This window comes from Poecilia reticulata, chromosome 20 (assembly GCF_904066995.2).
Source record: "Poecilia reticulata chromosome 20, P_reticulata-male-v2, whole genome shotgun sequence".
Classification (NCBI taxonomy): Eukaryota; Metazoa; Chordata; class Actinopteri; order Cyprinodontiformes; family Poeciliidae; genus Poecilia; species Poecilia reticulata.
In genome coordinates this window covers 5,850,357-5,994,535 of record NC_088849.1, presented here as the reverse complement: position 1 = coordinate 5,994,535, position 144,179 = coordinate 5,850,357, and the positions used below count along the sequence as shown (strand labels likewise).

The following is a 144,179-nucleotide window of genomic DNA, read 5'->3' as shown; positions in this document are numbered from 1 at the left end:
TGCCATGGAGATTAAAGGATTTCTCAAACATGCATGACAGAATCAAGGCAACACTCCAAGTATGTTTCTGATAAGGGAATAACATAAGAGGAAGTGAAGCTAAAAAAATTCGATTTTACACAACACTACCCTTTTAAAAATGGTTGTCCCAACAACACATAATCTTTTATATCATTCCCTCTCTGATAGATACCTCAGCAGTAGTTTTTTTTTTTTTTTTGCATAATAAGCCAGAGCTGCTGTTCTCCGGCGCCTCGGTTGGTTTTAGGCCGTTTTCGCTGCATGAGGTCAAGCGAATCATTCTTCCTCTAATTGATTTTTTCCCCCTATGAGGTCACTGCAAGAAGCCAAGCTAAAGGCTTGAATGTGAGCGCAGGTGACACAATTGACATTTGGATGTTAAAAGTCAAGCACCGGTGGCGGCACGCACAAAGTTAAATCACCCGGCACAACTCCGTGACATTCTGACAGCGATGTGTTCTGAATGAGCAAAACGGTCTGGTCTGGTCAGGGCACCGAAAACATTGAAAAAACAGACTTAGGAAACAATAACCGGTCAGAGAAAGATTCTTTTTTTTTTTTCTTTCAAATACACCTGCGCTCACTGTCGCTTGTTTGTTTTCATTTTTATGGGCGGAGGGTTAGGGCATCCCTCAGGTGTTTCTGGGTGGGGTTTTGATCAAATCAAAAACAAAAGTGTCGAAAAGCAGAGGGCCCATCTGCAGGCCTTCCCCCTGAGCCTCTAGAGAGGGGCCACAAAGGCTCCTAATTATCCCTGACCTTCTGGCTCCCCCATGCAGACGTTTTCTCGCTCCGTTTCGTTCAGGATCACCCCTCCGCTCGGCTCCAGATGCTAATTGCCGCAGTTTCGGTGACGAAGGCCGCGTTCGGGCGCGAGGCAAGCCCCTTCCCTGAAGGTCGGTGAAGGACGCGCTAACACCCACGTGCCCGACTGGGCCGGGTTTGTGTTTCCAAGTCGCGTTGCTTTGACAGGCAAAATGCTTTTATTTCAAGGTGAGCCATTAGTGTGTGACGACAGAAAGGCGACACAGCCCGTCATTAAAGAGAAGACGGGTGGGGAAAATGGGGTGACAGTGGGCCCTAGAAATAACAGGTTTTATTGTTTTTCAGCTTAAACAATGTGGAAAAAAAAACACAGAAAAACAAGACTGAAGGTAACCTTGAGGGTTTGTCTGGATGAAGCTTTTGCATGGAGATTTTCACTTTTTTTTTTTTGCAGTGGCTGTGTGGAGATTTTCATGCAGCTCACATAAGTGAAAGTGTGAATAAATAATCCAATGTGGTCAGTAGTGATGCTTGTTAGCAGTTGCTTCAGGCTTTCTTTTCTCCTCGTTTGTTTCTTTAGCATTTTGTTTGATCTCAAGAATATTTGGAAATCGGAGAGCTTTTTTTACATTTTGAAACTCGCGTAGATTTCAAAGTTTTGTGCTTGTATGTGAAAAGTACACATGGTCAAATTAGTGGAGCACATTGCTATTGTATACTCCATAGTTTATACAAATAGACAAGTTTTCAAGAAATTGGCTCTCCAAAAATCACTCCAGCAACATATTCAATCAACCCAAATCAACAAAATCAAACAAAGTTTTCTGTTTTGGAAAAAGAAGAATACAGTTATGCACTTTTTAACCGTATATTCTTCCTTTTGTTAATTTGTCTGCAAGTAAATCTAACAGCATGCGTTTATGTTTTGTATTTTGTAGGGTTTTTTTGTCTTATGGAAACCTCCAGCCCATGGCTCCCTAGGGAAAGAGTCCAGTCAGAAAACGGCTCTGCAATGACTGATTACATTTTACGTTTAAAAGTGAAGGTATCAAACATAAGCTTAAAAGACTAAGTTGTGTGGGTTTGCCCGCAACCTGCTTCTGCATCCTTGTGGTTACCAAGGTTACACTCAGATTTTCTGTTTTCTCCCTGGTGGAACAAGAGAGACACAGAGTTGCTCAAACTGGAGAATGTAAAAGTTAAGTAAAAGTTTGTTCTGCTAGCAGAACTAAACAGTGGATGAAATAGTTTTTATTTACTCATACCAGAAAAACACTCAATCTTACCAAGTATTTTTGATCTCTATTGTGAAATATCTTAGTACGTTTGGAATACAAAGAAACTACAGTAACTTAAACGTAACTTTTCAGAAGCTACAGGAGCTTATTTTAAGTCAATAATTCTTTAATATTAATAAAAAGCATTAGTTCCACTGGCAGATTATTTCAATCTCGAGGAAAAATGTCTTGATATGAAGTGAATGACAATGGTACTATTACTTTCTCTTCAATATTAAGGAATTGTTTACTTAAAACAAACTCCCATATTTTGCTGAAAATTTGCTTGTATGTTAGTTTTGTCTTATTTTAAATGCAAATCCAAATGTGAGCATTGGGTCTCTACAGAAAAACAAACTCCATAGCAGACCTCGGGATAAGATTCCAAACAGACCATGTGGAAGAAAATTCTGCTTTCTCTGGTTTTAATGGTTTGTTGCAAAAACGTCTCCCGAGAGTGCCAGTTTGTCTTACAGATTCTAATTGTTAAACCAAGTTCAGGCAGTGTTTTCCCAAAGCCGCTGGTGGAACGATCAAACAGTTTTTGACAGCCGGTGATGTATGGCTTTGGAACAAGGTGAACTCCATTCGTTCCCCGTTTCATGCCGCAGCCGCTCCGAGCAGTCGTGTTGAGTTTGTGGTCATGGATGAGTGGGAAAAAGTGAACACGGGTGGTAATTAAGGAGCCGGCTTATTGAATTTCACACTTTTCAAATTTAGATTTATCACCCAGTGGAAGGTGGCCTTGGCGCCTGCAATGCCTCATTGTGGGGCAACTGAACCACAAAACAGCGATTATCAGGTAAAATAACTCTACTAATTAGTTTTGAAGTACATGTTTTGAAATTTTTTATTATTTTTTTTTAAATCAAGGCTTTACAAACTCTGGTTTCATTTTCAGAGGCGTACTGTTTTTGGATGCTGGCATTTGTTTTTCTTGCGTTTCCACAAACGGCGTAACAATAAATGAATTATCTCCTTGTTTTTCATTAAAGATAATTGCTCTTGTTCTAAAACGGTCAGCCTGTAACCAGATCAACAACATCGCCATGGAGACCGCAATTATGTACATTATGATTGGAGGGGTGGAAATAGGCATGGAAGGGAGGCGATGATGCTGTAAAAGCATGCCGATGAATATCAGAGCTTGAGCCCTGCAGTAAATAATGACTTCGCTGCTGCACTCTGTCTCCTGCTGGAACCTTGCTGGGCTCTCAGAAAGAGTTGCCAAGGAAACAGTGAATGAAATAAATCTACAGTTTGGTGTCAGGAGGGGTGAAGGAGACTCGACGAATCAAGACCGCAGACCAGGAATCTGAAATTGAATCTGAAATTTCTGTGGAGTCCCGCGAACACAAACACATAGCGCAGAGCGATGAGTGGCGATGGAACAAAAAGGCGGGAAGCCTTTTATGCTGTGTGTGGCAGAAGGAAGTATCAAATACTTTAACAGTAGAAAAAAAAACAACACATCTAGACTGGGACAAAGTTTCAAGTAACAATTTTATAGGAATTTCAGAATTGGTTGTAAATAAATACGGATTTCTTTTCACATGGAATAGTAATATTTCTTGTTTGCATTTATTTGTCTTAAGTCTGTGTATGCTTCAGTTGTTTTCTCTTCATTGTCACAAGAAAGTGAGGGGTACTAGAAAGGCTGTTTTCACACCTGACTGTCCAGTACACTTGATCTGATTGAGAACCAATATTGCAACGTTTGCTACATTTCCAGCTGGTGCGGTTTGCTTTCACACTGAACTGTGTCAAGTGATTCAAACTAACTGCGAAACCTGTTCACCCCCTTGCCTGTTGTGGTGCTACACCAAAAACTACTGAAGGAAACAAAAACCTACCAAGACGACCAGTGCAACGTTCTTCTTTACAAAATGTTTCTCAGACCTCTGTGACTCACCGATAAGATGTCGCTGTCATACGTTGACTGGGTGTCAGGTTCAGCAGTGTGCAACGTTAGGGGTCTTGCATTTGGCCTGCGTACAGCATACATACATGTTTGCTCCCCATGAAGGAGCGCTACAGCCTTCCTGCCCGGAAATTACATGCTCACATTTGCCAGCATATTCACAAGTTCATCTATTATGGATCAAGAGCAGGGGAAGTTGCTAGAAGAAGATCGCCTTGATTAGTAGGCCTCAAACAGCCCGGCATGTCCTGGATCTAGTCTCAGAGAGAGCGACGGGGACCCTTATGACATGGATGGGGAGCCCAGCTGCTCAAATATTGATCAGTGAAGCTGTCTGTGAGCCGGTTAGCATCAGCTTGTCAGCTGCCGGCAGGAGTCGACAGTGGATTGGAATGATGGAGCAACAAAGAGCAAGAAAGAAAAGACTTGCAGGTTTGTCTGCATTTTATCAGTAGACGCTCCTGCTGCTTCGATCACAGTAGGAGTCCTCTGAGAAATAAAGGGGGACATTATCTGTCCATTGATCTTCTGTTTAGCTCTGCTAGGTGACAATTCCCTGAGGATGAACCCGGGGTGGATGATTGATCAGTGACGGTCAAAAGATCATTCGTATAGTCTTTTGTCCAAGTTCATTGCTGTCTTAGTGTAGGAACTGACATACCCAAGAATTTCATTCACAAATATGCCACAAGTTGGGATTTGAAATGATCAAATTAAGCACTGAATCTGAGTAACTACATGAAGTAGTATTCAAAAGTGATTTTAGGGTGTGATAACTGAGTCTTTTACATCTCTATGGAATTATTGGCCATTCTTCATGCCAACTTGTTTTGATTTAGCAAGATTGGTTTGAGCCTGAACCAGCTGTTTAAGGTGTTTAAGGTTGAGTTGACATCTTAGATTTCAAAATCAATCAATACAGGTTTTTTGTATAGCTCATTGCAGCAACACAGTAGTTCAAAGTGCTCAAAATTTGAGTCTTGACTTTCACTTGACTATACAAACACCTTTATTTGTTCACTTTCTTTGAGACATTCAAGTGGATTTGTGGGTGAACTTGAATTACCATTTCACCCAAATATTCCTGAAGTTGAGGCCACAACAATGACTAGACATTTTTCTTTAGGCTATTCTGTTAGAAAGCAGAATTCACAGCCCCTTCAATGACCTTTGCTTCATTGGTCTAAGAATATCTTCTCTGAAAATTTGGGGATCGTTTGGGATATTGCGAGATAGGCTTTTGCCTTTTTTTGCCTTCATCTGTACATTAATTTCTCTGAATTTCCAAAATTATGTGTTGCTTTTTGAGATCTTTTAGCCTACGTTGTGTTGTCAGACAGATTCTATTCAAGTGTTTTCTTTTTTCTGACAGTATGGCAAGAATCAAGCCTGGTTTGCCTTTAGAACAATAAAACAAACTAAATATGTAATTTGTGATTTAGCAAGAGGCAATTCTTTTTCACAGATATTTTTCATACCCGTCTGTCCCACCATAAGACGCATCAAATTTTCTGCATAAAATGGCAAATAAAAGAGTAAAACTGTATTAGTTACTACTGTTTACCTTTCTAATGTTTTAACCATTGGGATGTCTCCATGTTTTATTGTGTTTGGGCCTCATTATTTACTTAGCTAGAATACTAACACCTACTTTTTTCCTCTCTGGCACTGCTACTCACTCTGCCAGGTCTTTAATTAATCTGAACTTTCTGATGAGCTCTAACTTTGATTTCACCCAGGTACTCTGCCCAGATGCCCAAGCCAATCTCACTCTGACTTCTCTTCATACTTTCAGATCATGTTTGGAAGACCGCCACCTTCTGCCTGCGCGCTGTCCGCCCAGCATCAGGTGTGCAACTGGTCTTCGACTGATCCTTTGCCCAACTTGAATTTTTCATCCCCTTCAGCCGTTGGTCTCCATGTGCCGATCGCCGGCCGAACGTCACCGCTCTGCCAAAATCCTGACAAGGGGCTGCAGATGCAGATAGTGACACAGTGTCCCTTCACCTCGCTGGCAAGGTTAGACACCACCTCCCTGCCCGGCCATCTGCTGGCTCCAGAGCAGGTGCCAGTCTCTCATCACGACCAGCCACATGCCTGCAAGACACGTCCCTCCTCTGAGACATTCTGCCTGTTTTTTGGAGCTCCTACTTACACCTCCTTGCCTTCTGTTTGCCAACTGTGTGTTTTTGTGCTAGTCAGCGGCCGGTGCCAAGGCCTTTAACAACATGAGGTAACATGTTGTAAAAGTATAAATACAAAGTCCCACGCTTTCGTACAACATGACATTTTCTATATTTCAGCACGTCGGAGAGGCACACGTCAAGGTTTCTAGATGAATTTTGGCAGATAAACTGACACAAAAAAGCACATATGAATGATGCACGGTTTAAAATGGCTTCTTTAGAATAAAAATCTTAACACTGTGTGACATGGATGTTTTTTAGGCGTTAATTAAACTCTAGTGTCTTTTAAAATTCAAAACCACTTTTGTTCCCACTGCTACAGCATAAAATTTGGCTAGAACCACAAAAAAGATAGTTTTTCTAAACATGTACTAAATGAAAAGTCTAATTTTAAAACCTAAAAAGATTTTACAACTAAGTAAGTAAGTCATCTAGTTTATGTTTTTATGAGGTCTGGTCAATTATATTTTTTTCATTTTCAACACTGATGAAAAATGATATTTTGCTCATTCATAAAGTACAAGGTAGATACTTTGTTTATCTTCAGAGATGTTTGAATGATATTGTCTGAGATGTTGCAAACATTTTTCTAGCGATGTGAAGATGGTGGATATGTTCTAAAACAGTCTATTTAAAAAGGCACAGCATTGACCAAATGAGGACTAATGCATAGAAGCCATACTTTAATCAGACATTTTTTGTAAAAAAAAAAAAAAGAAAAATTACAAAACCAATTCTTCCACTTCAAAATGATGCAATATTTTCTTGTTTTATCGCGTCAAATCCTAATGTAAGGCGTTACAGCTTGTAGTTGTAATGTGACAAAATGCGAAAGCACCCTAGAGATGTGAAGGTTTTCCCTTGGCTTTGCGTTTTAACGTCTGAGCAGCCAACAGCGATGCCGAGAATGACTGATGTTTGGTCGGACAAAGGGAATCCAGCAGAATGCACAAACAGTCAAACAGAGACTTTGTCTTCATCTGTTCAAAGCCGGACAGACAAGCGCAGGCAGAAGACCACATCAATCCCTCCCCCGTCAATCAATGCTGGCTTGAAAGAAATCTCCCGTTGGACGCCACTGGGAGCAGAAGATGAAGGCGCCGATTTGACTGATGACATTTCAGCAGACATTAGCATTTTAGCCGCTTTTCAGCCGCAGCCCTGTCAATACGTTTGCCTCCAACATGCGGACAGACGGCGCTTTTCTCTCAGCCTTAAATTGCTGCTTTTAAAAAAAATTTTATTCCCCAGTCTTTTATTTCATTAATTCAGATGTCAGTCGAAATGAGCGGCTGTGATTTGCTTGTTTGCTCGCAGACGACTGCTCTGACATGAACGGTACATCAGAGTGCCAATCGCCTCTGCCAGAAAGGTGGCACTGTAAAAAAAAAAAAAGAAGCTCTTGTGCTCCGTTACTCAAGCATCTTGTCACTAACTTGATACCTTTAGTTAAAAAAAGCAAGATGAAAGAAAGCCTAGAGTGACACACGAGAGCTTTAAACAAGATACATACACTTCTCTGATCTCTCTCAAAGTTAAACACATACTGTTCCACTTCTGTTTTTCATTGAAGTGCTTTGATGAAACCCATTTGCCTAGAAGTCTCCCCCACCACATCAGAACTTTTAAACAGAGTAATTTAAAGCCAGGCTGCCTCTCGTGCGCTCGGTGGCGTGCGTCGCACTTACTGGGGAGGACTTTTGACGGAGAGACAGATGTTCCCCGCTCTGTTCGAGTCCTGGAGCTGCTTAAGGGGCGAGCAGGAAGCCCCAGTGATAAATGGGGCATCAGAAATGCGCAGAAACCCACACAAAGGAGCAGACTTGCCGACTTTCAGTCCCCAGAAAAGGGGTTAACCGTGCCTGACAGCACGTTCTGCAAACCGCAGCAGCTCTTATCTGGAGATTCCTAAGCACTTCCACAAGTTTTGTCTGCAGGAATTTAATCACATGGTATTTAATGCCCTTAAGGTCAACTGTCGAAATGAGTCACAATCTCAACAATGGGGCTTTAGTCCAGCGCTGATGAGTTAGATTTGGATAATTTTGGGGCCAAAACAGAATTTAGCACATGGAAAACAAAAGTATTCCTACCTCTTAAATCTGTATTAAAAGGTCAGTGTTTTAAGTTTTCTAGGAACATAGTGTAATTTTATAGCATAAACAAGTAACTATCTTAACTTCAGTTGTTAAGAAAATGCTTTGTATATCAAATATGACTTGAGAGAAATTTGACTTTGTAATTTAACGCCTTGACATTGGGCCTTTGTCTCTTTAAAAACTCCTGCTCTTTCTGAAACTCTGCCTGTAAGAAGTCATCACAACATCGCTCCTCTATTAACCCTTTAACAATGTTTTTAATCAGGGTGGTACTGAGAAGTAACTTGTGTAATGAGCTCAGTAGATGTTCAGTTCCACTTGTTGTTTGCTAATTGCTGCTGGCTAGTCTGAAGGAGCTGAGTGGGGGAGTCATGACAGAGGACTGCTCTGTGAGGCATACGTTCGAAAGCTGTAGGAGGAGCTGTGTCATTGAAGGTGGTGCTAGGTCCAACCAGGCATTTTGCACAGTACAATGGTTGCCATGGGAGATTGAAGGATTTACCAAACATACATGAAAAAAATCAAAGCAACACTACAGGTATGTCTTTGATGAAGGAACATCATAACATGAAATAAGGCTCAAGAAAGTCACTACATAAATATAGCATAAATAGGCAACTATGCCTATTTAATTGTGACTTTTCTATGTCACCTTAAAACCCCCAAAGTTTATTATTATTCTTCATCAAAACCTTTTTACCTATTGCTGCTGTTACACCTTAATTTCTAATACATTGACTACCCTGGTCAAGCATGTAAAAATAAAGTATAACAAACATTCTTTCAAATGGTTCAGAAAGAGCAATTAAGAATTCTAAATATATAGTAAAATAAACAATAAAGCATGATGTCACGCAGAGCACAAACAATAGACCTGCTCTAATGGATCGAGCACATCGTCACCGATACCCAATCTAGAATTTTTTTCAATATCAGGACCGATACAGATATCAATATCGAATTGGTGCATCTCTAGTAGCAAAGGGGAAAATAGATTAAAAAGTGAATACTTTTACGAGGCACTGTAATGTTTTTCAGCAGCTGTAGAAGCACACAGTAAGATAGCAGCATTCCACCTCCTATAACTATCCTCATCTTTCTGCTGCTCTAACACAACGTGCATCTCACCCGCCCTCAAGAGATAAAGAGAAAAGGGCCGCATGTTACCCAGACATTCGCTCACTTACCAACATGGCGATAAATGTCACCCCGGTCCCCGTCCGCGCTCTCCCCTCAGATAACGGCGAGCACACAGATGAAAGCCCCGAAAGGAAATATAACAGGTGGATACATTTGTTGTGTTTGATAGCATCAGCACGGAGAGGACAATACAGATACAAAAAGAGGGCTCAAGAGGAGCATTCACCGCAAACGCATTAGTACAAAAGAAGCACAAACACGACAACTGATTGATCGCAGCCGCGCCATCTGCGCTCGCTAGCCCCTTTAATCTAGGGGAAAACTGTAATCTGTAATCTTACATCGGTTTGGATGCTGTTTGCATCATTTGGCAGTAAAATGCTCCAACAACTGGATAATGTGAAACGGTCAGAGAGAACCAGATTCTGCGGATCAGGAAGCTGTTTAAACTTTTAGCTGTCTGGAAGGAGAAGTTTGTGAGGGTGATATCAGTTTGCAAATCCCTCATAGGCAGAATGTGATTAAATGCTTGGATCGTGATATAAGGCCACTGTAGCCACTGTAGGGACAGTCTGGTGGGAGAGATTCCTGCTGTATGATAAAAAAAAAAATTTTAATTGTTGAAACTGCGTTTTAAACAGCAGACTTTAAAGACTTCACCTTGGACACAGTTTTTTTGCTTAACGAGGCAGGATTGTGTAAAAATCAACTTTTTTGAACATTTTGTCATGTTGTAATGTTATTCCCTTATCATAATCATACCTACCTGGAGTGTTGCCTTTATTCTTTTATACATATTTGAGAAATCCTTCAATGTCTCAAATATGTAACCATTCAGCAGTGCAAAACATCTGGTTGAACCTATCTCCGCCTTCGAGGACGGCACTCCTCCTCAGAGCTGCAGTTTCCAAGCTTCCCAGGTTCCGCCTCACACAGCAGCCCTCCCATTCAGCTCCTTCAGACTAGCCAGCAGCAATTAGCAAACACCTGATGGAACTGCGGCTCAGCTGAGCTGAGTATACGAGCTGCTTCTCAGTCCGAAGCATTGTTAAAGGGTTAATAGAGGAGCCATGTTGTGATGACTTCCTGATGGAGATTCAGAAAGAGCTAGAATTTTTAAAGAGACAGAGACCCAATTTCAAGGTGTTAAATTACAAAGTCAGATTTATTTTAAGTCATATTAAATATATATGTATATCTTCATATAATTTTTGTGAACTGAAGTTAACTTAGTTACTTGAAAAATATAATACTGCTACTTAAAGATAATTTCTTGGCTTTCATGAAGCATCCTGATACAAGCACTTCTGTGTCATTTTATACATCGTGAAACTGTCCCATCTCATCATCACCGGCAATGCTTTTACAACAAACATACCTCAACAAATATGATTTGAGTGAGATCGTTTGATACAACACGCACAAAGCTTGAAAAAGCAAAGCCCAGGTTCTCTGGTATTACCGGATAACAAAAAAGATTTATTTTTTAAGCTTCCGTTCACGTCTGACTCTTTCACTTTTTGAAAAATAGAATACACTTTGAAGCGGGTTAATCTGAGAAAATCCTTGAGAAAAAAAAAAGGTGTGAGCGCTCAACATTCTGCACTGTTAACTTCTTTTGTTGCCTCATGCATTGCAGTTTTGGTCCCATCTCCCAAGGCTTTACTGGGGAAGAGAATCCCCATCTACTCCCGTCTTTTTACTCACAAAAGCACCTTTTCGTTCACGCCTTAGGGTCACATAGAAATCTCTCCTACCTGCTTTGACAGATGACACTTTAAAGTAATTTACTACAGTCTCCTCATAGCCTACAGTATCAAAATGGGGGTAATGTGACACCAGCATAAAATATCTCCAAAAGGGAGACCACTCAGTTATTCTGCTTTGATCAACTGGGCCCAGCAGGTTTTAGAACCACAGCAGGGATGGGGTGCAATCAGTGATGGAATGTCTTTAAAAAAAATTGGTTGGTAACTAATAGATCTGGATTATTACCATTTTTATTAAATATCAATATTTGCTGAAGAATTAAGTTACTTTTGTAAAACATTTTCCAATTCCTGAGTCTATTCATTAACTGAGATATTCATTAACTGAGTCAATGAATAGACATCAAATTTGAATTATGATGATGCACAATTTAGTAGATTTTACTAGAGAATGTTATTATTCAATTTCTCTTGTGCCCATTAAACCAGCAGCTTTAAACTTGAAATATTCAAAATAGTTTATCTATGTAGGAAAAAAAGTTACATAATCTTGCATGCTAGAGAACAGGACTTCTGTCATGTAACTGTAAATTTAGCAGGGTTAAAGTTTGAAACTGGCCATTAAAAGCATCAACAGGGACCGGGATTATAATTTAAATAGCTTAAACTAATAATAATGTGCAATATAGTGTTATGGAAAATCGACTTACCTGAGCTTTGTATACAGTAAAAACACTAAAGGATTCACAGAGGAGCGATGTGTTATATTGTAAAGTATTTTATGTTTCTTTAAATCATATTTAATATATAGCTTTTTCATAACTGAAAGTAACCGTTACTTGATTGTGCTACAAAATGGCACTTTGGCTACAACATACATAATACTGTCCCTTTGAGGAAGGTCAAGTTTGCATTATTCTCCTGTTGTTAGTAAAAGTTAAAACAATACCATACCATAAAACCTAATTTTTGCGTTTTTAATTAAAAACATTTATAAATGTAGATTTTTGTGGCTGTTGAGCACTTTAAAGTTTACAATATTGTTTCATATGGCGACAGTTTTTGACACATCTCCTGCCCTCATACCACATATGAGCTGACATCCCGTTCAACCACCCATCTTTATTATTTGTTTTTAATAACTTTCTTTAAAGTGTCTTAGATTTAATTTGCTAAAGTATAATTTGACACCAGACATACAGGTTGTCTGGTTGAATGAAGAGAAAGAAAGAGAGAGAGAATTATTTCACATTTTTAAACAACAGAGACATTTAATGGTGCTATGTAGTGTCATAATAGAGCTAAAACACCAAGTGCATGTTTAGTGTGCAATTATGACTTATAAAAAACAGATTACACTCAGTAATAATCTCAGCTACAGGGCTCAGTTAAAGTCTCCTGCCTATTGTTCCTTAGACATTTTCACAGTTTATGACAGTTACCAGAGTTCATTATGGGAACTGGGAGTTCCAAAATGGGAAATATATAGTTATATGATTGGTGCACGTGGAAATAAAGAATACCAAGTTCAGAAGACAGAAAATGAGACAGTCGTCAATAATGTAGTACTGAGAGATTAAGGGGGCAAAGTAAACATCTCTACCCTCACTAAAATACAACAAAACGGTGTTTAAATCTGGATAACAGTCTGATGACAGTTCAGTTATCTCCATGACAACCAGGTAGACCTGATTCTCTGGTGACCTTGAGTTAAAATAGCTGTTGACATGCTTTAATTTTCTCCTACCTTTTAACCAGGCTTAAGCACAAACACCTAGCTTCCTCTCTCTATTTCTCTCTCTTAGCAGCGCCCGAGTCTTTTTGTTTGTTTCTTGGCAACAAAGTGTAAAAAAAAAAGGCTGGAGGCAAAAACATGATGAGAAATTGTTTGACATCCAAACCTTTAAAAACTGCAGGGAGTCACTTTGATTTTTGTTTGAGCTTTGCAAGTTATGTTGGACAGGTTGTTATTTCTTTCACACATTAAGATGAGATACTAACAATATTAAACTATCAAATGGTGTTTTGGACTTTTTGGCATTTGTGGCATCTTTAGACATTTAGAATATGAAAACAATTGAAAATTGTATAACCTCCATTACTTTCTACAAATTCTAGTTGTATTATTTCCATGGTTTACTTGTCATCTGAAATTCATCACATTTAGCTCGAGACCACTCATCATCATCTTCTTCTCTTTTGGAGTTTCCCTTCAGGGGACGCCACAGTGAATCATCTGTCTCCATTTGCTCCTATCCTCTGCATCCTCTAGCCTCACACCAGCTAACTTCATGTCCTCTTTCACCACATCCATAAATCTCCTTTTTGGTCTTCCTCTCCACCGCCTGCTGCCCTGTGGCTCCAGTCTCGGCGTCCTTCTTCCATTGTAATTGAATCACCACTGAACGTGTCCAAACCATCTCAGTCTGGCCTCTCTGACTTCATCTCCAAAACATCTAACATGAGCTGATGTACTCATTCTCGATCCTATCCGTCTTCGTCAATTCCAAACTGAACCTTGGCAATCTAAACTTTGAAACGTCCAGTTCAGCTTCCTGTCTTTTCCGGATTGGCATTGTCTCTAAACAATGCAACATCGCTGGTCTCACTACTATCTTGTGCTACCTTTCCTTTCATTCTAGCCAATACCCTGTTATTACACCTGACACTATTCTTCCAACATCCCGACCTCCCTTCACTCTCCGTTGCTCTGGACCATTGACCCTACTACTTGAAATCCTCTACCCTGTTTCCTTGTAACGTCTTAATTCCTTTTGTGCCCTTTTCATTTACACACACACACACTGTATATTTTGTCTTGTTATATATGTGTAAGAATCACATACGTTTTTAAATGTCAGTAGGTTTAGTTACATGTAAGAAAACATGAACCTATTGCAAACTCAAACATCAGAAGGTCCAGCTCATCACAGAAGAGAAATTGCACTTTGACATTGATGTGGTATTTCTGTCCATTTTTTTTTATGAAGTCTTGGATTATGCTGTTTTCTTTGAAGAGCATCATTTTGTTCCTACACAAACACAAACCTACAGCCTTTAAAATAAAATAGAAATGTTTGTGTGTGAGACTCTGCCAGTCCTGATTGTGGGTGTAACAGCAATCAGCTAAGAGTCCTCAGAGTGTTCCACTCCCAAAAATCAGCTAGTCCATCTCTTGACATCCCTTTGTATGACAAACATCTTCAGAAAAAAGAAAAAAACACTGCTGCAATCAGCTTTCTCTCTCTCTCTCTCTCTCTCATATATATATTATATATATATATATATATATATATATATATATATATATATATATATATAGTGATGATTTAAACAGCCAGTTTGCTCTTTGTTTCCCTCTTAAAGTGCGTCAGCTGATATATTTGCATACTGATCATCAGTGGCCGTCAAGAACACTTGATTGAGCATCTGGAATGATGATATTATTCTCACATATTCCATTGGGAAAGCTCTGTAATAAACACAAAGAGAGTCACCCCTCTCCTCACTGGTTTGATTTTATTCTTTTTTATTTTTTTCATGTCTCTCATATTTAAATGCACAATCTCCTTTACCCAATTCACAACCGCAGAGAACAATTGCCGTCTAAGAGCTGCGTATTGTATCAACAATATGATAGCAAGTAACAAAGGCGTAATTACTACCTGCTGGATATGATGAGGAATAATTAGCTTGATCGTGGAGAGCCACTGATGGCAAGTTTGTATAGCGCTAACTCGTACCCCATTAATGGAATGAAACACGTGTATTTTTCTGATGATTTCACACTCGGGTGCAATAGAAGCAAATGTTAATCGGTTTGTGTAGTTCACAGGTGCTGTGCCACTCCGATAACTTCTACCAGTGTAATATTCCTGCATGAGTTGTTGGTTTCTTTTAGAGGTAGACTAAAGAACAAGAAAGAACAAAATGTATAATGTGAGGTCTGTTGGGTGTCGGCTCTGTAAACTAATGGGAGTTCAGGTGTTTGACAGTAAAATTTGACTAGATAGTGTGACATTTATAAAATATGTTCAATACAACACAACCCTGGGCTCTAGTACGAGAGGAGACAAGACTGTAGCTGCATTTCCATTAACCGTAGATTATGCAAAGTGAATTTACGACAATAAATTATAGTCTCCTATAAAAAGTCGTTGCAGTACGATGAGGTGGTTTCTCGGCCGTATCGAAATAGAAGTATTTTGCAAAACTACAATGGAAGCACTTTTTTCGCATCACACAAGTCACATGATCAACAGCCGGATGTCGCTACGATGAAGAAGATGACAGGAAGTAGTAAAAGGAGCCAGACAATGTGTAGCTGGCTCCACCAGAACTCTAACTGCATCGCTTAGTTAATAAAAAGCTGTGCATCATTCAAACGTGTTAAATCCACATTTCTTATGTAAAATCACAGACAATTTCTCCAAAACGGCACATACGTAGCAGCTCCCAAGTATAACAGACTTGTTGCTCCAACTTGTCGCTGAGTAAGATGTCGACGTCTCCTCTGGTGGCTGATGGATGACGAGCGCTGGCGCCATGACTGAATTATGAATATTGCTCATGTAATAGGAAATCATTTGACGACGTCTTAATGGTAAAAATGGATTCCACTCAACATCTTTTGGGACAGCTTAGTCTTACCACTACGCATGGCCTGGTCACATTGAAATGGGGAAACATTTTGTGTCAGGCGTTTCACAATATGAGCTTTTGTCCAGAATTTGTCTTTGCACCATTTCTGCAACCGAATCTGTCGGAAGAAGGTTGTCTATAGACTCCCGGTGAACAAGGTGTTATCCTGGCCGGCTTATGGAAAGTCCTGCTGAGAGTTGACACTTGCTCCTCCAGGCTCTGTGATAGCCTTCTCACTGAATCAACAAACAGCCGCGCACGCCTTCTCAATCTTCACCAGAGATTCCGCCGCTTTTACAGCTCTGCCCTCCGGGTCAAAGTGTAATCCATTGGAACACTGTTGCAGTTAACTCTCCTTCTTGTTGATCTGTACATTCTTCTTTCCGGATGACCGGAAACTATTCCGGACCATTACCTCCGAACAAAGCGAGCGGACAAAAGGAGAGTGAAAGATTGAGGAGGTTTGGTAGAGGCAGGTGGATCTATATGACTGTGTGTGTGTGTGTGTGTGTGTGTGTGTGTGTGTGTGTGTGTGTGTGTGTGTGTGTGTGTGTGTGTGTGTGCGTGCGTGCGTGCGTGCGTGCGTGCGTGCGCGTGCGTGCGCGCGCGTGCGTGCGTGCGTGCGTGCGTGTGCGTGCGTGCGTGTGTGTGTGTGTGGGTTTGTTTCTGTGTACCCATGCGTGTGCAGTCCCAGAAATCCGACAGCGTTGCAGATGCACTGCCAGTTTTCCACCGTGGATTCCTTTCCCCAGCTTTTGTCATACGTTCGCAGGCGCATGTGACAAACGGCGTGTGGTTTGGTGCCAGTGTGTGGGTATACATTTGCTTTTCCCTCTGTGGATGTGTGTGGTCACCGTGTCTTTCTATTTTTTACCCTAAGCATTACAGACATCTCTACAATTCATCGGAGTCTCCAAATTTTTGCTCCTTTTCTTTCTTTCACGTTGTAATTATAAGCTTTCCTCTGTTCCTATGTGGAAACGGTGATTATTTCACTTGAATTACCCAAATAAGTTATTCTAACTTATAACCCGCGTGTCACCGCAAGAAAAATCCGAAGCCCGGATAAATTGTGAAGAAGGGGAAAAAAGAGCTTGCAGATGAAATATGTTAATAAGCTGCCAAGGCACGAGCACAACTTCTGGTTAATGGCACAACACTGTAATTTAGCCCTCCAGAGGAGAGAGAGAGATGAGCATCTTCATCACCACAAGTCCCCCTGTCTGAGAGAAAGATCCAGGCAGACAGGCAGCATTAAACCACCAACGAGAAACTGAGAGAAAGCCTGGCAGTCCCCACCTCCCATGCACATTATCCCTTCAACCAGTGGAGAGGCAATCAGCAAAAGAGAGGATAGTTTCTTTGAAATGCCTTAACATAGGCCAAAGGAAAGTAAGAGAAAAAAGGAAAGGGGAAGTTACTAAAATAAAAAAAAGGGAGAAAATGTGCTAATGTTAGGCATGAAGCAGTGAATGAGTAAGTGATGCAGAGCAATAACTGCAGCAGCAGGAGGTTGGAGTAAAAGTGGTGCATCAACTCAATGAGGGGGCGCCCAGCCGACAGATCGCATCCCTCTCTGGGCTGCGTGTTACAAACTATTCCAAAGCCATCAGCTAGTTGAAATCCATCAGTCGCCACCTTACAGACCTCGACTTCGCTTCTTCTAAAGTCTCCGCGAGGGTCCAAAGCAAGAGCCTTTTCATTTCCATGCCATCAGAACAACTACTTTGTTTCCAAAGACAGGGTAAGCGTCTGACATCAACGTCTCTTCACCGTTCGGCAATGACATCACGCAAACGAACGGAATGATTGGCGACGTCGGAAGGGTAATCCCAAAGACTGGGGCACGGCGAGGTCACGATGACAGCTCTGGGCTTAATGCAAATAGAGGAAGCAAAAGTTTCATGATGGGATTGCCTCCAGCTAGCCAGCGCTGTCAACACCAGACATTTTGTTTTGCATACAGCTTCCCAGCAAATGAAATGGCCTCATTAAAGTGAGGGCTGCGTGCGGCAATCAGGGGCGATGGGAGTGATTGGGGAGAGAAAAAAAAAAAAAGGAAAAAAAAATTAAGTGAGAGACAAATTGACAAGCATGCTCTACTCAAACATGTGCATGTGATTTGAGCTGTAGACTGCATGGAAATCAGAATACTCAATGAATGTTTTAAGTGAATATTTCGGATGGTTGAAAAACTGCCTTTCGGATACAGTGCAGCAGAATATTATAAATCACACAGACAAATCATCCATAACATTATGACCACCTGCCCAATGGTTTGACGCTCGCCCATTTACTGTTTTTAAAAGCCTTGAAGATATTCATAGGAATCTGCCATCAAGTTGTTACTATGAGACAAGGGTGTCCACAGTCAGTCATCAGGGGCAGGTATGTTTGTTTTAGTTCTCTCCCTGGTTCAACACATTGGTAGTAACAGCATGTCAATGTTCTGGAGAGGCATGCTAACGAGTCATTATTTTACTCCGGTTTGACAGATGAAGGAGAGATCAAAAACATGCAGGATATTGAAGTTTGGACGCCACTGCATCAAGTCTTGTAACCAAGGCCACCACAGATGTAATTCAATACTTGATTTGATTGACTTTTGGGAAGCTCAGAAGCTGAGACCTCGACTTCAATGTTGTGCTTCCTAAGCTATTAATGTATAATTTTTTTTGCTTAATGAACAGTGTTTCAATAAAAGGATGTGCACAGCATGCTTAAGCATGTGTTTTCAAGTAACATCCACATGGAAAGGTCCCAGGTTTTCATTGTAAAACTATTATTTAAAATCAACTATTTAGAATTTCATATCATGTTATAATGTTATTCCCTCATCAAAAATATACCTTGAGTGTTGCTTTGATTCTGTCATGCATGTTTGAGAAATCATTGAATCTTCTGTGGCAACCACTCGGGGTGCCTAAACACTTGCATATTTACCCAAAGTTCCGCCTTGTAGCTTTCGGTTCCCAGCTGAGCTTCTGCCCCCATGAACCTCTCCCCTGTGTCTTCCCCCAGCACAGCTCCTCCAGACTAGTGGCAGCAGCAATTAGCAAACACCTGGTGGAACTGTCCATCTGCTGAGCTTATACGAACCTCAGCAACTAAGAACAGTTGGAAATAGCATCATCATTATTGCGATCATGTGCTAAAGGGGGAGGCATCTGAAAGAGTAGAAGCTTCTTAAAGAGACAGAGGCCAAATTTAAAGCAATTTGTAAAGTCAGGTTTCAATGACGGTAGTAGGAGTTGGTCCTGTAATCAGGCCGTTGCCCGGTGGCGCCTGTGCAAGGCAGCCTCGCCTCTGTCAGACTGCTTCAGGGCATCTGTAATGTAGCTTAGCAACGTCACTATGTTTGAGTAGGTGCATGACTGGATGTAGAGTGAAATGCTTTGGAATCCTCTGGTCTTGATAAAGTGCTATACAAGTACAAATCATTTACCATCGGGGCTAAAACAAATGCTTTATACAAGTAAACAAACTTTCATAAAGCATTGTTATCTAAAATAAAAATTACAGCAGAGAATATGTTTTCTTTCATTTTTCTGTGAAGGTTATTTGTTAAAAGGTGAAAAACTTTTTCCATGACAAAGCATTCACAATTTGACAATCTGCAAAAACCAATAATGTGTTTTTCTTGATTTGTTTTTTGTTATTTTTGGGGGTATGTTTGTTGCAACTGTTTTCAAATCCTTTGATCCCAAAATGCCATCTTTGATTAAGATGCTCCACCCCAGCCGTGGAATTGCAGTTTTGGTCAAAGGATCTTGTGTGCTGTGTTTTCCTTACTAAAGCAAATCCTAAACAAAAAATAATTACCGACATCACTCACCGCTGGCCACACAACTTGAAAACAACCAAGTTGCACAGCTGCCTACAGAGCGGTGCCCTTTCATTTTCGCTTCCTCCTCCCTTCTTGTTTACACCCAGTTTACATGAATCCGCTTTGTTTACCTCACCCACTTTCAGCGATCCCCTCAGGTTGCACTTGAGTATGTAGGCTCGCATGTCTCTTGATGCCTATTAGCATACGTCGCAGGACAGCGCAAGACAAACGGAGTTTATTTGGAGGCAGGTGATCATCTTGTCTTCGTTCTACTCAAGATAAAAGAGGTGTACAAGGATGATGGCAATCGCCCTGTGGTCACCTCTTTGTTTGCAACGGGCTTGATTGATAAGGCATGCCACCTGACGTCTGTGTTTTGTGTGTGTGCGTGTGTGTGTGTGTGTGTGTGTGTGTGTGTGCGTGCGTGCGTGTGTGTAGGGGTGAATGTGAGGGAGCCAGAAGCTAAGACAGTTAGTTTTTACATTCCAAATGATTTGGCAATTTAGAAACTAGTTGCACATATTTATGTAGAGAATCTTTTTATCTGCTGTAATTTGCAATTAAAGAGGCAGTATTATGTTTTGCAGGCACATAGTGCCATTTTATACTATTTTCAAGTAACTATGTTAACTTCAGTTAATATAAAAATGCTATATACGTATATGAAATATAACTCAAAAGATATTTGACTTCCTAATTTAGCACCTTGACATTGGGCCTTTGTCTTTTTAAAAACTCCTGCTCTTTCTGAAACTCTGCCTGTAGGAAGTCATCATAACATGGCTCCTCTATTAATCATTTAACAACATTTTACCAGCATTTCACTGAGACATAGCTTGTGTAATTAGCTCAGTAGATAAGCAGTTCCACCAGGTGTCTGCTAATTACTGCTGGTTAGTCTGTAGGAGCTGAGTGGGGGAGTCACCATGTCATGCTCTGTGAGGAGGAAACTCAAGAGCTCTGAGGAAGCTACAAAGGGGGACTGCTCTGTAAGGAGGAAGATCGGAAGCTTGGAAACCACAGCTCCGAAGAGGAGCTTCGTCCTCGAAGGCGGAGCTATGTCCACCCAGGCATTTTGCACAACTGAATGGTTGCTATGGTGATGAAAGGATTTCTCAAACATGCATAAAAGAATCAAAGCAAAACTCCAGGTACGTTTTTGATGAAGGGATAACATTATATCATGATGTACAGCTCAAAAAAATACGTTTTTAGATAATGCTGCTCCTTTAAAGGCAGAATTCCATTTCTATGGCTATGATAGGACGATAAACACACTTGCACATGGAGGGCTGGAACCTTGACTTGTTGGCATTGATGTTTTCATCCAGCTTTTGACTTTCATCAAAGAAACTAAACTCGAATCACACACCATGTGTGTCTTTACATTTCAAATGCATATTCTGGTATAAAGCAATTAACTGGGGATGATGAAGGTAGAGCTCAACAACAAACTCCGGCTGGCTAATCAAAAGACTTAATAGAACCCCAGAGTCGTAACCATCACTAAAATGTTATACTAGGTGCAATGAGGGAGTCTAATTGCGTCCCCGGGGCTGAGAGAACTTTTTTTTTTCAGTTGGTTATCTCTCAGAGCGGAGTTAGATGAGTTCCATCTTGTTTACCATCTACGGATCGTCTGACAGCTCTGATCTGAACTCTTCACACATGAGCCCGTTTGACCAAAGGGGCCAGGTAAAAGATAAACCTGCTAGACACAGTGATGACTGTGACCTCTGTAAACACAGATAATCTGTGACTCGGATGGCCCTGTGGGTCCTGGGACCTGTATTGTTTGGGGAGGTTATCTGCAGCAGAAAGAGTCTGGACCCCGCAGGCATGGGAACAGGACAGTTAAGCTTATGTGACCTTGCTTGCCGCCGCGCATGCAGAAACTTCAAAGCAGTGGGAGGTTAAAGGTTAACACTTGACATGATAAAAGTCGTGTTTTAAACTGTGCAAACATGGAGCTCTACATTTGTAATTGTACAAGTCTGTAATGACTGTTTTTAGGGTTATATGTATGGTAGGTGAAGGTGAAATAAAAAGGCAACCGTGTCATTTTTTAGGGAATCTGGGGCAATGTGTTTTTAACGGCAAATTGTAATCGAGTAAAGATTTATGTACGGCACAGAGAATGGGAACAAAAAGCCATCCGTTCCCTGTATTTGCATTCAGTGGATCTCGCTTATCAAACATAGGTGCAGCAGAAAAACGGGTGTATGTCAAACTTAGTTACAGGATTTACCAGTTTAGACAAGGTCACCGGGTTTCAGATTAAAACAAGGTTATGCGAGTTTGGAACAGAAAATTAGCATGGGTTATATTTGAATCAATTATGTTGATTGTAAGAAAGTTCCATAAACTCAGCAGGGTCAGTACTGTAGCTTAAATATGTTAGGCGATTAAAAATTGAGGGGTGATAATTTTGAGAAGATACAAAATGTCGAAAAAATTCTCATCTTCTAAAATAGGAAACATCTTAAGTTCTGTTTAAACACAAAAAAATTGCAAAAAAATAAATAAAAATTAATTAAATACGGAAAATCATTGAGAGTTGACAGTTTTCAGCAGCTGATGTCTTGTGCATGATGCAAAGGTTTTCTGGATTGACCAGATTTCTTTATGCTGAAGGTTTAGTGGCTCTCATGCCAGTTTCAGTGCCGTCAAATGGTTAATCACAGTTTGATGGCAGCACTTATTGTCTCACTCCAATCATACATAAATAACATAGTTACTTGATTTTGCTATCAAATGGCACCAAGAGGCTAGAAAACACATAACACTGCTCCTTTAGTAAAATGCCATGGACCAAAAACTAAGACCAAGAAAGTTTAAGTTTAAATTCCAAGATGTAAGTAAGTAAATAAAAAAAATATATAATAACAAAAACACGAATGAAAATCAAAGCTCTCACACCGTGGGATCATAACCAGATGATTAATTTCCACTATGACGTTGTTGCATCTAGATGAAAGCACACTTACAGATTTATTCTAAAATACTTTTTGTCAAAAGGTAAAAGGACGAGTGAAACTTTTAAGCTGAGCTCTAATAGCATTGTGCCACGCTGCTTGACTCCCTCAGCTTTTCCCCTCAAAATGTGAATATTTATTAGGGCCCAGAAAAGCCTTCACAGCGCCTCCATTCAAAACAGAGAGAAATCGAGCACTTCAGATTCTATCTATTTGATTCCACACGGCTCTAATATCACCTCTCTCAAATGAGGCTTTTTATTACCGCTCAGGGTGACAAGCTTTATTTGCAAGCTGTTTGCTGTAGCAAATCGTTATTGCTCCATGGCATTTCAATTGAATAAGATACCGACTTATTGTATCATTCACTGGTCCCCAGACGTGACTCCACTAGAAAATAAGATATTGAAATTGTGGTTTTTAATAAAAGTGGCCCAAGATATGATTCTACCTGAAGTTGATAAGACGCTTCCAACAATGGCGTGTGAAGAATACTATTGCCAAACTGATAGCTGTTTATCTTGAGCACACAAAATGTCTGCACATACAGGGTGGGATTTTCTTAAAGGTCGCAAACAAGCACGTTGTCCCTCACAGTATTGTTTGATTTTTTTTTATATAGTTTCCTTTTGAATACCAGTCAGAACATTGCTGCAAATTCAGTAGTTGTGTTTCCATTAGAAATGTGTGAACAAAAACAATTTCACAATTACGGTGTTTCCACCAACTACGAAACGCAATCAAAATCACACGTGAATAAGTTTGTTCACATAATAAGTCATTAAAAACAAGTGGCACCTAAATCCTCCAACTACTTCCTGTCACCTTGTTCCTTGTGGTTTGCACCAGCGGCAACATCCGGTTGTTTATCATGTGACTCGTGTGATGCAAACAAAGTGTTCTCATTACAGGTTTGAGAAATAAATTAATTTTGATACGACCAAAAAAATACCACTTCATCCTATCAAAAAAACTGACAGAATCTTCAAAAATGGCATGTTTCCATTCAGCAAATTTATTTTCAAAATGAAAAATTTGGCAATTATATGGTCAATGGATTAGTATTCACAAAAACAAGGTCCTGTCTAGAACACCAAATCCTCCCTCAGTTTCTCTTCTACAGTTTTAACAACCATCTTGAAGGGCTTCAAAACTTTGATCAGTCAGTCTGTTAAGAGTTAAAAAAAAAAAAGCCTGCCTTGCAGCATAAGGTGCATTGCCCTTTAGAGGCATATCAACAAACTTCAAATCCCAAGTCTAAATTTCTCACTTACTACTTTTGGACAAAGAGATGGAGAGAAAAAGCCAGAGAGCTCAAGCAAGGTTTCATCACAGCACCCTGTGGGCCACACTAGCAACTGGCAGGGCACAGCTAAGGGGCAATTTAGGACTTTACTACTGTCAAGCCCTGGGGAAACGAGACAAAAAGTCTAATCCAAGTATATAAGAGATGTCGGCTGTCAGGTATGCAAGGGAAAGGGCACGAATACCTGAAAGTTACCAACTCCCAGAATGCCGGAGGATGGATTCTTGTTAAAGGGATGGATTGGATTTTTTTTCAGGTGAGATGTTTTGTGAAGTAATCAGCTGTAGTTCCCTTACCTCTACTCGATGTTATATCATTGTGAGCTTGCCAAAATGGAAATAAATCCTCAGAGTAAGCTTGTTGTTAGCAGCTCCCTTATCTATCATCTGCTAGTAAGGGAGCCATTCCTGATAATAACTTCACAGAACCTTTCTTCAGAAATATTCAAACAGTCCCTCTTGTTAATTCTTGGTTTAGTTCAAACAAAAGAAAATAAAAGAGGAAAGTTGTTTAGAAGGGCTCACTCTTTGATTTAGTTCATGGTTTCATGGACATGTTGGGGTTTTTTTTTTCTATTTTGTCAACACTCTAGAAATACCATACACAGGAAACAAAGATGATCCACAATTTAGGACTTTTAAAATATGAGTTATTGTGAAGAACTTGTCATGTCATGTAAAACCTAAAAGAAAGGCAGTTTGGTGTTACACTGTTCACTGTTTAAAACTGTTTACCTTACATTCCTGCTCCGAGCGTAAATAGCAATTCACTGTTCAATCTTAACTCAATGTTTCCTTGATGCTAAAGTACAGTGTTCCTGCCGTCTTTATCTTCCACTGATGTTCTGTGAACCGACGACGTGTCAGTTTAAAATCTGCAATGAGCAGGTTCTTTTTCTGTCCTTGTGGCCTCTAATCCTAGTACTTTCAATTGACACACTGACAATCAAGACATTCTACATCACCGTCCATAAAGCCATTGCTAATTAGCAACACTAGTCCATAGAAGGACCTTTAACAGTTAAGATCAACAAGAAATACAATGGAATAAAAGATATAGAACAATGTACTTAAAACTACTGAATCAAAACAATTACGATTCCTAAACCTTGACATGAATAATGTAATGTCAGTTATGGTCTTAAAATCTCAAAATTTATTGCATGTGCTGCCAGCAGCCTTAGCTTGCACACAGTCACAGTTTCATCAACTGTTCGGCATCATAATTAGCATTTTTGGTTAAGACTGTGTACACAAACAAGTAATTTGACTTTGGTTTACTTGCTCAAAGCCTCATTTAGCATACAGTAAATAAGTAAGCTTTCAAGAACACAAATTAAAGGGTAAAGGGAACATTATCTATGTGTATTTACAACCATTTCTTATATAAAGAAAAAGAAATAAAGGCTGCTTGTGGTAGTGTAGATATGCTTATACCACACCCTAACTCAGTGTTTCTCAACCCTGGTCCTCACCGCCCCCCTGCTCTGCATGTTTTAGATGTGCCTCTATTCCAGAACAGCTGATTCAAATGATTGCATGACCATCAAGTACTGCAGAAGCCTGTTAATCACCCAGAGATACAATTCAGGTGTGTGCCAGGAGGGAAATACCTAAAACAAGCAGGACGGGGAGGCGGTGAGAACCAGGGTTGAGAAACACTGCCCTAACCCACACCATGCTTGTGCCGATTCAATTACTGCCAGTAAAAAAAAAAAAAACAAAGCCAGGCCCAAGAAAGTGCTTACACTTCCACAACAAATTAGAGTGAAACTTTGGAAATGGGATCGTAGAAGTCTTATAGGCCTTCATAGAAGTCTTACAGGCGTGAGGGATTTTAGTATTACTGGAGCATTCAAAATAAATCTTTGGGTTTCAACATGATACGGCCCTGCTTTGTCATGGTTTGTAATTCAGTTGAGCTCATCTCATAGCATCACTCACCTGTCCAATACCCAGTGCCAGATTGTACATTTGCCTTGTCACAGCATTCCAGCAGTTTTTCTATGATCGAATGCCGTGTATGACCCAGTTTCTATTTTGACAACTACAATCCTTGCTTAAACCTCATCAGACCAAGTTTTCCAAGTTGCCTTCTTGATCCTGAAACATTCCCTGTCCTCTTATACTTCCTTGTCTTGTCCTACATCCCAAAGTAAGTCTGCCACTCTGCCTTCTCTGACAAACCAACCAGCTCTTGAGTCTGAATTTTGGAGCAATGTTCTAATCCCAAGGGAATTTGGCCAGAGTTTTCAAGCAACGTCAAATGCTCTCGTCCACTTCTGGGATTTCCTCCCTTGTCCCTCTGTACTAACCTGCAGCGCCGGCTCTGCCCAAGTAGGCTTGCTCCTGTGGGCTTTGAAGAGATTCTGCAAGGGAGGAAGAGACCTTTCTGGAGTGGAGACAAAGCTGGGATTGTCCATCAGTTCACCGTGAGCTGAACAAGGCCCTTCTGACCACAACCAGTAGGCAAGGTAGGTGAAGTGTCTTAGCCAAGGACACAATGACAGAGATGGAGGGAGTGGGGGGTCATCCAGTTACAAGACAAACTCTTACCACTGTCTCCACAGATCAGAGATATGTCTTGTGATGCGAGGCAAACATCACAATGTCAGAACTTTTTTTAGTTGTTTTGTTTCTAAACAAACAACCTTTATGTTGCTATAATAATATGCATTCATTTTAAGTAAAGTTATGTTAGGTAAAAATAAACAATAAATCTTCGAGTTTCAGTTGCTGTCAATCATCTCCTGTCTTGAGCAGCTGTAAACAGACTAGTCCATCATGCCTTTCCTTCCCTTTTCCTCTTACTACACTGACCGCTGCTTGCCTAGACTGACCGCTGCCAGCCTCAGGATACAAACTCCCAACCTCAGAAGTACTTCAAACCAGCCCAGATCAAAAGAAACGTAAAAAATTCATTTTAGTGCAAGATGAAAGACGGCACCAAGTCAGTGAAACGACTGTGTAATGTGGAAACACGTCTGCAAATGTCTCTACTACTAAGCTCTAGTGTGTATGTTTTTCTATGGTCATTTGATAGGTTTGAAAAATGAACGATGAATGGATCTGAAGGAAACTTAATCACTAACATATCTACTCATGTTCTGGTTGTCCACATGTTTATTTACTACTGGTTAAGATGGCAGCCAGTATCTGGGTCTGTTCTATTCACCACAGAGTTAAAGTCTGATTATCTCAGTTTATAGCCTCATTTATCTTTTCTCACACAGGATTGATGTTGTGGCTGAGAGCAGTATGGTACACGACTTAGCAAAAATATTCATGACTTTGAACTTTTTTCAGCTTGTGATTTTGTAATATCAAAATCACAAGCTTCAATGGACTTTATGTGTTAGACCAACACAGTTACGACGGTATATTATGGCCATTGTAGTTACAAAAAAAAGAAGAAGTACATTTCTGGCAAAAAAAAAAACCCAACAAAAAAACCCCCAGAAATTTTGAGATTAATTTCAGAAATGTTCTAAACAAAAAAAGGACATTTCTGAGCTCCAAATGTCAAACATTTGCTAAAAAGAAAAATGTAAATGATGAGATTAGTCTCTGAAATGTTTAAGTTTTTCCTAGAAAATGTTTGCGATTAATCTAAAAATATCTGAGGTTTCTTGGTGGAAATTTACTCCTATTTGTTTTCTGTCTTCAATGGCCTCAGTATGCAGTCATACAAAGTAAAGCACAACTGAAACAGGACAAATTGAGCCAATCCTTTGTCGACCTAAGGCAGTTACAGCAGGAAGAGACTAATATTTTTGCTGGTCTTCACAAAATGGGTTAATCGCATGTGGATCAAATCAAGAGCTTCAGTGAGAATTTTTGAAATCTTGCCAGACGTTATAGCACTGTTGTAATCCACTTCCTTAAGGCGGAGCTTCAGAGAGAGCAGGAGTATCTTAAAGATACATTCCCAAAATTGGTAAGTAATTTTTTTAAGTCATATTTGATATATATATATATATATATATATATATATATATATATAGTATAGCATTTTTATAACAATTGAAATTGTGCTACAAAATCACACTATGTGCCTGGAAAACACAATACTGTTCTTTAAAGCCGTCAATATTGATGTAAACCCTTATATCCAAATGATATACATAAATTAAATTGGTAACAAAATCAAAAGGCATAAGCAGAAGACGCTGTGCCTCTGAGTAACATTCCCAGATTTGAGGATTGTAGAAATCTCATTTCTTTGCCTGTTTGTGTGCAACTACAATGTCTGGACACTTTTCTTATCTGTTTACAACTGATGCAGGACACCCGGCATGACAAAAGACACAACTTCACATCAGGGGAACGCAGACAAACACACGCACACATATCTTATCTTGGCAGTGGGGTGTGGTGTTGCAGCAGTGACAGGCTGTCCAGCCAGTTAAAACTGTCCAGGGAGACAGTTTCTGTGCTGTTGTTTGATGTTTTTTTGTAATTAACTCAGACAAAAGCTCCACAATCTTCCTTCTGATGTGGACTGAGCCAACACACACACACACACAAACAAAACAAAACAAAAAACACATTCCACATTTATCCCTCCTGATAAACAGGGAGTCATGCAGGAAGTGTTGACAGCATGAAAGAGAAAGAGAAAAAGATGTGGTGGGAATCTCTGTTCATCTCTGAGACAGATTGTTTTGAAAGACGAAAAGTCTTGACCGTGTTTACAGCAAACAGAGATTTTGCCTGCAATATGTGGAGACAGTTCCAATGTTCTATGTCAGCAGATGAGAAACGGATGATAAAATGATGTACGGTTAAAAAAACAACTTTACTTTTGAGGAAGAAGTAAGCAAACGTGGTTCTCTGGTCAGATGAGAAGAAAATGCAACTGTTTCATCTACATGCAAGTCAGTATGGGTGGCGAGAAACTAACAAAGCACATTAAACATGGTGGTGGTGGTATCATGCTGTGTGGGCAGTTTTTTTTAGCAAGAAAAAGAAATCAGAGTTGTTGTAAGATGAATGAAAATAAATAGTGGGTAATTCTAGAGCAGACTTGAGATGAAGGACTGTTACTGGGAGTCATTTTGTTGACAAAAATGTTTGTAAAATTACCTTAATAGAGACTTTTAAAAATGGACAACTTGAACTATGATGAAAATGACAGATTTGAAATTTTGATTACCTCAGTGTAAATTTCATGTCACAGTAGGATTCAGTCATCTAAAGCTAAACAACAGCTGAAGTGACTTACAGCATTAGTCAGACAACTCGTGTAAATGTTTAAATCCGTATGTATTAGCTAATCTCATCACAGCATGGCCATGCTGCTCAACATATGGAGTGATGAGCTCATCTCTACCCCCTGAATATGTCTTCTGCATGTTCTGCATGTGAGGAGAGACCTTCTGATCCCCATGGGCGGGGAGAGGGGTGATGGTGTGGAGAACCAAGCAAAAGTTATCAGGCGAGAACAATTTTCAACTTATACAAGCTGCCTAAATCTACAGGGTTTGTTTTTGGGGTTTTCTGATGAAAGTGAGAAAAATCACATGTGAAGCAGCAGCAGAGATCCGAGTCAATTGCCTAAACTAGCAAACAAGTTGTGTTACCATTGACCATATAATTGCATGAATTTGAATTACAAAAATACATTTCCTTAACATTAAAAGAATATAGACAATGTTTTGTGCATATTTGTAAATAAACAGCTATTGACGTCGGCTCAGTTTTGACTAAACCTACAAGACATTCCAGTCAAACGACTAAAACTGATAACTCGGTTGAAATATGTTGTCAGAATTAAAGCAGGGTGTAACACATATAAATATTCTGATTGTTTGACGAGATTCTTCCAAAAAGTAATTGACATCCATCTTTTGTCTCTGCTTGTCCTCACATGATTTCAGGATTGCCGGTGCCCATCTCATCTGGCAACCAAAGATCTACAGGTCCTTCTCAAAAAATTAGCATATTGTGATAAAGTTCATTATTTTCCATAATGTAATGATAAAAATTAAACTATCATATATTTTAGATTCATTGCACACCAACTGAAATATTTCAGGTCTTTTATTGTTTTAATACTGATGATTTTAGCATACAGCTCATGAAAACCCAAAATCCCTGTCTCAAAAAATTAGCATATCATGAAAAGGTTCTCTGAACGACCGATTAACCTCATCATCTGAATCAACAAAGTAACTCTAAACACCTGCAAAAGATTCCTGAGGCTTTTAAAAACTCCCAGCCTGGTTCATTACTCAAAACCGCAATCATGGGTAAGACTGCTGACCTGACTGCTGTCCAGAAGGCCATCATTGACGCCCTCAAGCAAGAGGGTCAGACACAGAAAGAAATTTCTGAACGAATAGGCTGTTCCCAGTGTTGTATCAAGGCACCTCAGTGGGAAGGAAAAAGTGTGGCAGAAAACGCTGCACAAAGAGAAGAGGTGACCGGACCCTGAGGAAGATTGTGGAGAAGGGCCAATTCCAGACCTTGGGGGACCTGCGGAGTCTGGAGTAAAAACATCCAGAGCCACTGTGCACAGGCATGTGCAGGAAATGGGCTACAGGTGCTGCATTCCCCAGGTCAAGCCACTTTTGAACCAGAAACAGCGGCAGAAGCGCCTGACCTGGGCTACAGAGAAGCAGCACTGGGCTGTTGCTCAGTAGTCCAAAGTACTTTTTTTCGGATAAAAGCAAATTTTGCATGTCACTCTGAAATCAAGGTGCCAGAGTCTGGAGGAAGATTGGGGAGAAGGAAATGCCAAAATGCCAGAAGTCCAGTGTCAAGTACCCACAGTCAGTGATGGTCTGGGGAGCCATGTCAGCTGCTGGTGTTGGTCCACTGTGTTTTATCAAGGGCAGGTCAATGCAGCAGCTATCAGGAGGTTTTGGAGCACTTCATGCTTCCATCTGCTGAAAAACATTATGGAGATGAAGATTTCATTTTTCAGCACAACCTGGCACCTGCTCACAGTGCCAAAACCACTGATCATGGTATTACTGTGCTCAGTTGGCCTGCCAACTCTCCTGACCTGAACCCCATAGAGAATCTGTGGGATATTGTGAAGAGAAAGTTGAGAGACGCAAGACCCAAAACTCTGAATGAGCTTAAGGCTATCAAAGCATCCTGGGCCTCCATAACACCTCAGCAGAGCCACAGGCTGATTGCCTCCATGCCACATTGAAGCAGTCATTTCTGCAAAAGGATTCCCGACCAAGTATTGAATGCATAACTGAACATAATTATTTGAAGGTTGACTTTTTTGGTATTAAAACATTTTTCTTTTATTGGTCGGAAGAAATATGCTAATTTTTTGAGACAGGAATTTTAGGTTTTCATGAGCTGTATGCCAAAATCATCAGTATTAAAACAATAAAAGACCTGAAATATTTCAGTTGGTGTGCAATGAATCTAAAATATATGACAGTTTAATTTTTATCATTACATTATGGAAAATATTGAACTTTATCGCAATATGCAAATATGCAAATTGTTTGAGAAGTTACTGCAAGGCAACAGTGCAGCCAACTGAGCAATCATTAATATAATTTGTCACAAAAAAATACCCATACTTGTAGGTAAACAAAACATTTATAACTTGCTATAATAAAGCCCAGCACACACATTCTTCATTTCAAACCTCCAGCTTCTCTGTAAATGTGGGGGTGTTCAAAGATTACACTTCATGTCACAAAATGACAGAAATGCTCATTTTGTTGTTTTAACCCTAACCCTAATAACAAGGAAAAGCAACTTCAGAATACTGTACACAAAAAATAACTTCATAAATGAGAAAATGAGGTTGTTTGCAATTTGTCTATAATAGCTCAATGATTATGACATGAAATTGATAAGTGAATTGAACAGAGTTAGCATAACAGCACTAAAAACAGAGTTGTATAGAGTTGCGCTATGCTAAGCTAAACAAGATAGTTTTGTGACAAGAAAAATTAGCCTGTTCCCTTAGCCACTGCGTAGTTTTCACATGCTAAACAGTTCTGTGTCCTTTGTTTGGGTTCAAATGTTGGCCCGCTGTTCATCCCCCTTCCAGTTTGTGCCCTTGGCTGGTCCCCATGAAAAGAAAAAAAAAATCTAGACACAACCCTGTTTACAGAATTTTTTTTTCAAAGAGGTTCTTCTTGGTTACGCTTGGGGAAGTTGAGCCTTGATCCTCAATTCAGGCTTTAGAGGTTTTATAGTCCTGCTTTTGTTTGTCATGTTTCACTCCGAGTTTTTACAGGGGCAGCTAAACGTGTTTATGTTCAACACAGTGAGAAGTCCTGTTCACAACAAGCATTACCTTTTTGCGGCTTCCCTCAGTCATTAAGTCTCATAACCAGACTCAGTGTTGATAGATGGAAAGGGGCTCCCATTGTTAAAGAAGCATAAAAAAGTTCTAAGAATCCGCAAATATCTCATTGAATTATCCCATTTCGGAACCTTCAAAAAAAAAAACACCTGGCACTCGAATCGGCTACGGCGCACAAAACCGGCGCTGGAAACCCAAATAAACCCCGAGCGCTCGGGTGCAGAGCCGAGCCGGGCCAAGAGAAACATTTCTCATGTGCTGATATCAGAGGATCTCTAGGAGAGCGGTGGGTTCAGGCGGTAGGGGCCCTCTCCAAAGCAGCATCATAACTAAGTGAGGTCATTTTGTTGAATCACCCCCTGAAGTAAAATGCCTTTGAGGCCTTTAACAACTTTATTGCCACATATATCAAGGCCAGGCTTTGCTCTTTTTTTGCTTCAGTTTGTAAGAGGTTGGAAGCCTTCTGTGTGCTCCTACTCCTCCACTCTCTCCTCATTCATTTGACCCACAGTCAATGCTGACTTTTTTTTTTCCTTCCTTGTCTCCCCTCTTTGTTTCCCTGCCTGTCTTCATTAAACTTGTCAAGTTCCTGCTGCAGCAACGCCAGCCCTGTATTATGTTCTGCTTTTCTCATCACTATGCCCTTCAGTTGCCTGGAAACTGAGCATGACAAAGACATGTGAAGAGCCAGAGAACACCTTCTAATGCAAAGAAAAACAACAAACCTAGTTATAGAAAGTGCATGGAAAGTTATAGTCAAAGTAAGGGGCAATTTAAGTGTCCTGTTGGGTAAATTAACATGTACAACAGCGGACAGTTATGGTCCTTGCATGCACGTTCAATTGCAAGTTTGGACTCTGCTCATTCCCGAAGCATAATGCCAGCCTTCCTTATCATTCCAAAACTAGTTTTAATGTTCATGTGAGGCCCTTGCTTCTTGGAACAAGGGCCTCACACCGATGCAGTATCCCTTAAAATAAGGGATACCATATCCTCAACTTCATGATGGTATCCAAGTTTCAATCATTGAGTGACTGATCTGAGATAAAAGTTTAAAAAATTTGGAGATATTTCTCCATCTTAAATGCGACACCCACTTTTTATGGTGCAGCAGTACCAACCCTTACTGTGTTCTTCGGTTCACCTCCAAATGTTTCCATCATCATTGTGACCAAACAGCTTAAACTTCGTCACACCTCATCTTAAAGATTTTCTCAAGAAGACAATTGGCCCTGTCAGTTTTCACGTTTTAGTAAATCTTTACAGAGTATAGGGACTTCTTTCTTTTTCCTTCTCAATCCATGTTGATATCATTACATTTCATACACTGAGGACAATCACTGTGTTTCCATTAAGCCAATTTATTTTTGTAATTCCAATTATACGGTCAATGAAAACGTAGCTAGCAACAGATTTGTCTAAGTATCTTCAAGTCTTTGTAATGATTGTGTCCTTGAACATTAAAGCCAAATTCATTTCATATGTTGGTCACAGATTTATTCAGATGGGCACAGTTTGGACACAGTCTGCTCTTTTATCAGGTTGATGAGTGAATAAAGGAAGCTAACATTAAAACCGTTCAATTACCCCAAAAAAATCAGGTTCGACCAATTGGCACCAGCCAAGTTGGGTGTATTTTTGACAGGCTCTGTAGATGTTGTGTAAAGACTTCATAGAAAACTAGTGACAAATTAATGACATTAATGACATTGTCTAACCCAGATTTTGGGTTAGCATTAATCACAAAAGCAGCCAAGATGTCAGTTGGTATCTAAAGGAATTGAAGCTCAGTTGGAAGAATTTTTAAAAAAAAACAACTCAGTTGGCTGTGCACTGCAAAAATCTGACATTTTTGGAATAGTGGTAAGAATAAAGACCTTGTTAAAAGAAACCAATGAGAGCATACGTCTGCAGTTTGTTAGCATGCTCAGTCCCACAGTGGACACACCAAATTTGTGACAGATGGTGTTCTGGTCTGATTGAGAGCAAAATTACGGTAAACTTTTCAACTCACTATGCATGCTGGGAAACTACTACTGTGGATCACCCTGAACATACCACCCCCACCATTACGTATGGTGATGGCAGTATCATGTTATCCATCTGATATTTTGTCAGTTGATAAAAATATATTCCACCACAATAGATAAATCCAGGGCAACAAGGGACAATAATAAACTGTAGTTTGACACACAACACATAAAAAAATGTAGAAACACTGAAGGTGTATGAATACTTTTCAGCAAAGAAAGTATAAGACAAACAAAAACCTCCATTTCAAAGGTCTTGACAACAATCTTGATGGGAGCCAACCGTTGGGATCTCAGAGGTTAAGTTGGTTACGGATGTATTCCTGTTTTTACGGCCAGTGATCCTCATCCAGCCTAAATCACTTGAATAAGCTTGTGGTCAGCTCACTTCAGGCTGGGAGAAGTGAAGCTGAACAGCACAGCTGTGTGAAGTGAAGACCGCAGAGGGTCGACTCAAAAATCTCTCCACAAACATGGAAGTTCCACATAATGTCAGGATGCTTGCAAATCTTCCTTGTTTAGTCTAGTTGAGTCAAGCTCTGGTTCTGCCCCTCTGGTGCAATTCCTCTGCCTCCGCAGGCAGTGATCCCGTGTACAAATCCTGAAGTGTGTGTGTGTGTCTGTGCGTGTGAGGAACATAAGAAAAAAAAAAAGAAAACGTTTCTCAAACATGGGGATTCTGTGGCAGCCCAGCCTCTTGCCCTGAAAGGCTTTAACCAAATCTTGAAATACAAATGGGAGTCAAAAGACTGAGCGTTCATTGCATTAACTAACCCTCACTAATGTGGTTTAGGTTACAACATGTCTTGCATTTATAGACCAATTATTAAAAAAAAAAAAATGGGTCAATCAAAACATTGATGATAATGTTTTGGGAAATGCTTTTCTTTTTTTCTTTTTTTTCTAAAAGCCAGACCTCTATGACTAAAATGTGAAAACGATCAACAATATTACAAGAGTTGGATAGAGATGATAAGGTTAATCATATGATAATCAGACTATGTTCTAGTGGTTTCGTCCCAAGACTACGCAGAACCCACACTATTACACTGCTTTAATCTTTGAACTAAAAAAAAACATTTTTTCTTCATCTTTTTTTTTTCTTTTTTTACCATCATAGTGATCCAAGATTCATAAATTACAAAATTATGTTTAGGGAGACACTGTGGAAATTATTTTTCTCTCTAACAGATTTGTTCTGTTTTGGCTTTTTTGTTGCCATTAAATGTTTCCTTTCCATCCATCCACTAAATGTATGTGACGTGTTTTTGGACTGCAGTAAAAAGCTGGAGTACCCTCAGAGAAGCCATGCATAAACCTGGCTTCAGTCCCAGGACCTTCTTGATGCAGGGCAACAGGGCTATGCCTCATTTCATAAAACTAATTTTAATATCAGAAAAAACACATGAGCCTGAGCAAATACAAAAGCAACCATGACAAAGTAATTTCCCTTCTTTTAAAATCTTGAATTGGCTGTGATTAACGATATTTTTTAAAAGCTCATATTTGGGGAGTATTATATGTTTTCCAGCCATATAGTGCCATTTTATAGCACAATCAAGTAACTATGCTCACTTTAGTTGTTATAAAAATGCTAGTTATATCAAATATGATTTATCAAAATAGAATTCTGACTTTGTAATTGAATGCCTTGAAATTGGGTCGTTGTTTCTTTAAAAACTTCTGCACTTCCTCAAACTCTGCCTTTGGAAAGTCATCACAGCATGGCTCCTATTAACCTTTTAGCAATGTTTTTACCATCGCTGCACAGAGAAGTATAATGAGATCAGCAGATGCGCAGTTCTGCCAGGTGTTTGCTAATTGCTGCTGGCTAGTCTGAAGGAGCCGAGTCGTAAGGGAGGGCTGCTTTGTGAGGAAGAAGCTTGGAAGCTTGGAAATTGCAGCTTTGAGGAGGAGCTGTGTCATTGAAGGCGGAGCTAGGTCCACCCAGGCTTTTTGCACAGATGAATGGTTGCCATGGGAGATTACAGGATTTCTCAAACGTGCATTAGAATCAAGGCAATACTCCAGGTGTGTTTTTCATCATGTTAACATTACAACATGATGTAAAGCTAAAAAAAAAAGTTGATTTTACATAATCCTGCCCCTTTAAAATTTTACTAGCAGCGCCAATGGACCTTCCCACAGGGGCCGCGTTTCATTGGCCAATGCCCATTTTACGTCACAGCAGAGCTACCATGTGCGTGACCGTCTCACAAACACAAGCTACAGTAGTAAACACATGCTAATGTACATTGTAGACTAGCAGACCGGCAGAAAGTTTTTGCGTCAGGACTCGAAAAATAATGGTTCTCCACTGTCAGTGGGGTATCTGCACAGGCGATGTCAGGTATCCTGATCGTATTTGTGGAACTAAAATTCACAGATTTCCAAAATCTGAAACGGAAAGCCTTGCTTGGATCAAAGCTTGTGCACGACCGCATTTGCAGCTCAACCGTTATAGGATCAATAAGAACAAAGGAGTGTCTGCTGGTGTAAGTATTATTGCTTTGCTTTCTTTGTGTTTAGTGAATGAAAAAAAGAAAGTTGATAATAAACAGATCCATTATGAAAACCTTTTAGCCAAGTACAGCATAATGGCAGTACCAATACAACTTCTACACCTTGAAGCCTGTCTGTTACAGCTTTACGTTAGCTGAACAGATCAATATGCAATGTGTACCGTATCTGACATACATTAAAGATTTTATTTTACCTGAAAAGGCTTTTTACTAAACTGTAATCGTGTTAGCCATGCTAATTGTGTTAGCCTCCGAGTACCGTGTATCAGGCCTAGGCACATACGAACATTTGCCAACAGAAATCACCCTCAAAACCATGAATGCCCGACTTACCCAGCCTTGCAAGAACAATAGGCATCAGTGATCTTGTCCACAGCTATATTTATGCTGAGGGTGTGAGGATCTGCTGTGTTCCTCATCGACCGGTAGCATTTAGCTGTGACGCGCACAATCTTGGAGGCATCGTCTGGCTCAAACACCTTGATGTCGTCCAAAAAAGATGACATGAACTTCTTGGTTCCCCTGTCCATTGTCGTGGCTGATATTTTTTGAAAATCTGGCAGAAATGCTACACTAATCGATTCAGAAATACTCTGCAGAGAGTCAGTCGAAATGAAATTACACATAGAAACTAAGCGGGCTGCACAGTGGCGCAGTTGGTAGAGCTGTTGCCTTGCAGCAAGAAGGTTCTGGGTTTGATTCCCAGCCCCGGTCTTTCTGCATGGAGTTTGCATGTTCTCCCTGTGCATGTGTGGGTTTTCTCCGGGTACTCCGGTTTCCTCCCACAGTCCAAAAACATGACTGTCAGGTTAATTGGCCTCTCCAAATTGCCCCTAGGTGTGAGTGTGTGTGTGCATGGTTGTTTGTCCTGTGTGTCTCTGTGTTGCCCTGCGACAGACTGGCGACCTGTCCAGGGTGTACCTCGCCTCTCGCCCGGAACGTTAGCTGGAGATGGGCACCAGCAACCCTCCCGACCCCACTAAGGGACAAGGGTGCAAGAAAATGGATGGATGGATAGAAACTAAGCACCGCAACGCTTTGTTTGTGAGACATGCAGTCACGTGAGACTTTCGAGGGGCTTTTCAGGGCGGAGCTTGGTAAGGTCCATGTCTCGTTATCGCCAGACCTAAAAAAAAGAGTAAAAAATGGGTTAAAAGTGAGCAGTGAGCTCAAGAAGGTATCTCCGTGTGATTTCCAGTATGCAGGGAACAGATTGAGCGTTGGAGGACGAGGTTGGTGTTTCCAGAGAGGAGGACGGAGAAGAAACACAGCAGGTGGTCTCGGAAGGATTAATGGCAGACGAAGAAAGAGAGGAAGGTAACTACGGGGAGCCAGGATTGGACAGCTGACGAGGAAGGAATAGAGGCGCGGGCAACTAAAAGTTTCCTCACAAAACAAAAGTTCAAACTAAAGGCCTGATTACCACTGGTGAGTGAGAAAACAATCTGGCGTCTGCCTCAGGGGATCTGCTCTGCTAACTGCTCCTCCCTGATTGGTGCTGATGAAGTGCCACTGGAACCACACACACCTGCTGAATGCAGCCCGCAGAAAGGAAGGTAAGAGACACACACATTCCTGAACATAGCTGTGTGAATATGACCATGTTACCAATCACCAATTACTCTCTCTTCATGGGTGTCCCATCACCGGTCCTCAATGGTAAATGTCCTGCCAAATTTAGATGAATATGTGTTCAGTGCAGCTGATTCAAATGGTCGACCTCCTCAGCATGTAAAAGTTCTGCAGAAGCCTACCAATTAACCATCATTTTATTCAGGTGTGCTGAACCAGAAAAAGATCTAAAACATCCAGGACACTGGGCTTTGAGAAATTACTTTCGGCGGCTCACAAAATGGAAGAGTGTCATGGCCAGATTCTCTTGTGTCAGCCACTAAGCGAATGCAGAAATGAGGCTTGATTGCAGTTGTGTTCTAAGCAGTAAATGGGTCAGATAAAAGCTGTACTCAACAGCTGGTAGAAGAAGAGTTTTGAAAAAGGGTAGTCCTAAAACAACTCCACCTGCAAACTTGGGCCTCTGCATTTTTGCTTCTGCGTTCAGACCAAATGTTGTTCGCATGTAAAAATGCATCCAGCACCTCAAAGTTGTGCACTTTGAAGTCAGACACTTGATATCAAGCATCACAAATCACACTAGACACATGTTAAAAGGAGCTTCTTGCATTTTTCTCTCTCTCCTGCTCTCGTTGGAAAATGGTGGATGAAATATTGCGAGTGTCTTGGCTATGTTTACTGAAAGCAAGAGAATGTTGTCGTCAAACAGCCCTGCACTGTTTTTGAATTGAACAGATAATGCAAAGGTGTTGTGAGTTTGGTGCATTTCACAACCTAGCAGGACGCTGACGAGGGTCGCTACCAGCATTATTTTGTCCCCCCAGAGCCCAGCTTGGTGACCTGCTAACACGTATCGGTGCCTACATTTCCTAGCAGAACACCAACGACAGGCTACTACATCAGATAGAGGAGTCTCTCTGAGTGGTTGACACGCTGCGTTCAGCAGTAAACTCTGGTGTCAGTCACGTCGGACGTGCGTCGATTACTCGAATCGCTTCAAACGTGCAGCGCTACATGGGCGAGACGTGCTGCGAGACTTCATGACATGCATCCACAGACACTTCATGTAAACCAGACGCCCCTGATGCTCAAATCGTGTTCTGTCTGAATGCAGCTTAATATGCCCAGCTGGAAAATGCCCGGTATGCCCAATTACCTGACTGAAACTGAACTGGATAATGTTGAATTAGTTTGTAGAAGGGATAAAGATTACTAACAAGAGGAAAAGAGGTTGTAAAGAAATGTGAGGAGAATGAGACCCTGTTTACATCCAGCCGGTTTTCAGTGAAAATGTAACATCTTTGTTGCAATCAAGCCATGCGGTTATAGTCCAGTAAAAAGCACTTTTTGAAACCCATTCTCAGGAAAACTTTTCTGTTACATGAGCACTTTGTTCACTGAAGATGGAGACGGATTATTAATTTCTAAACTAGGTGGAAGCTGTGTCGAAAGCACATGCGCATTTCGACGATAAGCTAAAATCACAGCGCCATCTATTGCCCTGGCATGACAGCTACGCTGGATTTAAGGTGTCTTAGCGGTGGCATCTACATGTGAAACATTTTCCCAACGTCCAAAAATACCAGGAGTTATCTGACAGCAATCTTATGCAAACAAACACTGAGAGTGGAGGAAGATGCCAAACGGAAAAAAGAATGTATTTAGTGGCCAGCTGAAAAAACAACTCAAAAAGGAAAAAAGTCTTATCTAACCTTTAGCAGACCCTCAGTACTGTAATATATGAATCTGTCAGGCTACTGGGCTGGGCACTGACATGTTGACTGACTGCTTTGTTGGATAAGTGCAAGAACGGGCGGAACGTTCTGGAATGACAAACGAGAAAGCATTCTTTAAAGAATTGATTTTAAGCAAGTAAACTGTACGCAGCTCTAGTAATCATTTCCAGGCTTCATAAATGTGATGTGGTGTGATAATTTGTTTTGCTTGCTTTCAGAGTTTTCCCAACATTATTTGCCTGTTTTTTTGGGGGGGTTTTTGTAACAATAAGTCAATTAAGCCGTTTTGTGTTTGAGCTGCGGCTTTTCATCTGTTTAATGTTCAGACCTGTCAGCGGGGGCGCAAATATTTCACAGCACACAGGACGGATGAACGGGTTTGTTCACACTGAGCCATTTGTCTGCAAGACAAACTATTAATGCCACAGTCATTACAGCTGAGAATATATGTAAAAACAGTTGGATTGTGACTGACTTGAAGTTACAAAATGACTTGAAGTGCTGTGAAAAGTAGTTTTTTTTGTTTTGTCTTGGCAAGTTCCTTATATGTCGTTGCACTTAAATGTTTCAAATCATCAATTATGAGAAGTTTAGGGCATTTTCCTTCCTGCCATTGTGCCGTTAAAGTATTTTGGTCCTTTACAAACTATTTGTAATGAGGGCTAAAGGCTACGCTGCATAAACACAAAATCTTACCAAGTATTTGGTCTAGTTTTCAGTTCAAATATCTTAGTACATTAGAAATATAATAAAAAGATTTGCCGATAAGTAACCTTTAAGATAGGTTTAGGGGAGAGTTTTAAGTAAATAATTCCCTAATATTGCTGAAAAGTTTCTAGTTCCATTGTCAGATTATTTTTACTTATAACAAGACATTTTTCCCATGTTATGAGTAAAAATTATTTGCCAATGGAACTAGTACGTCCATAAAGTACTTCCAAAAAACCGGCACCACAATAAAACACACCCAAAATTTTTAAGTAACGAATCAAGTGTATAAGAATTTCAGGTCCTACCACCTCCTGGGAAAAGGTGGCCATGGTGTGGATCGTCCTGGGTAGATATGTCCAGCATCTAGTCCTCAGGCATCTCGGCTCAGTCCTTAGCAAGCAACTCCTAATTCCTAAAATAAAATAATTCATCCACCTAACTTAATTACGCTTGTTTGCATTTTCAAAATAAAATAAGTCAAATAAATTAACCATCTCTTACAAAATATTAGTTTTCCACTTTCATATATTAATGTTACTAGCCAGTTCACAATATAATTTTGTCATAAAAAACAGTAATAGTAGTCCAGAGCACAATTAAATCTCTCATAAAAGCTAAACATGTTGAATTCCTAGCCGTTTCGCAGCTAGTCTGGCCATTACCTTCCTGTGCAACTCTGCTCGGAAAAAAAAAAAAAAAAGATTCCAGCACAGTCTGTGTTGGCCACACTTCCAAACAGAGAATTAACATCAACAGCCGCCTAATTTGGATTGGTGCTTCTCTCTCTGCGGTGGAAGACGGTTGTTTACAGTGCCGGCAGCTTCCGGTGAGTTTTAGAGAATCAAGCATGACGCATAAGTCAAGGGAAAACGTTAGCCATTTTATACAATTTAAGACCCAATCGTTTCTCAACAACCAAACCGCTTAATAATGCAAAGTGTAGTACAAGGGCCTGGGTTTTACAGCATTAATAAAAACTCACAGCCATGTGGCTGCGCGGCTGCGCTAGCTTACGTGTGACAAGGCGTTCACGCCAAACACGTTTTGAGCGTCACGTGCGTCTGGTTTACATTCAAAAGCTATGTGGAGGCGCGTCGAGGGCCATTGTGGCGCGTCTCGAGCGGCGAGATTGGAGCGTTTTGACGCGTTGAGCGCGTCCGACGCTCCATATAGACTTTGAATGTAAACCAGACGCGCCTGACGATCAAAACGCATTTGGTGTGAACGCACCAAAAGTGCACACTTAAAGCGTCAGACGCGTTCTTGACACGCGTAACGCGTTTGGTGTGAACGCACCACAACACAACACATTAGCAGCTCAGTGATGTGGTGTGATAATTTCAAACAGCATATCTGGGGTTTCTTTCTTTGTCTTTTCACTAATGGCAAACTCCAGTCTACACCATGTTCATACATTTAAAAAAAAACAGCACAATTCATACAAACAAATGGAGCGTCGGACTTACCAGGAAATTCTTCATAAACTTAGTCCGCCTTTAGTGGCATTTCCGCATAACTGGCCCAACTATTTTGCTTTCTTGCTTACAAAATGAGAGCAAAAATTTCGGAAGTTGTGGAGCAAAGTGGTGCGTTCATGGAACGTGGGAAGAAGCGAAATTTGAAGAACATATTTACATTTAGTGGGGCAAAAAAATCCAGTGGTGTTTCAGCAAAGTATTATTTTGGTGAGCACACCTATGGGATTTTTCCAAATAACAGACTTATTTATTTTTCTTAAGTACACGATAAATGCCACGTTAAAGATGGTAAAGGACCCTTTACTCTACAAGATTTCATGTCTTTTTTTGTATGTGAGTCAAGGACAATTTTTTTCTAGCTTCCTGCATTTTGGCTCATCAGCCAGCCTTTCCTATGTGTTGCCTTCTCAAAGGTGAAGAAAACACTACATTAAATGTCACCCATCCGGTTTTCTATCTTGTCTCGTGACATTCGGTAGAATATATAGCCGTATCAGTTGTTCTAAAATCAAAACGGGAGACGGTGATCTGTGCATCACTGCCACGCTGCTGTTGACATCAAATCAATACAGGAGGGGCCGCATGTGTTTGTGGGCTGCTCTCTGGCCTCAAACACTAATAACAAAACAAGACAAATTAAGTGTCTGCTTAGGTGGACTTCTTCAGTGTGACAGCCTGACAGAGGAGGAGGCGTAACGGGGTGAGAGAGAACAGGGAGAGTTGGAAACCGTGACGCCGAGAAGCCCTCATTTGGAGAAAGGAAGTACGTGCTTCCGAACAACGAAAGCACTCTACGTAACCGCAGAACTGGGGCGTTCATGCAGGCCATTTGCCATCAAGGCCCATTACGGTGACAGCAAAAGGTGCAGAGTTGGACAAAAACCGATAAAGCACGAGACGCTGGTGAGGGGAACAAATGGGGTCAGGGGTCAACAACATTACAATGTCAGTCTGAGTCTGCCGCTAGCCGACAGGCGAGCTGATAACAGGGCATTTCGGCTGACACACTAAAAGCCACTGAATAGTACGGCGTTTGATTCATATCAGTGGAGCTGAAGGGTGAAGGGAAGATGGAGAGGGTGGTAGAGGGATTCTATTTGAAAATCAACAGAGCCTGAAATGATGGTGTGGCCAATCGCAAATTAAAGAAGCAGCTAACAAGACGGCAACGTGTCAAGATCAAGCGTTTTGTTTGCGTGTTGTGGTGCCAGGGCGCCGTGTCTTTAAAGCGCCGCGGCGATTCCGCCCAGCCATATGTCTGGTATGCGAACGCTGCCGCGCATCGCAGCGATCTCATTCCTTTTGGCCACTTTTTTCTTAAGACGGCCTCCTCTCACCAAAGCGCTTTGTAATCAGCCGTAAAATATGTCACTTTTTGTCCGCCGTCCAAGGAAAACGCGGCCTGGCTTCCTTTTTTTTTTTTTCTGAGGAGGATTTCATGAGTCTTTGTGGAAAAATTAAAAATGTAGAACGTTTATTTCCCTCCATGCTGCTATCCCTGGTTTTGCTTTTAAGAGTGGGAATATGTCAGCCTGTGTTTGTGTTTTTCAGGCCATATTGGCCCACTCTCTTGCTATCTTGAGAATGGTGGGAGAAAAAAAAGCCATTGTGAAAGTACTTAGTTGCCGGTGTGACATGTGTGGGAGGTCTGTACTAATAAACATGTGCTTCTCCAGGCTCCGTGCCTCAGAGAGCTGCTGATATTTACCAGGAACAACGTAGGTTTGCTTTCTGATAACAGCCTCCTGTGTTTAAAAGACCTGTAAAGCAGTAAATGCAGCATTTCCAAGTTATCTAAACTGTTCCTCTCATCTGATGAAGACGGAAGCCCAGATAGTTCTTATCAATATGGCAAAAACCTAAAGGATGCTTGTAAAAAATGTACACTAGCTTAAATTGTCTGGCCACTTCTATTTTAGAAGCTGTCAAATCGGAGAGAAATCATTAGTTCTTCTAGACAAGGTGAGCAAAAAGGTGTTTTTGTGGACCTTCTTGTGTTCAACAATAATCACTTTTCACATGTTGTTGTATTGGCTATTGATAAATGATGGTTGTAGATTTGTTGCCAAATGAGGGATTGGAGACCAAGGGCATCCAGTGTAGACTTAATCCTTTGTTGTCTTTCAGATTGGGGTTGATGTTTATTGAACCTCTTCCTGAATTTCATATCAAAAGTAGACTGACAAGAAATCATGTCAATAAGTGACGGTCAATTTTCTTTGCATTAAATCGAATGTCAATTCCCTACATACAGTCAACAATTGGGAAAACCAGCAACAAACATCGCATTTTGATGAGTGCCATTATCAACATCATCAATACACACCAATGATGTCGGTCAGTATTCTATTAATTACGGTTCAAACGCAGCTTTAAAAATGTTAGTTTTTAGTCTTGATTTTAAAGGAACTTAGTGTTTTGACTGTTTCGCCGTTTTCTGGAAGTCTGTTCCAGATTTGTGGTGCATAGAAGTACAATATTCATTGCTGATTACCTTTTAATAGAACCTCAATGTCAAACGTAGTAACAGTCACAAACTGGTCGATGTTTTTAGCACTTTGTGGACAATAATGGTACAGTAAACCAACTATCATTATTTAAAAATAGTCATTTCTACCATATTTCAGTGTCAGAACAGACCAATAAATTGTGAACATTTACTATGACTTCAATACTACGAGGGACATTTCAGTTTAGTTATTGTTTATATTCATTTTTCCTTAGATCACATTCATAACAAAAGTAATTTCACAGCACTTTACTTGGAGATCGGCCCAGCTATTCCCCTTTAGCTGCGCGTTGCGCAGCGATGTGGTCACGGCGTGTACACTCCTCTGATTCACTTTCTCATTGTCTCCAGCTCCATTTCTCTGTCTGCATCCAATTACATTTTTTTCCTAACTCGCCCTGTCAACATCCATTTATCTGCGCCCGTGTTTCTGTCTGCATCCAACTCCAAATCTCTTTATCTCCCACTCCCTCATTCTTCTTTTATATATATATATATATATATATATATATATATATATATATATATATATATATATATATATATATATATTACCTCTTTGCTTTTGGCCGCGACAAAAGTCTCGTCCATCTCTGGCTTTTCGCCCGGCTCCATCACTCACTCCTGATGCACTGTTTTTATTTTACATTTCTCATCCGCCGGCCTTTTCCGCTGCAACCGACCGACTCCCAAATATTTCTAATATTTCCTGTCTCGCCTCCCCACCGCCCCCACCACGTCCCACTTCTCTTCGTCCATTCTTAACTTTTCTCCAGTTCCTTCTCTCTCTCACTTTCTCTCTTTTGCTGTCCATCTCCATTTGTCTCGGTGGACATGTAGGTTTCTCTCAGGGCTGCACTCTGACACCGCGAAATGGAGTTAGTTTGTTCTTGCTCTGACGGCAGCACTTTGCAGTCAGGGTAACGTCTCTATTGTTCCGATACGGACAGAGAAGGAAGTGGGGTGGGGGGCGAGACGCAGATGTTGTTTAGCTATTTAATGGTCTTTCAATGGAATTCATACTTCTAGAATATTTTAGATTTCGTCAATTTCTTGTTAATTTCTTGTTAATTTCTTGTGGTGTTTTGGGGTGGGGGGATTTGAAGTGGAAGACCAACATGAAGTTGCGCATAATCACAAAGAAGAAGGAAAATGGGGCTGAAATCATGATATAAGAGTTTCACATCGGTCGATATCAATCATTATTGATTAGTTTTTTTGTTGTAAAGATCCTGAGTACTGCCAAACTTGTGGCCTAAATTTTCCTGTTTTAGTCACAGTTTTCACTCAACAATGTTGTTTTTTTTATATACCGTATTTCCCGCACTATAAGGCGCACCTTCAATGAATGGCCTATTTTAAAACTTTTTTCATATATGGTTAGGGTTACCACCCGTACCGTATTTGTTCCGTTCTCTACAAATGTGGACGTGTAATACTAAAGAAGTGGTCCCCGAGTACTTTATATAGTAGGCTGCCCCAGTCATTGTTTCACTCACGGTGTTGGTGTTGCGATATTGTGCCCAACTGCTTTCTGGGTAACACAGACCAACTGACACGCTGCCGCCGCAGTCTCTGTCTCTCTTCCCTCCGCCCCCCAGGCTTTAAATGTATAGGGGCTGGTCCCTTGGTAGCCCTAGTCGAAGCAACTCGGATGAATGTCTAAAGCCACTTTGTTGACATAAAGAATGTCAACAAAACAGTCCAACTCCGGTCGGCGAGGAGAGCCTTCCGCGACTGGGCCAGGACGTGGCCGGACGATGGTCACCCTTTTCCGTTCGCGCAGAGCCTGTTTGTGGAGAAAGTGGTGCTAAATGACCTGCAGACGACCTGATTATCAGGTCGGCAGGTAGGTAGGTCAGTAAAACTTTATTAACAAACCAGAGTTCTGACAACTATCCTAGCATGCACCGCGTGCTTCTTCTTCTACGGGCGAAAATGAAGTCGGCGGCTGCTTACCGTAGTTGCTAGACCTGTTGTGGCTCCATATTGGTCCATATATAAGGCGCACAGGATTACAAGGCGCACTGTCGGCTTTTGAGGAAATTGAAGGTTTTTAGGTGCGCCTTACAGTGCGGAAAATACGGTATATATAATTATTATTAAGCAATTATGAAGCACAGGGACAAAATAAGTTACTCAATAAGTTGTTGCTAGGTAACCAAAGAGTTTCTAGGTAACCAAAGAGTGAGTAAGTTAGTTGATGCCACTTAGCTTGCCACAACAGGTGGCGTTAACTGAATGTGCTACTTATGAAGCATTGAATATCAGATGTATTATCTATTGATATTGATCATATTCCGATTGTGATATTTTCAGTCAGCAATTACTTAATAATGAAAGAAAAGAAAAAAAAATACCTCTATTGGCAGACATTTTCCCCATGATATAAGTGAATCTGTCAGTGGAACTATTACTTTTTCATTAATGTTTGAACAAGCTCCTATATATTAGTGTAAAGTTACTTGTAAGTTAGTTTTTAAGTGTACTAGGATATTTTTTCTAGAAACTTGGTAAGATTTTGTGTTTTTACAGTGTGTGGTGCTTTTCTGTAGCAGAGACAGAGAAGTTGGCCAAAGTTGATTAAAAGATGAGTGAAGCCAAATATGAGGGAGTCAAAGTTGAAAACCTGCCAGAGTTTGCACAAAAACTTGAGAATGAGTCAGAAGTTCCTGCATGAACTCAGAGAGCTCATGCAGGATCCTTCAGATCAAAACATAATCTTGTAATGAAGTGGCCCGGTAAAAACCCGGAGTGAAATTCAATCCATTCCATGACTTCAGAATTAGATATAGAGTTGCTCCATCTAATCTGAATGAGTTTCAGCTATTTTGTAAAGAAGATGGGGCAAATATAGCTGCTAGCATGCAAACACTCCAAAAAAAAAAACACAAAATACTGTATTTTGTCTATTTTCTAGTGTAAATATCTTAGAACCATTCAAATAAGTAAAAACTAAATTACAAGTAACTTTTCAGCAAGAAATAGTAACTTGTTTTAAGTAAGTAATTAATATTGACGAAAAAGTACTTGTTCCATTGGCAGATTATTTCTCTAGTAACAGTGTAAATGAAATAATCTGCCAATGGAGCTAGACTTTTTCATCAGTATTAAGAAATTAGTTACTTAAAATCAATTTAGATTTCTTTCTGAAAAGTTATTTTGCAATTTAGCTTCTTTCAAGTGTACTAAGATATTTACACAAAAATGTAGACCAAAAACACTTGGTACGATTTTGTGTTTTTGCAGTGTCGACATTACCAAAAGGCTTATAGCTCTAAATATAGAATACATTTTAGATTTTTAGTTGTAAAGGTTTTTAGAAAACAATCCTTTTTCTTCCATGTCACAATTATCTACTAATTTGTGTTGGTGTGTCAAATAAGACCCTTAAAAACAGATTAGTGACACCTTTGATAGTTAACTTTATGCTTACGATTGTTTTGTTGAAAAAACTAATTAGATCTTTCTGTTTTGTAACAGTTAAAATAACTTCTTAAGATTGTCGCTGGAAGCTCTAAGTGTAGCCGCGCATCAGTGAGAGTGAGATACGCAACATGACAGGCGGTAAACAAGCAGCGATTTAACAAGATCATGTGAACAGTTTGATTTGCAAATGAAAGCAAATACACCTGATTATCCCACAACAGCTGCTGCATGCTAAAGACTGTACATCGCCATGGATACTGAGGGAAATATTTAGCCTTGTTTCTTCTCCTCCTCATAGACTTAATAAGCCTGCTGGTTGCTCCACAACCTGTCTGATCGTCAGAATAATCTGGCTTCCTGTTCTTAAGAAGCCGCAAATCGCAGCGTGTTTTCAAACGCATTCATGATGTCCATTCTGCATTTCAAATATAAAGAAATGTCAATACTTTTGTTAGTTTTTGTCACATGTTCGATGATGAAATCAGCATTTTGGCTGAGTACCTTTCTTGTTATAGTGTGAGTGCATGGGTGAAAAGATTCTTTTAGGTTTCTAAGCAGAAAGTTTGGGCCAAGAATCTCAGAGAAGTTGTTACATTTAGTGTCTGAATCTTCAGAGTGTCGACTCAACAATACTGAGATCAAGATGCCATCTGTTACACAATCGACTCTTTCTGTGGTGATGATTTGACGGTATGTGATGGGGCTGGCTTCATGTCTGGCCTGGTTGTCATTTTGTAACTTCATCTGGAATAAGAGGTCCTAATCTAACAATGTGTGATGTCAACGGTACTCTGAACCTTGATGTTTAAAGGGGCAGTATCATGTGTTTTCCAGCCATGTAGTGGCATGTAGCACAATCAAATAACTGTTCATTCCTGTTGTTATAACAATGCCGGATATGTCAAATATGACTTTAATTAAATTTGACTTTGTAATTTAACACCTTGAAATTGGGCCTCTGTCTCTTAAAAACTCCCACTCTTTCTGAAACACTGCATGGCTCCTCTGTTAACCCATTAACTGCACTGAGAAGTAGCTCGTATAACGAGCTCATCAAAAGCGCAATTCCACCAGGTGCTGGCTAATCTGAAAGAGTTGAATGGTGGAAGGTTGCTCTGTGAGGCGGAAGCCCAAAATCTTGGAAACTGCAGCTCAGAGGAGGAGCTGCGGCTAAGGTCCACCCTGACATCTTGTTTCTGGGCTTTCCACTCAGTTTTGACTCAAAAACTTAAATAATTTGTCTTCCCCTCACAAAGCTAAGTCCATTTTTAGGAATTCCATAATAGCACCTATATACATTTTGTTACATTGGCAAAATTGAATATAATAGAATTTTTAGACCTATTTAAAAATGTATTGTAGACTACATTAGACTACTGGCTGGATTAATTCTAACTATGAAAAGTAAAGATTTTTTTTCTACAGCTGATAACATACTGACTGGTCATAATGTCCCCACAAAACAAACACCTTACTCTTATTAAAGCTAGACTTGGTTAACCAAAACAGACATATACGCTCCCAGCGCTAAATAGTTATTACAAGACGGTGAAGATGTCCAATGGGCAAGAAACAGAAATGCAAAAAGCCCGCAGAGATAAATATACCAATTCAATACAACTCAGTGGTCCAAATGATCCAGCTGGTTTACTAAATGTATTCTCTCTGATATTCCAATATGAAAACTACGGAGCATGGCAAACAACACTCAGCAAGACTGAGACACGCAACAGGAAAGAAGTTCAAGATTTTGTTATTCTACTGTGGTTTCCAATTTTGACATCCTGCAAACACATGAAACAACTATTCTTTTTAGAAAATGGCACCGGATGACCAAAAGTAACAGTAAGAAGTCAAAAAATAGGGCTGAAAGATGCAGAATGTAACCTTTGTAAAGAAAATGTATTTTTTTCTCTTTTTTTTTTTTTTACATATTTGTTAAAACTGTCACTATGTTGTGCCAGTATGTTTATGAGACAGATACTCTGTCAGAAATACCCTTTTCTTCTCCTTGTGCTCCCAGTGCTAACTAGAAATAACCTATCAGAGCCAGGAGGCGGGTCTTAGCGCTGTCAGTCACCCTCAACCCAGCCCCTAACTTCTAGCAGAACCGGTTGTGAATGCTAAGACTAGTTGTAAATGGTTTTCCTGTACTGGTAACTTGTTTCTCTGCCATTAGCACATTTAGCAGCTGGTACATGAGATCGATTGACAGCGTTAAGACCTGCCTCCTGGTTCTGATCGGTTGCTGAATTTCTGCAGACAGCAATAGTATCTCAAGAAGGAGGTGAAGGAGATCAAACTTTTCACAGATTATCTGTCTCATCACATGCTGCCACAACTCGTTGAAAGTTTAAATAAATACATATACAGCATTTTTTAAATATAAAAGCAGATATATGCAGAATGTTTGTTCTATTTTACTACTTTCTAAAGTTATAAAAGTGAACGTTCCAAGGAGAACCGGGGTAGTTTCGGTTTGAATCATATTACTGATTTTTTTTTCTTTCCATTTTAGTGTTCCGATGTACGTTACCCACTAAAGCATATGTGTAGTTTTACTTTATATTCTAAGGGTTTCTGGTACAAACACATTTCATTTGACACTTAAGATGTACTGGTTTGCTTCTAGTTGAACAGTCTTTCTCCGTTTAATGGGAAAATAGAGAAGTGGTGTATTATTGCTCAAAAGGTTCACTTGCCTTGTGACCACCTCTTGTGTTCCTGGGGAACTACAATCTTGTGATGCATGTTTGCTTCTCATGCAGAAGATGACATAATGCAACTTCTACCTCATGACCAAGGGAGTTTTGAGCAAAAATATCAGCTTGTTCTTGGTGAGCTCAGAGGCGCTTTAGTCACATCGACTGCCTGTCTTCTGTAAATAATCTAGTACAGTGTTTCTCAACCTTTTTCGGGCCAGCACCCCCCCCAGCCTTTATCCAGGTCTCTCAATGCCCCCCCACCAAAGAATTTGCAGGCTACTTTGCACTGACCATTATTTTATCATTAATATTACTATCACTATTGTAGATGTTTTGATTTTTATGCTTGTTTCTGTTTTTATCATCAATATAATTTCCCAGAGAACAAAAAAGTCATGGGAATAGAAATTATTTTCACAGGCGTCTATGAAAATGCAATGAATATTCAAGTTAAAATTGGTAGGCCTAACAGCAGCCAATCAGAGTGGAGAAAATATTCTTATTTTGTGCCATTTTCTAGTTGTTAAATCTTGCACAAAATGACCAGATAAAAGATGTTCAACATGCCAGTTTAAACTTTGATCTATTTGCAAAACGACTGAGCTCTGCAACATTAAAACATGGATAGAACTGTAACTACATTAATCATAGCTCTTCTTCTCTTCAGTGTTTCTGTCGGTTTCTGGTGGTGCAGCTCTGTGCTGCCTTCAGGAGAATGGTACATCAGAGTATCATCCATAAAACTTCACCCACATGGCATTTATTGTGCAAACCAGAGCTTTCAAGGGAAAAACAAAAGTTCCAGGTCCTTTTAATGCCATACAAATATGAGACAGAAACATGGATTATATCTTTATATAGACCTGTCTATTGATTTATAGATTAATAGTTTTACTGGACAGAAATTACAAAGAACAAATCTGGTTCTTAATCAAATCCTAATGAGTCAAATTGAAAGTGTCATGGAGTCATCAGACTCATGACATTAACACTGACATGAAAAATTATATTGAAGAAATAAACATATCAAATCTAATTAAAAACATAAATAAGTGATCAGTTATTTACTGTTATGGTCTGTAAGATATATTTATTCTCAGTATTAGATATGGTCTCAACAAACTCATGACATTTCAACAATATTATTTTACCTTTTATCTAGAAATAGTGTCTGTTTATTCTTCCCATACGGTCTCTGTATTAATTATTGCTCGAAAGGTCTTGCCATACCAGTTTATTCCTCTGTATTTACTTTAGTTTCTTAGTTTATTCTTGCATTTTGTTCTTCATTCATTTCCATTTAGTTTCCTTTGATTAGTATTATCCTCTCTTGGTTTATTGCTATGTCCACTTTAGTTTCTTTCCTGTTGCTAGATTTATTTTATCGTTTTTTGACCATCAGTAATCTTCACTCATCACCTGCTGCGCCGCCTAATCGTCATGATGTTTTTCACATCATGTGTTGATTTTTTTCACTGTTCTGCATCGGATTCTCTGTTTTTATGCCATAATTCACATCTAGTTCGTTGCTCCGTTTTATGTCCCGCTTTTCCTGTTTCAGAGTTTTGCGCAATGTGCGCATCGTTTGTTTTTTTTAAGCCCCTAAGGTGCAGGGCGGTCGGGAAGCGCCAAACGCCCCACAAAGGCATCCCAGTGCCCCCCTTTTGTAAAAATGTCCGTCAGCGCCCCCTGCCGTCCTCTGAACGCCCCCTGGGGGGCGGTACCGCCCACGTTGAGAACCGCTAATCTAGTAGATCAACAGTGGTTTCACGTTGGATATAACGACAGAAATTTAAGAAGTCTGTGCAGCATTTTGAAAAATATCACACACACACACAAAAAAAAAATCCCAGGATAATGAGACAAATGTTTCATGATTGCGTTCTATTTCTTTCAAACTAAAACAAGAACCCTCCCAACCCTCCAGCACTCCGAAAACATTCACAAACCGGAACAAAGGTGAGCGTCTCATCTTCCTCACCGGCCCGTCTCACCGTTTCAGGCCATCTTTCGCTTCATAGCGCCAGCCGCCATTGTTAAGGATTTCCTCCTCTTAATTACCAAGACGCAGGGCTTTGTTCTAGCACTGCTGCTGTTTCAGGCTCAGTTTCCCACCCTGTTGTTTCTCTAACTCCCGTGAAGCCGCAGGGTCGAAAGGGGGCAGCTAGGTTTACCACCCTGTGAGATGATTGCTACCAAAACAAAGAGTGGATGGCGAGGTGGGGCCCAGAGTTTCACCTATCAGCTCATTCAAGCTTGAACTTAGAACAAAAAAATAAAAACATGTCATCATTTGTGATCAAAAGGTCTCTGTCACTGTCCACTGCCTAAGAAAATAAAATTTTATGTTATCCTGAGGAGAGACGGACGGACATAGATATGTCAAACTGTGACACGTTTCTTCATTTACAACCTTTCATGAATGTTTGTCTCTGAGAATATCTTCACCGCCCATAGTAAGGTGCCGCGTAAACTCGAACGGACCAGAAGTATTTATTGAGCCGACGCTCGCGCCAGGATCCAGAGCTCCTGCAGCAGTCACCAAGGTGATTTTAAGCGGGGTAATCTCTCATAATTCAAGTCGGATGGATTCACCGGAAATCAAATCAGCTTCCAAGACTGTGAGCTGAGGAGGCAATATCCCAGTGCAATTCTTCATTGACCTACATAGCATTTCTTCCTGACAGTTCCCTCCCGGATCTACATCCCCCTCCCTCCATCTCTCCCTCCTTTGCCCCGATCTCCGGGGCTTCTCCCCGCACGTTTGATGATGAGCAGCACAATATTCATCATCTCAGCCTGGAAAGAAGAAGTTAAAAAAAAAAAAAATGATGTGGAGGATGGAAAATTAACCCAACCGATAAGCGGGGTGGGGGGAGAAAAAACATATCTATGCCAAAAATGAGAATTTGCCAGACGGTTTGCTCCATAGCTTTCCAAAAAATGTAATTAAGCATCAGAGACAATTGTGAATCTGTCTCCAAAAAAAAAAAAAAAAAAAAAAAAGCAGAAGAAGAAAGAGGGAAAAAAAACGATCGCTTGATTAGGTATCTAGGATTGGGTAATTTCCATCAGTGATGATGGGAAATTGGGGTGCTGCAAGACTGAGCTAAATGTGTGTTTGAGTATGTGAATTCATGATGCGCACGCACACACACACACACATACACATTTGCAGATAAACACTATCACATGTGCAGACACTTATGCAGCCCCATATGCACACATAGAGACAGACAGGAGGCTTCCTCATCATTAATTCAGAAGCCATCACTCTCACCATCCTTCTGCCCCTGAGAAACCCTCAATACTTCCCGGCAACGTCCTGAATATTTATTCCTACATCCTCCCTGTGTTACTAAATGTCACTGTAAATATTTCTACTTCTAATGAAGGCATTTCTTTATGTTTTTGTCCTGTTATCCCCGTCCCGCCTCCGTTCTTTCCTGTGCTGTCTTCCTTAGTGGCCCCTCCACCCCATCTGCTTCTGTTAGAAAGCAGAACATCCTGGAAAACATTTCAGATTTCATTTTATTCCTCTGGCACCCTTGCCGCGGCGCAGTCTATCTCAGGGGTGTTCAGTTTGAACAGGTCCTAGAGTTTAAACGTGTCCGCTCAGTGGTTTTGGAGTAGAAAAAAGCAAAACAAACAGCTTCAACAATCAAGGTTAACTGTTGAATCGGGGACGTGTCTTCATCATCCCCAAGGACAAAGATCTGCCTCTTCAAAAAGGCAGATCAAATACTCTGATATTGTCTATCTTTCTACGTAGCTTAGATCTGAACCATTATTTAGCTAAATTTGAGCAAACTGAACTGACTCTCATCTACGGAGTCAATCGGATTCTTAAAATCTCTCATCAAGATCTGATGGGAAAGAACACCATCCCAAAACGATTTGAGCATCAACCAGCTATTGAACGGCAAGACTCCAAACACATTCTGGTGCAAGACAATTGACTGCCACACCAACTCTCTTGGTGACACTGGTTTGCACCTGCGATTGCCTGACATCAGCACCCAAAAGGACCTTGGCTTTTGATGTCTTGACCTCATTCAGGCAAAGGTCAGTCCCATGGGCTGTATGGTCTGGAGAGAAACGCCATTTACTGTGTAATTACTGAGGCCAACCTCCCAATCCAGTCAACTAGCAATCAAAGCAGAATATATGAACAGCTAAATTCAAGGCTTGTTAGATTAGGCAACATTTGTCCAATCTGTTATTGATCTGTACTGGTGAAGCTGTGTAACTTGTAGTCTCAGTTTCAAATCATTAGCTGGCGGAAATGGCACCCAGTGTAGTCTTCTCCCAATGTCAACAAGAGTGGATACTTTCCTTTTTCAGACCATTTTTCTGTAAGCCAGATACGGTTAAGGTTTATGTCAGACCAGTGACCACTTCACTTTCAAAGTCTCCTCCGTGTTTGGCTGATTTGCTTCTTTTTGTGTTAACACATGATTTGAACAAGACTGTGAGCTGAGGAGGCAATATCCCAGTGCGAGTAGGGTGGCTGGTAAGCAGATTTCCAAACCTCAGCGCTCTGCTGTTCCCGTTTTTGTTTTGCCTTGACCACAGAGATCAAACCGTACCTCTGTAGCGGCGAGACCAAACCCGCTGGTGAGGTTCTCAGCAGAGTGGGGATGTTTTGTGGCTTCTACTGTTTCCTGCGTCCTCACCCAGGCCTCTCTATCGCAATCGGAAGAATGCAAGCTCACCCCGGTCTCTGTTTGCTTCTCCCTCCGCTCTGTTTTTGAAGCCATCCAACCCCTTGCCTTCCCTCCGGGTTCACTCGAGTTGCGTACATTCCGCCTGCGATTACAACACAAAGTTTTGAAGGTGTGTCATTTTGCGCCGAGGAATTTGCCGGAGAGAGTGTGTGAAACGTTCTTTGCCCGATAATTATCAACAGCTGCCACAAGTGTGAAACAGGTACAGCAGCTGCTTCACTCCGAGAGCTCTTATAGCTCCTATTCATGTGCATCATAATCCCTCACTCTGCACCTTTTTATAGACAGCAGTTGTCATGGAGTTCTCTTTGTCACAAATGCTGCATTTAAGTAGTAGTGGATGATAAAGAAAATAGGATATTTAACATGGACTTCCAAGTCACGTACAAGTCCGGCCGTAATGACCCTGAAAATTGAGACTGGGGTACGAAGCGGCAAGCAAACACCTCACGTCTTGGCTCGTAAATTCCAGGGATTAAACGTTTTGTATGAAAGCAGCACGTCAGACCTGACTACAAGGAGCTTACTTTGGATTCTATGACATCAGGGCCGGCTCGCCGTAACCAGTCATTTGGGGCAGCGGAGCTGAAAATATCCGACATTACTGTGCAGCTGCAATCAGGGAATGGACGGGATCTGTGAATGCGTGGTTTGACCCGTTCCCCTGAGGACGGGAGCAGATTTGATTATCACAAAGAAGAAAAGTTTTTTTGTGCTTAAGCCTCATATTTGGAGGAGATGATCAAATCTTTTTAGGGATGTTTTTAGGGAATAAGATGAACTCATTTGTTGTTTTAGTACACGGATTTAGCCTCCTGCACGCAATAAAGACAAGTGTTCCAATCGACAACATTTAGTTCTAATCATTTTGGAGGAAGAAGTCACAAAAATGACATCTTAAAAATGGCCCTAGTTACCCAGTTGCCAGGAACAAATTTGCTTGATTTATCTTGTTGCCTGGTTTTGTTGATCTTGTTCATATTTTAAGTTCAGATTAAGGTCACTTCATGTCTAATGGACATGATTTTTGTTTGTTGGAGCATTCAAACCCAAATACGATATATGCACCAAACTAGATCAAATCAAACTGAAAGAACATTAACAACACTAAGGCACCAGTTACGTTAACTGAGAAATGCCTTGCAAAAGTATTTCCACTTCTTAAACTTCACAGCTAGTCCTTTGCAGTCTAATTTGTTTGTCATTCCTGGGATAGTCTTACATGTAGCTCCATCCATCTTTTCCATCAGCTCCTCCCTAGTACTTATGAAAAAAGATGATTTTGAAGCCACCACTGTGCTTTTCCATGGATGTGATGGATTTAGGGAGATGTGCAGTAATTAGCTTTGCATGTAGGCCAAAAAACGTCACCCATTCATCTTCTTGTGATCCCTAAAAGCCTTGTGGGAAAATGTAAATGGGACTTCTGAAAGCATGATTTAAACAACAGCTTCCTTCTGTTAGGTAAAAGGCCAAATTGGCAGTGTATGACTCAGTTGTTGATTTCTTTACAGTTTATTTGAGTATCAGAGCAAAGAGAGCGAAATACAAATGAATGCTACACTTCTGAGATTTTAATTTCTTTTTTTTCTTTTTCAAATAATAAAGTCTATATCAACATATCCTTTTCCTCCAACTTCACAAGTTATAGTGTATCCATTCAATCCCAGAAAGATACATTGCAGTCTTGGTTGTAACATTCGCCAGCCCTTTTACAGTCCCCAGTTTAATATCAGTTGAAGATTCCTGGAAACTGAACTCAGCAATATTTCTGCAGAAATGTTTCTTAATGAGAACATTGCATCCCTCATGACTTACTCAGAGCTAATCATCAGTGATAGCACAGAAAGAATAGTTTCCTTTGTGAGGCAAAGGTCCGAGTTATTGGAGGGCAGAGGGTTATAGAGCCTGGTAGCTTATCATGCAGGAGACCAATGCTTATCTATAGACGAATAAGATGCTTTTTATTTTTTAGCACTCTAGTTTACTAGGGGTAACTATGCCATATTTAATTTGGCAGTTTATTGTATTGTTCAAACATGTGCACCAGATTATGCTGTTAATGGGAAGGGCACAACTTTAAAACAAAATCTGGTCCAGGCATTAGATGGAGCACGGAACGTGGGAGTGCCAACTGCCACATACTGACACCTAATCACTGAAACAGCTTTAGCTTAGCAAGTGGCTACATAGACACTGCTACACAGCAAATGGTGAGGAAACCTCATTCTGACAGACTCACTAAATTGTAAGAGCCGTGTTTACGTGCCTCCATCAGCAGGAGTATACCATGCTGCCACTGCTGCATGCATGCAATGATTTATATTACAGTTAATATGAACTTGTACACATGGTGCTTGTTTCACTGGAGTAGGTGGAAAATGCTTGTTGATGCTTCCTGTTTTTAGAATTGTAAAAACAGACATGTTTGTAGTTTGTTTTAGGGTGTGGGTGTGTTAGGTTGATTAGGTTGCTGCTGATTCAAAAGGGGAAAAAAGGATAAGAATGATTCCAGAAGGATAAAGATATCCAATGCACACCGGATTTAATCCTTTTTCTGTTTTCAACCTGTGTCCTCCTGTTCGTTTTGTCTGTTCTGAGCTCCACGTTATATTTTGAACGGAAGCTTGAAGTTTTTAAGTAAGTTTTCAAATGCTGATGCAGACTCCAAAAGTGAACTTTTGTGCGGTTCGAACACCTATGGGGAAGCAAGCGGAATGCTCCAAAAGCAGGAAGTGGACTACGGATTAAGGCATTCTGGGTAAATGTAAGCAAAACAAAATGTGCGTGTCTGGCGCTAGTGGGACAAAATATCTTGTGATCTTTTACCACAACCACCACAAAATGATGCGACGCCATTTTTGTTTACATTTTGCGAGTTTTCTTTTCTGAGGATTTTGAGTCTTTCCTTCAGTAGTTCTTGGTGCAGCGCCACCACACTCAGTGAGGTGAACATTTGACAGTGCAGTGTGAAAACCAGCCGCTCCAGATGAAAATGTCACAAATGTTGCGATTTTGGTCCCCAGTCGAACCGAGACTACTGGATTACCATTTGTGAAAACACGGCAAATCTTCAAAAAACCTCGCATTCATATCTTGTTTTGTTTATTTGTACTTTTTTTTTTTTTTTGCATACTCCTAATGGAACGTGATAACATCTGTTGCCTGCTGTCCTCTTACTCAGCCATTCAGAGGCCATTACGCTTTTTTTTATTATTATTATTATTTTTACCCTAACTCCGCCAACAGAGTACAGAAGTTTGAACAGAAATAATAAAACCCTGCCTAGATTCTTAGCAGCTGCCTCGGAGACAGACCTCTCAGTCGAAAACCAGGCCTGACGATCCTCGTCTGTCCATTTTCCCCCTGACTCATTCATGTCGGTGAATAAAGGGCAGGCTAATGAAATCAAGACAGCTGCTTGCAGGAGCAGTAAAACGTCTGCTTTTGTACCAGAGCTAATTATTCATCAGGGCTGTAGTAAAGATTAGCGTGGATATATATGAAGAAGCAAATCCTTTAAATGGCTCTTTTATTGTTCTCTTACCACCCCTCCCTTCCCCTCACCCCCTCAACCTCCACCCTCATTTTAGATATGCCGGTGTGTGTGTGTGGGGGGGGGGAACCCTTGTGAAATGACTCTGAGCCATTGTTCCTGTTTTATCCTGATGACACCGAAGACTTGTTAGAGCTACCTTTGATAGAGATGCCCAGCAAAAATTTGAACACTGTTATCAGCGAGACGGAGAATTACTGAGAATAAAGCCACTCGAGCCTCTGTCTCCATCTCTCTTTGGGAATAAAATAAAGTGATAATAACAACATGGAAGGATTGAGAAGCCTATCTTGGTCTATTGAGACATGAAAAAAAAAACTTCATTTCAAGCAGAGTAAATCTCAATATAGAGCTCTCTGTGTTTAACATGTAAGCCTTCCAAAATGACAAAGTGGCACTTGTATTTTCACAGAGCAATTCACTTGTACCTTTGCACCAAGGGCATAAGTAACTAAAACTAAGGAAATAATGGAAACTGAATTTGAGAAAAAGATTTTTATTAACTGAAATAAATAAAAGCTGTAATTAATGCAGAAAACCTGTAGCTAACTGGAATTATGTTGTGGGTTTATAAAACCAAAACATGTTGAAATTAATCATTTTCATTTTTGTGTTTAGAAATTATTTATTAGCTTTTCAAACTAATGTAAAATGTATTTTTCTCAGCAAACAAGCAGCTTACGTCACCTGTGGTTAAATTACGTCATTCCATACTCTTGACGGCACCTATACACTCGTTCACAAAATGGTGGCAGCAAAAGTTGGTAGAAAACACCAGTCAGTTGGTTGTTCGGCAATAATTAAAAAGATTTATTTTATTTTTATTTTTTAAACGGTATATCTTGTTGAGCGTTCATTACTAAATTAATGTATAATCACAAAACAACAATTTAACCTTTTTGAATTAACCAAATTGTGAATAAACTAAAACTGCTATTAAAACTAAGGAAAACAAAACAATATTTAGCTAATATAACTAATGAAAACTCCCAAACACACTCCAAAAACTAAATAAAACTGAATTAGATGAACAAAAAGTCATAATGAATTAAAACTAAACTATAGTTTAAAAAAACAAACAAACCCAATACATTTACAACCCTGATTTGAACATTCAGTACAGCCAGACTGTTCACCAGATTATTATTATTATTATTGCTATTATCATTACTATTAATAACCTTTGGTGAGGACAGTTTAGTGAGTGCACTGCACTTTATGAACTCAGCAGTTCACAAAGAGGCACAGCGGACTGTGAGGGAAGCTGAGAAGCGCGCGCCTCCTGCTCAGCTGTGCTCCCCAGCTCTGACGCCCCCTTCAGGACAAAAAGTTTACTAACCACGGAGGTCAGCAGCCTGGAGATGTCCACTTATTGCAGACAATTGAATTTCAGTTTCGAACTCTGGCAGTTTTAAGCTTTCAGGCCGAGATGGAGCGTTTTAAAAAGGAGAAGAACTGTTTTTTTTTTTATTTTGAAAAAAAAAAGTATTGTGTTTAACTCTCACTTCCTGTTATAAGAGTTTCACAATGAGACTAACACGTTTCTTTCTTTCTTTCTTTTTTTTTTTTTTTAGATATTTCCCAATGTTTTATAAAAGTTATGGACAACTGGAAACCTCGTGCTAGAAAAGAAGTGCTAGAAATGTTTTTTTTCTTTTCAACTCTTCAGATATTAGCTTGGTGTCAGATTTCACAGCTTCGATGTTATTAGTCTTGAATCACATTCTGAAATACAAATGAAGGAGTGCTACTTTTGGCATGGAGGTGCCAGCAATCCCCTCTTTTTCTCTGATTTTAAAAGGGATCTAAATAGCTGTCTTGCTTGAATATAATCACCTTTAAAGAAATTGCCTAAGTCATTTTTTGTCAAAAGTTATGTTTTTTTTTGTAATAGTCAGACATATCTTCAGACATATCTTTGTTGATTTCTTTGACAACTTCAGCGTGTCTCTTTAGCTTCCAAGAGTGTAACATGAGCTACACTGCCTATGAGGAGGGGATTAGTATGAGATGGGCTTTTATAATATCACCCATTTATAAAAGGACAATGTATGTATTATATTGTATTGTATTTATTATGAATTTTATTATGTATTATGTATTTTCCAGCCACTTTATAACACAATCACGTAAATATGTTACCTTCAGTGGTTATGAAAATGCTGTTTATGTCAAACAAAATGCGAAAATAAACTTCACTACTCAATTTGACACCTTGAAATTTGGCCCGTCTGTTTAAGAAGCCCCTACTATTCAGACACTCCCCCTTTGGTTTCTCCATTATGCCATTTACAACTGTTCTTAGGTGTGTTGGACCGAGAAGTAGCTCCTATAATGAGCTAATCAGACTCTCAGTTCTTCTCAGTTTTACCAGGTGCTTGCTAGTTACTGCTGCGGCTAGTCTGGAGGAGCTGAGTGGGGAGGCACAAGGCGAGGAGTGAAAAAGAGGAGGAGCTCTGTGGAAATAGGAGGGGCTTTGTGAGAGCGAGCGCTTAGGCACCCCTCAGTGGTTACCGATGGAAATTAAAGGATTTTTCAAACATGTATAGAAGAATCAAAGCAACACTCCAGGTATGTTTTCCATGAGTGAATAATTATGATGTAAAGCTCAAAAAAGTCGATTATACATAATGCTGCCCCTTTAAGGAGATCAGTTGAAGCTGTCAAGCATATTCAGAACCAAACATCCCACTTTTTACTCAAAGTCATCCCGCGTGGTGATAAGGTATCTACTCACTAGGCATTATGGGTCCTCAGAGAAGATGCTAGCTAACACCAAGCTGTTATGCTAATTTCAACCGTTTTTTATTTTATTTTATTTTATTTATTTATTTTTTGTTACCTATTTCGCATAATTCCGTTCAAGGAACTAACCGGATAGAGCCATCATGCTACGAAGAATCAAGAAGGAAAAACATCATCACAGAGTAGTGCTGTTTTACATAGTCTACAACAAAAACGCATTAAGTTGCCTACAGTTCGCCAGTGATATCAACACGATATGCCAATGGGGCTGTATGTGTAGCTGCACTGGCGTCACCTCAACGCTCGTCTTAATATCCTTTATCTTCCTCGTGAGCTCCGCCGCTCCTCTGGAGTTGGGAGATGGAATCAGAGGCTTCCCCCAATTTCCTTATAAGGCTTCTGGACCGGACGCCGTCCTGCGGCGTTGCTCCGCTCTTTATCATACGAGAATATCAGGCAGGCAGGAGGGAGGTTGTCGGTGAATGGATCACAACTGGGAGACGGATCTCATTGAGAATGCGCGTGTTCCCCCCTCACCCCCCCCCCCCCCTTTTTTTTTTTTTCTTACGTTCTTCTGTTTACTGAGACTTTCTGGCGCATCCAATAAAGGCTGCAGGCTGACGGCGAGCGAGCGAGCGGCCAGGCAGCTGCGTGAAATCTGCATATCGATTGCAGAGACTCACGCGCACGCGGGGGAACCAGCCTCGCGCGCGTCCGTCGCTCTCCTCTAGTAAAGGGGGGCGTGTTGGGCTGGCACGAACTCAGACCCTCCCTCATTTGCATCAGTCAGTGGAAGGAGCGGAGAGGCGCGCGCCGAGAGGAGCACAGACAGAGACAGGGGGAAAGTTATTTTGAAAGATTATTTTTTACTTTTATTTTTTTGATAGAGGTGTTCTATTTGGAAACTGGCTGTTTTCCCCCTCCGTCCTCACTGTGGTCAGGGTCTGAGCTGTGACAGCCCCGCTGAATGAGAGCCGGAGAGAGCCGGAGAGAGCCGTTCTCATAGCGGGGAGAGGACTTGTCTGCACGCCGAGCGGAGGAGCCGCTCTCCCGGGCAGCGACTGTGCGCTAAGCGGCCCTCCCTCCCCCGTCCCCTCCCAACCTCCGGGAATCTGCGGGCGGTTCAAAGTTGGAGATGAAATAAGTTTTGTTTCTGCTCACTTTTGGGAGATATTTTTCTAGTCACTTGTTTAAGGAAATCAAAAGGGAAGCCTTTCGGATCGCGCACTTTGCTCTGATCTGCTCTTGTTGGAAAGCGGAGAGAGAGAGAGAGAGAGAAGAGAGGAGAGAGAGAGAGAGAGAGGAGGGCTGGATGCCTGCCGGTCCGCGGATCTTCAAGACGCAGGTGAATGCAGATGTTTTTTATTTGACTTTACGTCCAAGATTGGCTGAAAAGTCGACGCAGAATCCTGTAAAAGAAATGTTCAAAAACCGCTTTTCATTATTGTTATTATTATTATTATTAATTTTCTCCCACACAGAAATCTATGAATTTGACCGTTTTGATCAGATCCAAATATCAAACTCTCTCCTTTGTTCCTCGTCGTTAATAAAAAAGCAACACGGTTAACATCCAACACACTTTTCTACTATTTTATGTCACAATTTCCAATGTCACCGCGCTGCGTGTTGTACATCAGGCTTCCATGCTCTCTGTCTCTCTGTCTCTCTCTCTGATCCAGCAGCTAAACGACTTGCAGGCTTTGCTGAAATGTTCGCTTTCATCGATTTCCTCTAAATTTCAGAGCGCCCGGTTTAATGGTGTCACGGTTGCGGGGCAGGTTTTAACAAACAGGCGCACTGGTGCGCAAAATAAAAAGTATATATATATATATATACATATAGAAATTCACAAAGAGAGAGAGAGAGAAAAAATGAAATAAATACAGTTCTGTGGCTCCAGAGTAAGACAAAAACGAGAGAAAAGAACATGACATGTGATCCAGTTCCACTTGAGTTGTATGGGAATAAGAGGGTTTGGACAGGATTCCGGAGTCGCAACGGGGAAGTTCTGCAGTAATCACCTCAAAACAAGAAGCGAAGCCAATTTCGATGAATAAAATAGTCTGTTTATGGTTGTCAACTTGTCTTGTTGTTATCTGGCCGTGGCCCGGAGCAAGAGTGTCCTGTTGAGTCACTATATCTTCCATTACTGTCTGGCTCCGTTTTTGTGAGATAGGATAGGATAGTGGGAGGGGGGGGAGAGAGGGAGAGAGGGAGAAGAGAAAAGAGAGAGAGAGAGTCTTGTCACTTAACGAAGCTCTCCTGCTCAGTTTCTCAGTGTGCAACTCCGCTTACATATAAGGAACCTTCCAGACACAGGTTGGCTATAATCAAGCCAATCACTCAACTCCACGGACGCACAGAAGCAGTTAGAAGGTGCAGAGCGCGCGCCTTGATAAGCAGCGTACAATCTTCCTGCTTTATTATTTTTTATTTTTTACTATTTTATTTGACTATATATTTTTTTCTTTGTGCAGTCCCACAGCCAAGGATTATTATCCATCATCCAACGGAGTAAGGACGCAAGGTGGAGGGGTGGAGGACTCGCATCGTTCGGCGTCTCCGCGGTGGGAATGGCAAGGCGGGCGCTGCAGAGAGGAGTGCAGCCGGCGCAGGAGAGGAGCCGGAGCCGGAGCTGAGTGACAGGATGCCCGCGACCTGATTGCTCGGAACACCGATTCAGCCTGGGAGTTTTCTCCCTCTTTTTTAAAACGTTTTTTTTTTTTAATTATTGTTTTGCTGCTTAAGAACATTTCTATTTTTTTTGTTTTGTTTTGTTTTGTTTTGTTTTCTCGAACTATAACGGAAAGACATTAAGAAAGAAACAACAACAACAAAAAGCTTTTGGAGGATTTTTCTTTGAAAGAAAATTAATATTTCTTTTCCTGGAGTGCTTTTGTTTTTCCTTCTTGTTTTTTTTTTTACTTTGGAGGAGACAGAACGAGGATGCATTGTGGATTAGTTCTTGTCCTGTTCATGGGATTCCTCGTGGTGCTCGAGGCTTTTAAAAACGGTAAGTGTGACATCTGATACGAGTATAAATAAAGCTGTTATGTACCCAGCAAAGCCACATAATCCCGCTGTTTTTCCTGAAGATTAGCCCCTCTCTGATCTGCGCTGATCTTTGGGCAAACTGACTCCGAGCTGAAGTCAGTCCAAAGCAAGCGAAGTCTGGAAAACGTCTGAATTGTCTTTAAAACTTAGATTCAGAAAATCTTTTTATTATTATTATTATTATTATTATAGCATAAAGAGTTTCTTAATCAAACTTTAAACACAAATAAAACACCAGACTTATTGCTTTTAAATCGGGATTTTAAAGCCTATTAAAAGTAAGTAAGGATTAATAATGGATTGTTTATGTGATTTAGGATGCAGTTAAGCAAAGTCCATCTACTATATGTGTACATTAATAGATTCAAGCATCCAGTGCATGTTTTTTTGTATTATTTAGAACAACAACAAAAAAATCAAAGGGCTCATGTTGACGGCAGATGCTTTATAAATAAATATATAGCTGTAAAAAAAAAAGTGGGCCTTTAAAAATAGACTCTGCCTATTTTTAATGATGAAACGCGCTGTCAGGATGAGGGAAGTTTGGAGGAACAGATCAGCCTGACTTCAAAACCAAACTTTCCGCAGAAACGTCGGTGAGCTCAGACTCCCGGGTGATCTGCCTCCCTTTCCAAACTGTAACTATATGCTTATTAGAATATTAAACACAAAGACGATGTGCCTTCTGTCTGTCTGGAGGTCGCTTACCACACGCGCGTGGCAGAGTGGAGTTCTAGTGGGGGGGAACGCGCTCGTGATAAATAATTTGTTGGCCTAATTTTCCTTTTCTTGTTTTTAAATGATTAATCTCCGGTTTCGATTAAGCAACACGCGATGTTTTTTGTTTGTTTGTTTGTTTGTTTTTGTCTACCCCTGTATTCTGTCGAACAAAATCGGTAAAAACAAAACAAACAAACAAAACAAAAAACGATCAAAACAAGAAGTTTTTCATGACCATACACTTTAAAAACGAGTCTTAAATGTTACCCATTAAAATGATTGACGTTTTAATCAACTATACGCCGCTTGTGCATGTAGTGGTAACATTTTAACTACACTTAGCTACTTTGTTAACAAATCCCCAACAAATTTCATTTTAACTTTAAAGATGTGGTTAACATGGTTAGCCTTTACCCTGAGATGTGATGTACAACAGAGAACATTTACTGGCCAAAACTTGGGAGAAGTAAAAAACAAAACAAAACAAAAAAACAAACTCTTCAGACTTTGAGGTTGAGAGAGTCTCTGTGTTGAAGTGTGTCGCCAGCTCTGACTCGTTTAGCTCCAGCGCTAACGACAATACAGCAGTAAAGTCGAAACTCGCTTAGCCACCTTGAGGCAATTGTTGACCATGAATGCCACATCTTGGTCATGGTTGTCAATGGAAACGGCTTGATGCACCAAGTTAAAGCAGATTCTTTTGTAAAGTCATTCGCTTTCTAGTGGCATCTTAATGGAAACAAAGTAATGATAATGTTTTGTTCTTCCACTACACAAACTCTTCTTCATTAAATAGGCTTTAGCTAATATTACTGCGTGTCATTTGGCAGACATCTTGGTTCAGAAATGTCCACATAAAACGCGGTTTTCACGGTTAAACTCAGTCGGTTTTTACCAGTGTAACTTAAATGCTGACTCGTGTGTTTTCTTTTTAATAGGAATTGAAGTATCGTTTGATGACTGTTTATATCTATGACATTGGTTAGGGCTTTTTTTTTCTTTCTCTTTCTTTCTTTCTTTCTTTCTTTTTTTTTTGGCGCGACATGCAGTACTCTGTAAAGAGCATGTCTTTCGCTCCTCTCTGCAGATAAATGCGGAGGCAACATCAGAATCTCCAGCGCCAGCTACCTCACGTCGCCCGGATACCCGATGTCCTACCCGCCCTCTCAGAGGTGCATGTGGGTCATCTCGGCGCCGGGGCCCCACCAGCGGATCCTTATCAACTTCAACCCGCATTTCGACCTGGAGGACCGAGAGTGCAAGTGAGTGATGACAAACACATGTACCTTCTTTCTTTTATGCTTTAAGATGTGCAGTTTTTCGGAACCCCGTCCAGATCCGTGTTCACCCAGAAAGCCTATGCTCCGATCATGAGTGCGTGTGCATGTCAGGTGTGTGTGTGTGTATTTTGTGGGAGAGATTCTCCTTCCCCCAAGCCCCTCACTTTCCTTCCTCCCTTTCTCCCTTATTGCACGTCAAACTGCGCCATCTAGCGTCTAAAAGCGCCAACAAGCAATCATATAGCGATCCTTTCTGCGGTGAGACAGAAGGATGAAGGAATGTCTCGTCCCTGCTGTTTGGTTTTGGGAAAGTCCGTCATTTTGCGTCTTTGTGGTGTGAAGTCATCGGGCTGTGATATTGATTAGACTTTTATTTTTTCTTTTTGCTGGGCCAAATTCTTTCTCAAAGATATTCCTCTAATATTTGTGACATGACTCATGGCTCAGAGTGGCATCGCTGTCAGGGGGTGGCTAATTTCAAGATTCTCATTCTTTGCTGAATTAATAAGCTATTTGATGTTTCCTGAGGAACCAGGACTGCATTTCACAATGTCTAGTTTGAAACTTTGAAAACTTAGATTGGTCAAACCTGAGTGGATGATTATAGACTGAACAGAGATTCTTTAAAACATAGTTGAAGATTTCATAAACCTTTGTTCTGTGTCTGAAAACACCACAAGATAAGGTTTCTAACACTTTCTGGCATCAGGACATCTATACAGGCTATAATACATAGGAATAGTTGAACTGGACTGAAATATTCTACATTAATTGATAGGGGTGCAAAATAAATCGAAAATAAATAAATTTGATCACTGATCGACCGATCAGTCTGGTAGACTTCCAGTCTACCGGACTCCTAGTCCTATCTACCAGTCTCAGTAAAGCTCTTAAAATCAAACAATGACTTCTTCTGCCTTGACTGACAACTAGCACTAGTCACCTCACTATTGAAAATTCAGCGACTTTCTTCCTATATTTAGCCACACTTCTTTCTAACAAAAAAAAACAAAATGGTATCGTTCAAAATCGGAATTGTCAGGTCAGACTTTTGTAAAGATTGGTAATTGGAGATCAGCAGGAAAACTGCGATTAGTACAGCCCTAGCAACTATAAAGCACACTTATGCATCTCAGAAGGATGGGCTCACCCACAGGCCAGCCTCCAAACTCCCAGGTTGATAAAAGCGACCTTTAAAACGGGACCTCTCTGTGACGGTCCGGTAACTGATCGTCCTTGGACTCGTGAGCCACGAGCTGTTGCATCCAGCAAAAGGCTAAGCAGCCGGCCTATTGTCAGACAGGTAGCCTGAGCCTCTGAAACCAGAGACAGTCAGTAATGTGATGAGGCTGTGTCAGTGCGGGTGCCCTGAGGTGAGCTTTGCTGGGCTCACTGCCTCGCTCTGATTGCTCGTCTCTTTGCAAGCGTTTTCATGCGTGCGCGCGCGTGTGTGTGTATGTGTGTGTCGGCCCTGTTCTGTCTCAGCTGTTTGTTTACGCTGCAGGGCCTCCAGAGAGCACAGAGCTTTGCTGGATCCTGTTACTGTATCCCCGCTCCACCCAAAATTGGGACCCTACGCTTCCCTTTGTGCTCCTTGAATGGTCCCCCGTATACACTTGCGGCAGCTTCCCTTCTTCTTTTTTTTTTCTTTTCAAACCTTAGATTTAAATCCCACTTTAACCTTTCTTTATTGCTGCCAGAGATTTATGGCAGGCTATGAATGGTGCTGTCTTTTAGCAGCTGGATGCTCTTTGAAATTGCTTTTGGTTCCAGTGTCAGCACCAGAGGGAGGGGGGTTTGAATATGAATGAGGTCCAATATGTAGAAACAGAGGGTGAGGAAGGGTCAGTAACAATGGGCTGTGTTAATCTAATTAGTCAGGAATGTACATCTTGGACATGGTGGAGGCAGGATTGGGTTCCTCCAGACCTCCTGGATGTGAGTTTTCTTCTGGTTTGGGGGAGACAGAACCGTCCTTCCTTTAGGAGACACTGAATGTCAGCAGAACTCGGTTATATCTGAGGAACTTCCCCAACTCAATTGCTCTATTTAATGCTGATATTAGTGGAAAGAAGCAATAAAAAATGAATTTATCCGTTGACCAAGATGGGGAAAAAAAACAAAAACTCCTTGCGACAATCAGCGTTTTTCTTTGATGAACCGCTCATTCAAAACGGGCGCTAGCACCGGCGCTGTGGTCAGAAAGGTTCCTAATCGCTTGTTTCCAGGATCCGTTAACAAATGACCCTGGCAGACGGCCGTGAAACCCGAGTCTGGAACCGATTCATGTGGGCCTCACTGAGCTTTCACCCAAAAACTGGAGTGGCCCCTTCGGTTCCTTTCACCCCCGTCTTTAACTCTATGAGCCGTTTCATTTTTAATATTGTTAGTGCACAGAGGTTTTAGTCACGCTTTGTGATGTATCCCAGCTTCTGAAAAACTTAATCTCAATTTGGTCTCAGCTAGCCCTGTTTTTTTTTTTTTTTGAAGGACAATTTTCTTCACATTGACTTCATAATTCATTTTATTTGTTGCTTCCGTTTATTTTTCTTGGATATTTAAAATGTTTTCCACTTCCAGTGTTCAATTTCAGTTAGAATTTAAAGTTTATTGATTGTTGAGAATGTGTCCATGCATTATTATACCATTACCATTATATTACCTGAAAGTGGTCTCAAAGCAACTTCTGGGACAATTTATCGTCTAGCAAAATTTGTTATGGTGACACGCCTAGTTGCAACATAAGGGTGTCAGTGTGAACAAAGTATTAAAAGATTGTAGAGTGCTACAATTATATATTTAAACCCTGTAGTTGTCATTTAGCATCTACAAACTTCAAAACACTTTATTACACTACAATGACACATATGCTTTGGTAATACTCTTTAATGTGAAAAACCAATACAAAGCGCAACGTAATTGTGAAATAAAATTTAAATGATGCATGGTTTACAATATTTTCACAGATAAAAACCATTAAAAAAAGTATATGGCATGAATTTGGATTTAGACCCAGCCAAATTTTATAGAAGCACCGTCTGCTCCAGTTGCAGGTCTTTCACGGCGTGTTGCTACCAGCTTCACCGGTCTGGAGGCGAAACGTTATGCCTTTTCTGCTCAACTACAGTCAAATTGCAAGGCAGGCATCTTTGAACATGACTTTTCAAAACTTGCTTTAGATTGTCCTTTGGGTCTGGACTATGACTGGACTATTATATACACAATGCTTTAGCCATAGGGCTATAGTCCTGCTGGAAGGTGAAGTCTTTATACAGATTTTCTCATCTACTGTGACCATCTTCCCTTTGTTGTGCTCTGTTACTTTTACTCCGTATGTAATGATTGTATTAGTCAAATAGATCCATTTTGATCTCATTTAAAGGCACATTATTATGTAAAATCGACTTTTTTTTAAACTTTTTATCATGTTATTCCCTCATCAAAAGTATACCTGGAGTGTTGCCTTGATTTTTTCATGCATGTTTGAGAAAACCTTTAATCTCCCATGGCAACCATTCAACTGTGCAAATCGCCTTTGTGGACTTAGCCCTGTCTTTGAGACAAAGCTCCTCCTGGGAGCTGCATTTTCCAAGGTTCTGAGCTTCCGCCTCACAGAGCAGCTCCCCTATTCAGCTCCTTCAAACTAGCCAGTAGCAATTAGCAAACACCTAGTAGCTCCTTCTCAGTGCTATGCTGGTAAAAACATTGTTAAAGGGTTAATAGAGGAGCCATGTTGTAATAACTTCCTGAAGGTGGAGGGAGTTTTTAAAGAGACAGAGGACGACCAATTTCAAGGTGTTAAATTACAAAGAAAAATTTCTTTTAAGTCATTTTTGATATATACAGAATTATGCAGAATTTTTATAATAACAAAGTAACAAAGTCTTTCATTGTGCTATAAAATAACACTATGTGCCTGGAAAATACATGATCCTGCCCCTTTCAACCTAACATCTTCTTTTGGTTTTCTTCTTACCACTTTTAATCCAAACAAAATGCACTGAGGTTTGTGGCTGCAATGTGACAAAGAGAAAAAAGTTTAGAGGTTATTAACACATTTTCTTTTTTTTACAAGGCACTATTTGTGTCAGTTGTACAGTTGGGCAACATTTGAGCTGGACGTATTAGAATCCCCATCGCAGCGCCACTCACCAAATCAGCCCTTCCATAATGGAAACTGATGAGATCCAGAATGGCTTCCTTATCTGATAGGCTGCTAAAGTGAGTGGGGGTTGCACGGTGCTCACAATGCATGCTTCACTGCCCTGCCACACAATCTAATTAGCGGGCCAGTGGAACACACATGCACCACATGTTCCTACGACATGGGCCTTATCAGCAAACCAAACAAGAACCACTCAAAGCGGTGCTCGTAAAAAAAGAAAGAAACAAAAAAAGCAAAACAAGTCTTTGCAGAGCGGAGTCTGGCTGCCGAGCAGCCGTTTCATGGGCGCGCTACCCTTGACAGGTTTGTTTAGGGAAGTGCAGAGGCCTGTATCCTGAGAGCGGCAGGAGGAAAACACTCCATCACAGAGATAAGGGGGGACTAAGTGAGCCTTGCGATTCTGAATGCACAACGTGTTTACCTTTCACGCACCGTTGTAGACTTTCACGGAGTGGAGACTTCGCGGGGCGGGGCCACCCTACCCGCCGCCTGTCCCAGCTAATGAAGTTAGAGGGAAAAGATGCAGGCCGCATCAAGACAAATATTTGAAGTCAATTTGCTGCTAAAATCAGCGGAATGAGCTAGCTGAGCCGAGGTGAAACAAAGACAACAAGGTAAACAGATATGCTCGCGATCCACTCCCCTTCCATGCATTTAGTCTTTGTTCCTCAGAGGGGGGAGCTGATAAGGCCTGTCAGGAATGGAATGGAAACTTCAGTGGATTTAAATCTACACAAGTGACAGAGCGGCAGACCTGATAGGCAATTCATCTGCTTTAAAAGGAATACTACGGCTTACTGTTTTCTATTTAGAGGTTTGGTAAAGTTTGAGATTCAGAACTTACTTTAACAAGTCCACTGAAGTTTCCCATCCCAACCTACAGCTCTGCTCCCCATGCCCTCCTCTTTCCCACCTCATCTTCTCCTGCTGACTCGAAAGCGGAGCGCCAACGATGTTTGGATCCGGCGAGCTCCTGACAACACCATGAATCTTTGATAGCGTGGGATTTGCTGACCAGACGAGAAAGTGGCTCAGTGTTGAACACAATAAAATTCCTCGCAGTCAGACATTCAGGCAGTCAGTCAGGCAGTCAGGCAGAGCTTCAGTCTTGTTTGTTTTGGAGGAGCAGAAGAGTTGGGTCGAAAACTAGAGCGGAAGACAGAAGCAGACTCATCCCTTCCCAGGCTTGTCTTAAGTCTGTGCTTCTCTACCTGGGTGCTGTTATTCTTTCCGGTCCGCCACAGAAAATTCCACTGTGACAGTGTTTGGGGTACACGGAGAGAAGTTTGAGATGAGATGTATAAGGCAGCCGAGCGATTTGAGGAATGCTATTTCAGGGGGGGGGAAGTGAGTGAAAACCTCTTGGCTCGCCACACTTCGAAAGCCAAAGTGGAGCCCGTCGCCTACATTCAGGTGCCAAAACTGAAAAATTGGAAGAGGAATATTAACTGTCCTCACTTTCCATTTCACTGCTCCTTTACAGCTACATCCCACTGTGTTTTCCTCTTGTAGAGCTTCTTGGCCTGCTGGGAAAGAAAACATTCGCCACTGTGTACCTCATACAATAGACATCCTGCCTTTCCTGTCCTTTCTGAGCGTGCTCAAACCCACGAGAGCAGCTTGGGGAAAGAGAGGTGTTGACCTACCCCACATCTAAAGCTGTGTCTGTCACACGGAATCCCACCAACTCAGTGTCCTGCGAAGAGAACCACCTGTTTCTAGGAAGTGTGGAGCAGAAGGGTTGGGGGGGGTCAGTCATTTTGTTAATGCCATTCATTCTGATTTGGCGGCTCTATAACAAAGAACATTCAAAGTTCACAGCTGGAAAGCTAGGAGGAACAATCACTTCTCACCACTCAATGTAAGGCTGCTACCAACAGATTATTGGTTTATCAGCCGTTGTCAGGGAGGAAAACAAACAAGAGAGAAATGCAGCCTTTCTTCGCCAATGAACCGTTGACATGGAGTTGTTTGGCTTGATCACGATCTGGTAGAGGACTTGTTTTCCTCTTTAAAGCACAAGTCAAAGAGGCGTTGTAGTCTAAAGTGGAGGCACAGAAATGGAGCGGTAAACTTGATTGCGAAAGAGGCCCGCCGCTTCTTTTAACTACCCTCCTCATCAAAGACAGCAGAAAGTGTGCAAGCCGGTATTTTCCACAACAATAGACTCCCACAGTTCATAGCAGTGGAAATCAAATTAGGCTTTAAATTGCAAACTGAAGCGGGCGCCCCTCTGAAGAAGAGGTTGTCAGAAGAGCAATCCACTTTAAGTACGACTTGTTTGCGCCTCACGCCAATTATACCCTATGTTGTTAGCATGGTGAAACGGTGCAAAAAAAAAAAAAAAAAAGACATCCTGCGTTTTAAACGTTTGTTTACAATGCGGCGGTGCTGTTCAGTGATGAGGAAGGGGCGATATTTAAAGACAAAAGAGGAGCAAAGCTGCAACGCTCATGTGCTTTTGAGTGCTCACCTTGTTAATTAAGTCGAGGGCAAAGACTCCCAGACAGGAGACAGAGATGTTGTATGAGACAGCCATTGGCCTTCACATTCATTACTCTCTTTTTATTTCCTTTAACTGTAGAGGGGTTACTTCCTGACTAATGAGCAGGATTAAAATAGGTCATTGTGAGTGTGTGTGCGCGCATAAGGCTGTTGAATGTCTTCTTTTATTTTTTTATCCACCGGTGAAGTGTTTCACCTTGGCCGCAGCTTGGAAGGGCAGTCTGATTGAAAAGCTTTCTGGCCGTGGCATCTGCCGTCCTCCCCGCTGCTCTGTCACCGCTTTGATTCATGCACAGCCTGACCACAACTGGGAGGCCAGCCACTCTGCCTCACAGCGGGACGCAAGTTTCCCCCTCACAGCGGAGGGAGCAGAGAAAGGCAGGCCGACTGAGAGGAGGAGAGAAAGAGGTTCTTGCTCATAAATAAGCCACTGGGTTTCAAGCACCAGTCAGAAATCTGAGACGGCATGAAAGCCCCACACTCTCACATGTCCGTCTGTTTTGTTTCTTTTTTTATCTGATTGGACAGAGCCACTCATAGACTGAAAATGTCCATGAGCTGCTTTTGGGACATGGGTGATGTTTTTCTTTTCTTTGTTCCCTTTCAGCCTTGAACCAACACAAGCTTCTCTATATAGAAGTTTTTCTATATTGACGCTGCGAACCACACAAAGTGTAGACGTCAGCTGTTTTCTATCTTACTTTTTATTCAGAAAAGATTACAAGGAATGAATTGTATGGATTAGACAGTGGGAGTCTCTCCATTGCCAATGATTTAGTCAGAAAAGATTTAGAGTTAGCTAGACGTTGTGTTTGTCTCTCCCACACTCACATTTCACAAAATACAATAACAATCTAATTTGGGAATGATAATGAGTTCCCTCAAGTCGTTGTTTGTGGGCGGCGTAGGATCACCTTGGCCAGTTGGTGAGCACTAGGGTACAACTTGAATAGGCCCCCTGTCCATCCTGACCGACAGGATGGACCAAAATTCAGATCGGAAATTTCGAGAAAAGCAGATTACCATTAGAAGAAAAGCATGCATAGGGAAGACATGTTAGTCCTGCAACTTCTTGATGTAATACAACCTTAGCTGAGCTGATGAGGTGAGCTCTGGATGCTTTAACGCAGCGTGTCCTGCCTTGTCAGACATGTTTCAGTCAGTGGTCTAACCTTGAGTAGGACCCTATGATTTTGATTGATGGGACTGCAGTTCGGCATAGGTTGTTTGTCGCCCCGATACCCCTGTGCTTACCGGACTGGTGTACAAGAGGGAGGGCTCATAAGTTCCCAGAGGTGCTTTAGTGAAACCAAAGTTTGTGTGCAGTGGGTAAAGAGGGGAGGCTGGTACAGGAAGGAGGAAGCCAAGCTCTCTTGATACCCTGGGGTTATTTTAGGTTGCTATGTTTGCCCACAGCAGGCTGCAGTGTTGCTTGTGTTTCTCCACCACTCAGCTCTCCATGATTGGACCAGTGCAGTGGGGAAGACGGTGATTGACGGGTTGATACCCAGCTGCTTTCTGATTGACTTAGAGACACTCAACAATCCTTCGCTTTGTTTGCTCTTTGCATGATCTCGCCACACTAAATTGCCAACATTAGTTGTGGTTTGTCCTTTTCATTGCGGCAACAATCGCATTCTCTTCGCAGCCCCCTATTTCTTCCATTAGAGAAGGGAAAATGTGAAGGAGGACAGCCTAACAGCAATCTTTTCTGGCATTATCTCAGTGGGCTAAAGTGCTGAAAGTATTATTAGTAGCCCGCTCCTCTGGCGCCTGGCCAGCCGTTCCAGGATGACCCCTGTGTGCACCAGATAAGTGACGGGAGAGGCTCTCTCTTCAGTGCTGAAGGCCTCAAATAAGCCAGGCAATGTTTGATTGTCAGGAGAGCAAGTGGGAAGTGTCACACTGTCCTTCAAATGTTGGCAGCAGGTGACTGACCAGCAGAAACTAAATCAGTTGTGTAGTGCCAAGAAATTTCCGCTCCTTGGCCGATGCCAGAGGAGATGTACCACTTGGCACGTGTCCTGCGCAGCATGGACTTTTTGGCCTCTAAAGTGCTCCATCATTGGAAAATCTGAGCTCTATGTACGCAGAGGGAACATTGCCGGCTTAAAAAAAGACACAAGAGATGGGGATTTGAACGTCAGACTCTGCATCTTTGAACTGATCTACATTCATAGGAAGCTGCCAGATTCGAACAAGAGCGGATTACCTGCTTGCGCCTGCAAATATCCTTCCCTTATGGAAACATCCTATTCTTTTTTTATGCTTCCATTTCACTTTATGTCTGTTTCCTGTAAAGATTTAGAAATAGCCGTCTCCTGTTTGCTGGGTTGATTTAGACTGGCTCTGACTGTTTGGGTTAGGTGCAAACACCGTCATCCTTAACATTCCCAAGGGGTGTGAGCGCAAGTCCTCCATGTCCAGCCAGATGACCGGGTCATGATGCATCCAGCCAAGCCTGCTCTTTGACCCTCCCCACCACTTTTCTCTCTGTCAACCGTTTCACAGACTCCCGGGAGGTCAGGGAAGAGAAAGAGGAGGAAGAGCACCAGGGGGAACGGATGGAGTGTTTAATTGAATAAATCCCAGTACAGTTATTATTACCACTGCCCTCAAGCGTCCTTTCCTTTGCAAATCCTTGTGTGAGAATCTTAGTATGCAAGAGCTCATGTTGCCGAACCCCTTATAGTTATGTTGCAGTTTGTTTTGGAACTAGCTCCATCGCCTTTTTGGCTCCTTCAATCTACAATTCTGCATGCCTTCTCTATCTTGCTCAGCAGTTTCCCATAACACCACCAAAGGCAGTCACACCTTACTGTTCCTCACTTCCTGTCCATTGTAAGCAGGCATGGTGGTTTTGACTAGCTTTCAATGGCTTTACCTCTGCCTGACCTCTGCTCCGACTCCATTATTGTCCTCTGCTCCTCTTGGGTTCTTTAAGTACGATACGCTCCTCGCATGCAGGAGCGTGTCGGTGGTCCTCTGCTAGCTTCAGAAGCAGACGGACAATTTACTTGCTAACTGTGGTTTTGGAGGAAAGTGTATAATTGCTGTTGCCACTTGCCAGCTCATAAAATGTTTCAGCCATAAAGAGTACGTGGGAATAATTTTACTTAAACGTTTATCTCACTGAGTTGCTTAGACCAAATCGTTCTCAAATATCTCAATATTTATGCCAAAAATTGGCGTTGACATGAATGTTGCTTTGTGGCTCTGAAATACCTTTACTAACAGATAAAATTTACATTTATATTAGAACTCAGCGTACGTGGGAGCGTGACCTATGCATAGAAACCTCAGTCCTCTATGCGGCAGTCATGGGTTTGAGTCTAGGCCCGTTGACCTTTGCCCTATGTCTTTCCCCTCTCTCACAACGTGCTTTCTTGTCAACTCACTGTCAAGTAAAGGCCACCGCAGCCAAAAAAGTCATTTTTACAATTACAATTTCTGAAATTCAGTCTAACTAGTTAGATTGTTATGGGTATTTCTGAGCTAAATTATGACTGGTAATGACCCATTCTTGCTTTCTTAGTGTCGGTAGTTAATCATTGACTGGGATGGAGGCAATGGTGGTAGGAGTTTGTCCCACAATCAGTGTTGTGTCCTTAGATAAGACACTTCACCCGAGTGCCCAGTGGTCAGAGGATCCGGTGGCAGCCTCTGCTCTGACAGACTGCCCCAAGGCAGCTGTGGCTGGTATCCAGTAGCTAGCGACCATGTGTGCATGAATGGGTGAATGACTGAATGTAGTGTGAAGTGCTTTGGGGTCTTTTGAACTTAATAAAACACAATCTATTTGCCATTAATCAGTCTGTTGGTATCTGTTGATCCACTTGCTTTTGTAGATTAATCCACTGGTTCTTGATAGCGTTCAGATTCCTGGGGTTTTAAGGTTTTTGAGTCACTTTGTGGCATTGTGACTCGCTGCACAAACAAGGTGATAGTTGGTCATTTTGTGATGGGACAAGATTTACACCTAATATATATTTACTACAAAGTCATTTAGCAAAAAAATAAAAAAAGGTCATTCGTAGTGAACTACTACGTGTCAGATCACTGATGCACTAAATTCAACACATCGTTTGCAGAACCAAACAATTCTGTTATCCCCCAAACTTATTTCACAACTGTAACGTTGGAATCAGAACATGAAATCAGATGCAGTTTCAAACCGGATAACAAACCTCGAAGAAACACCCCGTCCGAACCTCCCAGCAGCATGTCGTATTCATGTCACTCAGGTGTTTCATGGGGAGAGGGAGCAACAAGAACGAGGCAGAGAGGTTGTTGTTTAAAAGGCACAACTGTAAAAGTCCACCTCCTGCTGGGCCATGTCGTCCCTCCTTCCCAGCTCCCTGTTATTTTTACCCTTGACTTCTCATTGTTGTAGCGACAACGCATCATCCGCGCCACGCCGCCGACCCCTGTGGAGGACTCTCTCCTCGCTCACCTCTGCCCGCCCCCTCGCTCTCTGTGTAATCAGAGATCCTCTCAAATGTCAAGGTGGGACAAATGGAAGCCATTCCCTCCAGTAATGACTGCCAGAAATGGTCTGTAGCAGGTTCTCTTTCTCTTTCTCTCCTTCTCGCTTCGAGACAACATATGCCTCCCTTTCATCCCCTCAATCTTTTGCTTCTCGTTACGTTTTTTTGCCTTTGAATTTCATACCAGTTTCCAGCTTTGCTGGGGTGCTTTGTGAATCATATCACAGCGTTTCAGGCTGTGGTGTTAGGAAAACGTTGAACCTTTTCAAGGGAGAGTGTATAATTGATCTATTACACAGCTCTTAGTCGGAATGACTATATAAAAAGGCCATTACTGCTAAGTTTATGAAGGTTTTTTTCTTTCTTACTTTTTTTTTTTTAACAAGCCAAAGGGTGGGTTGCTTCATTTGTAAAAAGCACACACTCAGAGTGGGAATATTCACATTTGCACTCTCAGATTTGCTGTGTTCACAGCAATTTTTAAATTTGAGGCCCAGTTAGCAGCAGAAAAAACAGTACGAAATGTGTTTTCATTTTGCCATTAGCAGTTTTCTAAATCACGGCACTTAGCCAATCTCACAACATTTGTGATGGAAAAAGAATGATGTGTCATAGAAACAGAGATGAGGTCCTTGATACATGTCATGCTGGAAATGCAGTAAATGATTAATAAGAAAATGATCATGATCATGAAGCTTGCAAGGACCAATAAAAGTTAACTTGATAATCACCATTTGTTGCCCTGTTTGTTAACATGTTCTGCTTTCTGCTTTCTAGACACATTTCTTGATTTTGGGACATGCAAACCTTTTTTTTAATGAACACTCAGGCAAAAGTCACATTTTTCAACAGAATAACACAAATAATTCTCTTTGGATCTGGTTAGTGTCAAAAATGTTCGCAGTTCTTGAGTCATGAGCTCGAAACTCAGCCTCAAGGAGTCTGGAAAAGTCTGGAATTGGATTAGTATGAAAATAAAGTAGGGGGGTGGTTAGAAGACTGAGTCTGGAAAGGTGTGACATTCTGTCCAGAAAACTGTTTCTGAACCCAGAAACAGAGAACGCCACCAATTAATATTATTATCCATCACAATGAACACCAGGCGAAACCCGTCTTTGTGCTGGAGCAACTGGTGTATGTTGAGATTACTACACAATCAGGTTGTTCTGACCTATTTGTCACACTTAATAGGTTTAATTAGGAGAGAAACTCGCTCCTAGCAAGATGAATTGCAGTAGGCGCAGCTCTTCTTTTGACCCCGAAGGCGTGTTGCGGTCTGTAATAGCAGCAGAAAGCGCATCAGCTGAACAGAACTGTGCTTGCTCAGGGATCAGAGTGTTGGAAGTCTTACAGTGGGAGCGATCGAGGACTTTCTCTTGCTCATTCAAAACTCCACACCCTCCACCAATCCCTGTTCTGACTTATAAACCGTGCCTCCACCCTTGGGGGCAGAAATACTTTCCCCTCTGCCCCATCTTGCCACTGTGCGCTTGTATTTCTGAATAAAGGATTATTGTGCATGTTGTAGAGAGAGGCTGGATGCAATAATAGAGCCTAAACGGCCAAATTCATTAATTTGATTGTTGGCGACAGCAGATCTCTCAACAGTGTAATTAGGGAAGCTAATGGATGCGAGCATGCTAAATCCATCAGTGCTAATGATAATTGCAGCATAGGAATATGCTCTACAAGCTCGTGACCAAGGCGAGATTGGGAACGACGAGCTACGGCATCTAAAAATATTTGGCAGCATTGAGCCGAGGAGAGCCGAGCCAAGCCGAGCGGCGGCGACACCCGCGGACGCTTATTGGAGCGGGTGCAGCTGGGCCAACCAGGAAGAAAATATCCGGCTTTTGCATCCGTATATTTCATCTTCGTCCATGCTTGTGGAAATATATATGGTGTGTAAAACAGACGCGCCCTGGAGGAACCACTTCTGAAGCCAACAGCTCTGATTGGTTGGTGGTTTGGTCCCTGCTGAGTGACTTGCCACATTCTGGAGCTCCTGCAGCTATGTTCTGTGGAGTTCCAACGTTAGTTGCGATGATGATAGCTTTAAACGTCTGCAGATTTTTTTTTTTTTTATGCTTTGTGGTCGAGCATCTGCCAAAGCAGTTTGATATGCTTTGATGAAAAAAATAAAATAAAATAATCTCTTTGTGCGAGTCAATAGAAGGGTTCTCTTATTTTTATTTTTGTAGCTGTAAGCACAGAGACGTAGACATGGTTTACAGAGGTTGTCTGTATTTCCTCATGTCTGATGGTGCATCTGTTCAGCTGCTTATTTATTCAGATAAGAAAATCACTTTGCAGCAGCTCAATACATGAAGACACGTTGCAACCTGACGTCACATGCACAGGATCCTGCCCCCCCCCCGCCCCCCCCCCCATCGGCTACTTCCTGGAGGGCAAAAAACTGCTAGCTTACAAAAAATATTGAAGGAGAGGGAAGTAGGTCAGTTATGCTAGCTTATCTTTGACAGCTGTAACATTGTCAAGGCAATGGGTCTGTGTGTAGCGTAGCTGACACAAAGAACGAGAAAAAAAAAAGATTATGTGTACTTTTGAGTTATTCCTCATCGATTTTTCTTTATTTTCCCTTTGTTGTGGCACACTGCATTATATTAATGATACCTACATCGGCAGGTTTCATTTTATTAACAGAATTGTTCCATCGTGGCTAGGGATGGCATGCAAAACATTAGTCTTTTTGCTCTCCGGCGTTGTGTGGCGTTATGTTATTGTTTCCAGATGTGAACAATAACATCAAGATGACTTCCTCAAACCGAGCTTTAAAATGAGGACGACTTTGAATGTGGTAGGCAGGTTCAGTCTCATCACAGTTCATCACAACCCGGGTGTCCAGAAGACCAGAGTTGGGTAACTAGTTACATTTACTTGAATAATTTTTAGGGGAAAATAATAGACTTTTAAGAGTATTTTTATTATGCTGTACTTTTACTTGAGTAATTTTATCATTAAGTATCGAGTTTACTTGAGTAAAATTTCTGGATACTCTGCCCTCTGTGAGAAACTTCACCGAACGAAGCAGCTCATTTTAGCCAAAACTTCACCAGATACACACCTGCTGTTTCTGTCAAAGTTACATAAGTTATATATTGAAAGAAATTGATTTGCAACACTGATTCTTTTGCTGGATCTGTTATTTATACATGTCTTTATATTTTGGTCTGTGTAGCAATTTCATTCTTAAATATGAAATAATTGATGTTTTGATCAGTTACTCGGTACTTTAGTAACCTTTAACCAAATACATTTTTATCCTTACTTAAGGAATTCCTTTGACAGCTACTTTTTACTTGAGTAACAAAAATGTTCTGCTCTGACTTAAGTACAATGATTGGGTACTCTACCCACCTATAATTGTCTCTAACTTGAACATAGAAGTAAGTTCACTCCACTCCAATGGTCTCCAGAGTCATCAGATCTCAGGCCAGTGGAGGATCTTTGGAATGTTTTGGAACAGTATACAGATGTATAGCTGACACATCTGTTGCAATGTGGTTTAAAATCTCCAAGGAGCATTTTCGACACCTCGTTGAATCACTGCTACAAAGATTGTGGCAGTACTAGGGCGAAACAGGGGTGCAACTCAGGCATTAGCAAGGTGTATCTAATAGAGGCTGGAGAGTGTAGCTGTGTCTGCCCAGGGCAACTGAGTTATGGCTCAATTGATCCCAAAGAAAAAAAAGGGAACCTCTTGGCTTTGCTTGGGTTAATGAATCTCCCTTGCGGTTGTGAGGCAGCGTGGGAGTCCTGCGAGGTTAGCCCAGAGATCAGCATGACTTTGGGCCCCAGTACAAATGTTAATGATGTTTTTCCTGGGCCCCAAGTGACCGTTTGTTAGACGGGGACTTGTTAATGCCCGAGATCCGCTGGAGCTGGAGTTTTCTGACAGCTGACAGCCAGGTTCCTTTTTTTTCTCTCTCCCTGCTAACTCTCCTTGGACCTCACAGAGCTGTCCTGAGTTCATTGTTAAGGTATTTGCACTTGTGTTACCCGGAGGTGTTTTGACATGTTGTAGGTGACATGTCCTCCCCCCAACAACAAGCTGTACTCTGTCAGAACCAGAAAAGAGAAACCCGAGGAAACTGGCCAGACGTTATAGTTGTGGATGCAGCTGAAGAAAAAGCCCTTGTTCTGGGGTTTTCTGCAGAATGGCCCCGGCTTATAAATGGTCTGATTAAGGAAGCTAACCAATTCTATGAGGCTTATACAGTCTGTCATAGCGTTATTCCATTGCTTCAGATTGCATTGCCTTTGTAGAACCATATCAAGCAGACATTTATAGCGGGAGGACAGATTATTTCCATGGGAAAGCTTCAGGCAATATAACTGTTATATTGTTAGACCGCCGGTTTGTCGCCTTCTCTTCAGCTTTGCGCGGAGGACTAATGTTCTCGTTTGACACTGGCGGATTGCTTTTTCTCTGTGCCTGAAGAAAGAAGGCAGCCTAATATGTTTGGGTTGGTGAAGCGAAGGTCGTTGAGAATTACATTCTCCCCCTTACTCTCCTACCCCCTTTTCTTTCTTTTTTTTTCTTTTTAATTTCCCCACTGGATTGGCAAACCGTTTTCACTATTAGCGCTGTGGTAGGCTGCTCACCATGTGTCCAAATGTGCGTGTACTTATCGGTGTGTGCGTGTGTGTATGCGCGTGTGTGTGTGTTGTGCCTTCGCCCACCAAGACCCAAAGCAGACTTGAAAGCTAAATAGTTGCATGGCTCAACTGGATTGTATTGTCAAGAGGAAAATGGAATAGAAGTCATAAAACGTAAGCATCACCTCACATCCACCTGAGAAGAAGAGTCTACATTTAACTTGAAAGGTCAGGGGGAAATGGAGCAGTGCCAAAAACACCCAAACTGTGATTGTGTCTGGGGCTTTTGCTAAGTGGGACAAGACCACGAACTTGTTTTATGATCCCAGATCAAGGTTGTCGCACCCCCAAAAAGGCCTTGAAGCGATTACCCACAGGTGCTTAGAGCGACAGATTGGAGCTACATTTAGCACAGCTGGCAATGGGAGAGATTTTCGATGGCATCGAACCGCCCAGCCCCCTGTAAACGCCTTCCAGATGACGAGGGCCCGGATGGACCCGCATTTAACCGAGCTGGGGGAGTGTGGACGCACCGGAGCGGGGCCGTTGGAGTTCTGGTTGGCGCGCCGCTCATTTAGGCACAAATAGAGATATTTTGAAGAGATAGGTTCCCATCATTCACAGCGAGGACCCCCCCCTTCTTCCCGAAACGGTGCGTCTCTCTTCCATCTGCCTTCCATTCCCCCCCGCTGCGTCGCCTTAACGAGGGCCATCAGAGCTGATGATACGCCGGAGTGAAAAAGCAGTAAACAACTTCTTCTTTGATTGGTAAAAAAAGAAAAAAGAAAGAAGAAGAGTGATGCTACTTATCTGCGAATGCCAACACACCATTTCGCCTGACACAATATGCATTTTTGACACTCGGCAGAGCTCCCCCAGCTATACTAATGCGGCCTGCTCTTCTCGTCTCGGTGATGCATCTCAGCATCAATTTTTCAAGGCGTCTGGCAAAGCTCGGCTTTTGGCAGTTGCAATGCGGGGAAGGGTGAGATAGCTGCAGAGACAGAGGATCTGAGGTGAATTATAAGTCTGCTGATAGACCAGAGGAGGGCTACGGGAAGATTAATGCTCTCTGCTGTGAGCCAGGAGACTCAAAAAAAATTCATACCTACTACTTCTGCTCAATCATTTGTGGCTGGAAAAAAAAAACTCAACTTCTATTCAAAATAGATGGTATGACATCACTCTAACAGGAGCCCAGCAAATGAGTGACTTCCTGGATGTTTGATCACAGCACAGGGGAGAAACACACTGTAAACAACGTGCAAAACTAGTGTTTTCTTTCACGGAGCCGTAGCTGATAAAGGGGGAGGTGGAACAAAGCAGTGCCTGTGGAAGCTGAGCGGGGCTGTTTCCACAGCTGGTGGCCTGATGAATTAGGAGGAAAAAGACCTGGACTGAAATCACAAAATAATCACAGGAGAAACATGGAGACACCAAAAAAACAACAGAGCAGGGCAAAGATTCCCCAAGAAACGCAGATAGATTTCTAAAAACAACAAAATGAATATGGATGAGGAAAATCAATCATATGGTTTCTGACGTTATATATGAAAGGAATTTCTCCACCTTAAATATGACATCCACTTTATGGAGTGCAGCAATACCTGCTGTTACTGCTGGTATTGCAGCAATACCAGCAGTAATGTTCTTAGGGTTGTCTTACCCCGACACCTCCAAACATTCCTGTCACCAAGCGGCTCAAACTTTGTCACACCTGACAATAAACAGTTTCTCCTGAACACAACTGGCTTGTCAGTTTTCAAGATTTAGTCAATCTTGAAGGTGTCCATTTTAGAGTATGGGGTCTTCTGTCTTCCCAGTGCTAGACTCAGAGTCATGGGACTGGTGATAATCCAGTATAATCTCCACTTTCATTAATTAAAACTGGGTCCTTAAAGGGGCAGCATAATGTAAAATCAACTTTTTGAGCTTTACATCATGTTATGGGATTGTTTGATCTATAGTCTTATAGTCAATGGCAGCGGTTTGTATTTCTAATCACTGAGTTTTAATAGAGTGTTGGTGTCTTTTAAAGTTAGAGACTTCACATTTGAAAAATTATGTATTTATTCGATTTTAATCCAACCAGCGCTTTAAATGTTTTTTGATCGGCAAGTTTTGCATTTTGAACTTCTATTGGTTGAAGCAGTGGCATTTTAATGCCACCCCCTCTTGTTAAATATTAATGGTTGGCGTGTTGTTGTTTTCATTGAAACACCTATAAAGATCTGAATCTTAAAAACCCACGCACCACACTTTGAGACATTTATTTGTGTTTGTCTATGGCATGAAATCCCAATAAAATACATTTAAATTTGTGGCTGGAGGGTGAAAAAATGTTATCTTATTTTGTGGTGAATCCTAAATTACACAAGAATGTTTTGGAGTCGAGCTGAACCGAGCCATCTCCTCGGTTTCTGTTCCACCGGGAGCAGCGGCGCTTTTTTGTCCTCTCGTCTTGCTACCTATAGCTTCTCATCTCGCCTTAATATTCATAACCCCCATTCCCATTTCCTCTAAATCCCTTAACCCGTAACAAGACTTCCATTGCGCAAATATTATTTTTGAAAATTTAACACAGGTGGAGGATAATAAAAATAAAAAATAACGTGTCAAGTCCTGTGTGTTGATGCATGTCAAACCGCAACTAAATGATTCGCTGCCATTCAAAGTGTAAATCACGTTTTGGTGGGAGAGAAAAAAAAAAGCCATGCATTAAGTGAGTTCAGAATCACTAAGGAGACTTGATGTTTTGACAGTAATTTGGGAATCAGGTAAAACTATGAAAATAGGCCCCTATTGCCTGGGGGCGCTCATTTTCTGAGAAGACAGAAGGAGATGTGTGTGTGCGATGTGTGTGTGACTGAACGTGACCACACACCTGCTGCTTGTTATTCTCCCATACATCAAAATTAATCTCTGCTTGACTGTCTTTGAATTGCAGCTTATTCATCTGCTCTCTGATGATGACGGAGGTGACGGTCATGAGCATTTACGCTGGGAAAATATTCAATAAGTACCCGGCAAGGCTGGAAACATGTCAGAAATTCACATTATGAGCAATTAGAAAGAGTGGAAACCTAAAACCTACCAAAAAAAAGAAAAGAAAAAGAGAGCTTTCACTCAGAATGAAAACACGGCATGGAAAAGTTGTCTCTACCTGTCCTTCAAACCCACGCGCGCACACCGCCATAGGCAGGCACTGGAGTGAAAACCGCAAATCAAAAGCGTTTATTGTGGACTTTTAAAGAGAGCCCGAGAGCGCACACACACACCGATATCTCCACAGCCTGTTGGGACCACCCTCACTGGCTAGACCTTCGGCGTTTCTCCTTTAGCAGCTTAGGTTTTTGCACGCCAGATTCCTCGGACGTGTTTCTGTGCCACGGCTCGTGTCCCTGCAAAGCTCACCTCGCTTACTTCCAAACTCCACTCTGACTTAATTAAATGTAATCCCATTCCATAGACGGGAGTCTGAAAATCCGCTTGAATGAGATGCTGAAGTGTGTGGATTATAAATACCTGTAACGTCTGCTCTTTCTAAAAACAGAAAACGTAATTAAGCTCCAGCCCTATATTTTATCCTAAATGTGTTAGGAATGCTGTGAGTGTGATCCGGTGGTTAGACTGGATCTGAACAACTACTTAGCTTGAATTTGGTACTTAAAGGGGCAAAATCACCTGTGTTGAGCTTTACATCGTGTTATAATGTTATTCCCTCATAAAAAACATACCTGGAGTGTTGACTTGATTCTTTCATGCATGTTTGAGAAATCCTTTAATCTCCTGTGGCAACCATTCAGCTGTGTAAAACAACTGGGTGGACCTAGCTTTGCCTTTGAGGACAAAGCTCCAACTCAGAGCTTCAGTTTCCAAGCTGCTGAAGCCTCACAGAGCAGCCCTCCCCCTCTCAGCTCCTTCAGACTAGCCAGCAACAATTAGCAAACACCTGGTAGAACTGCACATCCATATAGGATAGCTCATTATAGGAGCTACTTCTCAGTGTAAAAAATGTTGTTAAAGGGTTATTGGAGGAAAGACGTTATGATAACTTCCTGAAGGCGGAGTTTCAGGAAGAGCAGGAGTTTCTTAAAGAGACAGAAACACAATTTCAGGGGGTTAAATTAAATGTATATAGCATTTTTTAACAACTGAAGGTAACATAGATACTTGATTGTGCTTTTAAACAGCACTGTGCACCTGCATAAACTGTCTCTTTAAAGTAGTTTGCTGAACCCTAACATCAGTGCTGATAGGAGCTGTAAACCTTCTCACTGTTTGTGTCTAGATTGTAATGAACGTAAATCGCCTCCCCACCTGTTCTGTTAGCTTTTACCCGAAGCCTCATTAGCACAGTGTTTTATTTCCACTACATTACTCACACAATATGCTCTGCAGCATGGTGTTTCTGTTTCTGTGTGTATACGTCAAGGCACTGAACTTCCTCCCTAAATGCCCGGTGGAGGACTGAAAAGCACAGCTGTCCTAACGGAGAGCAACACCATGTATGTTAACCCCACTTCTGAGGCTCTGTTCGCTCTGCTCCTGACAGGTATGACTACGTGGAGGTGCGAGATGGTGTGGACGAGAACGGTCAGCTGGTGGGGAAGTACTGCGGGAAGATCGCCCCCTCAGCGGTCGTCTCCTCAGGAAACCAGCTGTTTATCAAGTTTGTGTCGGACTACGAGACGCACGGTGCTGGATTCTCCATTCGATATGAGATCTTTAAGACGGGTAAGTTGCAAACTATGCTTTCACCTTCCTGAACTCCTTTATGTATCTGCGTTGTATTTTTCAATTAAGTGGTTCCCAATTTCAGTCCGTAAGGATCGTAGTTTTGCAAGTTTTAGACATCTCTCCAATAGAGTTGATTCAAAACATTGAATTGGTGCAACCTCCTTTTTGAAAAAGGGAGAAAATGGCTCCCAAACATGGAGATGTTGGGGATGAAACCACTTCTCTAATGTTTTAGATGTTTTTGACAGGGTGTTCTAGTCAGAAACACTGTAGTAGATGTACTGCACCAGGAGGAGGCAAGGTCGTTGACATTATCCACATCAAAATTCAATTAAACCAGAATCTAAGCATGGCTAAAGGAGTGCAAGGCTAGAAATTTTACCAAATGAATTGTAGCTCGTGACTTCTTTGACTTATTTAGCTTACATTTGAAGCCTTATGGAACGACTGTCAGGAAAAACCGACTGTTAGCATCTCAACAACTCTTCAGTGTTGTTGAGATGCAAGCTCTGAATTGGGCATGAATCAAGTGGGCTCCTACATCATGTTTTTAACAGTTTTTGGATGTCCAGTTCACATGGAAACACCATAAACAGAGATTTTGGAAATGTAAAAAAACAAAAAGAAAAACAAGCTATTTTTGTTTTTCCTTATTTGATTCCAAGTGTGAGCACAGCAGAAAGTATTTGTTTTGCCAGATGTCCAAGTTAACATGCACAGGGCCCTTTTGGTTCATCACAACGGGCAGATCAAAACTGCACTGTTGATCTACTTGTATATAATCCATCAAAATCACAACATTGAACTCCAACATAACGACCTGACGTATTAAAACAAATGTAATGGAAACTGCTGCAGTAAATACTTTATTTCCACTTTTGTCCGTTTGCAATCTCATTACAAGGCGCTGTGGTATCTTTTATAAGTTTAGAAGTTGGACTAGCAGTCTGAGTTACAGCTGAGTTGGAACGCAGTGAAGTTGGGCGTGACGTCCAGCACCAGATCCAGATCCCAGTGTTCTGAAGCAAGCGGATGCCACAAAAGACCGTTGAAGCCGCCAATGTGTCCGTCGCCGCATCTGCGATAGTTTGATAGAGTCTGGAAACTGGAGGAAGGATCTTGATAACGAAGGGAGAACGAGACTGTCTAATTTCATGCTTTGTTTGTGCTTTAGTCAAGGCGTCAGAGAGCCACATTATGCAAATGCAATATGGCAGGCAATATGCTTCTTTCAAAACAAATGAATCATGGGCCCATATGTTTCATAATTGTAGCAGGGTTTTTTTTTTCTTTTCTGGTGTGAAATATTACACTATAAGCAAAGCTATAATTTGCTGAGCAGTGATTGAACAAATGTTGTTAAAAGTGTTGTTTTTTTTCTCTTCTCATCAGATGGCAGTCAACAGGGGGGCGGTTTGAAGCAAAGCTGGAAAGCCAGTTGAGGGAGAAAGGACAACTCGGTCCGTTTTAAGCTGACTGAGTTGTACTTTCCCAATGTTTCATTAAAAAAAAAAAAAAAAAGCAGAACTTGGCCTATCGGCTCAAATGTTACGAGGTTACGTCTGTCTTATCAGAGCACAGCAGAATTGGAAGAAGAATTTCCTGCTGATAGGCGGCCTTCCTTTGTTTGGACTGGCAGGAGATGAAGGATGAGGAGAGCCTTTCCAGAGTGACTAGTAAGCAGACAGGTGGTATAGTCTTCACTTTCATTAATTAACCTTAGCAGCAGTCTATGGGGGAAGGCCCCCCGTGACCTCGGAGACTTGATGAATAGCCCGACGAGGTTCCTCCTTCGTTTTAATCCGTGTGTTTGAGTGGCTGGATTTGTTGCGCGTCGTCGCCGCGGCAGCAAGGCAGCTGGCGGAGTGCGGGGCCATTTAGGAGATCAAAGCGGCTCTCTGCCCAGACATACGCAAACTCATCTGCACGCGCTGGTCCATTCCAGCTCCCCTGCCGCCCCCCTCAACCTCCATACAGGCCGGCTAAATTGCTACATTCTTTTCACGATTAGCTCGGTATTCCCCGGTCTCCCCTATTAGCGGTGGCTGATTAGAAATGAACCGTGTTGGGGCGGGAGTCCTTTGACGAAGCAGAACACGCTCTCGAGCAGCTTGGATGAGAAAATAACAAATCTAGCTGAAAATATGCTACAACAGAGACCGGAGTATAAATAGTTGGAGCTTGAAGACAAGCTGTGCCTTTTTCGCTGATTGAACCCGAAGTCGAGTCGGGAGTTCGGGGAGGATGAGGAGGTGAGGGAGGGAGATGCAGGCAGAAAGCTTTTCATCTGGCTCTTTCGCACCCAGCACTCTCTGCCCCCCTGTGGAGAGGAGAGCCACGGGTGTGCCATTGCTTCCTTAGTGGATCCACACCGTCGTTGCGCTTAGAATTTGCTCGGTGTTTTGACTGCGGCGGTGCTGGCTCTACCTCCAAAAAGAAGGGGCTCTGAGATCAATTAGCAGTTCTGTTTGTTGGAGTCAGAGAGAGAGGCACAGAGAGAAAGGGAAAACGAGAGAGAACCAACGCAGAACGGGAGATACAAAGTTAGCTGATTAGCACGGCTTATCAACAAACACAGGGTATTAGCTGGGGAAAAAAAAAACACATTGTGTTGGCTAACACATGTAACGTTAATGATGAGACACAGATGCTCTGATAACAGATAGAGGAATGGGAGGCTTGCACTTGTGCATGTCAATGAAGGAAAACACAGAGAACGCCGGCTGTTTATTGCCGTGATTATAGTCCCAAAGAGTTAAACTCCAGCAAAAGGTCACACGGAAGATAAATAAACCCGCAAAGCAAACATATGTAAACACACATCTCCTTTGGGATCATGTGCCAGCTTATACAAGTATGTTTACATGGGCACGCTGACCCCACCAAAGCCATAAACTAAATACACTCTCTCTCCCCGTCCCGTACACACACACTCCTGAAAATGCTTGGCGCTCACCACTCTGGCTTTTATCAGCTGCGGCCTGCAAAGTGTTTAATTGGAAGGGAACAGGTTGTTTTGTGGCTCCCTTTGGCTGCTTCCACATCACTCTCTCTACCCCTCTCCACTCCACGGTCCCATCCAGCCATCTTAATTAGCACGGGCTATTTATTTTATAGCCTGCAAATTGGCAGCAACGCTTCACTGGCTAAAGAGTGGCAAGAGTAGGAGAGGAGGGGAGGGAATGAGATGCATGCAGGAGTTTTTGAGCTGAAATGAGTTGCCTTGGTTGTTTTTTTTTTTGTTTGTTTTTTTTTGAAGAAATAATGAAGTAAGAATGTCATAATTAAGATTTGTAACTCCCAAACTATTGTTCTTCATAGGGTTAGAGTTATGCCGGACAGCCTCAATGTGCTACTACAACACGGGGTTAACTTGGAAAACTTGAAAACATCATGTTACCTACAACTAACAAAGATGTACCATATGTTTCTCGAGATTAGTCTTATTCGGAAATCCATTGAGTTCATGTATATGGCAAAATTTCACAACAAAATGTCCATTGCAATAACCAAAGCAGATCCAAATTATATGCTAAATATAGTTTCACTCACGGCAATCCCTCATGCTCAGAATCCAGATGGCAATAGGGAAAAATAATTCTTTCAGTAGGAAGAAACCAATAGGAAGACATGACTCATTAGTGGCAGCTAAAATGATGAGCTCCAAAGGAGTAGCATGAGTTCAAAAACATAGTAATAATGCATAGAAAACGCAGACAGCACTAGTGCCTTCAATGGAAGGCACTAGGAAAGAAAACAAGTTTAGCACAGAAGAACAAGATAAATTATATAAACCAGAGAAGAAAACATGGTCAAACTGGCAACAGTGGCTCTATTAGCTAAGACACGTCGGTGTCTTATTCAGGCATTAGAGCAACAAGACCCTTATACTTGGGAGTGGCTACTTGAGGAAATTGTGGACAGCAGTTTTTGCGGAAGAGCTATGGATCCAACACATTTGAATGACACAACTGCGCACAATTATGCTCTCACTGCTGTGTGAGCTCTAGTGAAACCAGCTGCAGATTGTCTGTAAAAAAAAAAAAAAAAAACTACAAAACACAAAGAAGACAACAGGAAGTAGTTTTCTTTGTCATTGGTAACATCCGTGACTCATGTGATACAGAAAAAGTGCATAGGAAATAGATGTATTTCTTTTAATTTCTTAAGAAATAGATGTATTTCATCTATCTCAGCATTTTTTGAAATTGGCACAATTCTATTAAGCAAACTTATTTTTGTAATTTCAAATTGCGTAATTCTGTGGTGAATGGAAACGCAACTAGTGACTAATTCTGTTGGAAGTAGGTTCAACATGTCCCACTACAAAACAAAACTTTTCATTCAGAAATCTTGTTGTCATTCCACAATGAGGCCACTGCCATGTGTACAGGAGTGTATGGGGCACTTTGGGGCTTCGGTCAGTGGCACAAGCCCAGCAGCATCTGGCATGGTGACGCCAGATAACAAACTTCTTTGAAGCGGTGAGGAAGTAGACTGCACCCCAGCCTGTACCTCATCTTATCAGGCAGGTTTCCTCTCTCCCTCTGCTGAGGTGGGGTGGCCTGTCAGGAATGCAGTTTATGTGGTAAATACCATGTCGGCATAGCTGAGTCTCAGGATGTATGGAAGAGTGTCGGTGAGTGTAAACCTGCCTTCCCCCATCTGTTTCAGTGATTGGATCTCCACACGCTCCTGGTTAATGGTTGATGTAGTGCCGAAAGAGTTAATTTCCCACCAGCAATCAGGCCGTCTGTCAGTGTGACATAAGGGGAAAATGAACTGGAGGGGTTGGGAGGGGTATACGGACGTCATGAGGAATGGGGCTGGGTAATGATCAGCGAGGAACAACATGGTACATAAACAGTGGTGATTTCCTTTGCAGTCCAAGATCAACACCATCACCCTGGCCAGAAACGGTGATTAGCTTGAAAAAGAACAACGTGGGGCCATTGAGAAGGAAGGAAGGAGGCAGAGGGAACGACTATAAAAAATGTCACATTTAGTACCACTTTCTTGACCAAATGTTGTTCCTATGATTAGTTCTGGTCCACCTTTCAGCAACGGTTTAATGGAGTCGAAGAGAAACAAGTCATCAGGGAAGCCAGTGCCTGAAAGACACCCCGCTCTCTCGGTAGCAAATTTATTGAAGATTCGTTCCAAGTCTCGAACACTTGCCCAAATTAAAATCAAAGCTTCATTATGTACCAGTCCCCAAGTTCAAACTTCACCCATTGAAAAGAGTCTAATCACTCACTGAGTCGTGTCGCAAACGGCACTTTAGGAGGGCGCTAGTAAATGCACGCTCAAGGTCACTTCTCTTTCCTTCCTTTAGCGTCCGACCATAACTCTGGCTGTTTGTTTAGAAGAAGTGCTTGGACTGCAGACAAAACTATTGGTTTTCTGTTGCAGATGTATTTACAAAAGCCTTTTGCTTTAACCTTTTTCCCCATGACGGCATGGAGTCCGCCAGGAGAAACAATGAACAGTGAGCCAATAAAACAACACAAGGTGAGACAGAGATTAAGTTTGGGGGCAGGGAGTAAGAATTCAATTGACCCTTCAATATATTTGTCTCCAGAAGCTCCCTGTCAACACAAGCTGTGTGTGTGTGTGTGCGCGTGGGCGTGTGTGTGTGTGTGTATACACAATACCACAGAAAGGCATGACTGCTATCAGTAAAAGCCCCCTCCATATCCCCACCACTGATTGTAGCACAAAGCATTGTGGGTGTAGTAAAGAGAAGCTGGGGAGTTAGCCCCTCCCTTACAAGGAAGTAGTAGATAAAAGAGATCTGCCAGATGATAATCTGCCCAGTGGGAGCAACTGGAGTATTCTGTCTGTCTGGCAAGTCCATTTTTGTTTTCGTTTGTATACAGCCAGGGACACTAAAGCTGTCAGTAGAGAGGTTTGCCCTTGGCTTTACCTCAGTCATGATAATTCAGTAAGAAGAGAGAAACCGCACAGTTGATCTGGATCAATGTCTTTATAAAAAATGCAAGACAAGTGATGTGGGACAAGGCAAAAGGGACAAACAACTACAAATATAAGCAGGTATTCTTATTTGGTTAGGAATACTTGCGTTGAGGAGCTGCACACAAAAAAAAGATGATTACCAATGTTAAGACCCCACAAGAATGACATGGGTTCAAGTCCTGCCGAGGGACGTTTTATGAGAATTTTGCATGTACTCCATGTGCTTGTGAGGATTCTCTCCAGGTACTTAAATTTTATTTTACAGACTAAGAATACACATGTCTGCATAAATGTTTGGTTGCCTCACATGTCACTTTGAGGGTGTCACAACCCGAGTAGAGAGGGTAGAGGGAGAAGGACGGAACTGAAAAGTCATAGGTTCCAGCTTATTGAACATTTAAGGTAATGTATGGGAGTTCTGTGTGATTTGGGTTTTTAATGGTGTTTTCACACTTGATACTCCCGTAGACTTTGCTTGATTGGAGACCAAAATTGCAGCATTTGCTACATTTTCAGCTGGTGCAGTTCGCTTTCACACTGCATTGGGCCAAACAACCCAAACCCTTTGAGAAACCTGTTTACCTTCTCGCCTGTGGTGGTGCTTGCTTACTGAAGACAACCACATAAAAACCTCTGAAGAAGAGTTTTTGTTTACACAAAATGTAAACAAAAATGGAGTATAGCTTCAGATTTTAGCAGTTATGGGATTTCTCTTGGGTAAAAGATCATGAGCTCTTTCTCCCTCAAGCAGTAGACACCAGCATTTGTTTTAGGTATAGTTACCCAGTATGCTTTGTGCTGTTGTCAGCTTCCTGTACTTTTCCACTTGCATTTCCTTAATTCAAACAATTCCTGAGTTTGCGTTAACCGAAACAAGACCTAGGTTTTTTTTAGGGTTTTCAGAGTTCCAGTGTTCACATTCGTTCCTCTCCAAATGAACCAGACTTTCTAGGCAAACGAACTAGAGTTTGATTAAAGCGGACTACACGGGGCTGGTGTGGATGCACCCTTTGTAAGTAAACCATCCCCAAACCTCCAATCTGTTCTGTGCAGCTGTAAGTGTCAGGGTGCAGGCAAGTGAGTGATATTTAACGCCAATATCCCTTGGAAATTCGACAGCTCTGAAGAGTACTCCAACTCTCCAGCAACGATTTTAACAGAATTGGCTTCCATCTATTGTTTTTTTCTTCCCCCACTACAAAACGTCTGACATTATCTCAAATGCAGCAAAGGTAAGTGCAGGACTACATCCAAGGAACAGCATCTTTCAGCAAAATCTCTCCATTTTCTTGAAGTAAATACAAGGGGGAAGCTGTGAAATTAATGGTACCCACTGTTCTCGAAGGCCACACTTTAGCTGCTGTGCTAAATGTCAACTCTTTTTCGAGTCAAAATGCTGCTTGCCATGGCTTTCAGCTTGGGAAGAAAGAAAATCAATATGGCTCTCCAGCCCCTCACTCACTCTGCTGGTGGACAGTCTCAAGTGGGCCTGATGGTCTTCAATTAGGAGCCGGGCAAGATGCTTGAGTGACGCTGGAAAAAGCAGTTTGCCACATTCATTTAAGCTACAGTGACTGCAGCACAGCGGCTCTATCCAGCGATAACTCCCTGCAATTTTGGTTTCTATTGGCCCCATCTGCACTCATAGCGCCAGCTGCCAGACTGGCATGAAAATGATGTTATCCTGGGTACATTTCTGCCGCTAATGGCCCCAAATAATTGCCCTGAATGACAGTACTTCTCCGTTTTTTTTTCTCCTGATGTTATGTGTATTTGCATTGAGCAAAGCTTGGACCCGGATTTGAGCCTGCAAATCCTAACCTCGCTTTCCCTTATGCTTGTAAAAATCATCTTGCAGCTGTTGGGAGTAAGTTTTTTTTTTTTTTTTGTTTACATGTCATTCATTTTCAAATCATAATTTTGTGCTCATGAGAGGCAGCTACTATGGGAAGCATGTTAACGTTCCTCATCAGCTGAAAGGCAGCTCTCTGGGGAGCTGTGCATAAATATTTTGACTTTCCTCCGTGTAAAACTGTGTGAGTGTGTGCGTTGATGTATGCACAGCCATTGCTCACCCTTCCGTCGTTCAGGCTTGAGCACCTCTCATGGGTTTTGCCGACATGTCTGGATGAGGGCTCATGCGCGCGTGAGACAAGGAGGAATTACGGCTTGACTCAAACTGTTTATTCGTCATTCTTTGACTCTGGTGATTGAGGCCGTTGACAAATGTTTACAGGGTTGGTCCAGATGTTCCAGGAATCACTGATTTAGCATACACAGTGGGATGTGGAGTGATGTTTGTCCAAAAAAGTGGTGGAGGAAAACAAAGAGTAACTCAGGGGCAAAGTTAAGAGATCCAGATGTGGCACCTTGTGAATAGAGCCATGAAGGTGGTCCAGCAACTTAGGGTCATAAACTGTTCTAGTCTCAACAGACCAGATGGGAAGCAGAGAAAGCTCAAACAAATCAATTTCACCATTTTGATGTGTTTGAGCTTCCCTTTTTCTCCCAACCTCTCATTGACTGTCTTGTTTTTTGTTTCTGTAGGTCCCGAGTGCTCCAAGAACTTCACCTCCAACAGCGGCGTCATAAAGTCTCCGGGGTTTCCAGAGAAGTACCCCAACAACCTCGATTGCACCTTCATGATCTTTGCCCCAAAGATGTCGGAAATCATTTTGGAGTTCGAGAGCTTCGAGCTGGAACCCGACACAACGCCCCCTACTGGTGTCTTTTGCCGCTATGACCGGCTGGAAATCTGGGACGGCTTTCCAGGAGGTGAGCAAAAAAGCAGCTTGTTGAAATGTGTTTTTGAGTTAATACTCGCAGAGTATTATAATTAACTCATCCTAAATCATCACACAGTCATAGTTACCACTAATGCCTGTTGACGTATATTCTACTCATTGCTTAGGAAACATTTTCCAGCCATTTAGAGGTTGAAGGTATATCAAAGTTTAGCCTGATTTCACGAATTTGCTAAATAGATTCATGTCAAGTATCTGAGTTATTTTCAATCATAAAATTTCTACTTATTCATTGAACAAGCTTTACTTAGTTATTACAATTTAGTATCAGTTTTGGAAAAATGAAGGTGTCACAGAATCTCATGTCACAAGATATTGCAATATTAAACACAACATATGTCATGTCATTTAAGCACTATTCATCTACTGTGACTTTATAACTTTATCTGGGGAAGTCAGTATTGTTCTTATTCCCAGAAATGTTTGAGACTCTTATTTTGGTGTTGGAAAGACAGTCGCTTTTGACTCGCCCTATTCTGCTGACGGGGTGAGCTAGTAAAGACGTCTCGTAGTAACAAAAAGCAATGAGGATGCTCCCACCACTTCTAAATGGTTTGTGGCAGCTTTCTTGACACTGTTTAAAAATAGGCGCAGTGAGTCAACAGCTGGTAAGCAATTGGAAAAGTTTCAGATTCATGAAACTTTCAATTGGTTTGTGAAAAACGCATCACAGAGACACTTTCCATGGTTTTCGAGAATTTCCTTACGACTGGAGAAGCATTTAAACACCAACTCAGGGGCATGAAAGTTTGTGGTTTGTGAGCCATTTGTTGAAGCAGAAATGCAGATATTGCCTTGCGTCTACCATCTATTCACTACTTGTGCCTCTGCTACATTTCACATGCCAATGGCCTTAGTACAAGCTGTTTGCTGGCACTGGTTTCCAATGCAGTTTTATTAGTAAAACGAGATTTTACCAAACATTGTGAACATCAAGGAAAAGGGATTTTTTTCTGCTGCAGGATAATACAGCAGAAAAAAAACAGAATACTGATTTCTGTTTCATTTCTTGAGAAAATGACCATCTCCGCACAGTAAGACAGCTTTACCCCGACCTGGTGGTCTGCAGACGTCTTTCAGACGTCATAAGCTTAACTTTAGTTATCGTTCAGTGCCAAACACTCCTTCTGTACTCTGAGAGGCAAAAAAGAGCCTCCCGCGCTTTTGTTTTTTATGTCACAGGCTGGCTGTGTGTGATAATGTTTTCGGACCAATACATTTGGGAGTTTAAGGTCTAATCTAGGATGTTGGGTCTGAGGGATTTTTTTTTTTTGTTTGACAATTCCGTTTCACAGGAAATTACTCAAAAAGGAATTTCCTTGGGTAACTTCCTTGCAATTCCCACCAATGGGGTAGAAAAAAAAAAAAAACTACCCCAGCTTATTCATTCATTCAGTTAAACCGTTTCGGACCTGACTCGAACCAAACCTTGCTGGCATATGCTCACGCAAACATGCACAATCAAACGCTGCCCTGAAACAGTTTTCAAAAATCTATTCATCTTATAAGTCAGCGGGATGGGGCTGAGATGAGGACGAGGAGGGTTCAAAGCACTGCTTCCACAGCCTGAGATTAGTCTTTTAACTCGGCGAGCAAAATCACATCTTGAAGTTTTTCTTTCTGCCGGCGATCCCAACCCCGGGTGCAGGCGAGATGAAAGCCTGTCTCACCCATCTGTGGCTGAAACCTGAAAGAATTTTTTGATTTTTTTTTTTATCTAGCTACACTTATCCCGGTGCGAATCAGTATTCGCTGCTCCGCGCGTTCTATGGGTGATAAGGTTGAAGTGTTAATCACAGGCGCCTTTTCCGGAGGGGGGTGGGGGTTGGGGAGTTTAGTTAAAGTTCACTTTTCTGAAGATGTTAACTTTGCAGAGGTGACCTTTTGATTCCTCGGAGCGCGGCTCGTTCGCAGGCTCTCCCCCTCGAGCTTTCGCGTGTCTCATTTCCAAGGTTCGCGCCTGATTGAGAAGACTTGTCAGAGGGTCGAGGAGAGAAAAAAAAGAGAGAAAATGTCTGGTTATTATCGCCTTCTGAGACATAGTTTTTACAGAAGACAGCAGGAAACATTTTCTCCTGTCCCCTCTAGTTATTAAAATTAACTGAGGACAGTGGGAGGATAAAACAAACGAGATCTCCTTTTGTCCGACAGTGGCAGAAACTTGTCACGAACTTCTTCTTCTTTTTTCCTTTTTTTTCTTCTTCTCCATAACACCCTTTGAAGGTTGCTGTGCGTGACAGATAGCGGTGTATAAAAATAAGCCATGGGAGGAAAATAGAGTGTTGCCTTTTGCCAGTCGGTTCCTGTTGTGCCTGCCAGATCGATAGCGCATTAGCACAGGAGGCATGCTTGCTGCTGGAGTGTGCCGAGATTGGAGATGTCCGGGCAAGCAGCCGGGGATTCACACCTCCTTATCCCCCCTCCACACACCCTTTGCCTCTCAAAGTACACCTCACCGGACAGGCGCTGGCAAAGAAAAGAAGAACCTCTGGCTTTCTTCCTCTTCCTCGCAGAAGGCAAGGCGCAGAGTTTATGGCGAGGTTCTTTAAAATTTCATGCCGCTGTGGAGTCATGCAGTTAATCCGGTAGATAGGCTCTTCTTCTTCCCCTTTCCTTTAGCCCAGGTTTTACTGGGCCTAAATGCACACCATATTCCCTCAAATATATACCGGACACCTGGTTTACGAAGATTAATCTGAGCCGTCACACCACTGCCCCATAAGCACCTCCCTCCCTTGCCTCGCACCCTCGCGGCCTGGCCTTTGCCTTTTATGTCGGAGTTGTGCTGGAAGTGGCATGTTTTGGATGACAGGAGGCCTTGGGGAGGCAGGACTGTCACTCGCCGCTGATCACAGCATTACTAATCGCAGATAAGCTGCAGGTCCCCACGCACTGACAGGAACACACATTCATAAACGGGCATGGATCACGGCACACATCAAAGGACTGGAGCAAGGTCGCCGTGTTCTCTCGCTCCCCCTCATTCCTATCGCTCTCCCCCCCAGGTTCCTCTCTCGTTATCTCTGTCTCCCGCTAAAACTTTCTCGCCAATCTTCCCCCATTCTTCTCAAGCCTCCGAGTGGAAGGCGTACTTCTTTCTCTTTTATTATTGCTCTCTATCTTTTTAATACTCTTGTATTGTCCACCGCTCTGCCTCTACTTGTTTGACTTCCTTTGCAAAACCAGCCGGGCAGTGGCCGTCAAAGAAAATTAGTCTGGGGTTCCTGGTATTTACAGCCGAGCAAATAGACGGAGATGGTGACCTGGCTCCACACCACAGGTCACCCTTCTTTCTCTTTGTGTCCGGCAGGCAAGTTGGTCTGGAATGCCAGGAAGTTTTTCTCATTCCTCTTTATGGGGTCAGTGCCATACCTCACTGACACACTAGTTTTCACACCTCAGTAGGGGGGAAGTTACTAGTTAAACCCATGTGTGACATGGCTGAGGCAACCCAACAAATATTGAGTTAGGCTAAGTCTAACACTAGCTGTGTTTCTATTGACTATAAAGCTGCGCAATTTGAAGTTTTTTGATGGAAGGTTTTTGTTGTTAGGCTGAGATTAGTTTTTTTTGGCCGAATCGAAATTGGTTTATTATTAAAACTGCAATGGAAACGCATCTTTCACATCACACAAGTCACAAGATCAACAAGTAGATGTTACCACTGGGGGAAAAGATGACAGAAGGTGGTAGGAGGATGATGGCACAGCATATTTTTAAAGGCTTTTTGCCTGGAAAAATTTACTTTTTGAATTTCTACTGAATATAAAATTACTCAATTTGACATTTTGAAAGTAAGTTTGCTTAATTTCGAAAAAAATTAGCAATTTTGTTTTTTCCAATTTCGAAAAAATTTGTTTTTGCTGTAAGATTAGATGTTTTTTTTGGCCGTATAGAAATCGGTTTATTTAGCTTTTTTTTGCATGGCACGACTCATGTGACCAACAACCAGATGTCACCACTGGCACGCAAACCACGAAGAAGACGACAACAGGAAGTGGTTGAAGGCCTGTGGCGCAGCATGTTTTTTTTAAAGACTTATCATGTGAACAAGCTAATTCATGTGTTATTTTTATTTTTATTTCATATTTAATGGAAACAGCGCATTTGCAAAAAAACACAAAACTAAACGAAAAACATTTTCTCACACTAGTGTAATAGTGACAAAGTTTTGTGCATAATTGTAATGTCTGTGGTTTTCTCTCACTTCCTTCTGCAGTCGGGCCTTACATCGGGAGGTACTGTGGTCAGAACACCCCCGGCAGGATCATCTCCTACACAGGCATCTTGGCTCTGACAATCAACACCGACAGCGCCATCGCTAAGGAAGGCTTCTCTGCCAACTTCACTGTCCTCGACCGGACCGTCCCAGAGGGTGAGCTGGCTCAATAACGAAGAAAGAGGAACCCGTTGACATAACTGTAAAAATTCTGGCGGCGATGAAAAACAAGCATTATATAAATCTTTTGTCTCATTACTCATAGCTATACTTTTATTGCATTCTGTTCAGATTCATTAACACAGGGCGAGCTCCACACTTCTTATGAAGCTTCTTAAGCTCATTAAACAAGGAAAAACAAAAACGTCTTTCACTTCTACTACTGAAATTTTAATGGCTTTAATATTCAACACCTTCTCAATGTATTGAATAATGAGAATATGGACTAATAAGACAACCGTCGAATTTGTGGAATTTATCTGTTTGTGTTGGGAAGATTGGTCATTTTTTGATTTGCACTTCATTAAGCAGAGCCTGAATGTGTCCTAACAATCAAAAATCAAAACTTTTCATCCCTATACATGGTAGGCAGCTTAGTCCACAATTATTTGATGCAGTTAACATAGCCTTGGTCAATAGTCCTTATTCAAGACAACGGGAAAGTCAAACTTTATGCTGATGATTTGTTACTTTTATTTCATACCTCTTTTTTTACCATGTATGTTTCTTACTTAGTTAGAATTATTTTCAATGAAATTATTTAAGAAGGAAGTTCTTAAACCAGACCTGTATGACTTCCTTTTTAAAAATCTAAAAAGCAGTTTCACTTCCTGGTTAAGTACAAAAATCTAAAGAAAATGTTATATTGGTAAAACCTTAAACACAACGTTTGGTTGGCCACAATAATTAACTCAACCACATTAATTCAGTGATTAATTTGAACATGTTTTCTCTGTTATTTCAGTCATTTATCTCTTTCATCCCTTAATATTCTTTCATAGGGGCTTTTCCCTCTGGTTCTAAGACGGACTCACATAAACCCAAAGGGTAGAGTGAAATGGTTCTCCATAAGATCCACTTGTACTATTGTCTTTAAAGATATGGTGTTTTTTCAAAGCACCTGTGCAATCTCCCCTAAACTAAGTTTAAGTTTTAGATTCCTACGGCTCAGAAGACCAATAACCATTTTCGAGGCAGAAAAAACATACATAATACATCCAGAGAGGTTAAGGAAAGTTGAGAAGCTTAAACTCAGGCAAGGATGTGTAAAAGAATTGCAGGGGAGCAGATTAAAGCACCAGAGGAGCAATAATCCAGGCAGAAAGCAAATGTTGTCCAATTATGACAAATTGCCAGTTGCTGAACAGAGTTTAAGAGTTATTAAACGGATACCTCCCGCTTCTTCATTGCGCCGATGGCTCACGCGGAACACGTTTGCCTAGACGGTCTCTGTCAGCAGCTTGCCCGAGCACACACTCTTTTCACACACACCCCCAGGGCTTTTTACATGCCACATCGCTGTCATGGGGCTCGACCCCCGCTGACCCCATTTTGCAAAACGTTCCATCTAAACATTTCATTAAGGAAGACGAGCTCTGGTAAGGCTCATAAATCTGTCCTGCAGCCAGACCACCCCACACACAGGGACCCGCACCCACACACACATGCACACAGTCCATCTCTGAATAGCAACAGAGGTGGATGACTTTCAACAAGTCTACTAATCATCTCCAAAAGGGATTTTGTCTTGCCCAAAGGGGGAAAAGGGAGATGATGTTGAAGCACAGACAAAACAAGAGAAACAAGGCCTGCCTCCAGGTAACAAGCTGACCTGCCACTGCTGGTGGTTTTCCTAAAAGGCAGCTTGTGCAACGCAACTTTTTACGTTCGCCATTAGATGGGAGCGATTGACTATCTGATCTGCCATCGGTAAATACCTCAATTGAAGAGCGAGTTGCTTGGCTTTTGCATCATCATCTCAGACGCTCTGGAGATAGAAAGTCCCCAAACATCGTCATTGCTTTTCTAAGCTTGTACCAACTGAATCTTTCATAATCCCCTAATGCATAATGCACAGCAGATTTTTTTTTAATGCTGTTACGTGGCGAGGCGAAGGGTAGCTGAAAACCACTGATGAGATGTGATAAAGTGATGAAAAGAGGCCTTATCTTATCCTTTTTATTTTTGTTCCTTCTCTTGTATTTTCTCAGCCGTGCTCGGTAAGCCACATGATCAGATATAAGCTCAGGCATAACAAAACGCCTCTTTGTGTTTTCAATGATCTTTGTTAATAATGTTGGCTTAAAGAGATGTGTCTTTTTGTTGCTGTTGTTTTTTTCCACAGAGAGAAAGCGGGAGAGGTGCGAGACAGTTTATTAGTACTCTGACATACTTACAGGCATGAACTCACGCACATGCAGCTGCGCATTAAGACTGCAAGCCGTACACACGGTGACCCCGTTGAGTAAGGGTGCGCTAGCGGTGCGGCAGATGGGGGAGACCATCTGTGTTAGCTCTCAGGCTGCCACCGCATGGCTCTCCAGCGCTGCTCTTCATCCAAAGGCCTCAAAATGAGCAACGGAATTTATATTTAGGGGATTTTTCAAAAAAAGAATTCAAATTATTTTAAAAGCATTCCTTCACACAACGACTCTACATATTCCTGTTTGGACCAAGAAAGCATTGTGGTTTACAAAAAAAAAAATAATAATAATAAACGCCCCTCAGGGAGACATAACACATTCAGACAGTGGGGGAGGAAAAAAAACAATCAAAGCGAAAGTCACTGTTAGCGCCTAATACGAGCATAAACCACGCTGAATGTTTCATGAAGACATTTTTACGTCTCGGACACTTTCCCTCCAGCTTCCATTAAAAAGCGCTGGAAAAGTAATAGAAGGGGTTTGCCGTCGACGTGCTGTTGTCTTCCGGCCAGTCATGTGGAGGCCTCGTCCTCCGCCCTGGAGATTTGCTCGGATTCAAGGAGGAGGACAGGGAGCGGGGGCAGGGGAGGGCGACACAGAAGACACATTCTTTGACTACATATTGACTGCTTAGAATTCAGCTGAAAGTCTTTCACTGCCTCCTCTATCTATTTTTTTTCTGATTCCCTTTTCATCTCCTCTCTCCCCTCCCTCTGCCTTTCAGACTTTGACTGCAGCGATCCGTTGGGAATGGAGTCGGGGGAGATAACATCAGACCAAATCATGGCTTCATCCCAGTACAACCCCAGCTGGTCCCCGGAGCGCTCCAGACTCAACTACTATGAAAATGCATGGACGCCTGCAGAGGACTCAAACAAGGAGTGGATTCAGGTAGCACACCTTCTGTTTTTCTCCTGTATTAAAAGTAATTGCTTCCAATAAAGCATAGTTAGTGACCATGGAAGGATAAATAAGATTAAAAAAGCAACAGTATTTACAAATTGATCTATCTGAAGGTGGGCTTAGGTCATGATGAGACCCTCCCAGAATTCAGAAACATATACGTTACAGTCACTTTCCAATCAAAAGTGCCCCTAGTAATGAATGTGTGAATCCATGATCGTCTGTAGAAGCTCAGAAAACTATCGATTCTCAAGGAATGGCAGTTTCCTAGTTGTGGGAATTATGAATTGATTCAAAATGCTCAAAAATTGATTTTAAAATGCTTTTAAGTTGTACATCTTTGCAGCTCCATTTTGCACGTGTACTCTGTATTGCATTATGTGTTCAATCGTAGGAGGCTGTCTCGTATGTATTTTTTCTATTTACGAAAAAGTCAGACAGCTAAACTAACCTAATAGTGGTAATTTAAGTTACAGGATTTAGTGCACAAACCTATTTTTGTTTATCACTCCCATGGTTTTAGCACAATGCTCAGGAGGAGCGTGGCAGATGCCACGGTCAGACAGTGGAGAAAGAGGGGTATGAAGGTTGGGTTGATGATCAGTTCCCAAAACCACACACACAAAGAAACCCTCTCATAAGCGCATGGGGGGTCAGTGCCACCCCACTGGACCACGCAAAGCGTAAGCAGTTCAATACCCAATAGACCCAGTCTCTTAAAACAGTTAAATATAGAATTATTTTAAATAGATGTTCTTTGTTTATACTGTCTTTTCTTGTTAGTCACATAATTTAAGCAGAATTCCTAGCAAGAAAGAGTTATATTTCCTGTGATGGACTGACTACCTGCCAGGTAGAGCCCCATGCTTCAGGATGGATAAAACTGTACTTTGTCACAGACAGCTGGCCCAAACCAAGAAATAATTGTTTCTCGTTTGTACCGAAAATCTTCCTCTCTCTCCAAATGTTCACATTCTTCACTTTCCCTAACAGAAAGCCATCCATTCATCCATCTATTCTATCATAGTCATTCTTTTACATCGATGTTTCCACTCTGTCCCTATCAGCCTGTCTTCCTGTGGCTGCCTCTGTCTTCCAGTCCTACCTGATAATTTCCCCCCTATCCTTTGGAATTGAAACTGCCTCCGGAGATGCTCAGATTTAATCCAGGCAACCTGCCAAGCTTCACACACACAAACACACGCGCGCGTGCGCAAACTGGCTCAGGCTCTGTCATATTTTTTGTCTCTTGGCTTATCTTCACAGAGTGATCATCACCCACCAAGGGAACTTTATGTGGGAAGATTAAGGATTTAGTTCTGTCATCCCATGATGGGGATAAGACACGTATACCGAGTCCACTCACATCACAAAGAACTCCCCATAGCCTCTTCCCCACCACAGCCCCACCTCCATGCATTTGCACTGTCTTTGATTTATGAACCCAAGACCCTAACTTCTTACAAATACACAGCCTGTTTTTCTTTTTTGACTTTTTTCAGCAGCTTATGCATCATTTCTTAAAAGTTTGGCCCCAGGGGGATATCTCAAGGGATAGATAATAGAGCTGACCCAAAGCCAAATATTTGCTCGGGGAGGGACATAAGCAAGCTTTTTGCGTTATTATTGCAAGGAAAATATTGTCCTAAGGGCCTCTGTTATTCCTTCAAGCTAATTTAATCGGTGTGTAACCACATACGCACACAGTTCTGTGTGTATCCTCTTGTGTGTGTGTGTGTGTGTGTGTGTGTGTGTGTGTGTGTGTGTGTGTGTGTGTGCGTGCGTGTGGGTGTGTGTGTTTGGCGACCTGTGTGAGTAGGAGGGTTTGGCAAGGCCCAACGTGTCCTGCAGAGGAACTCACTGTGCGTCTGAGTGGATCAGGAAGAAGCAAGGCCACCCTTAAAACCTCTGTTAAAAAGTATTAGTCATTCTCATAGGAAAGTCCTTTGCAGCCAAATGTGGAGAGATTTTCAGGCTTCCCTGTCATAAGCTGCATTTCCATTGACCATATAATGGCACAGTTTGACATTTTGAAAATAAATTTCTTTAATAGAATCATGACAATTTCAAAATAACTCTCCTTTTTCAATAAAATATTTTGTAGCTAGGAGGAGATGATTTTTTTCAGTCGCATCGAATTTGGTTTATTTGGCAAAACTGCAATGGGAACACTTCTTTCACTCATGATCAACAACCGGATGTTGACACTGGTTGAAACCTCAAAGAAGAAAACAGGAAGTAGTTCAAAGTTGAAGGCGCAGCATGTTCTTTTAATGATACTGCAGTTGCGAAATTGTGTTTTTTCGATATCAGCAGAATATTGACAAAGTTTTCCATTTGCAATGGAAATGCAGGGTATTTTAAATGAAAATAATTAGCTCTTTTTGTTAGCCTTGTCGCTGTATCGATCATGTTCAGGATTTGACTTGGCCCTAAAATCTAGTTTTTCAAGACTATGTGCTGTAATGGTTGAGCTAAAATTCCCAGCACTAATCAGATCAAAACCTTGAATCCCTCACAAACCCCTACAACCTCACCCCACTCACCACCTTTGAATTTCTAATCTTGAAGGCAGCGTCAGGGTTTACGGTTGGCTAATGATTTCTGCTCTTCGTAGGAATGAGTTGCACTTGTGCCGAGCGGTCCGAGCTCCAGTCATCACAGGTGGTATTAGAAGAGTAGAAATTCTCATTTCTCTTTCATTAAGCATGTCAGCGGCGTTGCAACAAGCCGGGGCGCCCTCCCGGCATGTACAAATCATCTCGGTGCGCAGTCAGATGCATAGCAATCAATTCATTTTATATTTCATGATCATTCTCTGACTCCCGTCTCGGCCAGACGGTTTTATTATTCATGATGGGCAGCCTTTGAGTCCAAGGCCTTTTCCTTCACTCTGTCCATCCATTTTAATGCTGCCTCATTCTGATGCACAGAGAGGAGGAGGACAAGATGCTACACTCATGGGCGGTCTTCGTTGGCTAATTAGATTGGTGTAGTGTGGTTGAGTATTGAGTGCTGGGTTAGCCAGGTCATTAATCAGCCCCCGTTGGTGAACACACAGATGGACAGATGTCCTTTTTAAAGGAGAATCATGGCTTGAGGAGAGAAAGAAAGAACGGAAGCAGCTTTTTCTTTCTCTTGACGATCTGTCTTGTGACACAATTCAGCACCGCTCTTGCTACGATTTCTCCGATTGACTCTGGATATCCCTCTTCTATATTTCATCATCCGCTCCCATTCCTTTGCTTTTTTTTTCTTATAAACTTGAATTTTCCAGCTTCATCGCGCATATTAACTGCCTTTGTCTGACGCTCAATAGTTTAAGCAGTAGGAGTTCTCCGCCGGAGGTTTCAGGGGAAAAATACACAAAATTATACCTTCAGACGAGTCAATGAGCTGTCTCCTCGTCTACGGACTCGCTTGACTGGCATGGAAACACCTGCATCTGTGCAACACATTTGTCTCCGTAAGGGAAAGAACGAAATGTTTACAGACTGACGTAAGGGTTCCTCTGGAACTTTTTTTGAAGGAATCGCTGACATTGTGCAGAATGAGTTTGTCAAATGTGTTTGATGGGACGGGGGTGGGAGGAGCGAGATGTGATGGGTACCGAGAGCCGCAAGAGCAATGAGAACGAGCCAATAAGACAAACTGCGAGGCTGAGCCTCCGTCAGGCAGATGCCATTGATCGCACATGCTCACTGCATCAATAATTTAGACTGTTTTGGAGAGAGCCCAAGTGTCAATACCTGAAAGCCTGTATATCTTATCCCATAATGGTGATTTTGCTTCACTAGCTTCTTCTGTCTGCAACTGTATTTATATATTTACAAGTGGTCTGTCTGTCTGTCTGTCAGTGATTACTTGAAAGGTTTAATCATACAAAGACAACCCAGCTCATGTCTTGCGAGAGACTCTTATCTTTACTTCCTGACAGATAAAAGCACAAAAAGCAAAGAAACGTATCGTTGTTTGTTGTCACAAAATGTTCCCTTATCTTATCCGTTTGTGATGACCCCCCAAGGTAAAGTCAATCCCTCATGAAACATGTCAGTCTTAAACCTTGGACCTTTGGAAGGTGGGAGGGGTACGCCAGATTGTCTTGACTGTGTTTCCTCAAATCTATAAACCAAACATCTCTGGTTGACTGGCTAAGCAACCTTTAATGACACACTTCCTGACCAAAAACGCCACTCTAGTCCTCACGCCGAGGCCAACATCCGACGCTAAGCCAGCTCATCCTGTTTTCTTTCCATCTTAATGCGGTTTCCAATTACTTCAAATCGGCGAGGAAGAGCTCCGTCCCATTGCATTGTCTCCCTCTTTAAATCGGCACCTCGTTCCGATGTCTTACCAACCTGTCGAGTGACGAGTTCTCCGAGTGCTTTGAGTGCTCCGAGTACAGACCGGTAATTAACAGCAACTTCTCACGTGATGAAGTCTAGCAAAAGAGCATGAGGCTGGCATGCAGCTGCCAGTGAGATCATCATCATGCCATCCGAGTGGAAACAATGGCTGCTGTCTTTGCCGCGCCGCTTCTGGGCCCCTCGCTCTCAATGGGAAAATCAATGAGAGGATAGAGACCCGCAGTCGGCCGGTAATCGAAACATGAGTGGTCGCATGACGTAATGAAATGAGTGCTGCATAAGTACCTAGAGACAAAAAAATAAACTTAGCTCAGCCACAATCAGTGCCATTTTCAGTGTCTGCCTTACAGAGGAGGATGGGGTGTGGGGGAGCCTAAAGCCCTTTTAGTCGGTAGTCATCACCAAACGATCATGTGCAGCTGGGCATCCTGGGAAAGAATCCAGACATGACATACCTTCAGGTCGCTGTGTTTTCCGTCCCTATCAATGCCTGTTGTTTCATAATCCTGACTCAAAGCGTGAGTCACATGAGTGTGTTGTATGTGTGTGTGGAGGAGGGAGGCTCAGGAATGACCCTTAAGTTTAATTTCAAAGATGATTCACAAGTCAAGAAACCTCAAAGTCAGACTCCTTCCTTGCCCTGGCTTTGACTGAGACAAGCTGAAATCTTTAAAGGGGCAGTTTTATGTGTTTTCCAGGCACATAATGCTGTTTTATAGCACAATCCTTGAGTACCTTAAGTTGCTATAAAAGTGCTGTACATATACAGCACTCTGTCAGTATATATAAAATGCTGTATATATAAAGCATTTTTAAGTATTTTTAAGCATTTTTTTAAGTAATTGATATATATGTCAAATATTACTATATATTATTACTATATATTTGATATATATATGTATTTATATATCAAATATTACTTAAAAGAACTGTGACTTTGTAATTTAGCGCTATGAAATTGGGCCTCTGTCTTTTTAAAAACTCTTGCTCTTCCAGAAACTCTTCCAACAGGAAGTCATCAAAACATCGCTCCCCTATTAACTCCTTAATGTTTTTAACAGCATTGCAATATGAAGTAGCTTGTATAATTAGCTGAGTAGATGTGCAGTTCCACCCGGTGTTTGCTAATTGCTGCTGGCTAGTCTGAAGGAGCTGAGGGAGGGCTGCTCTGTGCGGCAGAAGCTTGGAAACTGCAACCGAGGAGAAGCTTCATCCTTGAAGGCGGAGCTTGGTCCCACCAGTCGTTTTGTGCAGCTGAATGGTTACCATAGGAGATTAAGGATTTCTCAAACATGCTTGAAAGAATCAAAGCAACACTCCAGGTCTTCTTTTAATCAGGGAAAAACATTATATCGTGGTGCAAAGCTCAAAAAGGTTGATTTTATATAACACTGCCCCTTTAATCAGGCACCTCTTCACAGCTGAAAAGAGAAAAACTGAAAACTTTTTACCTTATTATCACTGTCATCTGAACTATGCATCCCTTTTTGTCACCATAACAGATCGTCGGTGCATGAGAAGACATGCATAATTAAATGCCAGCAAAGAGGTGTGGGGAGCTAAAAATAAACTGTAATTCTGTCAGGTGAATAATGTGATAAATGGAATGTCGGCAGCGAAGCTCATAGGTCCTACAGCATCTAAGTAATATCATTTTCAAGAAAGAAGGATTAATTACACTTTCAGGAATTGGAGCCTAAGGCAAAATTATGCCCCCCATCCCCAACCTCCATTTCACTCTACTTTTTGCTTAGGCATCATGCCTGTGGGACATAAATGTTGTCATCTGTGCTTCCCCACCAGGGTCCTCCAGGAATCTTAGGGAACTTCCATGTGTAGTGTAGAGATTTGTGATTGTCTTGACTGCGGTGCTAATAACACCCCCAGTCAAAGGGTGGCGCCAAATACACGGCACTTACAGAAAACAGCAATATAATTCCAGGAGCAGAGGAAGAAAAACAGCAATAATGTGTGTTTTTTTTATTTTTTTTTTATGAAGCGTATTGTAGAGAGATGATCAAAAAGGCATAAATTACAGAGTGAGAAAGCAATATTTTCTTTTTCAGTTGGTTTCTTCTTTTATGAGTAGAGAGTTCACAAACCAGTGCATTAGTGCCCCCTGTGGGGCTGTAGCAAAACATGTGTACCTCTGAGGGAATCGCTGCAGTTTAACTGAGACGAATATAGTGCGAATATGGCTGCCTGTGAGGTCCAAACCACACACAGATGCTGATGTAAAGAATTACATAAGACCCTTAAAGCGTCTCTTCAGCCACACTGGGGAAATTAGTGAGCGAATTGGGACAGGCCGTCTTAGCATCCCGCCTCTGGTGAGGAAAGCACATCACTTCAGCCAGTTGTCGTGCATACCCCCAACTCATAGCCAGTCATCCGTTTTATCATTAGCATACGGAGGAAAAGAGGAAACAGGTGATTTGAGTCTCTGCATCCACTTGGTGACTAACAGCGCCATCATTGGGAATCCATAAAACATTTCCAGAGGTTTCCTGGTGGATTGAGGCCTGCCAGCTGCTGCTCTTTGAATTCAGAACACACAGAGGAGCACTCTGTTCTTTCCCATTTTCACTCTATTTTTTATTTTTTTTTGTCGTTCTTGGTAAGGGAAGATGAATAAACTCATTCCGTAAAGGCCTCGGTTATTCAATAGGCAGAAGCCCACACACACACACACACACGCACACACACGCACACACGCGCGCGCACACACACACACACACACACACACACACACACACGCACGCAGTCACAGACACACAAAACACAAAATGCAGTAATCGGAAGCCCCCCTCGGTTGGGGAAGTAGAGAAATGGATTTAAAGAATTGCATTTATTTCATCTTGCAGAGAACTGTTTACTGCATCCAACTCAATTATAAGCCGATCAGGCAGGGACAGATAGTGTTCAGAGGCCTTTTCTGAAGCTCTGCCTCGAACCTCTCACCATGTTGTTGTTTTTCTCAGCCACCCTGACGAGGCTTTAGTCTGTCATGCAACTTTGAGTCATATAGTTCAAACTCTGTGACAATACCCTGAGTAATACCTCGACCCAGTGATTACACTTTGCCTTTAAGGGTGTAATTGGAAAATTATCTCGAACTAAACTATATCTATACAAACACGCATAAATACTTAAATACCATGTATCTCTGTTATTCCTATCATTTACTTTCCTGCGCTCATGCTCAATGTGTTTACCTCCGTTTAAATGCTGAGAGTTAATTTGCGCATGCAAGACCTACTGACAGGTCTAACAGTGTTGCAAGTCTGAGCATGACTTGATTCTCTTTTTGCCTTTTTGGTCTCATCAGCGTGTGTAAAGCCACTGGAGACTGCACACAGCGGCTGTCGGGACACGAGTTATTATTTTTGACTCAGCAAAAGGGTGAAAATAAACACAAAAATGGGCTCATAAATACTTATTTTTACAACAAGTTATTGGGGACATTATAGATACAAGAAAAAAAAGACAGGGCAAGTTTATGGCCAAAAATCTTTGAGACTTTTTTTTAATTTTTTTTAGAAAAAACAAGGACATTTTGGAGTTTAAAAAGTCAAAAAAATGGTGAGGAAAAAAGCAGAGAAATTTTGAGATTGATTTCAAAAAATGCATTGAAAAAACAACAAAACTTTCCGAGTTTGAAAAATGAAGAAAATTGTGAGAAAATTCCCAGAAAATGGGAGATACATTTCATAAATTTTGCTGCAAACAACTCAGAAATTTTAAGATTAGTTTCAGCAATTTTCTATAAAAAATAAGGAATTTTTCTTTTGTTTCAAAAGTTAAAGTTTGACTTTAGGAACTTTTCTGGTCTTGAAAAGTTTAAAATTTTCAACTTTTTTTCTAGCAATTTTTCAACCTTTCAAACACAGAAATGTCCTTGTTTTTTCTAGAAAATTTCTTAGACTATTCTCAAAACTTCTGAGTTTTGTGGTGGAAATTTACTCCCTTTTTTATTTATTTTTTATTTTCCATCTACAAAGGCCCTAATATGCCAGTGTATATTTTAGACAATGTTGAAGCAGAAAGAAAGTTCCTGGAGGACAATTACGCGCTGTAGTCTGGCTCTGATATTGAGCTGCCTGAAAAGATTGGGCTGATTTCTTTACCCTGGCTCTCATTTTTTTATGAGTCAGACTGTGTGGTCCTCGCCGAACCTCTGTGCTCCTGCATGCCCAGAATGTGTGGTGTCATTTGTTTAGACGGGCTCGAGTCCAAGCACTTATCTGGAAATATAACCAAATGTTAAACGTGGAGGAGATAGATGCTTGGTTCTGTTGAGTCAGCAGAGTCTCAGACTGCAGCGATGGTAGATCAGGAGTCATAATTCATGTCTCCCTCCGAGTGATTACATCAGCCATCAAACACGATTCAGCCTTTCAGTTCTCGATGACAAATAGGTTTATATCTGAGGAGGATTTATTTACCCCAAGATCCTCACTGGGTTTTCGTACAATTTCTAAATGTTATTGGTTTATATTTATAGGTCAGTAAGTGCTGTTCTTGGCGTTGGGTTAAAAGGAGTCCCAGTTGTAATCATTATCTGGGCCTGTTTGTTTTTACAGAGGCCTCTGCGGTTTATGGAAGATTTTGTTCCACTTCTAAGCACCCTGACAGCCTGCCTTCCTCCCTGACCTGAGAAACCTCAGTCTGTTAGCGCAACCTCGCCAGCGTTCCCTCTGTTTCTAACAAGCAGCCATTAATAAATCATGCTTTGCTCATTACCTGGGCCCTGTTATCCTCCCCTGTCTGTGGAATTGATCTAGTCTGTGCACTTCTTTGCTGGAGACCCCATGCTTCTGTCCTTCACATCTTGCAAGGCTTCGCCGTCGGTGGCAAAACTTCCCCTCCCCGAGTTTCCCCTCTGCATTCCGCTATCTCCGCTTTCCTGTTCCCTTCCACCATGCTTTGTTTCATCTCATTCTCCACATTGCATCCTGTGACAGCTTACCTCTATGAGCCTTTTTTATTTTTTTTCTTGACTCACATTGCAAGAAATTTCAAATTTGGTGCCCAAGACATTCACAAATTTGCAAGGAATGACTTTTTTGGCAAGTTTCAGTACCATTAAACATTCCTCAGACAGTAAAAGAACCCATCCTCTCTTAACTTTAACATTCTGAAATCTACAAACCCCTGTTAAAATGTTAATGACTAGGATAAGAAAGAAAAAAATTGAGCCATATAAAAATGTGACATTTATTTCCCTTTTCCCCTGAGCAGTAAAGCATGGAGTGGTGCGGTTCGGTTCGCTCTTTTGTCTGTTCCCATAACAACAGCGGCCCCATACAACCGACCCGTAACGCAGCATTCCTGGACGCGCTTAGTGAAGTTGTAGGCTCATAAGACAATGGTACGGCATGATTAGGGCAGAGCTACTGGCGCCACACACCACAGTCCATTGACTGGAGGACAAAGAAACATCACTAACTGCGTCTCCATTACAAATGCTTACAAAAATGTGTAGATAGATTTGCAGATTGCAGTGATTCTATTAAATAAGAAACACTAAGTAAGATTGTTCATGCGATAAGTTGTTAAAAACCATGCTGTGTCATGATCCTCCTAACACTTCATGTCGTCTTGTTTGTCATTTCCGCCAGTAGTAACATCCGGTTGTTGATCACATGACTTGTCTGATGCGGAAAAAGAGACTCCTCCTAGCCCAATGTTTTGTTTTTTTTATTAGAAAACCGGTTTATTTATTTTTTTCTTGAATTCTTGAAATATGTTTAGTGAATGTATTTTTGTAAATATAATTTGCTCAATTATAAGGTCAGTGGAAAGCAGCAGGTGCATGTCGTCGAGCTAGTCTGACGCAACGTTAGGCATTTGGGTTCAACTCCGCCTGTTCAGTTGGATATGTCTGACAATAAAATAAAGTACCAAACCGCACCAACTTGTGTTGCACCACAAGCGAGGCTTTAGTGAGCACAACTTAACTGAAAAACAAACAAGTCTGCAGACAGATTAGAAAGGACTGAAATGATCTCATTGTGCAAAGGTATCAGTAAAGAGAAGGGTGCAAAAAGTTCTTGAGCAGTATTTAAATACCATGATGCAGTGGCAACGAGCCAGATAACTTTCCAGGAGACCAATACCAAAACTGGAAAAGCTACAGAAACTTGCTAAAAGGATTGATTGTGTTCTATATGGGACAATAGTCCATTTTTCAGAGCAAATGTCAATTGTTGGAACGGTCTACACAGGAAATATGTTTGCTTAGATGCTTAGTGCTGTGAATAAGAAAAGTCCCCAGTCTTTGGACGTGGAGAACTTCAGCAAGACAAACCAGGCTATTATTCTCAAAATGTGGAATGCTTATGGACTCCTGTCAAAGAATACTGCTGAAATGTGAAAACATATCAAAAGTTGCTTCCACAAGGTGTTAGTGTAAGGTTGTGCACACCTACTTTATATATGTTTTCTCCTTTGACTGGAGTTATTTGTTATTTAGTTGAATTGTACAAGACATGTGTCAGATTTTGAGAGCCATGTTGTTGTCGGACGTCACTGGAAAACTGATATCATAGGTTAAGTTTTGTTCAAGTTGGACAGCGATAGACAGATACATCACCCAATTACTTGCCAGCCCAGCATCTAAACAGTTTCAAGAGCCACTGATCTTTTTACAAAACACTTTAAGCTGCGACTGAGACCCCATTTCATTGTCCCCTGGTGTTTTCTGAAAGGACAAAGGGCGGCACGGAGAGGCAAGTCAATCTTACTGCTGTGTCTCTGAGCTGCCAAGAAAGGTAGTTCCAGCTTCGCATCTGTCATCATATGTAAGGATTAGCTGGCTTTCTGGCTTCTCCAGGGAGTGATGAAGCAGTGAGATGTCTGTCCAACCAGCTGGTCAATGGATTTGAGGCAGAAACACACTGGGTTGATAGCTGTTTACTCACATTTGATGGGTTGTGGTGAATTGTGCTCAATCAGAACAAGATCATTGGAATTCAGTCATGGGTAGCTCCTTAAATGCCAGTGGAACAAAACCAGGAAGGGACTGACATTGCTAGCCTGGCCATTGCCTTCCTGTGCAATTGCGTTTGATTCTAATTTCTCTTCACAGCTCATTCTGGGCTTTCTCCCACTGACCGGTTTATTTATTTTTTCTTGAAATTGCCGTGTTTCCACTTAGTGAATTTATTTTTGTAAATATAATTTGCGCAATTATATGGTCAGTGGAAAGCAGCAGGTGCATGTCGTCGAGCTAGTCTGACTCCAGTGGAATTTGTATTGGGCCAATCAGCTAACAGAAGAAGTTGTGAACGATGACATCATTTTTTTGCACTGTTTTAAAATTGTAGTCTGCCTGTAGTTTTAGCAATAGCAGTGGAGCTAAATATTAAATTGGCATTAACAACTGCCTTGTTCGAATTGGCACTTCTCTCTCCATAGGATGGTTGTTTAGAGCACAGGCAATTTATGGTAAGCGTCAAAGTGGTGCATTACAAATTTTACTGACAAACGTTAGAGATTGGGCAAGCAAAGCATAGAACAAGTGTCTGGTTTTTACCAGACTACTAATGTGCCAGTAATGACCTTAACCGACTGGGATGGGAAATGTCCAACATACATTTATGTATTCTGTTCAATTCTATTCAAAAATACTTTATCCCAAAGGGAAAATAAATGTTGCCGTAACTCATTTCATGGAAGTATTTTCAAAGAAGTGTCTCAAGAAGACACTGAAGACACTGCTGATGTCATGCATGACTGTCATCACATGTTAATAGCTCATCCGCACAGTAGACGACATTTCACAGTAAGAAGTTCTCGATGACAAGACTGCTGATCCACCTCACTGGCTTTTGCCGCTCCTTTTTAAAGCTTCAGTGAGAAAGGCCGGCAGAGAAAGACGTAGGAGTCGGGGATCTGATTCCTCCCCATTTTGATTGACTATTATCAATCAATCAGAATCGTCAATGAGGTTCCTGACCATCCAGGAGCGACTGAAACAGGAGTTTATGTTTGTAACACTTTGACACAACTGTTTCATGAAAGTCTAATGTCTTACTTTGTGCTGGTGCATGGCAGAATGCCTAAAACGAAGTGTTAATCATATAAATACAGATGTAAAAACCAAATGATGGGGGGGGATTGACTGAAGTCGCGTATTAGGACAGCGCTCCTTAATTAAGTAATTTGTTGAAAAGTAAATGGCTTGAAATGCAAGCACCAAGTGTTCCCAATTACTACCCACTCATTTCAGTCTCTTCCTAATGACTCAGTTTCACAGAAGGTATTCCAAGCCTCTGTTCTGCTGTTCCACTTAGTTTTTTAAAACATTTTTCTTAAATTATCATTTATTTAAGCCCAAAGCTTTGCATAAGCTGGCTCATTGTGCTTTTGCCCCTCGGTCCAAACAGAAAATAAGTCAGGAGAGCTATCTGGATGTAGATAATGGAGACCTTTCACTGCTGAACCCGCGGTCCAAACCTCGCTGCCATCCACTGCTTTTTCCATCAAGCTCTGCCACAAACAGCCATTTACCCCACAGAGAAGAATTCAGCCCCTGCGTCATTAAACCGTTTCAGGCCGACAGGATTTGATTTTACTTCTATTTGTGGATCCAAAAAAAAAAAAAGTGGGGTTTAACTGTGAAAGTCCCCTAAGCCAATTGACAGGAACAACAGTATTCTGTCTGTATATGACTGATTTTTTTGTGTGAACCTGTGTGTGTGTGTGTGTGTGTTCGGCTCCATCCATCCAAATCGTTGGAATGAGACAGAGAGAACGGGTACGGTGGAATCTCATTTATTGCTCCCATCTGTTTATGTCTTTTTACCGCTGGAAGAAACCTAAAGGGGGCCGGAGTGACCAGCGTTCTGTGGCAGGGCCTGTGTTCCTTTCCAGCTCTCTTAGCTTGGAATCATTAAGTGCGGTGGATTGCTGTATATGGGCCTGGCAGACAGGGGTGTGGGGGGGCCTTGGAGCTGACTCTTGACTTTATGACTTTAACATGTTGGATCCCTGTTAAGATGCATGGCGGCAGATAACCCTGGCTTTAATTACCCAAAGTATGCTCGCACAATCCGTGTCTGTTTGCTATACGCTTCTCGCGCCGAGGATTTTGGAAGCTGTCTCCCTTCCTCAGGTGCAAACACAGGGGATCTCCTCTGAGTCGATTCAGTAATCCGCCGGTCTCCATCCATCAGGGCCCGTTCCCGTCTCACGTCAACATCAAAGGGCCTCTCTCGTCTCTCGCCGTGATCTTGGAAACCCGTCTCCTCCGACACCCTGGCTTCCTGCACCGCTCCTGCGTTACAGTGGCGCCGGCACGCAACACCATTACTCCTCATTAATGTCAGCTCAGCCTGTCAGAGGTGCTGCTAACGCTTGTTAAAACTAGTTGCGCTGCTTTTTCCTCAGAGGGGTTGGGATTCTTTGAAAGTTTCTCAGCTTCGCTCAAACTTTTTTTTTTTTTTGTGCGTCTTTGTTGGGGGTTGAGTTGCGTTGGGTGTAGTAGCCTGTAAAAGCTGTCTGTACTCTGTGAACCTGTTCACATTTTGTCACACTACGACCACACATTTCAATGTACTTTTATTGGGATTTTATTCAATCAACTAATGAAACGTTAATGTGCGGTGGAAGGAAATGATACACGGTTTTAAACAGGCAGCATTATATGTTTTCCAGGCACATTGTGCCATTTGAAAACACAATCAAATAACTGTGTTACCTTCAGTTGTTATGAAAATACCATATTTACCAACTATCAAATAGGCGTTGTAATTTGACCCCTTGACATTGGGCCTCTGTCTCTTTAAGTAACTCCTGCACATTCTGAAACTCTGCCTTCAGGAAGGCAGCATGGCTCCTCTATTAACGCTTTAACAAACTTTTTACCTGCGTTTCACTAATAAGTAGCTCTTATAGGTGATTTCTAATTGGAGAGTCTGCGTCTCGAAGGCAGAGCTAGGTCCAACCAGGTATTTTGCACAGCTGAATGGTTGCCATGGAGATTAAAGGATTTCTCGAACATCTGTGGAAGAATCATGGCAACACTCCATGTTTTTGATAAGGGAATAACATTATAAGTTGTAAATGTAAAAAAAAAGAAGATTTTATATAATACTGCCCCTTTAAATTTTTTGTTTTACAAAAGTGTGGTTTTCATCAAAACCTGCAATTACAGCTCCAAGTCTATGTGGGTTTTCTTTGTACATATAAACACATTTGCTCATTTGTTCAAGGCTTGTTTTGCTCGTTCTTCATCAAGCTTAAACCAGATGCAGAACAACTGTTAACATCAGTTTACAAGTCCTCTTTTAGTCAGGTTTTTAGGCCTGAATTTTTGGTCAATTTAACATAACCAACTAAATACCAAGTGTATGCCGCAACCTTGAACCAAGCGCCTTTCCGTGGCCAGATAAGCATTGCATTGCGGGTTACTGCAGAATAAACAAACACATAATCAAACTCTCATCTCATTCTCATTCAATCTCATCTTTTTCAGAAAGCGCTACTTTCAAGATGTCTTCTCAAAACCCATTCAGTATACTTCTCAGATCATTTTACCCAAAATAATAACCCAAAAAAATACTAATATTATAAAAACAACACCATTTACTTCACAATCATGCTCTACTTTCTTTTGGTTTATCACATAAAATACATTTAAGATCCAGTGCGCAGCATGATGAAATAATAAGAAGTTCACTTTTAAGAGCACTGTTTGTTTCTCAGCTGAGGTATTATTCAGACCTCTAGTCCCACTCGTGATAGACAGCATCATTTACATAATCAGAAGCCAATTTGAATCCCGTTGCTGCCACATAAACAGATGCCAGCAGAACTTAAAGTGGTGTCTGCGCTCATTCTTTCCTGGCAGCTGTGGTCACCCTTGTGAACAGGCTCGGTGTGCGGATCTTTGGAAATAAACAAGCTCAAATGAACGAAATCCACGTACGCATAAATCAAACAAAAAACACGGCATAGCTATAGAGTCATGGTCCCATCTGACCCCACTGCATGTGGCTTTTTCTATGTGAAAATGTATCAACTGTCCGGTAAGGTACCGCAGTCTGTAAATGCACCATCCCTCCCCCTCCTGCGCATTTTAAATGCACAGTGTTTTATATTCACTCTGTATCCTTCTTTCCTCCTGGCCGATTTTGATAATGTGATTCCAGACGTTTTTCTACTCCCATCCAGCAGCCTCTTGTCTCCCATCTCAGGAAATTAAGTTGTCATCCCGTGTCTTTTTCATTAATGCGCCTATCGTTTCATTGCTGTTTATTAAATTCCTGCTGGAAGTTGATGAGACTGTGGCCAGAGGTGATTCTCTCGTTTTACCTTCCCCTACTTGCTTGTGTTTTATTAATACCAACTGTGGATTATAAGCCTCTCTTAAAAGATTGCTCCTGATTTGAGCAGAGCGTTGCATGTTACCTATGTTGTAAATACCCAAACTTATAATTGTATCTCCATCCCCTCTGCAGGTGGACCTCGGCTTTTTGCGCTTCATCTCTGCCATCGGGACACAGGGTGCCATTTCCCAGGAGACTCACAAGATATACTTTGTCAAGTCCTACAAAGTAGATGTCAGCTCCAACGGAGAGGACTGGATCACCTTGAAAGAAGGCTCCAAACAGAAGGTACGACTCAAATATCTGCTTCAGACCACAAATCATATGTGGGAACGGTTTTTAAAGAACGACGATGGGAATTTTCTGGCCAATTTCCAATCGCTTATTTACGGCTTCACCACCTCGCATTAGCCAGTTAGCATTGTTAGCTTGGCTGACATAAGAGAAACACCCATCTGTGTGCGCAGAAAAAAGAGAATGGCGCTCCAACTTAACAAAAAATTGAGTTGTTAATTAGATTTGTCAAACTTAATTTATTTGAGTTGGTTTATCATGGTAACTTAATAGATGTAATATTAGGCTGAATGAATCAAACTAACACATCTCTGCATGTTTTAGTAAATAGTTTAATGAAACTTTTTGTGCTTCCTTTGACTTGAACTGAAACATTTCAGTGACTAAAGATAAACTTTGTACACCTGAACTCATTATTGTTGCTGTAAGAGGAACAACAAATATTTCAAATTTGAATTTGAAAAAAGATTTGATACTAATATCGACGTGTTTACTTATTGAATAGATAACGATGAGTTAAAAATGACTGAGATCAGTCAGTACAGATGGTGATGTATCCCTAAAAAAATATACAAAACTGTAAAACCTTTTTTTTTATATTGACTTCCATAAGTATTTTTGTTTTTAGATAATTGATTTTGGCACATGACTTCAATTGATATCTGCCTGAAGGAAAGCAGAGATGTCAGTTGTGGTGACAAATAGGTGGGAAAGTTGAATGAAAGAATAGATTGTCATGTCTGAGCAGCTGGTAGAGGAGGACCTCGAAGACTAAAGAGAAAAAAAAAAGGAAGGAAGGAAGTAAAACAAGTGACATGCTTGACCGGAGTGTGACTGGCTCTAACCATTGATCGCTGATCGGACTCGTCAAAAGGCTCCGCTTTGTCCATCTGGTACCCAAGGCAGCTTCAGCTGCGGGTGTCCGGAGGGGCCAAAGATGCATTTGAACCCTTCACCGTTCCCTCATTTGTGTGGCAAAACCCATAAGGCGTTTTTCAAAATAAAGCAAAAAACAATAAGTACAAATAAAATTCCCAGCCTCAACAGACCATCCGAACAATCATCCCCCCCCCACCCCTCCCCCAAACTTGATTCTTTTACGGCCTCTCTCCAGAGTACACTGTTCCCTTTGTAAAGTGGCAGCTTAAAGGTGCCGCCTAAAGCTTGCAGTGTGTTTTTCCGGCCTCTAAAGTGCTTTTGTGTGGAAGGGTACCATTTGCTACATGCTGAGCCTGCAGTTTGGCGTCTTAGCGCAGCTCAGGAAAAAGAAAAAAGCCACAATACAGTTAGCGAGCGGAGAGGAGACGCTGCACAGCATTTAAGGAAGTGGCCGACTTTAGAAGGGTCCCTCAGCGATGTAGACGATGGGTATGCCGGCTGAGGGACTTGGTAGCAGGCCGCCTGGTCTAATGGATCAGCCCCATCATCTTAGATTAGCTAAACTACCATCTTTCCATCTGTGCATCCCATTCTGCTCAGCTGGAATCCTTTCCGCCTCGTAACTCCTCAGTCAGGGAGGTCAGGAGGCCGCGCGGTTACTTTTGAGATTCAATTACTCAGAATGAACTGTGACGGACCGCAGGCGGTCATTCAGCTGGGTGGCCAGCCTCGTCGTGTAGCGCTAGTAAACAGTCATCTGACCCCAGGGGAGAACACCGGCATCTCTGACCTTTCGACAAGACAGGCGCAGTAAAAAACCCACACCCGATCTGGGAGTGGAGGACAGTGAAAGGGCACCCTGAGCCAATCGGATCTGATCACTGTTACACATCCAGCCTCAGGTTTCACAGCATTTCCCCCTGCTTCCACTGTGACATGTGAAGCAAGGGCGTCTCCCATCCCCTTGACATTTCAGTAACTTCTGACACTCTATTCAGGAAACGTTAATACAATTTTGAGATTCATGTGAAACATCTTGAACGTACAGCTGTTCTTTGACACTGGCTGTGTTTCCACCGCAAATGTATGAAAATCTTTGTTGAAATTCCACTATTGTTGATAAAACACAATTTTGCAATTGCTGTGTTTCCATTAAATAAAAAATTAGCACTCATCATCTATCAGTCATCAGAGGAAACATTGGAGTGACAAGCCTCACCTACTTGGGAGCGGCTACATATACGGTGCTTTGGGGAAATTGTAGTGCGCAATTTTACAGAAGAGCTGTGGATTCAACACGTCGGATTGACACACAACGTTTTATGAACTGTGTGATGCTGTGAGAGCTCTGGTGGAGCCAGCTGCATGTTGTCTGAAAAAAAAAACTAAAACAAACCATCATACTCTTACCACTTCCTGTCGCCTTCTTCTGCGTTTCCACTAGTAGCAACATCTGGCACTTGATCACATGACTCGTGTGATGTGAAAAGTGCTTCCACTGCAGTATTGCCAAGTACTATTTCAATATGGCTGGTAAACCACCTCATCCTAGCACAAAAATGCCATGTTTTTTCTGAAAATGGCATGTTTCCATTCAATTCAATTTGTGCAATTTTATTGTTAAAGGAAACGCAGCTAATATGAACTCTTGTTTCCCTCTCTGTGTCTCCTTCCCTGTATTCTGTCAATAATCAGTTGGTCTCCCGCCTTTCTTTCACAGATTTTCCAGGGCAACACCAACCCAACGGACGTCACCAAGACCAAGCTGCCCAAACCCACTCTGACACGATTCCTCCGCATCCGTCCAGTTACCTGGGAAACGGGCATAGCACTGCGCTTCGAGGTCTACGGCTGCAAGATATCAGGTTGGCTACAGCTGATGCTTGTCTGCATTACCCATGATTCACCTTTCCATCCCTGAAAATACAAAACTCGTTTTTAGCCGCAGTGACTACAGAACTCCAAATTCACTCTGCTGCCTCAGTTAGCTGTCTGGTTTTAATCCCAGTCCAGGCCCCAGCTGCATAATACCAAATAGTGGCAAAGGAATGGGAATTATCTATTAACATGACTTCGTGTTTAGATGAATCTCATTCAGTATAAATAGAGTAAACAGCTGGCATGCATCTGCTGATGGAGCTGGGTGGGCTCTTGCTGATCTGCGCTCAGCCTTCTCTTTAGCCTCAGCTTTTTTCTCTCTCTCTTTCTTTTTGCTTTATGTAACTTTGATTTTAGCAACAGTTTTCTTCCCCTTGCCCTTTTGTTGATGTTTTAAATTAGTGTGTGTATGCCGGTGGCTCCAGTTAGTGTGGCTTTATCACATTTATCTTTGTCTCTGTGGGATACAAACATGTGTATTCAATTTGGATTCCTGCTTGACTAAATTAAGGGCAGAAAAGAGTTAGTCTTTTTTTTCTGTCAACATCTTGAATGGGTCTGGGTCAGAAGGAGGTTCTCACAGTATTTATGCAGAATGTGTATCATGATTACATTTTTTTTAAATCAAAAATGTATCAATTGCTTCTGATCTTGCTAGAATAACAGAAGAATGTGATTATTATCGTTATGACGATGTTATCCGCAACAGTTAACAGATATTTGAAATTTGATACATAAAGAAACAAATGTAGGTGGAAGATTATAGATATTGGCGTTGAGCTTTTTATGGAGTGTCACAAAAAACCCAAATCAACCTTCAGCTGGCAGCTTAACAGACACCGTTCATAGTTTAGTGAGTGTTTATTGACAACAGTGTGACTTTAATTAGTGTGAAGCTCCATGGCTTTAGCAGGACTTTAAACCTTGGGCTTACAGAGGCAATAGCCCAGGGGCCAAAGTTCTGGGGGCGACTTATTTCTTTATTTTTTTTATTTTTTATCAAGTGAGGTGTTGTATGTGTTAGATTTCAGTGTAAGCAACTTTTGTGTTACAATTTTTAAATTATGATGTCGCAAACACACTCATCTGGATCCTAGCCCCACATTAGACGTAGAAACACCTGCAGGCATATCGAGCTACTGGGATGTTTAACATCTTAGGTAATTTACCTCTGGGATAAAGACGTTCCTAGAAATAATCAAAGGGGAAAATTTAAGGAAAACTGCAATGACTGTAAAAAATTAACTCCTCAAATTCTTAAAATCATTTAACCTGATACGTATCCAGCTGTAAACCAATAGTAAGTACTAAATTGTCACCTCCAAAAGTGACTTTGACAAGAAAAAAAAAGAAACTTTTGCCAAAAAATGATTTATTAATTAAAGAAATGTGGGAGGGTTAAGGACCAAATGTGACTTCAAGTCAAAAAAACAATATCATCCTTTAACTGTATCTGTTCATGTTTATATTGGTGTTCACGATTAGAAATATTCAAAAACAACCAAATTTATTTTTCTTAGTGTTTTCACCCCTAATAGTCCAGTGACTCAGTTCTATTGGGGACCAAAATTGCAACATTTGTTACATTTTCAGCTGATGCGGTTCACTTTCACTGATTGGTTCTGTGTAAACCAATCCAGACCCTTTGAAATACCCGTTTACCCCCTCACCTCTGATGGGGAGCTTCCAAAAGTGACACAAAAACCATAGAAGAAGACACAAGTGCAACTTACTCCTTTTAGAGTTCACTTCTGACAAAGTTCAATAAAAGTGTACTAAATAGGGCTAGTGTGAAAGCAACCTTAAAAAAACAAAACAAACCTCGTAGCCTTCTTTCAGCTTTATGATAACGTGCAGCAGCAGGTGGGGAGAGGGTGTTACAGTGTCAGTCAGTGCTGGATAAGACTCGGGTGACTCTTGGACTTTTTTCGCTATGACTTTAAAAGGGCTTTCAACCCCAGGAATGGTATGATGAAAAATTATAGCGCTTTTAAACGGCAACCTCTTTCAAACCTTGATTATCGGTAACAGAGCCTATAATGGAATCGGGATTATTTGGAGCCAAAATTGTGAAGTGACTTTGTGGTCCTCCTCTCTATTATTAGGCAACGAGTCCCTTATGCATCACATATGTGTGGTCAATCCTATAAGAGCAGATGGCACTGTGGGTGCAGCGGGGGTTACAGCTGAGGCCTGTGTGCGGGGCACATAATCAGAGCGCTGCGCCACGCGTAAACACATCACAGGATCGAAGTCACCGCACGGCCTCCAATATGACGTTAGTGCCCGTTGGTTCTCTGAAGACTCTGCCAGCTCCCAGCATGGTCGGGTAGAGGGAAACCGAGGCTGTACAGGGCTGCACAAACCCTGTGACTCGACTCTCCTCTTCTATATTCGATCCTACGGAGAGTTTTCTGAATTCATCATTGCTTTCTTCGAGTCACGAACAGCCAAAGAAACGCACCGAAACGTGATAGAGACCAGAGAGGAAAGGGGTTTGGTCTGAGAGGTCGCGTGTTCGGTTAACGTCAAAGCAGTTATTTAGGAGATTGCAAGAGAGGGTGGGTTGAGTGTCACAAAATTCTTCGCCGCATATGACCAAGGTCGCGTGCCTTCTGATGCAAACAGCTACTCATTAATAAAAGGATCCACCACCCAGTTGTTGGTAAATACGCCACAGCGCCGAAAATAGCTCGGATGAACCGCCGATGCTCCACCCAAACCTCGGTTGTGGCCGGCAGGCCTGCATCATCATCGCTCCTCTTACCCATACACACAAATGTAAACAGTTGTTCCACCGGGGCGTGTCACGGCGTGTGCGCGGCCTCTGTAATCGCAGCTGAGCTCGATTAACAGCTCCAGATGATCTGGGTCGGGGGTCGCATCAGTTGCTTTTATCTCTACACACATGCACCTTTCCCTTGAATTCTCCTCACTTCAAAGGCGTTCATATCGCAGTGTCTTCGTTTCACACAGCCAAAGGCCAGCTCCTCTGATCATTTTCAACACATCTTGGCCTAAGACAAAAGAAAAACAGGAGGAAAGTCCCAGAAAAATGCTCCTGTGCGTTCAGCGATAGCTTTTTTTTTTTTTGGATTGCACGACCAGGAATTCATCTCATGGGTTTTCATGGGAACCGTTTCACATAGGCAGAGGTTGGCTGAAAGAGGCCTTGTTCTGCAAATATTTCTTCTGTTTTTTTCCCACAGTGCTGCAAAGCTGAAAATGTGCGCTTTTTTTCTAAAATGAACACAAGTGTTGGTTTTTCTTCAATAGCGGAGATATAATAAGCTACTTCAGGTCTCTAGATTTGTTGCTTTTAGGTTTGAATGAAAGATTTGGAGAAGCAGTGGAAGAACGACAAAATGCTTGAATACCAAAAGGTTTCTAGCCTCCTCCATTCAACTTTGAGTGTAAATAAAGTTCACAAACAAAAGTGAAGTAAATCTGAAAAGACGTGTTTTGACTTTGGAACCAAATGCAAAAGGTGCAAAGAGCTCAAATTTATCAAGAGCTGAAGACAAGATCAGAGAAGTAGTTCAAAGAACGAGGAAAATCTGGGACACCGGACAGGCAAACAACGATACGTTCAAAGATGTAGTCCCACAGATGTTGACAGCTGTGAAGCAGAAGGCGAGATGATTGCTGTGGCAGCAAAAACAGCACAAAGAGACTGTGTTTTCATGTGTAGTTACATGTAAGTCTATGGAGAGGGGGCAGAGAGATAGAAAGGAGAAAAAAAAACAGGGCTCCCAGAATGCGGGAGGTGGAAGCACCAGCCGGGAAGAGAGTTTTAATTGGCTGCCTGGAGACAATCGCTTCAGGCTGAAGAATTAGTATGCACGAGATCTACCAACACATAGAGAGACAGAGAACAGAGGTAGAGATCACAGTAACATCACAAAGAGTTTGGGGAATGAGCCTCCTCCCTTTGACTTTGGCCATCCTGTATGCAAGACTCAGACCCAGACTATGCTCTTGCCACTGTAGATGATCTTGGACATCGACCCCTTTGGTTAAAGATGAAGTTCTTTCTGTACATCCGTTGCGTCTCTGCAGATTTGCATTAAAAAAAAAAACGTTAAGCACATTTGCCTGTTCCTCTCTCGTCTCTCAGAGTACCCCTGCTCCGGCATGCTGGGCATGGTGTCAGGCCTGATCACAGACAACCAGATCACGGCGTCCTCTCACATCGATCGGAGTTGGGTGCCCGAGAACGCCCGCCTTCTCACCAGCAGGACCGGGTGGACGCTGCTGCCCCAGCCGCAGCCCTTCACCAACGAGTGGCTGCAGGTGGATCTCGGCGAAGAGAAGCTGGTGAAGGGGTTTATCATCCAGGGAGGGAAATACCGTGAGAACAAGGTCTTCATGAAGAAGTTCCGCCTCGGGTACAGCAACAACGGCTCTGACTGGAGGGTGGTGTCTGACACCAGCGGAAACAAACCAAAGGTAGGTTGGGGTGGGGGGGTTAAGAAACCGTTTGGACATTTGTTTAGTTCTGAAGAGATCAGAGAAGCATATCCCTTACCAAAAAATCTCATTTTGTAGAAGGTACCACTTGAACTGATGAGGGTGAAGGTTGAAGCATTCTGAAAGATGAAACTTATTACAAGCAGATGGATTTCTCGCTATTGTCGAAGACTTAGTCTCTTCATCAAGGGGACGAATTTTAAGCATTTTGGTGTTCAGGAGTGGTGATGGCATGAAGCGGATGATAAATAAATGGATCGACTCTCGTCTGCGATAGTGTTTAGTTTGGACAAAAAGTATTACTGTCCACTTACTGCATCACCCAGATCGCCCGTCCCTTACATCTCTTACATGTTTTAAACTCAAAGCCTGGGGGCCAAATCCGGTCAATCATAGCTTTTTATGTGGCCCTCTGGACACCAGAAGCTTCAAGTTAACATTTGTGTGCTTAAATATCTTAAATAATATTGTATCAATCAAACCGAAGCAACTTTTACCTGTAAACTGCCAAATTACATCAGTCACTCCAATTTCTTTTTTGCAATTCGAGATTGTAGAAATGAATGCAAAATCAACATACCCCTGTGTATTGCATATTTGTGAATTTATTGCACATTTTCTGCAGATATGTGATAAGTGATACTTTTCACCTCAGTGCTGCCTCAGCGTGCCGTGACGTCAAGCTGTAGTCCATGATCGATGCAGCGAGTAACAAAGAGTCACATTTACCGTCATGGATCAGCACAAATATTGCAGTTCTTTACAAATATTTCTATTTCAGCACACACACACAAATCACAAAAAACAATCACAAAATCCAGGAGTGTGATCAATGAAAAAAGATTTTGTATTTATTAATATTGTAACAACTTCTAACTCAATTTTATCAGTACATTCGGGCAAATCTGGCTCTTTGAAAACATTCATAATCTTGATGTGATTCAAAATGAAAATAAGTTTGATATTGCTGTGATATGGGATTCCAGATGCAACAGACTAAAATGGGAGCCATTTTAGTCTGTTGGGTGGCTGGGCTCAGCTGTAGAAATAATTAACCTACATTTGGAGGTTTTACAGACATGTTCAACCTAGAAGTGAAGTGGGGGGGAGGGAGGAACCTTCTGGCCTGGGAACAAGCAGGAATCCCTGGGAATCAGCTGAAGTGTCATTGGGGAGAAGGATATTCCCACCTGGACCTGTTACCCTTACAACCTGATCTTAGATTAAACAACAGATGATGGCTGGCTGGCGAAGCGGCCAGGTGGATCAGTGACAAACATTTAACCCTCAGGGTGTGAATGCTCCATCAATGCCATGGAAGCCTAGCTAGTTTGATTAGACAAATCATCTGCTAGAACCAAGTCGCTTAAGAAATTTAGATAATGTAGTAGGGGCAATATTATGTAAAATTGACATTTTTGAGTTTTACAACATGTTATGATGTTATTCACTCATCAAAAACATACCTGGAATGTTGCCTTGATTCTTTTATGCATGTTTGAGAAATCCTTTAATCTCCCATGGCAACCATTCAGCTGTGCAAAACGCCTGGGTGGCCATAGCCCCGCCTTCAAGAAGAATCTCCTCGCCAGAGCTGCAGTTTTCAAGCTTCCAAGTCTCCACAGCATGCAAAGCAGACTTCCTTTGTTACTCCCCCACTCTGCTCCTTCAGACTAGTCAGCAGTGACTAGCAAACACCTGGTGGTTGAGCTCATTATATGAGCTACTTCTCAGTGAAACGCTGGTTTAAAAAACATCTTGTTAAAGGGTTTATAGAGCAGTCATGTTGTAATGACATCCTGGAGACGGAGCTTCAGAAAGAGGAGTTTCTTAAAGAGACAGAAGCTCCATTTCAAGGTGTTGCATACAAAGTCACATTTTTTAAAATCATATTTAATATATACAGCATTTTTCTAACAACTGAAGTTATCATAGTTACTTGATTGTGCAATAAAATAGCACTCTATGCATGGAAAACACATAGCACTGCCCCTTTAAAAGTCCATATTTCTGTCAAGGCAACAAATTAAAATAGATGGTTTGTTTTCTGACCCGATTTAAAGGTGCTTCTGAAAACATCTCAGATAAATCTGTACATTGTTTCTGATTATGATGAATTTGGTCCACTTTCGCCAGAGCGTCGCACCTGCCTGTTGTGAGTAATAAAGCAGTCACAGCGAGTCAATCTCAGTTGCGCTTTTGAATTGCATTAAAATAAACATCGCAATCCCAAATTCCCACACGCCGCTTGGCATTACATGCGAGTCACACTCTTCAGGTCTGTCAGGGGACAGTAAGAACCTACTTGAAGAGGAAGAAGAAATCACTTCCTAACTGAGCAAATGACCAAAGATTTATCTGGCAGCTTTGCTGCATCCACAGAACACACACTCCACTTATGGCACGATGTATGCACACACACACACACACACACACACGGACACAAACACATGCACACACACATCATGCTCTCATAAAGAGCCACATACTTTTCCAAGAGGAGCTGCAACACCCTGTCCCCAATTACAATTGTCCCTGACAGGGCATAAATCTCATCCAGATGGGCTGATGGTTGATTTATGATGGGTGCAGGAGAGATCCATACCCCCGACTGTCCTAGTTAGCTGCCTTTCTTACCTCACCAGAGAGGTACCCAAGCATCTAAAGCGCACCAGGCTGTCTCACGTGATCACCCTCATTAATCCACTTCCATCAGTCCTCTACCTTCCTCTTTGCTTGCTCCTAAATCCTACATCTCCCACTTTCCCCCTCCAACAGCCATTGCTTTGTTTGCAACAGAGTTCAGGGAGCTGAAAGTTGCTTTTTTGACAAAAAGGTCTGCGTCATGCTGTTTTTTTGTTTTGTTTTGGGTTTTTTACCCTCTGTGTCACCCACGTATGCTGCGGTTTAGATGTCAGCAAGACCACAGATCTGCTGATCGTCTTTTATTTCCCGCCAGTCTCCTGTTACTCTCCACCAAAGCCGGCGCTCACCACCCACACGTATTACTGTAAAGTTCAGAATGCCGCAATAAGAATCCCAGAGAGCGTGCTCGGGGGTGTGTACAGCATATTACATGTTGTGCCTACTGTTCTCTTTTTTTTTTTTTTCTGTGCCAGATATTTGAAGGTAACAGTAATTACGACACTCCTGAGCTGAGGACAGTGGAGCCCCTGCTGACCCGTTTCATCAGAATTTATCCAGAGAGGGCCACTCCTGCTGGGATGGGTCTGCGCCTGGAGCTCCTCGGCTGCGAGATTGAAGGTAAACATGAGCAGCACACAAAAAAAACGAATAAGGATCTTGTTTGATCTTAGTGGTGGGCAATATGGGCTTAAAGTTTTTCATCACAATATTTGATGGAACTATTGTGATAGCGATAAAAGTGACGATAACATATTTACTAGATCTTTCTTGGATAACTGTATGACAGCAGTTATAACCCCACAAACACAAATAAGGACCTTGAAAATAACTTCCTTTAGTTATGTGTATGTCTACAGGACACCAGTCGCAAAAGGAAGTGTGATTTGCATTGAACGAAACAGTGGAAAAAATAGCAAAACCATCAATCTGGACAGTTTTACGGGGTTTAAACATCAAAAATTGACATTGATAAATCAAAATTCTTATCGCGATAATAACTTTATTAGGATAAATTATGAAGTGATGAATTATCCAAAGGAAGCAAGCACAATATAAAAACACAAAACAACTTTTTCAGTACTGTCTGATATAAAATCAGACCGAGCTCTTCATGGTTTTCGGTCAAATAGGATTAGCAAAATTATTTCCTCAGCGAGAGAAAACATTTCCTCAAATTTTGAAGTTTACATACACTGAGGACACTTTGCTTACATAGACAAAGAGGTCATTGGGTTTGTAAACCTTTAATAATTAATATCTGACTTAAGGCAACACGCTGCTCCTTTGCGTGATGTTGTGGAAACTAAAACGGGAATCGATCAAGGCGTCAGGAAGAGAGTTGCACAGACTGGCACATGTCACTAAATATATAGCAAATTGATGAAAGAATATTATGTGGAAATATTGAAGAACACAGGAAGTTAATGTTTGGGTGGAAATGGGCCTTCCCATTCCAAATAGACACTATTCTAATGCATATCATCACTTAGTTACAAAGTGGATTAAGGACGACAAACTCAGTGTTTTTGCAGTGGCCATAACCAAGCCTCATTTCAGTTCTATAATACTGAAATGAGCAGAGTTGTTTTTTTGTTTTTTGGGGTTTTTTTCAAATCACTTTATTGAATTGAACTCCTCAAGTGTGCCCAGATGGGAGAGATTGGTGAGTTGAAAGAGGGAATCAACCACAATTCCGACAAGTTATTGTGAGACCCCAAAAAGGCAATTTTACTAAATACTAGGGAAATTAATGTGAAATACTCTAAAAACACAAATAATATTTGGAAGCTCCAACTGACCCAAAGCAGGAACAGTTTATGGTTATGCATCATCCTCACAGCGTATGTAAATACCTGGTTTCGGCTGGCTGCTGTGGGGGCCGGTGGGATTTCTTGGTGGCAAAGTGAAACCTTTTATCTTTGCCGTTGACAGCAGAAACACGTTTAGCCGGCATAATCAAATTCTCTTTCCCAGCGGTGAGGTGAAAACCGGTGATTACTTTCTATCCAAAGCGATGACGTGAGTACAGTAGGGACATCTAGATAAGAGTTCTCACAGTCTGAGCCTACAGTGTGTTACATCTCTTCGCGTGTGATGTGTCAGGCTCGGTGAGGTGAGCAATCTATCAACCAGACTAATAACATGACTAGACACAGCTTTCACGTCATCTCTTCACAACATCCCTGGTTATTTAATGATGGGCATGAAGGCTCCCTGTGTTCAGCACACAGCTGTCCAGCTCATGCTGTTTATTCCAACAAGGGACGGTTTGTCTTCTCTTCCTGTTACATCAAAGCTGCCCTCATGGCTGGCCACTTCTGGAGGGGATCAAATAAAAGCCCACCTGGCCTCCTCGGTTTGTTGCCGCCTGGCCCCCATCACCCTCTTCACAGCCAGCCGTCCTCATCTTTGGTCTTTCAAAGGAGCCAGTGGACTTGGGTATATTTGAATTGATCCATATTGTTTCTATCTATTAGCGATCTCTCTCTGGGAGCAGATGTAGAGTACTGTGCGAAACGACTGAGCCGTCCTTTTTTTCTTTCCGTCGATGTCAAAGGAGTCAGACTCTTGGTCTGAGGTTTTGCGCTGAGAGGGTTCTGACCCATGGCTTTCCCAGACTTTATGAAGGTATTTCAAGGATTTTTTCTTTTAACGGCGCTCACCACTAACTTGTTTTTCCATGTGGTTTTTTAAAGCCTGAAAATGAAGCATAACTCAAGTGATGAATTGATATGGTGCCTGAAATTTAGCAAAGAGACTGTTTTAGATTGTATGTTAAGGAGCTTCATCTTTATCACACAGTCACAAAAGCACAATCTTTTCCCAATTTTCACAGGTACTGAATCAAATTTTTCACCAATAACTTTTTTTTTAAACAGAGAGCTACAATAAGTATCCTTCTGGGTTTTGTTGAAGTTTCACACATCACAGCTACTAAAAAAAGTAATCATGCCTAACGTTCAGTTGTTTTGTCTCATTGCACCTTAACTCGACTCATCAAACTAATGGTGAGAACTGTGGTGTTCCTGATGTGTTTGAACCTTTTTTACAAATCGACTGTGTTTAGCGTTGTCACTGTCTCATTAGGAGATTAAGAGTGGCAGGTTGAATTCAAAGCCACTTGTCACTTTTTTTTACTCCCAAGTCCTGACTTGAGGTATTCTGTAAAAATGACTAGTAGATCTTCAACCAGAAGCATCACACCTAATAAACTGTTTCCAGCAGAGAGACCATCTCATCCTGGTACCACAAATTTTATTTATCAAAAAACAAGATCTGTTTTGAAATTGTTGCGTTTCCGTTAAGCAAATTTATTTTCGAAATGTCAAATTGTGCCGTTGTGTAGTCAGTGGAGATGCAGATATTGTTCAGTTGATCAGCTATCTCAAGTTTTCAGGTAATTAAACATGTTTGTCTCTCCACTATCTTTGATAGATTCAATTACAGACATTGTCTATCAACCTGTTGCGACTACCCTGCTAGGTGAACACATCGCACTGGTTCATTTGTTTAGTTTGTAGGCTTATGATGAATGTACAACCTGGCTTAAAAACGGTAAAAAACTTATTTACTGTTCAAATAAAATCTTTAGAAGATCCTTGTAAACGTTTTTATTTTAGAATATTATATTTAAAAAAAAGTCATTTGTTTAAAACAAAATTTTAAGAAATGAAGAGCAACACTTTTGTGCAGTTGTGTAGCACAGAAAGCGCCTAGTGGTATGGAGGTGGATTTACATATTGGATTTCAGGGCAGTCCATTCTGTCATAAACCTGATGGACTCCCAGCGGGAGCTTCAGACAGACGATAATGCTTGTTTTCACTGTTAATGCCAAAAACAGACAGACTCATAGAGACGGATGCTCTCACAGCAACCACAAGTACCTCGCCAAGGTTGTGGTTAAAAGGACAACGTATACAATTACACACATACACAGGTGCCTATCTGTCTATGCAAGCGTGTGCCAGAGTGGATGTGCATGCACGCGTGCGTGCGTGTGTGTGTGCAGTAAGAGCCACAGCAGGAGGGCTAAGTCCTCATTTCTGTAAGAGGGTTTCCTAACGCAGCGCTGACCCCATCCCTGACCCCATCCCTGACCTCTCCCACCCTGAATCTGACAGGGGCTGATCAGCCTCATATTTCATCGAGCGGAGGCCGAGAGCAGGAGGATCGGCTCGCGTGCACAGACGCCCCACACACTCCCCCCCACATCTGTCTATGCCTCTTCCCTGCTCCACCTCTCTCCTCGTTCTCTTTCCTCCCTCTGCTCTGGGGAAGACCGATCATTACTCAGACGGTATAAAAACTTACAAATGCACGCTCACACCGCAGGACGGCTGCGCGGCAGCGGAGCGTGGAGTGGATCTTGGGCCTTACCCACATCGAAGTGATTCAGGGCTGTAATGATAGGCCATGGTTGCCCTGCCTATGTAGCCATTTGGAAGTCTTTTTTTTTTTTTTTGCATCTTGTAGCTTCAACCGCTCAAGCATCATGCACTAACTTCAAGGCTGTATTTATACACCCACACCTCTTCAACTTGATAAAAGGCCATTACTAGTAGCTCCAGCCAAAGAAAAAAAACAAAGAATAAAAGCTGACATTGAAAGCCAGTATGTAACTGTGGTTGGGGTACTTACACATATTTAATTTTTATTTTCTTAAGCTTTCTTTTTTAACCACAAAGACCAGTCTATCATATAAACATCTAAAAGTTGCAGGACCCCGGCCCTGGAGGTCTGGATCGGAGGACCTCTGGTCTCCAACACCGTGACAGAAAATCTTACTGAGTTATTCCACAGTAGCTGCATTTCCTTTTCAAATGTGTGGAAAACTTTGTCAATATTCTGCTACTGTTGAAAAAAATAACACAATTTCACAATTGCGGTGTTTCCATTAAGTAAGAAACACAATTAAAATCACACATGAATAATTTTGTTCTTGTTATTTCCTGATAAAAGCGAGCGCAGTACTTTCCTTTGACCCCAGTCACATATGCATAAGGTCTGACTCATCAACATCCAGCCTCCTCACCAATACCGGTTTGGCTCAGAAATCCAGTCAGTGCTGATTGCTGTCTCCCCTCACTCTTTGTCTTCCAGCGCCAACACTCCCCCCGACCACTCCGGCCCCTAGCACCACCCCTTCCGACGAGTGTGACGACGACCAGGCGAGCTGCCACAGCGGCACAGGTGATGACTACGATGTGACAGGTGCTAACATCGCCTTCATGAGACTGCGTCCAAACTCCCCCCCTCACCCTCCCGTTGCCCCCCAGCCTCTCTTACTCTGTTTCTGACTCTGCTTCCCCTTTTCCTCCTCCCATCTACGCAATGCCACTGAGTTCTCTTAGCGTAGCCAATCTGGCATCTCCCGTGCACGCTCGCCAGCATGCATGCATGTGTCTACATGTGAGCTGGCACTGATAGATACAGCTCTAATTAGTTGCACCTTTAGTTCCTACCTCCCTTGTCAGTCTTCCTATTTTCCTCCTGCACCCCACGTGGAAACTCACGGGGGACGCACCGATCCACACACACCTGTCTCTGCGTCTGTGCAGCAGAGCTCTGCCTCTTTCTGCCATTAGCTCTCTCATATGTGTTGTCCTCTTGGCCTCCTTTCCCACTAACCCACTAACTCAATGAGCCTGCACCGCCGCTGGTGCTCTCCATTAACCAGCAGTCTCCAATGAGGAGCATGGCACTGTCTCAGTCATAGGCGACGATAGTCGATGAAAGGGTGTACTGAAGGAAATGAATGGAAAGTGGCATGAAGTGATCAGCTCACTCTGGCATGAATGCAGACGATGTCTGAGAACGGAATCAACCTGCGAACAAGGCTAACTGTGCTGCTGCTCCATCTTGTGACAGGTGGCACCACAATTCCAGAGACCACAACTTTAAAAGTGGACCCCATTCCAGGTAAGTTTCTAAAGTTTTGTAGGATTTGTTCTCGTTTGCCTGCTGAGTTTTAATTTTAAACCACAAGAAGCAGACCAAAGGTAATGAATGCCATCGCCAGGCAGGTCCCTCTTCTCCTCTGGCGTTGGTCTGTTATTAACGCTGATGATATGGCCCGGAGAGGCTCCTGCTGACGGGGTGAGAGGGATTGCACGACGTGAGGCTAGCTGATGATTAGCACCGTGCTCCGCTGCTGCCTCCTCAGCATAATCACTAATCACCGGGCCGACACTGACGCACGCAAAAAAAAAAAAAGGAGCTGGCGCGAAGAGCAGGGAAGCACGATGCAGATGACCGGAGGAAATTAGGTGGACTGTGGGGCCACGTCCCCAGCCAAGCACACATAGCAGTGTCTCCTATAGCGGGGCTGATGAGGCAGCAGCCAGCTGGGAGAAAGCACCCCAGTCTGACCTTGACTAATGGGCCGTAGGCTCCACCCATCTCCATTTACTCAGTCAGCTGGCTTTATGGTCTGTCTGCAGTCTGCTGGGGCAGCGGCTATCCTAATGGAAGAAAGTGACATGTATTGTGTGTTTGCCTTAAACTCAATCTTGTGTCTTGGAGAAAATGCACGGCAATTTAGGAGCATTAACTCGTTTTATGAGTGTATGTTGCCTCACAAAAGTCTTTGAACACCTTGAGATTTTTACTGTTTTATTTCGGTACTTTATGTCCACTTGTGTTTGATTTAATGTAGCAATAAAAACAGGTGTTTAACAAACGGCACTGTCGAGATCCAGGAACAGCAGACAGGTCAGGGATAAAGCTGTGGAAAACTGGAAAACAACATGCCAAAGTTTGGACATTTCCTGTAGCACTGTCTATCGCATGAAGATGGAAAAAGTACGACCCAACAGCAAACCTCCTAAGACGTGGCCGTCCACTTAAAGTGAAAGGATGCAGAAAGAGAACATTAATCATGCAAGCAGCCAAGAGATCCATAGATCAGGTGGGGAAATCTGTTGACAAGACGGCTATTAGTCTTGCACTCTGCTGATACAACTTTATGAAAGAGTATTAGGAAGCAAAGCCATTGTTAAATAACAAAATAAAGAAGTCCTGTCTGCAGTTTACCACAGACAATGTAAGGGACAAACCAAGGTGCCCTGGACTGGCAAGATGAGAAAATAGTTTTTTTGTTTGGCCTATATGCAAAAACACTGCTGAACACTCCATCCATGCATCAAAGGCCATAAACAGTCAGAAATACAGGGCAATAATTTAGCCTGAAGCATATTCATATGCCAGAATAGCCCATGTAGAGACCAGGCCAAAATGTCCTGATGTTCTCAAATTCTCTCCATCCATGGATTAATTTCAAAGTATTTTGCAACGAAGCAACTTTTTGGGATTATGTCCCACCTTGTGTTGGTCTATTACACAACACCCCAATAGTATACACAGTCATCTGTAATTGTAAAAAGTTGAAAGTGTACGAAAACTTTTGCAAGCCACTGCAGCTAACGAATGAGAACATCTGGGTTTCTTTTTTTCCTATTTTGCATTCAATGAACCTTCTATCTCAGGGTAAAGACATTTCATGTCAATAGAATCGAGTCATACATGTGTTCATGTTTATGTATCCTGAGTCTGGTGGTGCATGTCTCCTATGCATCCTAATCTCCGAGGATCTAGTTTCCATTGGTACTGAGCAGGGAAACGTCTCCTTTTCTTTTAATGAAATGCCCAAATGCGTCATGTGGCTGCTCATCTTATCCAGGGTTTGTTGGGCGCCTCAGTCAAAGCCTTCCAATAGTGGAACAAAAAAAAAAAGAAAGTCAAACGCCTTTTAATTGGGAGTGGGATTTATATGTGAACGTGGCTTGGAGTCTGTAATGTGGTTCCACATGAGAATTCCAGCCTTTGTGCTTAATGGGTAAATAGAGTCATAGCCTGCAGAAGCTAGTTAAACCCTCGCCGTTATTAAAGGGAATATTGGCTCATATATTTTGTCACTTGGAAGGCTGTCTCATTATATCTCAGAGGGCATCTCCTGCTGGAGCTTAAAACCATGCCTAACATCCCAAACATCTCTCTCCCGTGTGTTGATTGGAAGTCTTTCTTTGTCCAAAAGCTCTTGCACGTTTTCTGGCCTCTGCAGAGGCTGCTCCGGCATGCCGTAGGTCCGTGGGGGACCGCGCAGTTGGAACGGCGCCTCGGCGCTGCCGTCTTGAAATCTCAAGTCCCCGCTCTCATTAAAATCCTCATCTCTCAGCGGGATGCTCTGAATGTCTCTTTCTAAGCTGTGTCCAGACCTTGTCGTCTCCATCCCCCCGTCATTGTTTGGCGTGTGTTCCCAGCATGCCTCCCCGTCTGTTCCCTACTCAACCCTGTTACATTCATTAAGAGATATCATTAAGCACAGTCGTGATAAAAGGACGGTGTGATGTCTTCACCAACTCTTCTCTCTGTCTCGTGTCACATTTTGATTTCATTTTCCAACTTTTGCCTCGCCAACAAGTGGGACTTGAGGTTTTCGTTCTACAGTGATCTGCTGCCCTCTAGAGTTTGTAGAGTAGGATGTTCTTGTTTGTAGCCTGTGGTCAAATCATGACTACAGGCTACAAACCTTTCAATAATTGTCTGGACTCCAGCCGAAGCAATTGACATTTCTCCTTTTGCAATGAAATGAGATCTCTCAATATAGCTTGACCTGTTTTCAAATTGCTTTCAGCTTTTCTGTGGTTTGCCTGCGACTTCGGTTGGCCCAATGATCCCTCCTTCTGCCGCTGGACTTCAGAGGACACTGGCTCCAGGTGGCAGATCCAGTCCAGTGGCACCCCAACTCTCAACACTGGCCCCAACATGGACCACACAGGCGAGTACCTCAATCTGTTGGCCTACATAGAAAAGAAACTTTCCACCCATTTCTACCCCAAGGTAAACTAAATTTAACTATCCAACAGGGGGGTCAGGAAACTTCATCTATACACTAGCGACCGGTCTCCAGGAGAGCGAAGTGGCTCGACTAGTGAGTCCCATGATCAGCTCTGAGGACTCCGACCTGTGTGTGTCCTTTTGGTACCACATGTACGGGTCGCACATCGGAACACTTCATATCAAACAGCGCGAGCAGACTGAGGAAGGAACTGCCGACATCCTGCTCTGGACGGTCAGTGGTCACCAAGGGAATCGCTGGAGGGAAGGGCGTGTCCTTGTCCCGCGGATCAGCAAACCCTATCAGGTCAGTGTCTCGTCAATTGACCTACTTTTTTCTCTCTGAAACTTGAACATCGGATTGACTTTAACTGCATATGCTTTTATTTCAAAGGTGGTGATTGAGGGTCTTGTGCAGAGGAAGAGTTGGGGAGACATTGCTGTGGATGACATTAAGGTTCTCGACGGGCTTGGCAAATCAGACTGTGAAGGTGAGGATCACAGTCCAGTTCTTGTGTTCGTGCTGGTCTGGAAGGTGTTCCCTGAAGTACTGGATTAATCTGTAATTTCTTGTTTTTATAGATCCTGATGTGCCCACTGAGCCAATGCTACCGGAGGACAATATCAATGAAATTTGTAAGCCATTTCAAATGGAGTTTCAATAGTTGATATTTAGAGTGCACTGATAAACCAGCCCTGGTTTCAATAACTTTGGGAGCTCATTGATCGGCCGATACTTACATGTGAAATTAAGTTTTGTCCACTGATTTTATCTGCCTCGGTAAAGGTCTAAAAATCAACCACGGTCCTCTTTTGCACTGCCGTGAGAGAGGTTTGACTGACACTAGGTCATGTCTGAACATTTGTAGTTAACGGTTTCCACCACATTATTGCCAACTCAGCAACTTTCTTACTATATTTAGCAACATTTCAGACAAAAAAATCCATATCAGCCAAAATTATAATCTGCAGGTCAGACCTTATGTAAATCTTGTTTGTTTTCCTTCCACTTCGCAGATTTGCATTACTTTTCTTCTGCTGGTTTAAAACTAACACATTGGGTTTAATGGATCTGACGTGACATAATGTGAAGAAGTTTATGAAGTATGGGTAGGCTTTCTCTGAATTTGTCACATTCCTCTGTTTCTGCTCTCTCTCCTTCAGTTGAGGACATCACCGACTATCCAGACCTGGTAGAAACTAACCAGATCAGCGGCGCTGGCAACATGCTGAAAACTCTCAATCCCATCCTCATCACCATCATCGCCATGTCGGCCCTGGGGGTTTTCCTGGGGGCCATCTGCGGCGTGGTCCTGTACTGCGCTTGCTCGCACGGCGGCATGTCGGAGAGGAACTTATCGGCCCTGGAGAACTATAACTTTGAGTTGGTGGACGGTGTCAAGCTAAAAAAGGACAAACTCAATGTACAGAACTCATACTCAGAGGCATGAGATGGGTCAGGCTGCTGTCACAAGACTAAAAGACGGAGCAGAGCTCGCACAAAAAGAAGAAGGAAAAAAAAAGAACATCTCTAGGCATATTTTGTATGCCGGCCCCGTAAGCGGGCTCAACAGAACTGCCAAACACCCTCCGCTCAACAGATGAGGGTCAGGGTTCAGGAAACCAGTGGGAGGTTTGGACTGATCCACGCTTTTTTTCTCAGGAGCTGCAGTAAAAAGAACCTACCAGTAGGGGACACTGTGTACAAATAAAAAAAAAATACAGGAAAAAAAACCTAACAAAAAAAGTATGTACAGATGATTTAGATGATATTATAATTTTGTATTTTGATTTTCATTCATTTCTACAATCGGATGCTGGTGTTGAGACCAATTTATTAATAATGTTTAAAGTATTTATCATTTTTGGGGATGTGTGAGGGGGGGAGAAATGTGATGGGGAGGTTTTGTTTGTAGAATCAGTTCATTAAAGCTGTTGTTTCTCTTCACGCTTTGAAAGAGACGTATCGAAACCCTTAAAGAACCATATCCCAACGAAACTGTACATTTTGCCACTGCAGGGTGGGGTAACGAGCGCGACCCCGATCCTTTTCCCCCTTGACCACCCTGCAGTTCGGGTCCCATTCACGTATGGTTCTGACAGTGCCTTTAGTACCTTTTGTTTGGCCTTTTCCGTTGAACTGAGTTCTCTTTTTAATTATATTAGGGTTAAGTTATAATGAAAGGAAACAGGGGCACATTACCTTACGAATTCCTGCGAAACAGGACAATAGTTTATTGCAGCGTTTTTCTTTTGTTTTGTTTTTCTGTCCAAGAAAAAAAAAAACTTTGTAAATAAGTTTTAATATATTTTATTGCCCTTTTTAAAGAAAGTAAAAAGAAAAAAAAAGCTGCAGTATCCCTTTTTTCCCCTCCATTAGTGTGAGTGAGGATGTTTGTGTATGTGTGTGTAAATACAATCTTTTGACTGTTTTGTGCAGAAGTGTGGCGTCGGCCGTAGATTCCGTTGCTCAGGCAAACAAGACTGATTTTGTGCGTGTGTGTGACGCTAATTTTGTGCGTGGAAGCCATCTTTCATTTCAAAAAAACAAAAATCTCAAAGGATGGATGAATAAAAGGGTAAAATATGCACATGAAAAACATCCTCCATTGCTAATGTCTCAGTTGACAAAATTAAAGGGTAAAATTAGACATGTTTACGTCAAAAATAAAAATATATATATATATATATATGTCAACCAGCATACCAAAAGGAAAACCATCAACCAACGTTTTATTATTATTCTTTTATTTTAATTTTTTTTTTTTTGTCTTTTATTGTCCCTCCAGCATCACTGTGGATGTTCACTGTAAGAAGTGCTATCTGAACAATGCAGCTTGAATGCACTTTGTTGATAGGAAGCCGGCTTTTTTAAGAAGAGGAGCCGACCCACTCACTGAACGACGGTGCTATCGGTAGTTCAGCTGGACATGGACGTGTCTCATGATAAACCCAGACGTGTAGCTGAAAGGTCTTGCTTGGGCCTGCGAGAGTTTTATGCGTTTCACATGTAGCAGCCATAACGACGTGATGTCAGAGCCGATGTCATTGGAACGGCACGACGGGGGATCGAGTGGCATCACCTGAATCAGGTTATCTGGGAATCCCTCCGTGGCTTTACCAAAGGATTGTTGCCCCTTCATACCCACACACACACGCACACACACACCTCTTGACTGCAGGGGCTTCTCACCAACAGAGAGTACAGCAAGAACACAGCTTATCATCAAGTGATCACCCTTCTGGCATGGAGGGGAAAACACTAGGACACTTGTGGAAAATTGCAAAACCTGGCAAAGTGTTTTTTTTCTAGGTCATTTCAATGTTTTAAAAAGTGTGAACTTTTACAATCTCAGTCGAGATGTTTGCAGATGGATGGATGAGACAATCCCACCATAACACACTCGGATGGTGAGAATGTCGAGGACACACGCACGCACACGCACGCACACCCACACACACAGGACGGGGCCTGCAAGCCCAGCAATGAAACTCATCGGTTTGCCTCACCACCAACCGATCCAATCAAGAACTTGATCAATTTTTGTATCTAAGAAGGGTGACGTCTTTTAAATCCGTGTGCTTTGTATGTCGTGCCGTGTTGTACACACACACACACACACACGCACACACACACTCGTAGCTTTTTTTAATTTATTTTTGTTTTTATCCCATTTTAAATCGGACTCCCCCGCTTTCCTCATCTTTCACTTTCAGAGGACGGTAGCTGAAGCAAGCTAGACAAAAAAAAGGATTCTGTAGCGTGGACTTGAAACCAACAATGTTGCACTGAGAAATATATTTAAGAGGTCTATGTGTTTATAGTGTTCATTTGCAAAAAAAAAAAAAAAAAGAACATCAAAAGAGAAAAAAAAAATCCTGTGCTCGTTTTTTTAAAGTAAAATTTCAGATGATCTGAAATGGATCCAAAATGTAAAAAAAAAAAGAAGTTTTCATTATTGAAAAGACAGAACAGATTTTTTAAAAGAAGGAACATCCCACCCCTTATATGTATATGCCATGTTAGCGCTTCATTTTGTACTGTCATTCAGATTTTGTGCAGATTTCTTTGTTTCTGTTTTTGTTTTTTTTACAAGAAAAACAAGACTTTTATTTTCAATACTGCTTCTGTAATTTGCTGTTGTAGGAAAAAAGTAATAAAACAGCAAAGGCCTTAAAAAGCATTGGGTAATGACTGTGTTGTTATGTACGGAATTCATCCATGACCTGGCAGCGAGGGGGTTAACAAGTGGCCCTTTTCAAGTACAGCGTCTGTTTTGTTCATTTGAGTAACGTGATAGCGACGACTGGGCCCACTCTCTGTCTTACAACTGTCTGCTGTTAAAAGTACAGTAAAACCTCTGTTAAAGTGAAAAACAAAACAATTTTAAGAGTTTTCTACAAAAAAATTACCAGGTTATTTAAACCTAACCTCAAAAAACACACCACAGATTTCATCCATCCATCCATCCATTTTCTGCCGCTTATCCGGGGTCGGGTCGCAGGGGCAGCAGCTTCAGAAGGGAGGCCCAGACTTCCCTCTTCCCAGCCACCTCTTCCAGCTCCTCCAGGGGAATCCCAAGGCGTTCCCAGGCCAGCCGAGAGACATAGTCCCTCCAGCGTGTCCTGGGTCTTCCCTGAGGTCTCCTCCCGGTGGGATGTGCCCGGAACACCTCACCAGGGAGGTGTCCAGGAGGCATCCTGACCAGATGCCCGAGCCACCTCAACTGGCTCCTCTTGATGTGGAGGAGCAGCGGCTCTAGTCTGAGTCCCTCCCGGATGACCGAGCTTCTCACCCTATCTCTAAGGGAGAGCCCAGCCACCCTGCGGAGGAGACCCATTTCGGCAGCTAGTATCCGTGGTTCTTTCGGTCATGACACAAAGCTCATGACCATAGATGAGGGTGGGAACGTAGATCGACCAGTAAATCGAGAGCTTCGCTTTTTGACTCAGCTCTCTCTTCACCATGACGGACCGGTACAGCGCCCGCTTCACGGCTGACGCTGCCCCTATCCGCCTGTCGATCTCCCGCTCCCTTCTTCCCTCATTCGTAAACAAGATCCCCAGATACTTAAACTCCTCCACTTGAGGCAGGACGACCCCCCTGACCCAGAGAAGGCACTCTACCCTTTTCCAGCTCAAGACCATGGCCTCGGATTTGGAGGCACTGAGCCTCATCCCAGCCGCTTCACACTCCCGCTCCAGCGAGAGCTGCAGATCACGATCTGATGAAGCCAACAGGACCACATCATGCGCAAAAAGCAGAGATGTGATCCTAAGGCCACCAAAACGGATCCCCTCAACACCTCGGATGAAATTTTGTCAATGAAAGTAATGAACAGAATCGATGACAAAGGGCAGCCTTGGCGGAGTCCAACTCTCACCAGTAATGAGCCCGACTTAATGCCGGCAATGTGGACCAGACTCTGACACCGGTCATACAGGGACCTGACAGCGCATATCAAAGGGCCCGGTACTCCATACTCCCGGAGAACCCCCCACAAGGCGCCCCTGGGAACACGGTCGAACGCCTTCTCCAAGTCCACAAAACACTTGTAGACTGGTTGGGCGAACTCCCATGTACCCTCCAGGACCCTGCTGAGGGTGTAGAACTGGTCCAGTGTTCCACGACCAGGACGAAAACCACACTGCTCTTCCTGAATCCGAGGTTCGACTATCCGACAGACCCTCCTCTCCAGGAC

General features: G+C 41.9%; 1 protein-coding gene across 3 annotated transcripts; it reads left to right on the top strand.

Annotated features, from left to right (window-relative positions):
* The first annotated feature begins 62,495 nt into the window (after positions 1-62,495).
* On the top strand, positions 62,496-142,384 carry nrp1a (neuropilin 1a). Of its 3 annotated transcripts, none has more exons than XM_081601327.1 (18): positions 62,496-63,220; positions 64,356-64,891; positions 66,740-66,914; positions 87,265-87,446; positions 95,973-96,200; positions 100,449-100,604; positions 103,596-103,762; positions 119,607-119,762; positions 122,368-122,512; positions 126,643-126,974; positions 130,115-130,259; positions 134,743-134,853; positions 135,511-135,561; positions 138,275-138,418; positions 138,507-138,784; positions 138,872-138,968; positions 139,060-139,113; positions 139,642-142,384. In XM_081601327.1, exons 2-18 carry the CDS (start codon positions 64,825-64,827, stop codon positions 139,926-139,928), a joined length of 2,775 nt encoding a protein of 924 aa, XP_081457453.1. In that variant the 5' UTR covers positions 62,496-63,220; positions 64,356-64,824; the 3' UTR covers positions 139,929-142,384. The 3 variants fall into 3 exon arrangements, with proteins under 3 accessions (XP_081457453.1, XP_081457454.1, XP_081457455.1); XM_081601328.1 differs by lacking the exon at positions 62,496-63,220 and adding an exon at positions 64,123-64,254; XM_081601329.1 differs by lacking the exon at positions 62,496-63,220 and having other exon boundaries at positions 64,124-64,891; positions 134,743-134,832.
* The last annotated feature ends 1,795 nt before the right edge of the window (positions 142,385-144,179 follow it).

Bases quoted from the DNA above. Each gene is read 5' to 3' on its own strand.
- nrp1a (XM_081601327.1), top strand. From the start codon at position 64,825: ATGCATTGTGGATTAGTTCTTGTCCTGTTCATGGGATTCCTCGTGGTG. The intron at 126,975-130,114 runs GTAGGTTGGGGT...TTTCTGTGCCAG, and splicing joins CCAGCGGAAACAAACCAAAG to ATATTTGAAGGTAACAGTAA. The intron at 138,785-138,871 runs GTCAGTGTCTCG...TTTATTTCAAAG, and splicing joins GGATCAGCAAACCCTATCAG to GTGGTGATTGAGGGTCTTGT.